The sequence below is a fragment of the Mauremys mutica genome, chromosome 4, assembly GCF_020497125.1.
Source record: "Mauremys mutica isolate MM-2020 ecotype Southern chromosome 4, ASM2049712v1, whole genome shotgun sequence".
NCBI classification, from domain to species: Eukaryota; Metazoa; Chordata; order Testudines; family Geoemydidae; genus Mauremys; species Mauremys mutica.
This window is the reverse complement of record NC_059075.1, coordinates 28,070,325-28,214,503: the sequence shown is the minus strand read 5'-3', so window position 1 is coordinate 28,214,503 and position 144,179 is coordinate 28,070,325. Positions and strand designations below refer to the sequence as shown.

General features: G+C 40.6%; 1 protein-coding gene across 2 annotated transcripts; it reads right to left on the bottom strand.

Moving 5' to 3' along the window:
- Positions 1 to 43,906: 43,906 nt before the first annotated feature.
- On the bottom strand, positions 43,907 to 143,965 carry DICER1 (dicer 1, ribonuclease III). 2 transcript variants are annotated; one of them, XM_045015228.1, is made up of 30 exons: positions 143,838 to 143,965; positions 127,834 to 127,899; positions 126,556 to 126,656; positions 123,484 to 123,561; positions 110,785 to 110,981; positions 106,310 to 106,472; positions 105,620 to 105,750; positions 103,587 to 103,721; positions 101,923 to 102,083; positions 93,973 to 94,141; positions 91,945 to 92,417; positions 84,607 to 84,739; positions 82,215 to 82,457; positions 81,961 to 82,115; positions 81,080 to 81,212; positions 80,519 to 80,594; positions 73,909 to 74,048; positions 70,489 to 70,668; positions 68,763 to 68,976; positions 68,202 to 68,355; positions 65,479 to 65,661; positions 65,027 to 65,132; positions 64,747 to 64,922; positions 63,659 to 64,442; positions 62,721 to 62,876; positions 56,537 to 57,419; positions 54,303 to 54,571; positions 49,299 to 49,461; positions 49,099 to 49,174; positions 43,907 to 48,782 (listed from the first exon to the last, which is right to left on the bottom strand). In XM_045015228.1, exons 5-30 carry the CDS (start codon positions 110,926 to 110,928, stop codon positions 48,617 to 48,619), a joined length of 5,766 nt encoding a protein of 1,921 aa, XP_044871163.1. In that variant the 5' UTR covers positions 110,929 to 110,981; positions 123,484 to 123,561; positions 126,556 to 126,656; positions 127,834 to 127,899; positions 143,838 to 143,965; the 3' UTR covers positions 43,907 to 48,616. The 2 variants fall into 2 exon arrangements, with proteins under 2 accessions (XP_044871163.1, XP_044871164.1); XM_045015229.1 differs by lacking the exons at positions 43,907 to 48,782; positions 49,099 to 49,174; positions 49,299 to 49,461; ... (14 more) ...; positions 82,215 to 82,457; positions 84,607 to 84,739 and having other exon boundaries at positions 91,941 to 92,417.
- Positions 143,966 to 144,179: the final 214 nt, after the last annotated feature.

Below are 144,179 nucleotides of genomic sequence, written 5' to 3'. Positions count from 1 at the left end.
TCATCTGTTTTTCCCCAAAATACAGAACAGAAATATTTATTGAACACGTCTGCCTTTTCTGCATTATTGATAATTTTACCATTTCCATCTAGTAATGGACCAATACCACTGTCAGGATTCTTTTAGTTCCTAATATACTCAGAAATACTTATTGTCCTTAACTCTGCAGTGATAGAGTTCTCCTTGTGTCCTTTGCTTCCCTTATCAAATTTCTACATTTCCTAGCTTCTGATTCATATTAATTATTATCAGCTTCCCCTTTCTTCCATTTGTTTTATATACATATTTTATAGCTTCCATTCTAAATCAGGTCAGTTTTTAACCAATATGGTCTTCTTCCTCAGCTGTGGGATTGTGGCTTATTGAGCATGTAATAAATAGTTCTTAAACAATTCCCAATTATCCTTCACATTTTTCTGCTTAAATTCTTCCTCCAAGATGATTTGGCTCATAATTGTTTGTGACGTTAGGCCTTTTAAAACATTGAATATATATATATATATATATATATATATATATATATATATATATATATATATATACACAAATCATTATGACTTGATCACATTTATAATGTGCAATAAGAATAAAGTCCATACCATTATATATATATAATGGTATGGACTTTATTCTTATTGCACATTATAAATGTGATCAAGTCATAATGATTTGTATGTAAATTACTATTAATTTTTAGTTCTGTGATCAGTTACTCTTTATCTGTTATGATAAGGTCCAATACAGAATTCCCCATGTTGACTGCAACACTTTCTGAGTTAGGAAATTGTAATCCATAACATTCTGTAGGGCTGTTGATTAATCGCAGTTAACTCACGGGATTAATTGCAGTTTTAATCGCACTGTTAAACAATAGAATACCAATTAAAATTTATTAAATATTTTTGGATTTTTTTCTACATTTTCAAATATATTGATTTCAATTAAAACACAGAACACAACGTGTACAATGCTCACTTTTCTTATATTATTTTTGATTACAAAAGAAATAGTATTTTGCAATTCACCTCATACAAATACTGTAGTGTGATTTCTTTATCATGAAAGTGCAACTTACAAATATGTGAAGCATATTCTCACCAGTAACTGCACACCGCACCATAGTAACTCTAGCTCAGGAACCAATCCATGCAACAAACCTCGATGCCAACTCTGCCCACATATCTACACCAGCGACACCATCACAGGACCTAATCAGATCAGCCACACCATCACCGGTTCGTTCACCTGCATGTCCACCAATGTAATATACGCCATCATATGCCAGCAATGCCCCTCTGCTATGTACATCGGCCAAACTGGACAGTCTCTACGGAAAAGGATAAATGGACACAAATCAGATACTAGGAATGGCAATGTACAAAAACCTGTAGGAGAACACTTCAACCTCCCTGGCCACACAATAGCAGATCTTAAGGTGGCCATCCTGCAACAAAAAAACTTCAGGACCAGACTTCAAAGAGAAACTGCTGAGCTTCAGTTCACCTGCAAATTTGACACCATCAGCTCAGGATTAAACAAAGACTGTGAATGGCTTGCCAACTACAAAACCAGTTTCTCCTTCCTTGGTTTTCACACCTCAACTGCTAGAACAGGGCCTCATCCTCCCTGATTGAACTAACCTCGTTATCTCTAGCTTGCTTCTTGCTTGCATATATATACCCGCCCCTGGAAATTTCCACTACTTGCATCCGACGAAGTGGGTATTCACCCACAAAAGCTCATGCTCTAATACGTCTGTTAGTCTATAAGGTGCCACAGGATTCTTTGCTACTTTTACAAATGTGTGTGTGTGTGGGGGGGGGTAGTTGTTACATAACTGCACTACAAAACAAAACATAAAAACTTTAGTGCCTATAAGTCCACTCAGTCCTACTTCTTGTTCCGTCAATCACTAAGACAAACAAGTTTGTTTACATTTACAGGAGATAATGCTGCCCACTTCTTATTCACAATGTCACCAGAAAGTGAGAACAGGCATTTGCATGGCACTTTTGTAGCTGGCATTGCAAGGCATTTACATGCCAGATATGCTAAACATTCATATGCCGCTTCATGCTTTGGCCACCATTCCAGAGGACATGTTTCCATGCTGATGACTCATTAAAAAAAATGCATTAATTAAATTTATGACTGAACTCCTTGGAGGAGAATAGTATGTCTCCTGTTCTGTTTTACCTGCATTCTGCTATGTATTTCATGTTATAGCAGTCTTGGATGATGACCCAGCATATGTTGTTCATTTTAAGAACACATTCACTACAGATTTGACAAAACACAAAGGTGGTACCAGTGTGAAATTTCTAAAGATAGCTACAGCACTTGACCCAAGTTTTAAGAATCTGAAGCGCCTTCCAAAATCTGAGAGGGATGAGGTTTGGAGCATGCTTTCAGAAGTCTTAAAAGAGCAACACTCTGATGTGGAAACTACTGAACTCGAGCCACCAAAAAGGAAAATCAACCTTCTGAAGGTGGCATCTGACTCAGCTGATGAAAACAAACATGTGTCAGTCCGCACTGTTTGGATCATTATCAAACAGAACCTGTCATCAGCATGGATGCATGTCCTCTGGAATGGTCGTTGAAGCCATGTGACAGGGTTTAGCTCACCACCGCAGCGCCTCCTACTGGTTGTCTCCGGGAATTAGCTCAGTCCAGTGGAGCACCCTCTCTTGGTGGTGTCCCGCCCGTTGTCTCGCCCTTGGTTGGCGTCTGAGCCCACGTTGCTCACCGCGTCCTCTTCCGGACCACTGCCCTCCGGCAGTGCCCCTCAGTCCATCCACACCCCCTTCTGGGTCTTCCTACACCCCAGCAGTCTTCCTACGCCCCAGCCATCATGTCCAACCACACCCCTAAAGTCTAATCCCTCTTGTGAGGGATCTGGCATAGTCTATGATGGCCGCTCCCCACGGCCGATGGCTGAGTATACTGCAAGGGGCAAACGGGGGGACCCAGGCCCACCCTCTACTCTGGGTCCCGGCTCAGGGACCCTCCAGCGGCAGCCTCGCTGTCCTCCTCTCCCCTCATCTGTTCACTTCCCTGGGCTGCTTCCCCTATGGCCCCTTGCACCCTCTAGGCCCTTCCCTTCAGGGCCTGCAGCCTGGCAGGCTTCTGACTAGAGCTCCCTTCTGCTCCCAGAGCCCAGCCAGCACTGCGCTGTCCACGGTGCTAGTCTCCCAGCTCTGGAGACTGACCTTCCCCTGTTGAAGGCCTGGGACAGACTCCCTGCTCCCTTCCTGGGCAGTCTTTATATAGGGCCAAGCTGAGCCCTGATTGGCTGTCTCCAATCTTGGCTCTGATTGGCTCCCAATAAGCCCTTTTCTTATTGGCTGTTGGTCTGCACAGGCCCACTGGCCTGTCACAGCCCACACTCTCAGGGAGTGGGGCAGCCGCCCCACTACAAGCCTGAAGAGACATACGAACCTTTAGTGCATCTGTCACATAAATATCTTGCGATGCCAGCTACAACAGTGTCATGTGCATGCCTGTTCTCAGGTGACACTGTAAACAAGAAGCAGGCAGCATTATCTTCCACAAATATAAATCAACTTGTTTGTCTGAGTGATTTGCTGAACAAGAAGTAGGACTGAGTGGACTTGTAGGCTCTAAAATTTTATATTTTTATACAGTTATTTTTGTACAAAATTCTACATTTGTAAGTTGCACTTTCATGAAAAAGATATTGCACTACAGTACTTGTATTAGGTGAATTGAAAATACTATTTCTTTTGTTTTTTTACAGTGCAAATATTTGTAATAAAAATAAATATAAAGTGAGCACTGTACACTTTGTATTCTGTGGTGTAATGGATATCAATATATTTGAAAATGTAGAAAACATCCACAAATATTTTAATAAATAATATTCTATTAACTGTGTGATTAATCATGTGATTAATCATGATTAATTTTTTTAATCACTTGACAGCCCTAATATTCAGACATTCCAAGGATGTCTTAATACTGGTAGCATGGGACCTCCAGCATATGTCACTCAAATTGAAGTCCCCCATGATCATGCAGCTTTTTTCCTGCACATTATAGACAGGTGCATAAGGAGCCAGACATCCTAGTGTGATTTGGTGGTCTATAGCAGAGGCCAACTAATACCTCATCTTGTGCTTTATCTATTAGGATGTTGATCCAGAAACATTCAAGAACATTTTCTTCTGAGTTATCAGTGACACAGAACCAGGTAATGCCATTTTTTTATGTAAAGCACCACTCCCCATCTCCTTTTGCCCACTTGGTTCTTCCTAAATATGTTATAGCCATTGCTTTTAACATTCCAGTCAAGGGAATCATCCTACAATGGTTTCTAAATTTATGCTTATAAACGAGTGATTCCAGTTCCTCTTGTTTGTTACCCAGGCTCCTAACACTGGGGTATAGGCAATCAAAATGTTCTTCTCTTCGTGTCCTTTGGTTCCTTGATTTATTTTGTTCTCAACATCTCGATTTTGTGCTAAATGTGTGCTCACATCTGCCCTCTTTTAACCCTCCCCTTAGTGCCCTCCTGACTACTCTAGCCAGTCTGTCACTAAAGAGATTGGTCTCTCTTCTACTGAGGTGTAGGCCATCCCAAATTATACAGCTCCCTTTCCCCATAGAAAGTGGGCCAATGTTCCACAAAACCAAAATGCTATGCCACTTACCTAGCCAGCGGTTCATTTACAGACTCTTCTGCCTTGGCTTATGGGATAGGAAGGATCTCAGAGAAGATTGTTTGAACTTTATTCATTCTTCTGAGTTCCCCGAAGTCACCCACTATCAGCGAGATATCCCGTGACAGTGCCAATATGAACCATCACCAATGGATCCTTGACTGATGACTTCAGAAGCTATAGTGTCTTGGCTCTGGGAAGGCAGATCACTGTCCTGTTGTCCACCTCCCCCTTACAAAATGTTATTTCAATTCTTCTGAGTATTGGATCTCCAATAAGGATCATCTGTCTTCCTTGGACCATTGGAGAACTCTTTGTGGGCAAGCTTGATTTTCTTACAGGTTGGACAGAGCTCTCATCCACAGGTGTTTCCTATTCTGTAATGGTTGTTTAAGTCCAAACAATGTTTCAGTCAAGATGTTTTGTTCTGTAAATGTTATCAGAATCATTACAGACATAGTTATTGTCACTTTTAATTTGCCCCAAACAAATAGTTTTTTTCAGGAAATGAAAAATGTCAATAACTATGTCAATACTGATTTTGATATTTGCAATAAGAATGTTGATAGAAAATGTTGCAAAAAATAGTAGAAAAAAACAAAACAAAACAAAAAAGCAAAAAGGCAAATTTCCCAAAATAACTTTTGCTCGAAGGAGAGAGCCCCTTTAGGGGAAAAAATGCTTTTCATTCTGAAAATTGACTAGCTCTAGCTGAGTGTCTCAAACAATGATACCAGTTATCAAGATTCTGGAAGCGAAATTCTTCCTTCTGGAACACCTGTGTAAACCCATTGAAGGCTAATTTGATGTCCACATCACAGCCTGTCACCATATCAGTATGGCAGCCTCAGCAGAGAAGCCAAGGTCTACCCAGGCATGGAGAGTGAATTACTTTTTCATTCCCTAGTGATTGTTCCTTTAAACTAGGGCCAGGCTGGCAGGGTACTGGAGACAAGTGTGTTTTGACACTTCCCATGCTGTACTCATTCTGTTGAGACTTCAGCCTCCAGAGCTGTCAATCTGGCACTTTCCATCAGCACTGAAGTCACTTCAAAAAACATTAAAAACTATTAAAAAGTGAGATCCCCAAACCTGCTCTATCTGAACAGATGATAGTCTTCTGCACATGAAAGCCATCTTTGTAGGTGAGGCTGGCTAGCTTCAGCTATTCGATTTCTTTTCAGTGGAGCAGGAGCTCCGTGTTTGTCATGTCTAAACTGTCCATTTCCATCAGCGGAAGGTCTTACGAGCACAAAACATATGCATTGCCTTTGGGTCCTGTTTCAAATTTCTGCAACACAGCAAATCGGTTTGTTTTTATTTCTTCATTCTGTAAATATTTCTCCATCTAATATGGTAACTGCTGTTTAAACAGAGTAGTAGAAATGCAGGTCAGAGCACAATAAGATTATAACCTTATGTTATATCCTTGGGGGCAGCCGGTTTAGGAAGAAATCACTTGAGGCCAGACAGCAGACAGCTAACAAAACCACCATTTTATTTACAGACTCAGAGAACTCACCCAGCCGGCTGAAGCTGGCTGAGCTATCCCCTAATAATCTAACTCAGTTACCATAGGAACCAAAAACCATGACAACCAAATACACAACATATTCCTCCCCACCTAATAAGAACATCCCCTAAATAAAACACACACTAGACTAGAGAAGGAGGGTAGACTGCCTCCATTCCCGGCTAAACCCTGGGGATTATTTTGCCCCATAACCATGGGTTCGCCCTAGCTAAAGATCCAGCCGATGAGGAGGCCTTCTGTCTCTAGGTGGATTACGGCGAACTTCTGGTGTTGTTGCACCCGAAAGTACCATGGGCTCAGGGTCCGCAGCACGAACGGGTGAGGAGGTGGTATCAGCTCGTGCTGGGCAAAGGAGCATCTCAGCTGCCGGCAGTAATGGAGGAGGACAGTCAGGAATAGGTGATTCGTGATTCGGTGTCTCACCAGAAGAGGTGAAGTCAGACCCCTCAATTGCAGACATGTCCTGAGGACTGGCATGACCAGGCAACAGCTGATCTACATGTCGCCGCCAGGTAAGATTCTCTGCAGTCCGGACTGTGTAGGAAACAGGTCCTGTTTGAGAGATGACTGTGGCCGGGACCCATTTAGCTCTGGAAGTATAATTCCGAGCCAAACTGGCTGTCCCGGGCTAAAGGTTCAGTCTTTTGCTCTGGGTGCCCGTCTGATGACTTGATATTGCTGCTGATGTTGCACAGTTTTTCTGGGTTCAGAAGGTTTCAGCAGATCAAAGCAAGTGCGCAGCTGTCGTCCCATCATTAGAAAAGCCGGAGATGCCTGGGTCGTAGCATGAGGTATGTTTCGGTAGGAAAGTAAGAAGGTATCCAGACGCTTTTGAATGGAGTGTTGTCCCCTTGCTGATTTCAAAGCGTTTTTCATTGTCTGCATAAATCTTTCAGCTAATCCATTGGTGGATGGATGATATGGTGCTGACGTGATGTGGTGTATCCCATTTGCCTTCATAAAATTTTGAAACTCCTGAGAGACAAACTGCGGTCCGTTGTTGCTCACAAGTTGTTCTGGCAGACCAAAACGACTAAAGAGTCCTCGTAGTTTTTGGATAGTACTCTCTGCAGAAGTGGACTGCATTATAGAGACTTCTGGCCATTTAGAATGGGCACCTATTGCCACCAAGAACATGCTTCCTTCAAGGGGGCCAGCAAAGTCAACGTGAATACGTTGCCACGGGTTTTCAGGCCAGTCCCATGGGTGTAGGGGTGCCCACTGGGGTGCATTCCTCACACCCTGACATGACATACAAGCTTTTGCCTTCTCTTCAATAGCACTGTCCAGTCCAGGCCACCAAAAATAGCTTCGTGCAATTTCCTTCATGCACACTATTCCACAGTGACCAGAATGTAGCTGTTCTAACAGCTGTGATCTCAGTGGTGGTGGAATAATGACACGTCTCCCCCACAACAAACAACCAGATTGGACCGATAACTCCGTCCTTCTGGACATGTAGGGAACAAGGTCAGATGAGACCGGAGAGGTTTGTCGAGATTTTCCATGCATCACCAGGTCCATAACTTGGGACAATACTGGGTCAACGCGGGTTGCCTTCTTTATCTGAGTAGCAGTGATGGGTGTATTCTCTACCTGTTCAAAGTAGAAGATTTCCTTTTGGGCACTATCTTGATGTTTGACCGGCAAAGTGATGGGAGAGGCCATCTGCATTGAGAGGCCATCTGCATTGAGAGGCCATCTTGAGAGGCCATCTGCATTGCCATGCAGAGTGGAGTTCCGATATTTGATTTCATATGTGTGTGCTGAAAGTAACAATGCCCAACGTTGCATACGACTAGCAGCTAATGGAGGAATGCCTGTGTAGGGTCCAAAAATTGACGTCAGAGGTCGATGGTCTGTGAGAAGAGTAAACTTTCGCCCAAACGGGTACTGATGAAACTTCCGAATTCCAAAAACAATTCCTAATGCCTCACGTTCGATTTGGGCGTAGTTAATTTCTGCTTTGCTTAGAGTGCATGAAGCAAAAGCAATAGGTCTCTCTTCTCCCGAAGGCATAATGTGTGACACGACTGCTCCCACTCCATAAGGGGAGGCATCGCAGGCCAATTGTAGGGGTAAGGATGGATCAAAGTGCGTTAGAACTTCAGAATTTAGCAATGCATCCTTAGCTTTGTTAAATGCAACATCACAGGCTTCAGTCCACTTCCAGGCCTTGTTCTGCCCAAGGAGCTCATGAAGTGGTTTTAGCAGTGTGGCTAACTGTGAGATGAACTTTCCATAGTAGTTCAGTAGTCCTAGAAACGAGCGCAGCTGGCTTACATTTCGAGGTGGGGGAGCCTCCACAATAGCTTTAACTTTTGCAGGGGCCTTATGAAGACCTGCAGAATCAATGATGTGTCCCAAATATTCAACAGAGGGCTTGAAGAATTCACACTTGTCTTTGCGAACTCGTAGGCCATACTCTTCCAGTCTTTGTAGGGTAGCCTCTAAATTCTTTAAGTGATCCTCTTCATTTCTTCCAGTGACCAGGATATCATCCAGATAGCACTGAACTCCTGACAAGCCACACAAGATCTGGTCCACAGCCCTCTGGAACAGGGCGGGAGCAGATGTTATTCCGAAGGGTAGGCGGCAGTATCGATAAAGCCCCTTATGAGTCACAATAGTCAACAGCTCTTGGGACTTTTCATCGATGTGCATCTGTAAATATGCTTGACTCAGATCAATCTTACTGAACTTTTGTCCCCCAGCCAGGCCTGCGAAGAGGTCATCGATGCGGGGAAGCGGGTATTGCTCTGCACACAACACTGGGTTGACAGTGACTTTAAAATCACCGCAAATCCGGAGAGAGCCATCTTTCTTCACTATTGGAACGATAGGAGTGGCCCATGAGCTATGGGTAACTGGTATTAGGACTCCATTGGTGACCAGGCGCTCCAGGTCTGCTTCAACTTTTGGCCTGATGGCATATGGCACAGTTCGGGCTTTCAGATATTTTGGTGGACTGTCAGGTTTAATGTTCAATGTCACAGTGATTCCCTTCATACTTCCCAAATCATCTCCAAAAACAGCAGCATGTTTCCTTAGTATAGGGGTTAGACTGGTTTCTTCTTTAGTCATCCGGTGCACTTCTGCCCAGTTCAGTTGAATCTTCCCAAGCCAAGACCTACCCATTAAGGCTGGGTAGTTACCTCTCACCACAAACAGTGGCAATTTAGCCACCTGTCCATTGAGCTCCACCTTAACATCAATAGTGCCCAGCATAGGCACGGCTTCTCCCGTATACGTCTTCAGAACAGTTTTTGTTGCCTTAAGCGGAAGATGCTGTAGCTTTTCTTTATACACAGTCTCGGAGATCAGTGACACGGCTGCACCGGTGTCCAGTTCCATGCGTATACGTTTGCCATCCAATAACGGAGTTACCCAGTATTCATGTGAGCCCACTGCCAAAGACAAAACATGCAGTGGCACTTTCTCTTGCGCTGAGGTGTCACCTTAATCATCCTGGGTCTGCTCTAGGGTATGCAAGGTTACTCTTTTTGTCGGCCAGACCACAGGCCTCCTTTTCTTTTGTTTACAGGCACACTCAATGTGTCCCTTTTTGCCACAGTGTCGACACACCAGATTCTTACACCAGCATTCCGATGCCTGGTGACCCGGCTTACCACAGCGGTAACATTCTTGACTCTGCACCGTTTTGTGGGTCAGTTCTTGTGACACTTTTTTCACCCTAGGGGATACATCGATGTATTGCGCCTCCCTTGTAGCCAGTTCCATGGAGACAGCAATATCAACAGCCTTCTGTAAGGTAAGCTGAGCCTCTGTCAGTAGGCGCTTCCGTATAGCTTCACTGTACAGGCCACACACTAACCTGTCATGCAGGGCATCATTTAACATCTCTTTAAATTCACAGTGTTCTGCTAGCTTTTTTAAAATGGCTACAAATTGTACAACTATTTCATCTTCCTTTTGGTCTCTTTTGTGGAACCTATATCTTTCAGCAATTACCAGTGGTTTTGGGGAGAAATGGGACCCCAAGATTTCCACAATGTCACTGTAAGATTTAGTCTCAGGCTTAACAGGGTGTAGTAAGCTGCGTAGCAGGGAGTAGGTTTTAGCCCCTACAACACTTAAGAATATTGGCACCTTCTTTGTTTTTGTAATGTCATTTGCAATACCAAAAAGCTCAAAACGCTCAGTATACACATGCCACTGCTCTATATTCTCATCAAAAGGTTCCAGTGGCCTGGTCAGAGTAGCCATGATTTTAGTTTCACTTTCACAGTCAGTGCAAACAAGCAGTATTTTTATTTGTTTGTTTTGTACCTTGACTTCTACTTCCTTCTGTTACTGGAGCAGCACCAGGATCCCATCCATCATCGCCACTTGTTATATCCTTGGGGGTAACCGGTTTAGGAAGAAATCACTTGAGGCCAGACAGCAGACAGCTAACAAAACCACCATTTTATTTACAGACTCAGAGAACTCACCCAGCCGGCTGAAGCTGGCTGAGCTATCCCCTAATAATCTAACTCAGTTACCATAGGAACCAAAAACCATGACAACCAAATACACAACACCTTACTTCAATATGTCCAATCCATAATCAACTAAAACCTTACAAACTATCCAGAGGAACAGTTTGGGATTCTCTATGAATTAATGTATGTTGTATGGAAGGATGTATTGGGACCTGATATTTTCCACAGCTGTCAGGATTCATTTAAAAGGCAATATCCTTTCTCTGGGATTTTATTTAGGTTCTGTTTATACCATGAGTAGGATTGTTAATCCCATGATGTATGAGGCAGTGGTGTAGGATTACTTGAAGGCAACATGTACAAAATGAGCTAAATCCTTTGGGACAGACTCTGGGTACCAGTGATGCTCAGGGGAGGAGACAGCACAGACAACTATAAATCACCTTTGTAGTGCCTCTGTTTTGTTGCTACCAAACTGGTCTCCAGCCCAAAGTAAAGCAGCCTTTAAGGTTGCTCTAATTTATACCTGGCTCTCATTGGTCCCCCAGAGTCTATGCTGGTGAGCAGGGATTGGCCAACAGGTGAAGCTCTTCAGCCAAGATTTGTTTTTCCCTACCCATGACACATGCACTGTGCCCCCAGTAGCTTCTTGCAGGTGGGAGAAATATGCCAGTTAAGATGGCTTGAAAGCTGCATTACATTGCAGGGCAGGAGCAAGCAAAGCAGCCTTAGCAGAGGCCAAACTCTGGTCTACTAGTTGATATGATTTGTGAATGATTTACTGTCTGGATTTAAACAACATGAAATATAGATTTCTTTTATAGACCCTCACATTTACTGAGCTGTACTTTCTATCAATTATCTGTCCTTTTACCCACACAAAAACAGCAACATACCTAAACTCACTGGGTTAAATTCATCCCTAGTATAACGCTATTGACTTCAGCAAAGTTATAGCAAGATCGTTTGACCCACTGACTTTCCCCCTTTTCCCCCTCCAATTGTGATATATGCCTTCCAATGAAAGGAAACCATCTCCTCAAAACACCATAAAGAATTCATCTTTGTATGTTGTTAATTTTCCATTAGTCACTTATTTAATGCACTTGGTAGTTAACTGATCAGTGACTCATTTTGCTGGGGACAATATCATCTTTTGTTTGTTCAGTGCCCAGCAGATTTGGGTGCTACCTGAAACAAGTAAAATAATAATAGGTAAGATTTGAAAAGTGCCAAAGGTTTCAAAGATATTTAGGCCCCTAAAGATGCAGATAGGCACCTAGGACCCTAACTCCCGGAAATTATGTAAGCATGCGTGGGAGAGAAGGATATCAAATGTATGGATTTGTTGAGGTGCCAGTTAGAATTTAAAGCTGAAATCTAACAAACTAGATTTGCCAATTGAACAGCTAATATCTGAATGGAATTTAATGAAGTAACCTTTAACTGAGTCGAGGGAGTGCGAGTTTTCTAATTCTAATGCTAGCCTGCAAGCTTTTGTAAAGTTAAAAGAAAGAGCAAACAGACATCCAGTGTTGCGAACTTTTGTGATTTTATCACAAGCCTCACAATCTTTTGTAAAAAGAACAGGAGTACTTGTGGCACTTAGAGACTAACAAATTTATTTCAGTATAAGCTTTTGTGGGATACAGCTCGCTTCTTTGGATGCATAGAATGGAACACACAGATATCTTCTGTCTATGTGTTCCATTCTATGCATCCGAAGAAGTGAGCTGTAGCCCATGAAAGCTTATGCTGAAATAAATTTGTTAGTCTCTAAGGTGCCACAAGTACTCCTGTTCTTTTTGTGGATACAGACTAAAACGGCTGCTACTCTGAAACCTGTCATTATACAATATTTTTTGTTTGTAAAGCCCCAGGTCCTGGAGTCATGCTATTACATTGCATTTTTTAAAAATGTAAGATGTTAACCCTCACAGTTGTGGAGAAAAGATTGAAAATGTGACTCCCTACAAGTTCAAAAACAAGGAGGCAAATAAAAAGCACCCCAAATACATTATTTGTAAAATCTCATGATTTTTGAACAATCAGGGATGGCAATATTGTACTCGTATTGGATTAGCTCTTCAGTTCTGTGGCAGAATACACCCATGTATTCATACCCTACACGCTATCATAATAAACTTTGTACAAAGTATGCCTTGTAAGGTAGTATTTGAAAATTCATAATTTGCTGATCGGTATTGTCCCGATAAAATATGTGTGGCAACATTCTGTATGATGTTAACAACATGTTCCAAATCCCACGGCCCTTTCCAGGCAGAAGTCAGCAAACAGGTCTGTCCTAAACAAAGGAATGTGAGCTTGCTTAATTTGCATTTAAACAGTAAACAGAGTCATCAAACAGGAAGGGAAAACAAAGGAAGCTCAAACAGGTGAAAAAAACCCAGCAGGGAACATCCTTCCACATAGACTCATTGTCCCCTGGTTCTCAACAGGAAATATTTTCAAGACGGGGAAATGAAATTATAAAAGGAGGGGCAAACACCCCAAGGTACCCCCTCTCTCCCTGCCCATCTCATTCTCAGTACCTGAGAAGACAAAGGAAACAGCCATTGGACTCTGCGGGAGGAGCCCGGACCTGAAGAGTTTGCTCAATGTGCTGGAAGCATATGGTGAGAGATTTTGCTTGAATCTAATATAGTTTGTTAAGTTAGGCATTAGAAAGCATTTTATCTTGATTTTTCTTGTAACCATTTCTGACTTTCATGCCTCATTACTTGTACTCACTTAAAATTTCTTTGTAGTTAATAAACTTGTTTTATTGTTTTATCTAATCCAGTGTGTTTAATCTGAAGTGTCTGGGTAACTCCATTTAAAGTAATACTATTCCAATAAAGGAATGACGGATTTACTATATTTGTATTGTCCAGGAGAGGGCTTGACAGTACAAGACATACATTTCTGGGAGTATGTTGACATTACCCCACAGTACAACTCAGGCTGGTGAGAGCCAGGGTGTGACTGGCAGGCTCTAGTTACACAAACACATCTGGAAGTGATCTGCATGCTGGTAGCTGTTCATGAGCAGTCCAGGTTGGAGGCTACAGCAGCAAGGCAATGCAAGGCATCCCACATTAGACAGCATGGGTGACAGTCTCTCACACACACACACCCCGGTCTGGAGTGTTCCCTGGTGTGTCAGAAATTCACAAAAAACTTTAGTTTTAAATGGTTGAGCACATAGAATCATAGGTCTGGAAGGGACCTCAAGAGGTTTTCTAGTCAAGTCCCCTGCACTCAAGTCGGAACTAAGTATCATCTAGACCAGAGGTGCTAGAACAATTTTTATAGTGTGGGTGCTGAAAGCCATTCAACCAAACTGTAAATCCTGTATATAATGGAAGCCACTTCAAGCCAAGGGGTGCAGCACCACCCCCAGTTCCAGCACCTATGATCTAGACCATCCCTGACAGGTGTTTGTCTAATCTGCTCTTAAAAGTCTCCAATGACAGAGATTCCACAACCTCCCTAGACAATTTATTCCAGTGCTTAACCACCCTGACAGTTAAGAAGTTTTTCCTAATGTCAAATCTAAACATCCCTTGCTGCAATTTAAGCCCTTTGCTTCTTGTCCTATCCTCAGAGGTTAGGACATCTCCAGCTAGAACCATTTACATCTAAAGCTTAGGTACAGTTTTAAAGAGAAAGGGCCCGCTGGTGTAAATCAGCATAGCCCCCATGGAGTTCAGTGGAGTTCCACCGATTTACATCAGGTGAGGAACTGGCCTGGAAACTCAGTAACTGTAGACCAGTGTCTCTCAACCTTTCCAGACGACTGTACCCCTTTAAAGAGTCTGATTTGTCTTGTGTAACCCCAAGTTTCACCTCACTTAAAAACTTACAAAATCTGGCACAAAAATTTAAAAAAAAAACCTGTCTCAGCATAGTATTATTGAAAAATTTCTTACTTTCTCATTTTTACCATATAATTATAATATAAATCAATTGGAATATTCGTATTGTACTTGCATATCAGTGTATAGTATACAGAGCAGTATAAACAAATCATTGTCTGTGAAATTGTAGTTTGTACTGACTTCGCTAGTGCTTTTCATGTCCCCTGTTGTAAAACTAGACAACTATCTAGATGAGTTGATGTACCCGGAAGACCTCTGCGTACCCCCAGGAGTACATGTACCCCTGGTTGAGAACCACTGTTGTAGACCACCACAATTATGGCATTTTAGAGCAGAGAGAAGAAACAACTTTCAGTTGTCAGTTTCATGGAAACCCCAAGGCAAGACAAGCCTCCAAATGTGTATTTTGAGGAAAGAGGGCTTCACAATGACTCTAGCCTGTAATAACTAGGGCTTTCTAATGCTCATTACTTGTGACATACGTCACTTACATGTAACTCACTCCTCCAGCCCATAATGCTATTCACTAGTAATGTCACTCTCTTGCCTTCTAGATCATTGTCAAGGTTATTTTATATGCTCACGTGCCCCTGGCTTAGACACAGCCCTGCATACATCCTCTGGTCCCGCTCTATAATTATCAATCCATTGTAAAGTGAATTGGCAGACTCACTATTGTGATTCTGGCAGATTTATCTTTATTTGGCATAACCTGGTCCAAGGATGATTGGCTGTGACAAATGTGAATTCACTTCCTGAAAGATAATAGGCAGGTGCTTCAATCATCCTTTGACAGTTCAACATTTCTTTATAGCACTCAGGATTCATTTCCATAAAGAAACATTGGCCAATAAGCCAGATACATTAAGTTATATAAGCCCTGTACCTACCAGCTTCTTGTGAAACAGCTTTGGAACTCCAGACAATATGAGGGGCCTGCTGGGTAGGTGTCATTAACATGCCAGGAAAACCCAGTGCCATTGGGTCATGACTGGACTTGTAACAAGCCTCAGCTGGGTCCTTTTCATGTGCACAAGAGCAAAGGTTGTTATGTGACTGTTGCCGCCTTCAGGCAGGGCACCGCCTCCAGCAGTCTCACTCCGCAATCACAGGCAAGTCACTGAAAGCAAATCAAAATAGTCCCACATCAGGCCTTCCTGCCCTCAGGGAGGCTCTAGCCACTTTTTGGCCCCAGCCAGGTTTCCCCCATTGAGTGAAAGCCAGAGGTCTGCTCTCCCTCCCAGCTAGCTCCCTGATGAGCTGAGCTCTCCCCCTTTTAACCCCTCCCTCCAAGCCTGATACCAAGCCTGAGCCCTTGCTAACCCTTTCCTGGCCAGAGTTTGGTTTGTATTCCCCATCACAGCCAATAAATGGTTCAGCTCCATCAATTTTCTTTATTTGTGTTTATAAATACCACGTAGTCACCGATCCTTACATGTATATGCCCCTAAAGTTCATTACAAACAGAAACTGTACCACATACCATCCGATTACACAAATCCACATCATAAAGGGATTTTAGATGGGCGTGAACTATCACATTGGGATCTGAACTTTTCCAACATTTACCAATTGTTATTGGGATCTGGAGTTTTGGGTTCTGTCAGCTCTCTGGAGAGGCACCAGCTGAAAAGTGCATATCTGGCCTGGAGCTTTCTCAAACTTTAGTGGAGTTAAAAACTGTGGTTTTGTTTTGGGCATATTTCTGACTGGGAGCACTTCCTACCACTAAAAATGCAGCCAGTTCTGGGGCGGTGGGGTGGGGTGGGGAGGAGCGGGGACATAGCAGCTATTTATCAGCTGATAAGGACACTAATACAATAGATTTGAATTGGAAGAATACTGTTTCTATTTGAAAATGCAGGGGGAATGTAGGTAGGTAGACTATAATAAACAAAATATGCTATGGGATCTTGAATTACTTCTATAATCCTATTGGTGTGTAATTTAGAAAAAAAAAGTCATATTTAGTGACCACAAATTACCAGGACTATGCTGGGACATAGGTTCAGAGGCCAAATTTGACCAGGTATCATTAGCAGCAAAATGCAAAAGGATTCAAAAGGAAAAGTGCTGACTACCAAACCAGTAACCAGGCAGTTACTAGTAGAGTTCCTCAGGGATCAGTCTTGGGACCAATCTTATATAACATTTTACTACTGACTTGGCACAAAAAGTAGGAGCATGGTAATAAAATCTGAAGTGGCACAAAGTTGGGAGGTATTCCCAATATGGAGGAGGACTGGAATATCATACAAGATCTGGATGACCTTGTAAAGTAGAGTAGTACAAATGGGATGAAATTTAATAGTGCAAAGTGAAAGGTCATACATTTAGGAACTAACAAGAAAAATTTTTGCTATAAGCTGGGGACATATCATTTGGAAGCAACAGAGGAGGAGAAAGACCTGGGTGTATTGATTGACCACAGGATGACTATGAGCCGTCAATGAAAAAAGGCTAATTGAGTCCTAGAAATACCTCATCTGATACATCCTAGTAGAGACAGAGAAGTGCTAGTCCATTATACAAGGCACTGCTGAGACCTTATCTGGAATAGTGTGCAATTCTGCTCTCCTATGCTTAAGAAAGATTAATTTAAACTGGAACAGGTGCAGAGAAGGGATACTATGATGATCGGAGGAGTGGAAAACCTGCCTTCTGAGAGGAGACTCAAAGAGTTTGGCTTGTTTAGCCTAACCAAAAGAAGGCTGAGGAAAGATAGGATTTTCTCTATAAATAAGTCAGAGGAGTAAATACCTGGGAGGGAGAGTTATTTAAGTTTAGCACCAATGTAGTCACAAGAACAACTAGCTATAAACTGGCCACCAACAAGTTTAGGCTTGAAATTAGATGAAGGTTTCTAACCTTCAAAGGAGAGAAGTTCTGGAACAGCCTTCAAAGGGGAGCAATGGGGGCAAAAATCTTAACTGGCTTCAAGCCTGAGCTTGATAAGTTTATGGAGGGGATGGTATGATGACACTGCTTACAATGGCACAATCTGCGATTGCTAGCAGCAAATATCTCCAATGGCTGGTGATGGGACACTAGATGGGAAGGGCTCTGAGAACTCTTTTCCAGGTACCTGGCTGATGAGTCTTACCCAGATGCTCAGGGTTTAACTGATTGCCATATTTTGGGTCAGGAAGGAATTTTCCCCCAGGTCAGATTAGAAGAGACCCCTGGCGGGTTTTCACCTTCCTCTGCAGCATGGGATATGGGTTTAACCAATGTAAATGGTGGATTCTCTGTAACTTGAAGTCTTTAAATCATGATTGGAAGAATCCAGTAACTCAGTCAGAGGTTAGGAGTCTATTACAGGAGTAGGTGGGTTAGGTTCTATGGCCTGCAATGTGCAGGAGGTCAGACTAGATTATCACAATCATCCCTTCTGACCTTAAAGTCTATGAGCTCTGTCTCAGTCCAACACTTTCTTATGGGATCTGATAGCATCACAGCACTAGTAGATATAGCTACTTACACTGTAAGACACTCCAAGAAGTGCAGTTCTAGTAGCTTATTGCACTTCTTGGGTGACTTTCCCTCCTCCTCAAAATCAGTCCACATGACCTGCATTTAAGGTCAAAACTCACTCCCTTCCTAGGGTATGACTTCATTATCAAACAAACAAGTTCCAGTTACAGCTTTATTCCCAGGCTTGGCTCTTCCTAGGATTCCTCTTTCAGGACTTTTCAGCCCACCACCCAGATCCTCTCTACCTCTGATCAAAGATGCCTCTATCAGGGCAGCCCATTTCTGAAGCCTGCTTCCTCCTTTCCTATTCCCTCCAACTGAAGGTCTCTCCCTCCAGACTTGACATTGCTGGTGAGTGTTGTGGGGGACAACCAGCCTCAGCCCATCTGCAGAATAGAAAACCTACCCCTTCCTGCCCTTGTTAAGTATTGGTCTTGTCCACCCAGTCAATGGTGGTTAACGTCTGCCTGCTATTCTCTACTGTTTGATTACAGCTCACAAGCCAATCCCAGTCATTTGTTTTATTTGGTGACCTCAGGACTGGTCAAAACATGTGTAAAACATGAGATCACTCTAGCAAGGCACTCAATCCTCTATCAATCCATCTTGGCTCCTTCATGCAGCTCATCAGCATAGTGCCTGACCACTTCCCAAAATCATGACCCAAATACAAAGATATATGGGATCCTCTCCCTCTCTTCTCCCCCCACATGGATGGAGAACAGGGGATAGGCCTTATTTTTAAAGTTTTTCAAAATAGTTTCCCCACCCATTCAGATCAGTAGGAGTGGAGCGTGCTTGGCACCTTGCAGAATCGAGCCCCACTTTGGACCAGTCCTGGTGTCACCAAGGAGTATAATTGAAATACAATATCTGCGATTGGTTGGGGGGCTCAACTAAAGCAGTAAGGCAAAATAGGCACTGTTTCTCTCATGCAGTACTTAACAAACAGGCCTCGAGTCCATAGGTATTGAATGGATTCAGCTCCTTGCAGTCAAAACTCAGTATTTCGCCATCTCAGTTCCTATAGGAATGAGTCTTGAAAGACGTTAAATATTCATGCCTGCATTCTTGAAGCAGTGCTTCCTTCTAATTAAATTAATCAGAAACTAATTCAGCAACACACAGACTATTTCTGGTAGTTCCCTGCCTTGGACTTCTTTGTTTTGTTTTAATGAATTTTGGTATTTATTGGCACAGTACTTATTGAAGATCTGGTCAGAAAACAGCTCCATCCTATAAAGAAACAAGGACAAGGCTGCTTTAAAAGTTGTCTTGAATTAAAGCAATGGGAGACACTCATCGTTTTCAAGGGGCTTTCGATAATGGCCCCTCTAATGTCATTGCTCCATTGGTAGTTAAGGCAGAAGAATAAAAGGTCAGAGTTTCTTTATGGAGTTTCAAGCCAAGCATATGTTTGTTACTTAAAAAAAAACAAAAACAGTTTTTCTGTCTCCAAATTACTGCATAACTGTCTAGCTCTTATCAAATGCTTCACCTTGTTATCTCATTGTAAAGCCAGGGTATCAAATACATGGCCAGCTCAGTGAAAAAGTGGAATCTTCCCTGTGGAGTAATTACAAAATCTAAAGGCACACTTAACCAGCACTGCTGGTTGCAGAACTTTCACAGTACAGATGAACTAGGAGTGGGAAGGGCAGCCAGGACATGACCATAAGTTGAGAATTCATATTTTGGCAGCTGTGTCCCCAGGGATCCATCTGTGGAACTTCTGTCAATTGAAGGAGGCTGAAGTGATCTTATTGGGAATACATTAGAGAGCTTAGGATGGACTTGCCTGGTAACTGCCTTTAGGAAAGTAAATCTTGGTTGAAACTGGGTGGAATTGTATTCACTCTTCTGCCACTTAGCAAAATCGCTCTCCTCTTTTGGGCAGTCAGACTGTTGATGTAATCACGAGCAGAGTCTATGGGTTTATTTCCGATGGAATTAGAAAGACATTACACCTCCAAGGAAGGAGCCCTTTTTTCCCCCCAGGAGCAGTGACAGTAGCACATATTTTTCTAGAACAGTTCTAAAAGAAAATTGCTATATTTTATCCTACCATGTGCTTATTACAAATCCTAAGCAAAAACAAACAAGAATAAAATGAGGGCTAAATGGTTCCTGTTCCTATCATGATATAATGCTTGAAGAAGACACCTTCTAACCCAGATTAAGTTTTCTATGGAGCACTCTCTCTAGGGCAGACTTTGTTACTTCCTAGAACTAAACATCCCAAACCAGCACAGGCTCTCATGACAGCATTTTATCTAAATAGCAAGAATTGAACTAAAAGTGTCGTATTTCAGGTGTCCTCTAGACAAACTAATAAATCCTTGAACTTTTCATGAACTAGAAGTGCCTGGCATAGTTGCTGGAGAAAAGAATGGATGTCTCTGAAGCAGAGAAGTGAAATGATATGGTGATAGTTGCTGCCTACACCAATTCCCAAGAGGATGTGGGGAAAGGAGACTCAACCAACAGCAAGAGACAATGTTCATTTAATATCTTTGGGGAGCGGGGGCTGGTTTCTTTTCTTTTAGGCCGAGATAGAATTTCAGTGATTTCCGTGATTTCCCTTTCTATGTTCCCATATTCCTGAGGTGTGTATTGGGGGAAGAGTTGTTTTGTTTCAGTTTCTTTCCTTTATGTCTCCATCTGCATCACAAAATCAACCCTGCTTGATTACAACAACAACAACATGGTTGCTTCTGATGTGATTAAAACATGCGTGCATATTTCATTATAGATGGGATCTAACTACGTCCCTTAATCATGTTGAAGTCCAAAGTGAGAGTTTTAGCTCACCACAACCAAGTTCTCAGCCGTAGCTTAACTGGAGCACACTTTTGGTTTGGTAGTATGATTAGAACTAGAGACAGAAGACAGTATCCCAACAATCAAAGCCTATCAACTTTCAATATACAAATTTGTTTTCAAGAGCTCAAGAAAGCCCAAGGTACTGTAAGCAAAGAATATAAATGTACAAAAACCAAGATATACTGAGAGTGAAATGGAAACAACTTAAATATTTCAAGTCCAAATACTTTAAAAACTGCACATAAGCAAAACAGCCTGTCAATATGGAATACGTTTATCCCAAAATTCTGTCTCAGTTGGACATAAAATTCCCACTGTCAATTTCCAAACCACCAATACACACACAAATATATTACTTAAAAGGACAAAGTCCACTTTGAATACCCAATATTTGTGTTGGTCTTTGGATTTGCTGTTTCATGTACCAAGAATTTATTATAGCTCATGTAATATCAGGGAAAATGTTCATTTATTGAATAATTGTATGCATTACATCAACAATTGTTAAATTATTTCTTGAAAGAAGACTATTTGACCAGCTATAGAGTTAGCTGAATAATTTTTAAAAAATCAAATAAGTTATTTGATTAAAAAAATATTGCCCTGTATGTGTCTAGTGGCATTCCATTTGCTCTACTATTTATGCAGTATTACTAGATATGTTAATTTTATGACCATTTTAACAAACATCATACGCTCTTTTCTTTCAACCATCACCATCACTTTGATAGTCAGATGTGTTTACTTTGCCATGAAAACTAGCTGACTGGATCATTGGTATCAATCTAGTTAAAAGGAATAGCTCAAGTTTTACCTAGAAGTTAAAACATGGTGAATGGGAGTGCACTGCTGTAATTCTCTGCTAAAAACAGAAGGAGTGCTCCACTCCTTTCTCTGGACTGGGATAGTAGTGTTCCCACACACCTCCCCCTCCTCCTTGGCTGCTGTGGTAAGAGTTCCCCCTCCCATCTCTATCTACTTTAATGATTGGTTTTATCCAGTGATACTGCACTCACACCACCTTGGCCTGTGACCTTACTAGATCTCACAAGCAAAGCAAATCCAGAGTTGGTATTTGGGTGGAAGACCTTTAGGGAAAACATACCTTTCTTATCAGCAATTCATTAGATATACCTTGGTTGGATGAGGTCCTGCTCGGTTCTTGAATTTGTAGAGTAGCTTTCGTAGTACAAGCAGCATAACAGGTAGTTTGTTCAGAATTCTCCTCAGCTCTCACAGTCTGTGACCTACTGCAGAAATGTGTGTCTGCTTTACTTCCATATGCTTCACTGACATGGATTTTATTACTTCTGACAAGATGGAGATTTTGAAGGACATTAATCCTAATCAATGTTTCTCAGGTGTTTTATCCTCTCTGAAAGGCTACCAATCCCAGAGAGCCGAGCTGCTTCTTGCTCTTTTCTTATGCTCTCTGGGATTGAGCAGTCTGGCTGTCTTTCAGGAACCACTCCCAGGACCACTTCTTCAAATTTATAACACAAAAATCTGAAATAGTGTAGTTGGCCCAATCGGTGGAGCCTGGGCAATGCTCCAGAGTTCCCAGGGGTGGTGCCTTGGCTGGGGATATAGCCCTAATAGCTTTTCCACCCAGCTGGTTTCAGTAGCCAGTGGGTGGAGGGCCAGGGTTTGGCAGCTGTCTGGGGACTCCCTGGGCCTGAGTTCAAGACCTGGGAGGTTACAGGTTTACACAGAGAGCTGGGGGTGTGAGTCTCTAGCTCAAGAAAATGTACCTCCGCTAGCTCTGATCAAGCTAGAATGCTGAAAATAGCAGGAGGAACAAGCCACTGCTTCCCTGAGATGCTAGGCAAGTACTCAGGGTGACTAGCCCCTTTTAGTGCACTAACATGAGCAGAGCTAGCATGGGTATGTCTCCTCGAGTTGGGAATTACACCCCCCATTTGAAGTATTGACATACCCACTGGCCCTGCTCTGAAGAGCTTATACAGTCTAAAGGCTTGTTTCCATGAAGCATTGAACTGCCATCACATACCCTTTGAAATTGATGAGACTGGATTCTCCCTGAGTAAGAGCAAGACCTTTGTTCAGGCCACAACAAACCCAGGGGAATCAGTTCAGGTGCAAGAGGGTGTGGAGATCTCACAGGCGAAGAGACTGACCTAGTAAGGCTTGATGAAAGTAATGAGGCTTAAGCAAGGATTTGCATGAGGGGAGAATGTATATGTGGGGGGAAGCATGAAAGAAGGTGTAAAATCAGGAGTGGGACAAGGAGATAACAGAGCTGTAAAGAGGCTGAGGTAGAAGGGAGATACATTTACAATCTGGAGTCATTAAAACTGAATGACCCAGTGAAGAATCACACATCAGTTATTAGTTTTGTGGAACCTGTAATATCACATCAATCAGCTAAATTCAGATCTGACATTAAGGAAGTGCCACTCCAAATTTAGCTGGTTCAGGGAGTTTGCTTCTTTATATTAGAGGTCTCAATTAGTTCAGTGTATGTACTTAGCCAAAATAGACTGCAGTGAGATTTCCAAGTTGACATTATTAAAACACTGTGAAGGTAAGAAAATGTATCCGACCTGTTGAATTGAAATGAGACTTTTTATAGCTACATAAGTAGAATATACATCCTACTCACCAGTGCATTTCATATGGCCCATGCGATTGGCCTCAGCATAAAATACATGTCAAGATTACTGATGAGTCCACTGCCAGCAAAAGGCAAATAAATCTCTTAGGAGAGGTACAGACGTCCACCAGCAGGGATCCAAAGGTTCCCGGTGGAAGCTGCTCCATTACAAACAAGCCTGTTCCTCTGCTTAGGGCAGGGGTAGGCAACCTATGGCATGCGTGCCGAAGGCGGCATGTGAGCTGATTTTCAGTGGCACTCACACTGCCCGTGTCCTGGCCACCAGTCCGGGGGGCTCTGCATTTTAAATTAATTTTAAATGAAGCTTCTTAAATATTTTGAAACCTTATTTACTTTACATACAACAATAGTTTAGTTATATATTATAGACTTATATAAAGAGACCTTCTAAAAACGTTAAAGTGTATTACTGGCATGCGACACCTTAAATTTGAGTGAATAAATGAAGACTCGGCACACCACTTCTGAAAGGTTGCCGACCTCTGGCTTGGGGGTGTGGTGAAAACATCTAATTTCTATTTAGTGGCTGAAAGGATCACTTCTTTTCAAGCTGAGATGCAATATAAACCTTATCTTTAAAAAGTTATGAACTTTCTTGAACACTCCTTAATTTTAGCCAACTGAGCCTTGTTAACCAAACAGCTAGTGCTTGCTAACAGGGTGGGCATGCCAGTTACCTTAGTGTTTGAAAAGATACAATCTACATGAGCTGCAACATTTTAAAAGCATTCTTCTATCTTACAAGACACATCTCAGAAGCTGTATGCGTTTGCTACAAATTTGCGTGCTCTCTTTTTGTATTACAATTCAGATTTCAACTTTTACTTATTTTTCCAAATAATTTGTATATGCCAGAGTTTAATATTTCATTATAGTTTTTATAATGTCAAGAACCAATATAAAGTAACATCCACAGATATAGACAAGGCAGTGATACTACCTTAAGATTCTTTAAAGAAACTAGGCCAATAACCATTATGACTGCAGGAAGGAGAGTTAATTCACTAAACAGACTAGCTTCTCTGATATACACATCTTCCTCTCTAATGAGCAACTTCCTGTTGAGATGCTGTGATGATGAATCACTCAAATAATGATAGTATCCAGGAATAACAGGTCTGAGAGCAATTTTTTAAAAAAAATAATCAGCAAAATGAGCAATACTTTCCCAGTGAAATATATGAAACAAGCGCCTCTAACTCTATAGCACAACATTTACAGTGTTGTATATTTCATAGGAAAGTAGGCAACAATTGCCATAGTGGATGAGACCTGTGATCCAGTATCTGTCTTCATCAGTTCCCAGATGTTTCAGTGGAAGGTGCTTGTCATCCTTTAATAGACAGTTATGAAATGATTTTCCTATAGGAGAAGGTTATCTCTAACCCCCATCATTTCATGAGCTTGAGGGTAGAAACCTTTCCCACTTTGGAATTCTTATTTATATAAATTTCCAAGCCTTTTGGAATCCCAGAGTCTTCTTGGCCTAGTAATATCTTGTGGCAGTGAGTTCCACAGGTTAATTAATTATTTCCTGAGTTTCCTCCAAAAACCTCCAAGTCAAAGACATTTCCCCTCTTCCTTTGTTTTCAATAGACTCAGGGGCTCTTGGACTGTGCATGATGAAAGCTGCACTGACAATGTGACAAAAAGCTCAATTACTACATGTGAATTGCATAAAATAGAGCTGATTCCAGCAGCCCTAATCTTCAATATCAATATGAAGGCCACATAAATTACTGGGCCCATGTTCCATCTTGATTCCAGGAGTATGGACAACTGCTTATTGCAATACGTAGTCTGCATGGGGCATATCTCCATAGTAACAATAGAAGCATCGGCACTCAAGAACTCTATGGGTTGCATTTGGTTACTTTTGATGTAAGTCATGAGGGTAAAAAAATTTGTAACTGAGAAATATTATCCCTAACAAATATTGAGTAGTCTTTTTACATGTTACTGCCAGTATCACGTCCTAGCTACCTAAAATCATGTGCCAGCAATGCCCCTCTGCCATGTACACTGGCCAAACCAGACAGTCTCTACGCAAAAGAATAAATGGACACAAATCAGACATCAAGAATTATAACATTCAAAAATCAGTTGGAGAACACTTCAGCCTCTCTGGTCCCTCAATTACAGACCTGAAAGTCACAATTATTCAACAAAAAAAACTTCAAAAACAGCCTCCAATGAGAAACTGCAGAACTAGAATTAATTTGCAAACTGGACACCAATTAGGCTTGAATAAAGACTGGGAGTAGATGAGTCATTACAAAAACTATAAACTATTTCCCCATGCTAATTGTCCTCTTACTGTTACTCACACCTTCTTGTCAACTGTTTAAAATGGGCCACCCTGATTATTACTACAAAAGTTTTTTTCTCCTGCTGATAATAGCCCACCTTAATCAATTAGTCTCTTTAGAGTTAGTATGGCAACACCCATTTTTTCATGTTCTCTCTCTCTCTCGATATATATCTATATCTGTATAAATATCTTTCTACTGTATTTTCCACTGCATGCATCTGATGAAGTGGGCTTTAGCCCACGAAAGCTTATGCTCAAATAAATTTGTTAGTCTCTAAGGTGTCACAAGTACTCCTTGTTCTTTTTGTCACAACACCGGTGATGAAGATACTCCTATGATGGTCACTTTCTCACTAGGTTTCACTTTTTGGACATAATATATGACAAACCCTGAAGATGTTTGTACAGCACCTAGCACAATGGGGGGGCCAGGCTCTTAGGCACAACTGCCACATAAATAAAATAATAATAATAATAATGCATTGTTCTCCATTTACTAAGATTTATACCTCCGAGTTCCCAGGCTTTCTAAATATGAGCTATTAGAAGAACTCTAAAACTGTATACATTCCTTGGATCCTGTTATAACTATTGGGCCTACAGGTAAGCTCAAGTGTAAAAAGCATGTGAAAGTTCATAAGATGTTACGATAACCATGAACAAATAGGTCAAGTTGTTTACGACACAGAATGTTGTAACAAGTGCAAAAGAACCAGACAAAGAAACTGGATTGGTCTAAACCAAAAAGGCTAATATATATTATATATATTGATATAATCCTAGGACTGGTGAAATTATGCTTGGTAAAAACAAAAGATGTGGAACCAGCTGTTAATAGACCAAAATTGGTGTGATGGATATTAGGACTAACTGATGGACAGAATAAGGAAGGAGATGATCTGTGACACCCACTTGTCCTCTTTTGGGGCTCCTTAAAACAAGACCTTGAAAAAAGACATGAGCAGTTCTCTTCAGATCAGTTCAGTACAACTCTCCCTCTTTTTCCTGTCCCACCTTGCATCCCAGCTCATCCCTGGAACTGCCAGCCCTGCAACTCATCTTCACTGATCTAAAGGACTTTCTTCCTGACAGAAAGGCCAGCTGGCCTTCACCTTGTTCAAGGAACTTTGTTCTCATCTGTGAGTACCAAAAGCCATCACATTATCACGACATCCAATCCTCCACCAATCAATGGGGTTATCTAACTGCCCGTACTGCAGAGGCAGATAAGATCCTGCATTGTTTTCCCTTCTCTTGTGGTGTTATTTTCTGGTCCCTCCTCACCTTTCTTTCTTTCTGTCCTATTGCCCACTCTCTTGGCTTTTCACAGGCCTGGTCTACACTGGGGGGGGCGGGGAGATTGATCTAAGATATGCAACTTCAGCTACGTTCAGAACAGCGTAGGTGAAGTCGATGTGTCTTAGATCGAATTCAAATTACTTACTTCGCATCCTCGCGGCGCTGGATCGACAGCCGCGGCTCCCCCGTCGACTTTGTTTCCGCCTCTCACACTGCTGGAGTTCAGCAGTCATTGGGAGAGCGATCGGGGATCGATTTATCACGTCTATACTATACGCGATAAATCGATCCCCGATAGATCAATCGCTACTCACCGATCCGGCAGGTAGTGTAGACGCACCCATAGACTCATGGCGTCAACTATGCTGAATTCATCCAAATCTGCCTTGTCTAAGAAGAAAAGATCCAATCAGATGATGTCCCTGATCAGATGATAAAACAGGATCCAAGCAGTAGGTGTCATGGTCTACCTACCAGCCAACAGCATCCACTCATAACTAACCAGCAGTGCAGCAGTCCAAAAACATCAATAAAAGTCCTATTTCACCCTCTTTTGACCCCATCTCCCCTCCACCTTGTGTCTGTCTGTCTGTTAAGCACAGAATAAGTGAATGCTCTCTACATGTCAAGACTGAGATTAAAGGCTTTCATCAAAGAAAGGTTGCTTTGAAAATAAAAGACTCTGACATTTTTGCCTCCAAAAGGAGATAGGCTTTAAAGGTTCTAACATAGGTGCCAACTCCGTGGGTGCTCCTCCCTCCCAACACCTCCCGCCCTCCATGATCAGCTATTCAGCGATGTGCAGGAGGCACTGGGGGGGGGGGCAGGTAGGGTGACCAGACAGCAAGGTTGAAAAATCGGGATGGGGGTGGGGGGTAATAGGCGCCTATAGAAGAAAAAGCCCCGAATATCGGAACTGTCCCTATAAAATAGGAACATCTGGCCACCCTATGGGGGGGAGGAGCAGAGGCAGGGTGGGAGTAGAGCAGGGGTGGGAAAAGGCAGGGCGGGGCCTTGGGGGAAGGGGTGAGTGGGAGTGGGGCCTGGGGCAGAGCAGGAGTTGAGCACCCTGGGGGGGAAGTTACAAAGTTGGCGCCTCTGGGTTCTAATTAAGTTTGTTTTTTATAATCACCCAACCACAGTTCCGAGACAAATGTTTGACTTGATTTCTTGTTCTTTCTTGTGTATTATCAATAAACTTTTAATTTGAATGAATGCTTTTGGGTGTTTGCCAAGTAACTCAGTAAAACCAAGGCCCCTGTTTAAAATAACCCTGAACCTACCTATGACTGTTTAATGTTGGACAGTGAGAGAGTTTGTAAACACTTTTAACTCTTTAGGCCTCTGAGATCAATATCCATACAACACATGAAGGACTAGGGACAGCTATTATAGATTATACGGGGTGATGAAATGCAAAACTTGGAATTCTAGAGAAAGGTCCCACATGGCACCAGACCCTGCTTTGAGAGACTAGACGGGACATTTCTGGAAGCCTGTGTAGTAAGGCTGTAGCAGTGGTTAATACTGACAGCATGTCATTCTTATCTTCCTGAGAAGACCTGCCTTATTTTTGAACCCATCACGTCTCAAACCAGATCAGCAGATATGGAGGTTTCCTTTCTCTCTCAGATTCCATCTTTCTTACTTTGAGGAATGAGAAAAGTCTAAGGTGACAGATTTTCAAAATTTAAAAAAACCTGGGATACATTCGTGGCAACATTTTTAGGGTCATGAAATACTCCTAGAAAAGACAAAATTACCCATAGGGTGTGCTAATTCCACAACTGCCAGCTTCTTATCGTACAACAACACATACACATTTCTGGGTGCAGAGGATTTTTTCCAGTAACCCAGCCTTGATTGTGCAGTGAGAAGGGGTTGAAAAAGTACCTTCCAACTCAACATCTCCTGAGGACTCCCCCACACTAGGGGAATTCCTAGGGAGGTAAGCCCAGACTCCATCCCTTTTGTGCCACAAAAGCCGACAGACCAAGGCAGAGAATCTGGCATTATTTCTTCACCCCTCTACCTGGTACAGCATTTATTCTATTTCCAGAGGCCTAGTGATCCTAGTATTAAACTGATCATGAGCATATTTATGTCGTACCATGGCATTAACAGTGGCTACAATTTTCCTTTAAAACTTCTGAGCAGCAGAAAGGTGGATTTTAGAAAAAGAAAGAATTAGAAATTGTACAATATTCTATGAGACTGCAATTATTTTAAGTAGAATTTTGAGCCCCCTTAACTACTTTAAAACAACAGAGAAAGGGTTTATTTACACTTTGATTTGCAGCTGAAGAGTGGAGTCCAGTAGGAATATTTGTCTTTGGATGTGCTAGAAAAATAACAAACTTATATTAATCCAGCGTTTAACATCACTGCCAACGTTTCGACTGTCTCTGTCTATTAACAGTACAGCAAAGCTTGTTTGAAAAAGGAATAAAAAGATGAAGCCACCATGAAGACAGGAGTCAGTTACTCATTTTAATGCTTTTTGCAGCCATGCTTAGAGTCAGGAGCTGTGGAAGTGGATGACAAACCAAAACAACGACTGGATGGACGTGCAGTTGATATATGAGCAGCTATGCCAAAGACTGAATTAATAAACGTTTGTACCTTTGGGAAGAAGAGCAAGGTGTAGATGTATGGTAAAGATGGACAGTAAGTCGTTTCTCATTCTTGTTTCCTAGACACACTGGTGCAAAGAAGTCACCTACAGCATTTTACATTTGACTAATTAGTCATTATAGTTCAACTCTATCACATGTTAACAGGTTTTCAACAGGAAAGCAGCTGACCTAAGAGCTGTTAAATGTTTTAATCATGTCTACATTTAAATTCTACATGGTGGGGAACCCTCATCATTAGGAAGGAAGAGGTGGGGAAAGAAGAATTAACCAATTACAGCTTCAGAATTAGAAGATTAGAAGAGAGAGAAGGCAGAATTAACCAACATCAGCAACTTCGCAATTAAACTATATTATATGTAACATATATCTTAGGGATGCCAGTTTCGGTTGGACATATTCCTGGAGGTTTCATCACATGACAATCTTTAATTAAATATTAATCTTAATTTCTGGAGACTCCAGGACAATCCTGGAGGGTTGGCAACATTAATACACCTCAACCCCAATATAACACTGTCCCAGGGAACCAAAAAATCTTACCGCATTATAGGTGAAACTGCGTTATATCGAACTTGCTTTGATCCGCCAGAGTGTGCAGCCCCACCCACCCGGAGCACAGCTTTGTCATGTTATAGCCGAATTCATGTTATATCGGGTCACATTATATTGGGGTAGAGATGTATGTATGCTACTCACACAAATGACAGAATTTCTCAGATGGAGTTTCTCTATGAAACTACACCAGATCAGATTACAATGCCAGCAGGCTGAAACAATACTGGTATATTCATGGTGTCCAGCACATTACAGGGACCGATCAGCTATGCCTGGTACAGAGATGGCTGTAAAACAAATACCCAGGGCCAGATCCTCAGCTGGTGTAAATGAGCATAGCTCCATGGAGGTCAGTGGCAGTAAACTGATTGACACCAGCAGAAGATCTGACTGTGCCTTGTTCGAGAACTCTCAGAACTTTCCAAAACATTCAACTTTAACGTTAAAATCCTCCAGTTTGGGTCTCTGCACCAAAGTGAAGTGTTGGGGTTTTTTTTCTTTTTTCTTTTTTCAGTTTGAGCAAAATCCCTTGAGCTGGGCTGAGCCTGGGCAAAACAAACAAACAAATAAATGATACTTCATTTGAAATTGGAACCAATATTTTCCTTTTTTTAGCCAGGGTTACACAAAGCCAAGAATCCAATTTCTTTCCTTTTTCAATAACAGGCTCATTCAGCGTTTGCTTGTTTGACGTGTAATCAGAGATTGCAGGGCTGAGTGACAGGCCTATCCCAGCTCAATTACACAAGAGCTTATTCTGGGGTGTTGGGGAGACCTGCTCTGTGGCATGCAGGGACCAATGCCCCTGTGGATCCACTCCCCCTATAACCTCCATCATAGTTATTAAATAAATATCACAGTCTTGCCCAAAGACCTCAGTCAGTGTTGGGGCCTTGTTGTGCTCGGTGCAGTAACACACACAGATGAAAAGACTGTCTCTGCCCTGGAGAACTTACAATACACAAAGCACAAGAACACAGGGCTCAAACATGAGCTGGCCTACGCACTGGTGTATTAAAAATTGTGTTAAAATTGCATGCTATCACTTTAAATTATAAGGGGTTTCCTAACCCTCCTTGCAGGCTCTGGGGTTCTGAGAGAAATCATATGATCTAGGTCGTCTTTGGACACTCTGCAAAGACAAACCAGCTTAGAGAAAAGTGGGTTGAACTGTGCCTTAGGGAGCAGCCTGCTTTGTCTGTCTCTGTTTTTAGTTCTTGCATATTGGGATTCTGGATTCTAAAAAAGAAAGTAGCATTATGTTGCAACCTTACAGAATATTTTCACTGTACAGCATTTTTGTGTTTTTTCTAACTTGTCTGTGTGCATACCATGAACATAGCACCTGCCCAGGAAAGTAAGGGGGACATAAGACACCTTTACTTCCACATTTGGGATCCCAACAAGGAGACTGGGGGAGAGAAGTTGGCAGCCTAATATTCACCATCCCATACACTTAAAAGGAGCTTGTATCCACCCAAACTTCCCTCAGTGTGCCAATCAACTCTCTAAACCACAATTCAACACCTGCACTGCCCCTTACTCAGGACAGATTGCAAGGTGCCATATACCCTATTGTGGTTAGTGCATCTTATGCCAGCCATCTGCACCAGGAATGTTGAGTGATTTTTTCCCCTCAGCTTGTTCTGGTTTTTAATGCTCTGTTCAGATTACCCAAGCGTCTCAATAGCTGCCTTTATGAAGTCTTCACTGTTTCCTAAGGGTCAGCTTGTGAGAGCCTTATTCACATTGAGGAGTATGAGCAAGGGGTTCACAACCTGACCCTGAAATTACAAACTTTTATATCCTTTTGAAAGACAGGTTTGAGGCCACAGTTCAGCAAAACACTTAAGCATGTACTTAACTTTAAGCACATGCTTAAGTTCTGTTGTAGTTAATGGGTCATCGCCATGCACTTAAGTGCTTTACTGAACAGGGATGGATTTAAGTGCATAAGTGTTTTGCTGAATCAGGGTCTATAAGCACTCCAAATTTCTGTCATTTTGGTTATTAATTTCATTCTCAATCCCATGTATTAATGAGCCCACTTTCTCTTTAATACCTGAAGCTTTGTATTGATGCCTAAAATAAGAATTTCAATAACAATTGAGCACCATGCAAATTTAATGTCTTGGTTGGTGGCTGCTTATTCTAATGAGTAGAGCATATGTCTGTATAATACCTAGCACAATGGGGTCATGACTGGGGCTCCTAGGTGCTAGCACAATATAAATAATAAACAAATGAGTCAGAGATTCTTGGGTCAGATCCCGGCTCCACTGAAGTCAATGGGAATTTTGTCATATATGTCAATGCAGCCAGGATTTCACATTTGTATTCCTGGCTTTGCCACTGACTTGCTATGTGACCATGGCAAGTCACTTAATTTTTCCATGCCTCAGTTTCCCCATTGATTACAGGAATAATAATACTCAGCAAAGTGTTATGAACTTTAATTAATACTTGCTTGAAAAGTATTTTGAGATCCTCAGATAATAAAGCACTATAGGCACAAAGTATATTTTTTTCAAGGCTTTACTAGTTTGCTGAAGGGCTCTTTAATATTATAGTTATGCTATTTTTTCTTTCCAACACTGCTAAAAGGCTTGCTCCACGATGTTAAATGCATCTCTATAAAACGTAGCACTTTGAAAAATAAAACACTGGGCTGCTTTTGGTTTGCAGCATTACAAAAAATATCTAAAACTCAAGAACTCGATTCACTTTGGATCTCTCCAAAACACAAAGGTTTTTGCACCTTTGCCAGTGACTTACGCATTCAGATTTCATCTCAATATGTTTTTAAGAGACTGAGGCACAATTTAAACCCCCTGAAAATGACTGGAAAAGCTAACAGACCCTTAACAATGTTTGTCATAGGTACAAATAATACAAATATAAAAAAACAGGATGGGAAATAATGTGAATATCAGGCAGGATACAAACTTTTGAACACATAAAACTTTCCTAATAGGGCTCGTGTAGACGTGTCTCTCTTGGACTTTAAAAAAAGTTAAAATTATTTTTCATGGTGTCACATATAATACAAATGATCTATCTGTAGCCTTTTAAATCTTTATTTTATTCCGAGTAATTGACTGTTATTTTCAACTTTTATTAAGTCTAGTAGTTCTTCCTGGCCATTTGAATCTTTACACTAAGATATATATATTTAATTTTTCAGGAGCGTTACATGCTCTGAAAAGTGTTTTTTGTAGGGAAGCAAAAAAAAAAGTTTTGAAGTTTTTTTTCCTCCACAAAAAGTTTGCATTTGTCAAATATAATTTATGCCCACACATAATTCATTCCTTAAAATAAATACTGAATCCCAAGAGAAAAGCCTTGTGCAGGATTTGTAAAGAAAAAAAGTGCCAAGTTAATGGAAGTGGTGGTTAACTTCAGCTACAGTCCTATTAGTATTCTCTGTGAGTGGTGTAACAGACTGGTTTTTTACTGGCCTCTATTGTGTCTGTTGAACTGTTGCTCTGTCTTTAGTAAAATCTCTAGCAACAGCAATCTTCTATTAAAACCACCTGCAAGCCTTTGTCAGCTGAGCTCTATTCTGTCAAATAACTTAGCTTCTTAAGCCAATACAAGTCATTAAGAAGAAGGTGAATTAGAGATTTAGACATTGCCGATAGTAACTATCTATGATCAATTGATATCTTCCTCTGATAAAGTGGAGTTCCACAGGCAGCCCCCTCCCTTGCATCATCCATATAGGCCTCAACCACTGGATCTAATTATGACTGAAGAATACCAGGCCCAAGTCAGTGCTGAAAGGGCATCAGTAGGCCTATCCATTAATAACTCTCTAGTGCGCTGTACATTGTAATTGTCAGACTGCAATTTACAGTAATCCTCCAATGCAAAAACTTAAATAGCTGCAGCTGATTTGAAATTCATACAACCAGTTGAAAGAGAGAAAAACAAGATGCATGGGTTAAAAGGCCAAATTGTGCAAGTGTGTGCGCTGAGTGACAGACATTTTAGTACTAGCCTGGGACCATATTTTAAAAGGTCACTGAAAACTTTTGGCTTGGGCCCTCTGACAAACAATGAACTTTCCATATATTTATTTGCCATCTCTTTGTTTTTACAGCAAGCAGAATAAATGAGTTAAATGACGTTGTGCGGGTCTGCACATTGTCAGCACAGGTTATAAGTCATTATTAAACTCCATCAAATCAGCCCAAACCCGGTCTCGGCAATGAGACTAAAAGTTATTTGCATTCCTTCTGTCATAAAAAATCATATCCCCTTACCCAGGACTTTCGTTTCTTTATTAAATGCAGCCACATGAGTATTTCAGGTCTGGCAATGTGAGCTCAGGAAAACCTACTCTGTATAACTCAGTGTAACAGCTTAGAACCGATTCCACTAAAATGTCCCAGTTGAGTGTATCTGGGCACTCAATCAAGACACACATATTACTTTTAAATAAGATTAGCCTTTATATTTTGCTGCTTAAGTTAAAACTTTTCATGTCATTCTCTCATTTTATGTAAACTCCAGCATAATTCTGTTTCGGAGAATACTTCAAACAAATTAAAAACCTCAAGCTGAATGTGTCTAACAAAACTTGCCTAATGGCCAAGCAAGATGTTTAGTGACACTAAAGCACATTTAAATAAGATGAATTTTCCCTGCAATGCCCTGGCTTTGTAATTACTGCTGCTGAACAGCATACGCCTTTGGCTACAATGGCAAAAGCAGCGGCTTGTGTTCCAAAACTTATTTGACAAATAACTTACAAGTGACCTGCAACATCTGTTTAAAAAATTGTCCTTTGGTATCTGCCTCAAGTCAAGTTCAGCATTAATTATAAAATGCAAACATATCATCTGGGGGCCAAGGGCACGTTTTACACATACACAGGCTAGCGCGGGGCGGTCATGGAACCAAACTGCAAACAAGTTTCTCTTGTATGTCAAATGGAAACAAAATGTTTAAATAAACCTCCATGTGAGCTACCAGCTCGTAACGCTGTACTTTGATGCTATCTGGGCCTAACTAAGGGCCCTGATCCTGGGAGATACTGGGGTCCTCAATCCCCACTGACTCTAGTGGCAGAGAAATGCTTCCTTGACACTTTGAGCCCTAAGCTCTGCATGACAAGGGAAGTTGGGCGATTTTTGTAGAACTGCTAAGCGCTCCCTGGGGCCATTGAATTCAGCTCAAGTGCTCAGCACCTCTGAAAAATCAGGCTATTAGTCTTATTTTGTTGGAAAGTGCCATGGACAGCTATGGTGTGGTGTACAGAACAACACACACGCCCTCACAACGGGCCATGAACCCAAAAGAATTGTCGTAATCGTACATTAATAAAACTAACAAGCGCTGAATTTACCCTTCACAGAATCCTAGAATCATTTGGGCTGGAAGAGCCCTTCTTGAATAAATAATAAAAATAGTTTATAAACAGTGTATTGCTACCTCATTCAGTCTCATTCCAGCTCATGAGGAAACGTGACTAGTAATGTAAAATCAGACAGAATACTTACCTCTTCTTCAGAGATGGTGGGAATTTTTTTTAAGTTTTAGAGAGTTTTGTGGTGGAACAAAAACAAAAAATTATGATCCTAGGTTCTGGATTAAACCAATTTGGTATCTTATTTTAAATATACCCAGAGAAGGCAAATTCTCTGAAATGCAGTTAATATCTGCAGTACAGAAATGTCTTCATGATTTTTATTATTAATAATATTGCCATTGAACACAAACTTTCACAGAACTATTTGAGCGCTGTAATCTAAATACAGTCCTTCTAGTCTAGTCTATAGAAGCGTATTAAAATACAGTTAGAAAATACTAATCTCCTGAGTTCTGCTTCTTTAAAATGTAAGGCTTTAAGGAATAAATCTGAAATCCACTTCTGCAGACCCCTTCACCCTACACTGCTGTTTCATTTACCTTGTTATATATGAACTTGACCAGCAAACAATTCAGCCATTGACTAAGATTTCAAAAGCTAATTATAGTGTATAGGAGTCCAATATGAAATATTACTAAGCGATCATATAATTCACATTTTGTGTGAAAAATCAAGATACACTGCATAGCAAATGCCTACAGTAATTCACTGGATTTACACCCACCGTACTGTATTAAATATACAGTATCAACAATTGCATTGATTCCTGTTTCATCAGTATCTTGTACAATAGCACCGTCTACCCCAAAGCACTTTAAAAATCATACACGCGGGGATGAGTTCATTCACCATTCACAATTGCCTGTGGAGTGGAATGTGCTTTAACAGTACTTCACCCACCTTGTTGTTCTAGTATCCCAGGACCAACACCGCTACAACCACACTGCATTAACAGAGCTTAGTCACAGTACACGACAGGTACACACGCTGGCAGGTTATATGGATGGTTTAGGATGGGAAATGAAGAACATTATGTCCACGTATCAAGAGCATAACATGACGTAAGTAGGCACATGGCAGGCCAGGGAGGCGTGTCGCCACGTTAGCTGAAACATACGCTAATTCAGTGCCTGGAAAGCCACCATCAGCAAGGTTTCTATAAAGCCCCAACCACTCACCAAAGCTGCGCTCCCGTGGTGTAAACCCTGAGGGAAGGTGGCAGTGCAAACACACATGCCTCACAGCAAGGATGAATCCTGCCTGGAGGACAGCAGTCCCTGCGAACTCAAGGAGTTGGGACTGCTGACTACAGATCAGATCCTGTAGGTAGTTATCCTTAGCTCTCTAGCTCTCAGACAAACCAACAGAGCCTGCAATGCCTACTGTCACCACACAGGGTCTCCCAAAATCCTAAAATGTACTGCTAATTACACTCCCGGGGAATCCAACCTAACGAATGTAGGGCTAGTGTAGCGGCAGAGACATACTGAGCAGAAATCTGGGGAATGGATAGCTGACTCCACAGTTAAATTGTCCAAAATAATCAATGACAGTTTGGTAGGAATTTATGATTTATGATCAGGCCACTGATCCAATTAGAAGTTGGCCATTAAAGGCTGCTGTTCCATACGCTGTTGAAAAGCTTTCAAATTGCCGATTTTGATTTCAGTCACTGTTGCATCCATCCAGCTTCTCCATACTTACATTTATAGAACCCAAAATAACCTCCACTGGCTCCAAGTCAACACTGAATCCTTCAGTCTGGCCTCCCTTCTAGGGTTGCCAACTTTCTACTTGCACAAAACCGAACACCCTTGCCCCACCCCTCCTCTGAGGCCCTACCCAGGCCCCACCCCCTTCTCCGAGGCCACACACCCCTCTCACTCCATCCCCCCTCCCTCTGTCACTCGCTCTCCCCACTCTCACTTCCTCATTTTCACCGGGCTGGCTCAGGGGGCTGGGACGTGGACTCCGAGGTGGGGCCAGAAATGAGGAGTTCAGAATGTGGGAGGGCACTCCAGGCTGAAGCAGGGGGGTGGGATGTAAGAGGGACTGAGGACTCCAGCTGGGGGTGCGGGTTCTGATGTGGGGCCAGGGATGAGAGATTTGGGGTGCGGGAGGGGGCTCTGGGCTGGGGCAGGGGGTTGGGGTGCAGGCTCTGGCTGGGGATATGGCCTCTGATGTGGGGCCGGGGATGAGGGATTTGAAGTGCACGAGGGGGCTCCGGACTGGGACCAAGGGGTTTAGAGAGTGGGGGAGGGATCACGGCTGGGGCAGGGAGTTGGGGCACTGGGGGGAGTTCAGGGGTGCAGGCTCCGGACGGCGCTTACCTCAATCAGCTCCCAGAAGCAGAGGCCTGTGCAGTGCCACCAACTGGACAATCAATGGCCTGGTCAGCAGTGCTGACCAGAGCCACCAGGATCCCTTTTCGACCACGTGTTTCAGTCGAAAACTGGGCACCCGGGCACCCTACTCTCTTCGGAGCTGCTCAGAACCTCTCTGCTTTCTGGGAGAAGTCAAGTTCTTCTTTAAGTTACGGTATCTGATTTAGCTCAGTACAGGGGCGGCTCTAGCAATTTCGCCGCCCCAAGCACGGCGGCACTCCGCGGGGGGGCGCGCTGGCAGTTGCCGGTCCCGCGGCTCCGGTGGACTTCCTGCAGACATGCCTGCGGAGGGTCCGCTGGTCCCACGGCTCCGGTGGAGCATCCACAGGCACGCCTGCGGGAGGTCCACCAGAGTCGCCTGCCGCTCTCCCGCCGACCGGCGGAGCGCTCCCCGCGGCATGCCGCCCCAAGCACGCGCTTGGCGTGCTGGGGCCTGGAGCCGGCCCTGCCTCAGTAAGAGGATTGACCACCCAATAGGGAGCTAAAGGTTGTGCCACTCTGTCCAAAGAGTTAAATCTCAAATAGATTTAGATCAGCCTATCTTACCTCAAGCAGGCAGCTGAAATGACAAGCAGCAGTTGCTTCTCTTTTTTGAGCCAAATAATTTTGCTGTGCTGCATGTCGGACAGATTGCTGCAGAGCATGATTTAGGATCCTGTTCATGTGGTAAAGGTGCTGAATCCATGTGCCATTAAACATTAACACTCACAATGAGTATAGTCATCATCTGGGGATTTTAAACTGATTGATGGCAAAAGACCACTAATATAGTCAGCTGCTGCTGTAAGGTCTGAGGCCTTTTTCTTTAGTAAGCAGCAGCAGCCATAAGCTAAGAAGCAGAGGCACATCCTCACAATCCATCTAAATTACATCAAAACAATGTAATATGAGGCTGTTAAGAAGGCACTCCTGGCCTAATAGATAAACAGATCTTAAGATGATGAAAGAAATTTTTTTTGATGGCATCATTTATTAACAGTTGTGATTGTGAAATCTATACTTATTATTGTTTTGCCCTTAACGGTCCCTACTTCTCTATTGTTTATCTGTATGGATTCTCTCTGATTCCTTGGTTGTTTCTGACTGTTACATAACTAATTTTGCAAGATTTAAATCGACTAAGGTGGTGGGGTCTGATTGGCTAAAGAATTGTTTCGGAATGGGCTAGGATTGGTGAAAAATGCTGTTTTTTCGGACTTTAGTTTACAATGATTGGTTAAGGTCTAGCTAAGCAGGACTCAAGTTTAACTATATAAACTGGGGTCCAAAGGGAAGTTCTTTGGATGCTAACTCCAGGATACAGCCCAAAATCAGAGCTGCCAGCCCTCAGCATCCTGCCAACCATATTGTACAGAAGCTGGAGGATCTCCATACAACCTGATCCTGACTTGCCACCAGGAAAAGTTTGTCTTCCTTTTTGGAAGTGGGGAGTATTGTATGCTTAGCGTGTACATTCTGTTCTGGTAACTGTTAATAAATAGAAGTTACGGATATTACTGTGTAAGGCTCTTTCACTGGCAAAAGGCCCTGCAAACCCACAGAAGAGTAAACCCTGAGTCTTAGGAACTGGGTAAGAGCAGGTACTTAAATTAACCAGGTTATGCCCTGGGAAAGGGTGGGGTGCCTAAATTAATTGGGTTATGCCTTGACCCCATGGAGGGGTAAAGGTGGGGTAAAGGTGGGGTGCGCTAGAGTATGCAGCAGGTAACACCTGCCTCTCAGACAAGATCCTCACCCCCTCTTACTTCTCTTCTGCAGTTGGCACCTGTCTGATAAGACCCAATTCTTTCTATGGATTCCAAAACCAAGAGAGAGGTCAGGACCCAGCAGCAGAAGGAAGATGGTCACACCAATAATGCAGGCAGGGGGCAGGGACAGTCAGAACTCACTTCAAGCAAGAGTCCTAGCATGGTGTAAGGAGCATCCTTGAATCCTATCCTGGCTTCATTACACAGAATAAATATGGGGTGCAGTTGAATACCATGAACTTCTAACCCCTAAAGCAGCTGAGCTGTCACCTCATTTACACCTTTAACCACTAGGATTTTTCTGAAAACTTTCCCACCATTGCAGCCCACTGGTGAGAGCACTGCTGGAGATGGGCAGCCAGAGTTTTGAATATAGTACATATCAGATCTCCTCAAGCCACTGTCCACATGGGAGTGAGCTCAATTTCACCACAAAGTCATTGTGGATGGAGACAATGATCAGGCCAACATGTGAGTGGTAAGATTTGTTTAATAAAAGATTCTAGACATCATAGGACTACACCAAAGCTTCTGGAAATGTTGATATTTACAAAGCGATGGGAGCAGCAAAGACCATCATGTTACTATACTGATAGCTCACTACTACATCTGGCCACGTTATGCAGTCCTGCATCTCAGCTTGCCCTGTCTGCTTAAAACTTGACTCAGCAAAAGTGAACTTTTGATCTTTGTTCCAAAACCTTCTCTACTTCCCCCATTGTCACTCTTGGCAACACCTTTGCCCCTTTCTGGGTATCAGGTTTATGATCTGCGACTCACCTGTGACTCCTCCATTTCGCCCCTCCAGGCTGTCTCCAAAGCTCAGCATCTTCCTCTGTGAGATCTCTAAAACCTGACCCTTTGTTTCTGTGCATACAGCTAAAACTTTTATCCAGCACCCTCTCCACCCTTCTCCATCCATCATCTTCTGTCTTGATTATTGCAATCTCTACCTTTCTGGTCTCCCTGACAGAAATCTCTCCCCTTCCAATCCATACAAAAGCCAACATATATTTGATCCTTCATCCCTACCCCCCGTGCATGCTGCTCATCACCTTAGATTGTAAACACTTCTTGGTAGGGGCTCTATTTAAACAGCACCTGGCACAACAGGACCCAGTCCTGATCAGGTCCCCTGGGAACCACCACAATAGAAATATTAAACAACAATCATTTATTCTAGATGCCCTGTTGAAGTGACATACGCATAGTTGGGAGAAAGTGTATGTATCTGATAGTTGCACTAAGTAACTCTGCACCTTAACTAAGTTAACACACTGACCCTAGTCCAGAATGTGCCTCTGACACGTCACTGTGCTGCTATTTTCCATTCACATGGTAGCCTATATCTAACGCCCATGTACAGTGAGGTACATCATCGCAATGCACATGCATAAAGACTGTGGGCTTGATTCAACCCCCCCAGGTTTATCTTTTCCTTTGCCTGAAGGAGTCAGCTATGCACCACTGGGGATTCACACCAAGGAGAGCCAGCAGCAGCCCAGCCCCTCTGCCTGATGGGTTCCACCAAGGGAGAGAAGTGTTGAAACCTTGCTGAGGCTCTTACCTGGGACTCACCTCACCCCTGGGGCTGACTTCAGGGCACTTGGTGGAGACAGGCTTGCGGATGATTTTTGCCACCGTCTTTGCTCCAGGCAAACCTTCTGTTGACAGATGCGCTAGATTGATCCCAGTGTACAGCTGTCAGTACACTAACACACAATCTCTTTTGCCTGGAGCACATGCAAATGTGTGACACTAACAGGAGGGTGATGAGTCATAGAATCGTAAGACTGGAAAGGACCTTGAGAGGTCATCTAGTCCAGTCCCCTGCACTCATGTCAGGACTATGTATTATCTAGATCGGGGCGGGCAAACTTTTTGGCCCGAGGGCACATCGGGGTTGTGCAACTGGATGGGGGGCTGAGTAGGGAAGGCTGTGCCTCCCCAAACAGCCTGGTCCCTGCCCCCTATCTGCCCCCTCCCACTTCCCGCCCCCCTCAGAACCTCCAACCCATCCTGCTCCTTGTCCCCTGACCACCCCCTCCCAGGACCCCCGCCCCTTATCCAACCTCCCTGTCCCGACTGTCCCAACCCCTATCCACACCTCCACCCCCTGACAGTCCCTCCCCCGGGACTCCCACGGTCCCACCCCCTATCCAAACACCCTCTGCTCCTCGCCCCCTGACCACCCCCTCCCGGGACCCCCTGCCCCTAACTGCCCCCCGGGATCTCACCCCCTTATCCAACCCCCCCTGCTCCCTGTCCCTTGACTGCCCTCCCGCCCCTTATCTACATCCCCGCTCCCTGACACGCCCCCCGGGACTCCCACTCCTCCCTGTTCCCCATTCCCTTACCCACCCCACCAGAACCTTTGCCCCATCCAACCACCCCTCCTCCCTGACTGCCCCCTCAAGACCCCCCGCTGCCTTACCCAACCCCCCCCCCCACTCTCTTACCAGCAGGAACTCTCAGCTGCGACACCTGACCAGAGCCAGCTGCATTCCCCACACTGCCCAGCGGGAGTCGCGGGGCAGAGTACGGCCTAGCTGCGGAGGAGGGGGTACAGTGGGGGAGGGGCTGGGGACTAGGTTCCCCAGCCAGGAGCCCAGGGGGTGGGCAGGATGGTCCCATGGGCCATGTAGTTTGCCCACGTCTGATCTAGACCATCCTTGGCATAAGAACATAAGAACGGCCGTACTGGGTCAGACCAAAGGTCCATCCAGCCCAGTATCTGTCTACCGACAGTGGCCAATACCAGGTGCCCCAGAGAGAGTGAACCTAACAGGCAATGATCAAGTGATCTCTCTCCTGCCATCCATCTCCATCCTCTGACAAACAGGGGCTAGGGACACCATTCCTTACCCATCCTGGCTAATAGCCATTTATGGACTTAACCTCCATGAATTTATCCAGTTCTCTTTTAAACGCTGTTATAGTCCTAGCCTTCACAACCTCTTCAGGTAAGGAGTTCCACAAGTTGACTGTGCGCTGCGTGAAGAACTTCCTTTTATTTGTTTTAAACCTGCTGTTTCATTTGGTGACCCCTAGTTCTTGTATTATGGGAATAAGTAAATAACTTTTCCTTATCCACTTTCTCCACATCACTCATGATTTTATATACCTCTATCATATCCCCCCTTAGTCTCCTCTTTTCCAAGCTGAAGAGTCCTAGCCTCTTTAATCTTTCCTCATATGGGACCCTCTCCAAACCCCTAATCATTTTAGTTGCCCTTTTCTGAACCTTTTCTAGTGCCAGTATATCTTTTTTGAGATGAGACCACATCTGTACGCAGTATCCAAGATGTGGGCGTACCATGGATTTATATAAGGGCAATAATATATTCTCAGTCTTATTCTCTATTCACTTTTTAATGATTCCTAACATCCTGTTTGCTTTTTTGACCACCTCTGCACACTGCGTGGACATCGTCAGAGAACTATCCATGATGACTCCAGGATCTTTTTCCTGACAGGTGCTTGCTCTTAAAAATCCAACTGGGGAGTTTTCTAGAAGGGAGAGCAAATCCTTGATGGGTGACTGACAGGTCTCTCTTGCCTCCTTAAACTTTGCAGCATGGGACTAGTGCACAAGCTGGACTAGTCTGTTTTCAGTATCCCAGATGAGTGAGATGCCAAATGAAAAACACCATAAATGAAAAAAAAAATTGTTTTACTGTCAATGTATTTTTATTTGCATAGTTTAACAAGTTTGTCTCTTAAAAATATTGGCCCAAATTGTGCAATCCCACCTTTGCAGACAGACTCGGGTGCATACACGTCCCACTGACTTCAAGGGGATGTTGTGCAGGTGTAAAGGCACACCCACACAGATCCGGTTGTGGCTGCAGGGCCATTATTTCTCACCTGAGTTAAGAGGTATGTATGAGGGGTTTAAAAAAATTCTAAAGAAACCTTGAGAATTTTTTTCTGACTGGCCATCAGTGGAATGGGATGCGTGGAACTGTACACAAACGTTATTGCCTAGTCTAATTTAAATACATTTTACATTTAAAGACTGTTACTTAGATTCAAACTGAAAAGTAAAAATTGTGAGTAATAAAAGATTAATATTTCTTGAAAGGCTCTAATAGTTTAATTAAACTAAAGAAAGACAACACAAAGTGAACAGACCATAACTTTATTGGAGATATACTCAGCTACAATTGTTACAAAAAACTATTAAAGGTAATTGTGATCCATAAGGTGCAGGCTGCACATTTCTGCAGCATGATTACAGTATGAATGAATTACATTTTATGTCCCTTAAAGATAGCTGCAGCATGTGATGGTAAATATTTTATTGTTCATCAAATTTTATTTGTTATTCATTCTACTTGATTTTAACCATCTTTTATGTCAAACTATATACAATAAAAACACCTGCAATTCCCAGTTCTTGTTCACAAATATTTGTTGTTTTTCTACATAACTTGCTGCTGCAGTGCATTTTGAGTGCATCTACAAAGCAATTTAAATAGTCTGTGGTTGCTATCCAAATTAAAAGGGGGAAGAGATCTAAAGGATTTATTGGGTAAAGTGTATATATGTTTAGTTACTTTTGAAATAAGTTAATTTTAACTGCTAGTGGAGTATACAACAATGACCTCTACTCATATTTGCCAACATAATTCTAATGGAGCTACAGCTGATATTTAGATTACATTTCAGGGTCGTAAATTGTAGTTTTATGTTTTTTAATTTAATGTGTAAAATAAAGATAAATTTTTCAAGAAGTTAAAATGGATTTAAGTGGTTGAAAAATACAAATGTGTCAATAATCAAGTACCACAGGTAAAAATCCTTCTCATTGGACTCACAAGAGATCCACTGATTTTCAGAGACTGTTCATGTGGGGGAAAAAAAAAGTGAATGGGATGTGGCTAAATATAGATAAGTGTAACATCACAGCAAATTACATAGGAATGTGTTGTCTTCAGCTTCATAAGTGCTGCTAAGATTGTGATCCAAAGCCTCTTGTATTTTCTATATAGATAGGTGACATACATACTGTAGACACATAAGCACACATTTCCCAGATGACTATTTTTAAACACCGGGAAAGAAACCCAAACTCAGACACAAACAATTAATGGCATATCCTCAGCTGATGTAAACTGAAATGACTCTAAATCTCAATGGTGCCACACCAATTTACACCAACTAAGGATCTGTCCCTGTGTCTATTAGGCTTTGCATTATACTCTGAACTGGTACTCAGATTGGCTTGAATTCTTGTTAAATTCTGTACTCTGTGGTCACAGCATAGCTTCATGTAATGAGACTGAAAAATAGTAGGCCTTTTGATACAAATGTTAGCAGCATCAAGCTGAATAAACATTTCAGAAGTCACTACAGATCCTTCAATATCCAGAAAAAGGGGAGATTTAGTTAAAGTTGACCAAATTGCTATGGGCTGTCTTCTTGTAAAAACTACACTATGCGCACAACATGTTGATTTGTTCAGAGATAACTACAGGAGTGTCAGAGGTCATTCTGATTTTAATTACTTCACATAACAGTAAAAATGATGTAATAAAAAAACAATAGCTTTAAAATACAATCAAGATTTTCATAACGTCTTTGTTGTATTTTCATACCCAGTAAAAATGCCACAGACATTACAAATGACCTATATAAGTTGTGCAAGTAAATGACACATTGCAGGCATTATAATTATCTTTTTCAAATTCAGTAAATCAAAACAGCAGCAAGGCCAAACCACATTTTTCCTCTCTGTTAAGCATATTTTTTTCCTTGAAATGAGGTAAAGCATGGTACCAAGTGCAATGCTTATTTGTGCTACATGAATAGAACAGCGCAAAAAAAAAAGCCATAAAATAAAAACACAGCATAGTTATGAGGACTGTTTAAAGTACAGTATAATAGAACTAAGATGATAAAAAACAAGGTTCATGCCAATTAACCCCCACACTATTTATGAGGCATCTGTGTGGTTGCTTTTGAAGATGGGTTGCAACAGTCCACTTACACTTGTGCTTACAGCATTGCCAAGTGATTTCTATCCCAACCTTCAAATGATCAGATTTAGGTCTTTAATAGCATACACTATCCAATATCATAATCATATCAACTGAAGAGTGAAACACATCGTTGTACAGCATGGAAACTGGGATGATTTTTCTAAGATTTGAAATATTTCAATGAGGTCACACTGGAAAAGAGTTACGGCATTTAAAAAACATCAGCAGCAGAAACTATAGTCAGCCACTATACATTTCTTATTACCAATTCATAGGAAACAGGTATCAAGGGGATCATTGACCACTGCTGAAATACAGAGCATAACACCAAATTCAGTTTGTTTGTGTTCTTTACATCAAACACTTGGTAGCAAAAGTTTGATTTTTCCATGTCATTTTTTACTGCTAACAGATTTACCTCAAAACTGTGAGAATCCATCACCTTCAGACGTCCAAGAAAGAAACCTATTTCTTAGTGTTTGCAGAGGACCCCACTATTTTTATTTTATATTATTCCTTGTAATATAATTAACTTTTATTCTTTTTAAGTCTTAGGGATGCTATGACTTATTTTAAAAATTGACCCTTGGGCCAGGAGCCATGGAATTTTCACATTAATGATAATCCACTTTCCGTTGGTGTGCTGTAAAATCCTGACTCCTGGCTGAAAGAAATGGTTATCAATAAATTTTTAATTGTGTGGTGGTTCATACCAATTTACTCATACAAAGTTTTTTTTTTCTTGCATAAAACAAGTTTAATTTAAATATATTTCAAGACTTGTGGGTTTTAAACTTCCCATGATACTTTTTTGCTCTCATAATGATTAAAGAACCAAAATAGTAATGTTATTTTGTTTTTAAAACATTGCACTTGTATTATTATACTATTGATACCAGGAATTTGTTTTCAGATTTCTGTAAGAATTATTATAATTTTAAGATTAAAAAATTTTAGATAGAAAATCTAATTACAAAATTCTGTATTTCAGAGAAGCTTAATGTCCATCCCTTGCACGAAGGCTTTTTGTTTTCTTTTTCTATTTTCTAGAAAGCTAGAGCTGACAGGGTTTGGTTTTTTGTTGTTGTTTATTTAGTGAGAGTGTATGGAAGGGAGTGGGGTTTTCAAAGCAGGAAATACAGTATTTATTCGTAATTTAAACACATAAAACAGCACCAAGTTCAGACCAATGTGCTGGAAAACATTAAAACACCTTGTTCAGCTTTCTCAAACTTCAAGCATAATTAACAGGGCAAAATTGCAGCAAATCTCTGCTGATATTGGTGGGAGTACAAGACTGACCCACAGCTTTAAAAAAAAAGGTAAATTAAGAGGTATTATAGTTACAGTGCAAAAAATTAAAATTTCAAGCATAATATATAAACATAGCACCAAAACAAAAACAAAACAAAAAACAATGCATGCAAAAAAGAAAAGAACAGAACTGAGGTATTTAAGTGAAGAGTGCCTACAAAAATCTAATTAAAGAAACATGTATGATTTAGGCAAAGCCTAAAAATGTATGATTTTTTTCAAATAGACTGAAAAAACAATGAGCTAGTTTCTCTAAATTAAGGACCTAAATCACAGATTTATCAAAAGTACGGCAGTTCATCTCAAACATCAGCTTTCATGGCATTTAACAGCACAGCTTTGGTAAGTGAAATATGCATGCAACTCTGTGAAAAGCACAGTAAGAAATTTATGTGGAAATATTTCCAAGTGTAAAGGTGCTCCATTTGTTAAATAAGTAACCAATTGATTATAAAATCTGCAGCATATTTTAGGTGTGATATGTCTAAGGTTATTTTGTTAGAGCAACAGCCTGCACTGTGCAGTTATTCATTACTATTTGTTTCCAAGTCTTGGAACTATCTAGTTTGCAGGTTTGTGTAAAACTGGAATTTTAGCCAAAGACCATTTTTTGTTTGTGGTATAAAAAAAAAATTCTGTAGACTAATCACCTCCTCTGAATTGTTAAAAATAACCTCATTACATATATATGAATACAATTTCTATTATAATCCTGTAATAAGTTAAGTCACAGCTATACTAATGTGTTGTACTGTAAATATAGAGCAGTATCATCATAAAATGCATAATAAAAATGAAGGGAATGTAAAACAAGTTTGCTCCAAAAAGATTAGAAATTAAAGATTGTTAATGAGGGTTTATTTACGTTTAAGGCAAGAACCTTTTTATGCAAGACTATGTGGCATCAGGAAGTTGAAATTTATTTCTGCCAGTATGCCAGCCATTTCAACTAAAAACCTGTCCCTAACAAATAAGTGCAATAATGACTGAGAATGTCATCTTGATGCAAAGATGACATGGGAGGGAGGGGGTGAAGGGACGACAATACTGGCACACTTATTCTCTCTTATACCAAATCATTCTGTACAGTTTATAAACTGCTTTATGACTGGCACTAGTGCACAGATTGAGGAATTTCAAGATTACTATGTATAAATCAAGCATCTGCATTAGGCATAAGATCCCCGGCCTTCTAACACTAAGCAAAGCTGTACTGACAATAAAAATAAACCAAAAAAACCTGACAACAATTCTTTTGAACACTAACTAAATGTCATCATTAAAGCACTCTTGTGATTAAACAAAGCAGAAGTGAGGAAAGAAGACAAGATTGTGTTTGCGCAAACCCCTATAACTACAATTAGTTCCAAAATTTTATACACGTTAAATGTTTTGTTAGCTATTCTGTTATCAAACAAACATTAAATTCTGTCTTCAATTTGTTCCTCTCAACATCAACTTTAAAAAAAATGACTTTATTTTGTGGGATTTTTAATTTAATTTTTTTTAATTTTTTGTTTTTGTTTTAAGAGGCGTCTCAGCTGTTTGGGACCTGAGGTTGGTTTGCTTTGAGGCTTCGTAGTGCTCTTCTTGCAGCTGCAGATTTGGCAATCCTATAGCTTCTGCCAACACCTTTAAACTTTCCTTTCCCTACAACTTCCACTGTTACTCTGACCTTTCCATCGTAAGTTCTTTCTGCAGGACTGCAAAAAAACAAACACACACATTACCACCAACATAAGCAAAGGTGAAAAAGGACTCTTCACATGGTCTTCCTATGGATAATATATATAATGTGTATAAAATATATAATTAAATAGGCTTTATTTTTATCTTTTACTTAGAAAGTTTTCTGAGGGAAAACATCCTAAAAAAGTTACCAGTAAGCACAAAGAACATCTTTCTTGCTCAGTATAGGACAGATTAAACACAATATCCATTAACATTTCTTAGTAGTCTATGAAGCACGGTTTAAAAAACTATTTTACAGCAATGCTTACCAAGCAAATTTACTCTTACCTAAATTTGGCTGTCTCTGGTTCCATCTCCAGCAGCTCCCGCACTGGGGAACGAGGCACATTTGCAGAAAACTTTTCTATGGTTTAAAAAAAAAAAAAAAGAAAAAGAAAAAGAAAAAAAAGGGTAAACTTGATTTTTCCCCCCTTACAAGACAATTAAATACTAAAAAACTTTTTTCTCTATGAAAGCGGACACGTTACCTATTAATGGCCTCATCATAGGATAGTACACATGCCAAACCATTTCCAAAGACATCCCACTATCCATATAAATGGCACCAGCTAGTGACTCAAATATATCTCCCATGGCCTTTGGTACTTCAATATCTTCTTCCTTCTCTTCATCCTCTTCAGATCTTCTGAGCTGTTTGAAATTATAAGAGACAGTTGTTACACTGAACTTTTTTTTAAAAGAAAATCTTCAGATATGGAAGATCTCTCTAATGCCCTGTCCTATGTGCCTTCTTTGAGTCTTTCAATGACACTTTTCCACAGCTAAATCATTGCTGTATTCCCAAATGAAACCAAGTAGCTGGATCTAGTGTTTTTCAAACATGTGAGTGTAAAAAATAAAATAAAATAAATCCACCACATACAGATACCATATATGCTTTTTGAATCCCACTTGTACTAATTCTGCAGAATTTCACCGTAGGTCTGTTTTTCCCAGTAAGAAACAGACTTGTGTCTGTCAGTTAATGCTAGTAAGCCATGCATAACCAAGAGAGTTCATATGTTAAACATCTCCTATAAGGAGGCTTTCAAAGCCTAAGTCTAATTTTTGGTTGAATAGACCATGTTTAAATTGTATGTAACTCACATACACTCTTTCCATACATTCTTAGTTACAGAAGGCAGGTGTAGCGTAAGTGTAAAAGAAATGAGCCATTATTAAAAACAACTCAGTAGTGTCAGACTGTGTTTATACTACTCGTATGCTCAGCTACTTGATGCCAGAGAGGCTGCTTTTTAACATATATGCAGCGTTTTATTCTATGGTTTACTACTGCTTTTATGCAGTTCTGTTATTTTTGCACTGTAAAAAGGGGTACGTATTGTGTTATGTGTACATCTTGATTTTAATATAGTCCTTTACAATAGTATTTTTTTCAATTATATGCAGTTTTGTCCACATTTTGCCTTAGTGTAAATAACACAGGAAGCTGAATTGAATAAAACTGCTTTTGACCATCAGACCCCCAAATAAATGGAAATCAACGTTTTCCTATCTCTTCTCTTCCCCTACTGGCTGCCTCTCACTCACTTGGTTGTTGTTTAGGAGTTTAAAATTCTATGGCAAATACTTCAGCCGCTCTCTTAAAAGGTACAGTATTACTCCATGTATTAGTCCCATCTAACATTTACTCCTAAAATAGGTCTAACAGGGAACTAGACTGAATGTGCAAACTCTTCAAACAGCAATCTTATTGTTAAACAAATATGCAACTGTATTTGCGCAGTGTATTTCACACCATATGTACAGCAGAACATTTTAGGAAGTTCTATTCCCCTTATAAATAATAAAAGTAAGGTACAAGATAAGGGACAAAAGATGTTTTAGGAGTGAGATTTGAAAAAAGAAGAGCTGGTGACATGGAGAGATGCATGGAGATTGGTCCAACTGGCAGGATCTGCTGAATCAAAGATTCTTGCATTAACTGTGATGAAATTAAAGGAAAAGACACAGTAACCCAGTGCCAGTCTAGCGCAGGTAGAGTAGTAGATAGAAACAAGAACTAAATAACTCAAGCCATTTGATAACCTGCTGGTGTTTCTGAGGTACCACCTCAACCATATTAAATGATTAGGTCGCTTTCACAAAGCCAAAAACCACTGTTGTAAAACTTTAAGGCTAGCTTCTACGCCACTTACTCACACTGGGTAGACCCACTGTAATGAATACTACACAATATAACGGTGGCAGAGTCTGATCCTTTGTGATTAAATCATTTGACACTTGTCCCCTCAGTTGTTTTCTCATCTTGCAATGGAAAATTTAAGGTTTTGGTTTGTAGTAAATGCAAGGGCGATAAAAATGTATATGTACCTATATAGATTCAACTCCTTTGTCTCCTTTAAACTGAGTAATGGAGTGAACAAACTACTGAAGACAAAGATGGCAAGTATTTAGTCACAGATTTAATCAACACTATTCTTTGAAGGTAGGTTCTTGCTCTAAAAGCAATTAAACCACACTTTTTAAGACTACTACAGAGGACACTTATCAGACAAAGATCAAACCAAAATATTAAGGAAGACTGGATGGGCTTGATAATAAAAAGAAAAGTCTCATCTTTCTGTTCTAGGTAATTGGTTTGAATCTGACCCAGATCAGCTGAGACAGAAAGCCATTGCCATGATGTGGTTGTTTAAGTAGCTTATCTGAAATGATTCGGTTTTAGTTTCTTTCCCAGAAAACAAGTGTCCATCAACATGTAATTTACTTAAGTTTTCTTGGCCAGTCCAAAGCCTGTGTTTACAAATCTTCAACCAAATTGCTCTTAAAATAGTTCACTTGAAAGATACTAACAGTGTTTCCCTGGCCAGTGGATACAGGGCCTCTCAGTCAGCGATGAAGAACACTGTTGAATAGGTGTAAGGAAAAACTGTGGTGTAAGCATGAAGGTGTGATATCACCTACACTGGATATCACAGAAGATCCCAGGGGTAAAATCTGGTATCAATCCAATTAAGAAGTTATTTTCTGAGCACTTTCATTTAGTAAAAACTGCTTAATGAAAACATGCAGTTATGCTAAGTAAATTACTACATTATTAAAAGCAGCAAAGAATCCTGTGGCACCTTATAGGCTAACAGATGTTTTGCAGCATGAGCTTTTGTGGGTGAATACCCACTTCTTTGCTGCTTTTACAGATCCAGACTAAGGGTACGTCTACACTACGGGACTATTCCGAATTTACATAAACCGGTTTTGTAGAACAGATTGTATAAAATCGAGTGCGCGCGGCCACACTAAGCACATTAATTCGGTGGTGTGCGTCCGCGGTCCGAGGCTAGCGTCGGATTCTGGAGCGTTGCACTGTGGGTAGCTATTCCGCAGCTATCCCATAGTTCCCGGAGTCTCCCCCGCTCCTTGGAATTCCGGGTTGAGATCCCAGTGCCTGATGGGGCAAAAAACATTGCCGCGGGTGGTTCTGGGTAAATGTCGTCAGTCACTCCTTCCTCCGGGAAAGCAACGGCAGACAATCATTTCGCGCCCTTTTTCCCTGGATTTCCCTGGCAGACGCCATAGCGTGGTAACCGTGCAGCCTGTTTTGCCGTTTGTCACTGTCACCGTATGTGTACTAGATGCCGCTGACAGAGGCGATTCAGCAGCACTACACAGCAGCATTCACTTGCTTTTGCATGACAGCAGAGATGGTTACCAGCCATTCTGTACTGTCTACCTTGCCATTGTAAACTGGCAATGACGACAGTTACCAGTCCTTCTGTGCTGTACCCTCTGCTGCTGTCATAGGTGCCCCTGGCTGAGATCGGCCAGGGGCGCAAAAGCCAAAATTGGGAATGACTCCCTGAGTCAATCCCTCCTTTATGGTATCAAAAAATAGAATCAGTCCTGCCTAGAATATGGGGCAAGTGTACTAGAGATCCAGTGTATCAGAGAACCAGAGAGCACAGCTGCTCTGTGTCAGATCCCCCAGGAATGATGAGCTGTATGCCATTCACAGGGGGTGCCCCTGCAACAACCCCACCTGTTGATTCCCTCCTCCCCCAGCCTTCCTGGGCTACCGTTGCAGTGTCCCCCCACTTGTGTGATGAAGTAATAAAGAATGCAGGAATAAGAAACAGTGACTTGTTAGTGAGATAAAATAAGGGGAAGAAGGCAGCCTCCAGCTGCTACGATAGTCCAGACAGGACATTAAGCAGTGTGGGGGAGAGGAGCCCAGCATCCTACTACGATAGTCCAGGCAGTACAGAATCTTTTCTTTACACATGAAGGGCAGGGGCTGATGGAGCTCAGCCCCCTGTTGCTATAATGAAGACGGTTACCAGACCGTCTACTTATGGGCTGATGATGAGGACAGATACCAGTCCTTCTGTACTATACAATCTGCCACAAGGCTGATGATGAGGATGGGAGCGCAGTCCTACTGCACTGCACCCTCTGCCACAGGGCTGATGACGACAATGGATATCAGCCATACTGCACCATCAGCCACCAAGGAGCGGGGGAGAGGATACAGCAGCTCGCTACTGCAGCATTGCGTCTATCAGCAGCATTCAGTAGACATAGGGTGACATTTAAAAGAGTCAAGAAAGGATTTTTTTCCCTTTTACTTCTGGGGGCGGTGGGGGGGGGGTAAATTGATGAGCTGTGCCCTGAACCACCGCGGACAATGTGTTTGACACTACAGGCATTTGGAGCTCAGCCAAGAATGCAAATGCTTTTCAGGGACTGCAGGAACTGTGGGATAGCTTGAGTCCGTCCCCGCTCCCTCCCTCCATGAGCGTCCATTTGATTCTTTGGCTTTCCGTTACGCTTGTCACGCAGCAGTGCGCTGAGTCCCTGCTATGGCGTCTGTCTGGAGATTTTTTAAAAATACTTTGGCATTTCGTCTTCTGTATCGGAGCTCAGATAGAACAGATTTGCCTGCCCTTACAGCGATCACATCCGTACGGTCCATGCTGGAGTTCTTTTTGGATTTTAATTTCAGACTGCATCGCCACCCGTGCTGATCGGAGCTCCACGCTGGGCAAACAGGAAATATTCAAAAGTTCGCGGGGCTTTTCCTGTCTACCTGGCCACTGCATCCGAGTTCAGATTGCTGTCCAGAGCGGTCAGTGGTGCACTGTGGGATACCACCCGGAGGCCAATACCGTCGATTTGCGGCCACACTAACCCTAATCCGATATGGCAATTCTGATATTAGCGCTACTCCTCTCGTTAGGGAGGAGTACAGAAATCGATTTAAAGAGCCCTTTATACCGATATAAAGGGCCTCTTAGTGTGGACGGGTATGGCGTTAAATCGGTTTAATGCTCCTAAAACCGGTTTAAACACGTAGTGTAGACCAGGCCTAACACGGCTACCCCTCTGATACTACTACATTATTGGCATCCATATGCTTCTTTGGCTGCTATACAGTCAACACTAACACACTATAAAAATCTGTATTGTGCTAAGAATTCTGATGACATGCTAAAATCAGACACTGAACGCAAATACTTTCAAATACTACTAACCTCAGAATCCATTCCTTGCATTTCATTCTTTTCCATCTGAAACTGTACAAAGTCATCAATAACATGAAACAGCTCAGGAGAGACAGCTTTGAAGTACTTGTGGTAGTCGTACTTTACAGCTAATGATGCAAAGATGGTATTATTGACTAAAGCGGATCGTAGGTCAGTTAGAACTCCTGGAGAGTGTTGCCGTGGGTCTTCATAAAGGTGCTTGGTTATGAGGTAGTCCAAAATTGCATCTCCCAGGAATTCCAAGCGCTGGTAACAATCTTAAAGCATTGGAAATAAAAAAAATGTACAGCAATACAATTAAGTTTATTTAACTAACACATTCTTTCCTGGCCTCTCTGGATAGAAGGTTTGGTTTTTTACTATGTAAATACCACACGTTAACCAATGTTCAAATAAAGATAAATATCTATCCATGTTTAAACATAGATATCTTTTTACTGGATTTTGTTTTCAGTGTTATCTTAAAAGGTTGTTCTGCCTGTTTTAATGGATTCCAAATATAAGAAAAAGCTTCACAAATTATACGTAATAATGAAGCTTCTTCTGAACCAAATATTCACTTACAGCATCGTGGCAAAAATATGGGCTTATAAATGAAGGCTCAAATGCCTTAAATCTGACTGATCAAAAATAACATCCAGTGATAGTACAACTGTGTTCATCTGAATAGACAATGGTAACCAAGCTTTCAAAAATTTAATAAAGAAATCAAGACACAAAAAAAAAAAAGAAAGTGGGGCACTTTCAATATTAATGTTTCTAAGCTAATTTTCTATTCCTTTAGACTTTTTGTAGTTTAAGTGTTCAATGATGTTTCACTCTCAGATGTGCGGTTTTTAATTTTGAATTAGGGAATTAGGGGTTTTGTTGTTAATGTATAAATAAAAGCCAGCACAAATCTAGAAAGGCATGAGAAATGGAGAAAGAAAGAAAATCAAACAAACAGAAAGCTTTAAAAATGAAATGACTAGAATGAAGCAATTTTCAGTACCTATCATATGGATCCTGACACATTTTAACTTTTACTGTTCATGAAAACATATATCACTAACATTAATAGTTTCCCCAAAATATTCTTCCCTGTCAACTAAAGTAAGAGACTGGGAATCTAAATTCCTAGATTCCATTCAAGTTTCTGCCGCTGATTGTGTAACTTTGGTCAAAACACTATGCTTCAATTTTCTCATTTGTGTAATAGGAATAATTACCTATCACTTACCTCATACGAGTATCGTGAAGCTTAATGTTTGTAGAAGAACAGCTCTTTCTCCAGGTAAAGCACTTTAAAATGCTATGTTAATTTTTAATACTATGTATATTCTCCTTGTTAGACATCTATCATAGCATATTAACATTTCAATAGGATTTATGTTAAGAGCTGAGGGTTTTTTGAGAGGAGTTTCTCCTGGAAAATCATCACTCCCACTTTCCGTGGCCCCATGACATTTGGTCAAGGCGTCACTTGATTGAAATTGATCCTTTTCTAAGATCTAGATCCCATTAGGTACAAAACCCCTCAATTACCACTGACCTCAGTATGAGTTGAGGACACTCAATACATATACCCCACTGGACCGGGCTCTAAAGGTACTTCTGAGCATTCCCAAACTTGGCCACTCCAACGAAAAACAGACTAATGAAGCCTACAGGTGAAATCTCGGCTCCAGTGAAGTCAAGGTGGTTTGTGAATATGGTCAAGGTGATGCTCTTGGGATGAAAATCAGTGAAATAACTACTGTTTTTTTTAAAATGCCATTTTTTGAAGAAAAAAAATTTTTTTTTTTGAAAACCATGGTGGCTAGTTCTAGAGGAACAGCAGTTTCAGAGGTTCTTTGCTAAGTCCCCCTGCTGAATATAGGATTAGTATTGAGCACATAACAGCTGATGAGAGAGGGGACAGAGGTAAAATATGAAAAAACTCCACAGTCTAGAAAAAAACCTTGTGTTATGGTGCCCTATACCACGCACTTGGTCTAGGGAATTATGAGCATTTTGCCCTGGTAGCATTTTAGGGAGGGAGAGGTCACACACAGTTAACTGGCAGACCCCTTAAAAAACAGCAGAAAGAAGATCCTTCTTGGTATTCATTTTTGTATTAAGAGGCAATTATTTTGACATATAAAAAAAGTCAAGATCTATGCACAAAAAATAACCTGCACTGTACATCCTTTATTTATATCAATCTAATACTGAAATGAAGTAATTTCTTTCAGACAACTTACCAGTAATGGTATTGTAATGGTAGGAGGCATGAGTAAATGCCTGAAGAAGATAAGCCTTATTCTTAAACCTGTAGTTAATTTTCTTCTCAAAATTTTCAAAACCAGATATCAGGTGATTCAGTGTTTTATCAGCATCTGGGTGATCAAACATACACCTTGGTGGAATCTTCAAACAGCCATACTCCATTTCTTTACACAGAGAACACTCTGAATTGGCTACAGAGGCAGAAGCACAGTTTGGTGAAAGATTTTTCTGTTGACTGTTAAAATTCTCCCTGCTAGAACACGAAGTGCTGTTCCATTCAGTTTTTTTCATTACTGGGAGCACCTTCAACCCTAATGAACACAGGAAAAGCTGAGCAGCTCTTTCACCACAGCTAGTCAGATAGCAGCCCAGCAAGGCTTCCACACAATCTGCAATGCTTTTGTCAGCAATACACTGCTCTGTATGCAAGTCATACGAGATAGACTGTTTTCCTGTGTCAACACCACAGTTTTCTTCTGACGGATTCCAGAAGCCTACTACAAAATCATCTTCTTCGACAGCCTTGCTAGGATCCAGATAACACATAGCATCCCAAGAACTATAGTCAAAATCATCAAAATCTGAAGAAAACTGATTATTACCCAGGGATGATTTTTTGGGTGCTTTCCATTCATAGCTAGAATCAGTGGTTGAAAAGGGCGAGAGAGAAATTTTCTTCACAAAAGCCCCAGATCCCATTAACATATTATCAATGAATTTGATATGTTCCTGATCATATTCCAAAAAATCATCTTCAAGGTCAGCTTCTTCCTTGGGTAACCTCCACATTAGGTCTTCATCCTCTTCATCGTCATAATCGTCATCAAATTTACCATTAGCTAACAAGCTTTCTTTTGTCTGAAAGAAGAAATAAAATGAGGCATGGGGGGAAAAAAAGGTATAATTACCTTTTAAACAAGTTTCATAACTCTGCAAGCACAAGAGATCATTTTCAATTATAACCACTGTCAGCTAACTTTAAAAGCATGACCATTTGTTTTTTGTTAATTGATATGAATTAACTTGTTTAAATCAGATGCAAAGAGCAATACCAATTATTATTCTCATTCTAAGACTAAAGCCTTGGGGTACAATTAAATTTTCTATAAGCAACTTTTATTGTTACAATATATATTAAATAGAATTTCTTACAATGAGCATCTAAGTTTCATAGGAATACAAAAAAAAGCAGAGGATTTTTTTTTGTTTACTTGTGTCTAGTACATAAGACACTTAAAAAAAATAATAAAAACCACCCATAACCCACTCATGCACATAGAAAGCGGGGGTGGGGGGACACAGCAACACCAATTTTAAAATAGTGACATTAGATGTACCAAAATTTATTTTTCTCTCTCTGGCTGCTAAGTAATGCTACTATACACAATCAAGGAAGGCAATATGAATAGCATTTCTACAGTACATACATTTTATTATAGGGTTTTTGCAAGCCTTACTGGAGGTAAATCATAGGCATGCTGCCCCATATTCATGCATATTCATGAAACATGGAAAGGGGTTCCAGTGAAACAATTATAAAAATCCCTTTTATCCTTGGGCTACTGTAATCATTTTTCTCTAAGCAGCAAAGTGCCAGTTTTCCCACATTATCAAGTAGTTTGTAGTCTACTGGCAAACATGAACGAAAACAAATACGGTGATTTTTATATATAGACTGAAAAGACAAAAAAACAGGAGCTCTAATGCCAGTTTGGCAAAAGTTTGATGTTTATGTGGGTGATGGCCTGGATAGATTGTGCTGGGGATTCAGTAACTTGGTAAGTCATCTAACTTTAAAAAAAAAAAAAAGGGGGGGGAGGGGGAGGGGAAGCACAGGCCAATTTTTGATTATGCAATACAAGCTGTATTTGAAAAAAAAAAAAAGTCAGAAAAAAATTAAGACAATGTAGGTTCTAACAGAGAACCTTCCACACCCTGTTTTGCCAAAAAAGATTTTTCCAATTTGTCATGCATTTTTGTAATATTGCAAATATTTCATAAGATCAGGCTAAGAATGTAGAAAACACACATTTAGACAGCATGTTTCTTAAAAGCTGCATTTTTGGACAAAATATTAACATGCACATTGAGTGAAACAATACAATAACTCAAGAACTACTCCAAAGGGGATACATTGAGAGACTTAATTCTCTTAAGAGGTATTCAGTTAAGCAAAATCTGCTGGGTTACATTTTAGTTTAATTAGAAATGGATATAATTTTTGTTTTATATACTGTTGCTCGACTTTAGTTTTACTCTGTGCATTTGTCATTGAAAGGAGGAAAAATTAGTGATACATATGATTAATGAAAAATAACAGGTTTCAAATTTGTATGGCTTGGAGGAAATCATCAAAAACAGGTATGTCAAAATGTTACCAAACTAAGGATTGCCCTGGCAGCTTGCTAAGGCCCTGACCCAAGAAAGCACTTAAGATCAGTGCAGTTGCTTGCGTGCTTGATCCCACACCACTGAAGTCAATGGAAGTTTTGCTGTTTCATGGGAGCAGGATCAGACCCAAAGCACTTTCCTGGATTGGGGCCTACAAGCCTAAGGACCATTCCACTTTGAATAAAATGGAAAAGAGCTTATATTTGTCCTCATTTTAAAGTATGGATGTAGGGCTTGCAGATACTATGGCCTTAACATGCAGTCCTCCAAATAATCTGATCAGAAGGGAGCATATAGTAATTTGGAAAATGAAGTATGAGGCGGCCACATTTCCATATTAGAAAGGAAAACGAACAGTAAAAACTCCATACTCCGTATCTGGCCTGAAAGCGGAATTTTGACTACTCCAATTAAGAATGACAGATGCCCAAACAGCAGTTTCAAAATAGACGTAAGTGATTATGAATGAGATCTATCAATTTTAAATTTTTCCAAAGGAAAAAAAACCACCCGGAACTCTGAGCAAAAAAGAGTTTTGATACAGATAAGTGAACTCTGTGAGAAAGAACAAACTAGTCCTAATATTTCATTATATAGTCATTTGGAAGCCAAAAGGTAATTCTGATCATTTTTCTTTGTGCTAGATAGCACTTTTTCAGAAACTACTGCCCCAGGCTTCAAAACCCACACATCTCAAAACTTCAATTTATTTTAAATAAATTATAAACATTTTTTTCTGTCACTATGTGTATTTCAAACCAAAGATCAAATATACTTAAATGTTCTTTTTATGCTTTTTCGAATTTAGTTATTTAATCAGACAACTAAACTACACTGCTACCCCGCTATAATGCGATCCGATATAACACGGGTTGGCATATAACGTGGTAGCAGCAGGGCTCCGGCGGCGCTTTAAAGGGTCCAGGGCTCCAGCTGCTGAGGGGAGCCCAGGGCCCTTTAAATCACTGCTGCAGCCCTGCCGCTGCTATCCCGGGGCTGCGGCAGTGGGGCTCGGCCAGTGATTTAAAGGGCCTGGGCTCACCACAGCGGCCGCAGCCTGGAGCTCTTTAAATCACCGCCGGAGCCCTGCCGCTGCTATCCCGGGGCTTTAGCAGTGGGGCTCGCTGGCGATTTAAAGGGCCCGGGGCTCCGGCTGCTGCGGGGAGCCCAGGGCCCTTTAAATCACTGCTGCAGCCCTGCTGCTGCTATCCCGGGGCTGCGGCAGCAGGGCTCGGCCAGCAATTTAAAGGGCCCGGGCTCCCCGCAGCGTCCGCCGCTACCCAGATATAACAGCATTTCACCTATAAGGCGGTAGGGATTTTTGGCTCCCCATGCCCACGTTATATCGGGGTAGAGGTGTATTTGCATTTTTCTTATATGGTTCGGCCAGGCCAAGAATCCCAGCATTTGTCTACAATGTTTTAACAACAGTTATTCAAAGTATTATCAGAGTTCTAGTTAACCCTCTCCCCAAAAAGAATGGAATTTATTCCTTGACAGTGAAATGACTATTTTACCACTTGGCAGCAATAAACATATCATGTGAAATCACTGTACAATATGAGTACTGGACTGAAATATATATATAAAATTTATGACTGGCAAGGACATAAGCCGTTAAAGGGTTACAAAGAATAATTTTTCCCCTAAGTAATTTATCAACTGCAACCTCAAATATGCCATTTTATTTTTAGAATAGTAGAATAATAAATCGTTTTGAAATGAAACTTTGGAAGAATACAGAACTACAATAATCAGATTTTAGTCTTCAATAAAGATTTAGTCAGACAGTACATCTGTTTAACAGTCCTCTTGTGTGCCCTCTGGTGGTTCTGTAGTCAGAGTATTGTATTGAGTCAAAAAAAATTTTTTTTCTGAATATTTACCAGATTAAGTCATTAATGCCATATGATTACTGATTTTTTTTTTGGATTTTTTTTTTTTTTTAAAGCAAGAGCACCCATTTTTACTCTAACTTTTTGAGAGTTCATAGGATGAAACATGCAGGTATTATAATTCAATTACAAAATTGAATCTGCAAAGTTTTAATTGAGAGTTGCCATTCTGAGCCTGCTGGTGGGCACAATCTCACGGAAAAGTGAAACCCATCACCGTGGCAGTATCGGGGCTTAACATTAGGGACCAAAGATCAGTTTACAGTCAGCTGTAACTCTGGTTTAGGATCAGCAGATGAACTGTACAACATGAGTTTAGAACTGCACTGTATGAGAAACAAACAAAATATCTAAAAGTAGTCAAGATCTTTTTGTGTTCACTCTGGATAGGAGCTAAACAGATTCTTCATCCCTTCTGTTTGAGACCACTGTAGAAAAGGAATCATCAATCTTTAACCATTAAAGATAAAATGCCATCTGGCAACAGTCAATTACAATTGAGAAACTTCTCAAACCAACCATCAACTCCACTCAATCACACAACTAAGGGCTTGACTACACTTGAAAGTTGCAGCGCTGGTGGAGGCTTTCCAGCGCTGCAATTAGTAACCGTCCACACCTGCAAGGCACATCCAGCACTGCAACTCCCTGGGTACAGCACTGGCTGTACACCTGGTCTGGTTGGGGTGTAACGATTGCAGCGCTGGTGATCCAGCGCTGCTCGACAAGTGTGGCCACACACCAGCACTGTTATTGGCCTCCAGGGTATTAGCAGATATCCCAGAATGCTTTTATAAATTACTCTCTTTGTTTTGTTATGCAGCCTCTCTTTGTTTTGTTGTGAACTCAGAGCTCCGGAGCTCCATTGATCCCGGAGCTGCTTATAACACAGCTCCTGTTTGCTGTGATCAATCTGTACCTGGCTGTGAACAATCAAATGAGATAATGAGGCAGGCAGGGAGTGAGTGTTTGCTTGACAGCGGGGAGTCCGTTTGGATGCAGGCTGTTTGCAATGAAGAGTTAAGACTAAGGGGTCGCAAACATTTTCTGATTTTTCAAGGCAGGAAGCTAAACACACAGTGTTGGCTCCAAAAATCCACTCTCTCTCTCTCCCCCCCGCTCCCTGTCACACTACACCACCCCCCAACCCCCTCTTTTGAAAAGCACGTTGCTGCCACTTGAACGCTGGGATAGCTGCCCATAATGCATCACTCCCAACAGCACTGCAAATGTTGCAAATGTGGCCACACACCAGCGCTGGTAGCTGTGAGTGTGGCCACACACCAGCGCTGTCCCTACACAGCTGCACGACCAGCGCTGTAACTCCCAGCGCTGCAACTTTCAAGTGTAGCCAAGCCCTAAGAAAATACTAGTTGTACTAGTTAGGGCACCTGGTAAAGCAGGACAAAAACTAGCTCACAGACTCTAGATGTGCTGCCCATATTGCCAAAGATGGGCTCATTTTTCAGCAAAATGATGTTTAGTCACCAATAGTGTGCAGTACAGAAATGTTAGTCAAAATCATCATTTATACATATATTTCACAGTTTGCATGAAGGGAGAAACACTTCAAATTACATGAGCTTCCACAAAAGTGTGCTGAGAATAATGGATATACACTCATTTCTGAACCATGTTCAGTAATTTGTTTCACAAACTGCCCTTCCTAAGTTCTCCATCAACATCTCTTTCCCCCACATTTTTCATAAATCATATAGATATTTTAAAGAAAAGTAGGAAATGAAGATGTAGGAAGCTACATTTTGCTGAAGCATGATAAAATGAGAGCTCATTTTCCCGTCCCTCCACTTTGTGATATAATATTATATACAAAAAGGTATTTAAGTCTTAACATATTTCAGTGAGTGCTTACCATTTCATCTTTCTCCCATTTGTCTGTGTTACTCTTGTCTTGGTTTACTATGTAACCAGGGGGGAGCCAGTTGACGGGTGGATCAAAAATAGATACCACCATACGACTAGGCAGCCCTTTCTTCTTCCCAAGACGATACAAGTTACAATTGCTGACCTTTAAGAAAAAAACGCTTATAAGTGTCTACATATACATGCATACAAAGGTACATGAGAATACAAATATAATCAATTTTATATGCCTAAACAAATTCTTGTCCATTTAAAATAAATGATAGCATGTTTGTAAAACAGTCATGCATTTCTTATTTAAAATAAAACACACATATAATAATTTATATACAGATATATTTTCCAGTTCTCAGAGGTTATTATGCAGCCTTCCTAATATTGTACCTGTGACTGGCCAAATCCTGGCCTAAAAACAGAAGTAACTTTTTAACATTTATGTTTATAGTTTCTTGAGAAGTTAAAGCCTTATTTATAAATAAATTTATAACTTTCTGAATAATAGTAAACATTTACACAATACACATCCCATTATACAGTAGCATTCTTGAGTACCACACCACCTTAACAAGATGTATCACAAGCCCATTGTTTAAATTAAAAAAAAAAATTAACAGTTCTGAGGAGAAGTTTGTCCATAAATGTAGCTTTAATTATGATATAATCCAGATATTAATTTATTTTGATGGTATATCAAATGAATTATTTTAGTCATTTTAAAGAAGAGAGGATTGTATTGTATAATTGTATTCCTAATACGCATGCTAGCAAATTTATAACACAGGCTGTAATTTTCTTTTAGACAGAAAATATCTGGTACATATAAATACGTATTAACATATTACCTATTCAGTGTTCAAATATTTTATCTATAAATCATGTATTGTAGCCAATGTTTAACAAAATAGCGATAGATCATTAGCTACTCACTTTTTTACTTCTCATATATGATAGGCGTCCCTCATGAGCATCTGGGTAAGTGCAAAACAAATATGTAGTGATGGCATGCTTTAAAAATGAATCACCAAGCATTTCGAGCCGCTCTAGATTAAATCCATCACTAGCATTTGAAAGAGTCAAAGCCTGAAGAATGAGACCAGGGTTTGGGCCAAGAGTTTTTGAGGAGTATCCACTGGAACAGTTCTTTTCAGAATCCATTCTGTCTTTTGAAAAATTAAGAGCTTCTGAAATATTGGTGGTCACTGCCATTTTGGGGCTTCCATCTGAGGTAGATTTGTTAACATTTCCATCACGGTATTTATTACTCAGTAGAGTACATTCATTGCTGGGTTTGGGCTGGTTCTCACTGTTGTATAAATTCTGAACGGGATATGAGGTAGTTGGTTGTACAGGTATTTCCTGCCTGCAGTAATTCAGTTGATTTCCTTGGCAAAGGTCTCTATTAACTAAATCACAATTGCCATTGGCAAGATTTTTATTATAAGAAACACCATTAATTGCTGCAAGTTCTACCGATACATCAATTTGGAGTTTACTGGGTGACTCATTGAGCAGTGTTATGTAGTTCACAGACATTTGGTCATGATTTTCTGCAGAGGAGGCTCTAGTAGCACCTTGATGTGCAGCATTTTCAGGGACTACAATTGTGCTGTGCTTACAGTAATTCTCATTCTCTGCTAAAGAAGAGCTAGGAATAGAGATGAAGGACTTGCTGTCAATGGACTTTTTCCACCCAAAGTCCAGATTAGGATATCTGCAAAATAAATGTTGATTTTGATTAAAAAATATCTCAAAGCGAAGGCATGAGAAAACTCCTTATATATGTACATTTCTACATATTTTAAAAGTATGGCTTTTTTTTTTTAAAAAGAAAGAACAATCATAGTGGAGTTGGATACTACAATTTACAATCAAGTATTTTCTAACTATATGCCCAACTGAAAAAATTATATGAGCCATACAGAGCAGATCAATTTTGCACTGTTGCAGCATTTGCAAATTTTCACTTAGTTATTCAAGAAGATTTATTATACATATATGTGTGGCACAGTAAATACCTGAAGTCTGCAGGAAGTGATTTAACCCCTACACCAGCATCAGTGGCTGTTTGGGCTCTCAGTTCCTCTGCTGTCAACAGGCAGTGCAGACGATAAAGTATGCTGGGGAGACAAACTGCTTTTCTCCACAGCGATGCTGGAATAGGATGTATAGCACAGAGTTCTGGAACCAATATCTTTGAAGGAGGGAGAGAGTTTTACTTTTAAAAATAATCTCAGAAATTCTTAAGTATGGTTAAGTAAGCAATTAAACACTTTAGAATGGAGAGCAGTTCATTACCTGCTTATTCTGCAGACTTTCCCACTTAGCTTTCCTCTTCTCAGCACTGCTTAGTGGAAGAGCTTTCCCCTTCTGGTTCAAATGGCGAGGAGTCAAAAGATTAAGTCTAAAAATATATTGTGAAAATATTTCCTTTAATGCAAATATGCAAAAAATTCTAATTAAACCATGCTGAACTAAGTTTTCAAATGATTTTGACCACCAACACAAAAAAACCCCCCCAGCAAATAAACAAAAAAAACCAACTTATTTTCAGAAAGCATTTGCCCTCTGAAAATCAGGCCCTTTAATGATGACTCAAGTTGACTGCCCAAAAATTGACATCAACATTTTTGAAAACTTTATCACACAGTTTACAGCAGAACTAAACGGTTCTTTATAAATGTTGCAAAACCATAAGATATAAAACCCGAAGATTTCAACTAGGTTTATACTATTCAGAATCTCCTCACCTTGAAGACGTGTGGTCCACATCCAGCAGTGGCTGGTTGAGATTGGTCAGGTCAAGATTATACTTTGTTTTATAATATTCAGCAAAAGTTTCATATTCAGGAGAAGGAAATTTACTGAGTGGAGTAAGATCAGTGTATACATCAGCTACATAGAATCGATGAGGCTGATCAAAATTTCGATACCTAAACAAAATCAGATAGTTTGGAATGAAAAGCATTCTTTGAGCAAATTTTCTACCTAAGGCTCTGATTCTGTATTGTGGGGAGGCCTAGCTCAGTGGTTTGAGCACTGGCCTGCTAAACCCAGGGTTGTGACTTTGATCCTTCAGGGGGCCATTTAGGGATCTGGGTCAAAAAAATCTGTCTGGGGACTGGTCCTGCTTTGAGAAGGGGTTGGACTAGATGATCCCCTGAGGTCCTGTCCAACCCTGATAATCTATGATTCTAAGCTGTTATATAACTCAAGTAATTAGTTTTTTGTGCAGAAACTGAATAGATGTGCCAAATCAAAGACTATGGTGATGAGGAGTGCAGTATAAGAACTTATATACAACAGAGTAGAAAAAAATTAATTACCCTATACCAGCGGGCGCCAGACGAAGGACCACTGCGGCGGTGGAGCACCTGCCGAAATGCCGCCGAATTCGAATTCGAAATTCGGCGGCATTTTGGCAGGTGCTCTCCAGGGGTTCAGGACGCGGGCGCATTAAGGTGCCCGCTGGCACCGCGTTGGGGACCACTACCCTATACAATTATTTTCTGTGAAGAGATAGGAACCCAGAACACCTAACTTTAATAAAGTTAAGTATAAATTTTAAAAGGGTTATGTATAATGAAATAAATATATACTTTAGACTGTCTGCTTCAATCTGAGCACTTATTTTACAAATGATAAATATTTTTGTTAACCAATATAGAAATTTAGTCCCAACATTTTTAATTTTTCAGAAGCTCTTAAATATGTTTAAACTTTTCTATAAAAAAAGTTGGTCCTATCACACAATTTTAGAATGATTAAATAAACAGATTTTTTTTGTTATTTCAACAAGCTGTTATTTCAAATAATAAAAAAAATCCCTAAAACAAACCAAAACCACCACAAGCCAAATGCAAAATTAAAAAATCCCTTGAAGAAAGATGGGAGGATGTTTGTCCCATAGGGTAGGTGAATGTTCCACAGAAGCCAGAATGATACAAACTTATACCAATACTACACTTGGCATTTCAGCCTGGTTCTTATCCCATTTATGGCCTCTTCCTTCTTACAAAAGTAGAAAAAGTTTCAAATATCCATTTTCTAGCACTGGAATACTCCAGAGGTTTAGTACTGCCATTTAAAGCTAGTATAAATGAGATGTTCACAGCCATTTTGCACAAATTGTGATAGCTAGCAAGATATATTCTTAACTATGAGATTTGCATATTTATTTTTTGGCACTTTGGTCTTAGTTTCTGATGTGTCTGTCATTTTCCATTCCTATCTAAATATTTACAGATCTGAGTAGACTTCTCTAAATGAAGTAAAATCTTTAATAATGTATTTAATCTTTTCAACCTTATTCCAAAGTGGCAACCAAGATTGTTACTTTCCATGACCATTTGATTTATTTTTTTTCAAAATACTTGAAAACAGCGGATGCTTAAGTTAAAGCAGCCTTCAGGAAACTCATTTATCTTATCAGCCCTTAAATACTTATTATGTGTACTCTAATGATTCTGAGCACTGTACAAACACATAGTTAAGAGATAATCCCCTGCAGTCAAACAGGGGTATAACAAGGGTAACTGATAGAAACATGTTACTATGTAGACTGAATACATGCACTAACTGCAGGTTTTAAAAGGTTTTCTCTTTTAAGATACAATTGAATATTCTGTCTCATTTGTTTGTGTCAGTAGTCCATGTTGCCCACCCCACCTTGCCTAGCCATTACCAGTTGGCAACAAATAATTCTCGCTAGGAGTGTAATTCAAGTCTCCCCCTCCTGAACTCCTAAGTCTCCCATTGTTACTACTACCAATGCAGTTCCACTGGGGGTAGTAACAGAGGGGGTGCTAGTGAAGACCACACACTGTGTTTTAACCACAATGGGGCAGATCCCCAGCTGGGATCAAATGTCATAGTTTCACTGAAGTCAATGCAACTATGACATTTATGCCAGTTTAGGACCTACCCCCATGCCATTGAGCCATTCTTAGATGACACGTGGTTAAAACACTGGTGGCCTACTAGCAGCTTGTCTCCGCTATCATTCCTATCGTTGATACTGCAGATGGAGCTGCACTGAGAGGGTCATTCTTCACTGTCTTTGGGACTGCTCTGGCAAGACTTCAGTATCAAGGAGATGTAACTAGAGATAGGATCACCACCAGTTTCCCCAATTTAAAATAGTTCCAGTAAACTAGCTGCTGGTAGTCACAGCTTTTGGCAGAATACTATGAAAGTTAGGTGGTGACTTGCACTGTTCCTTATGGGGATGTAACAGATTTTGTAGTGACCATACATTAAAATCCCAGTATTATATTTCTGTATGAATCATGCCACAAACTTGTCATCAAAATGACTCTATTTTTAAATAATGTAATTTGTCATCAGGTTTATTATGTATGCTAAATATAGGCAATTGCTTTGCTCCAATACATAAGTTACATCACTTCTATGGCAAATATTTATACAGATACATTTTCTACACACTGAATGTCATAGATGATACAATCCTCACCTTGGAATGATAACTGCATCCTGGTAATCTTCTAATTTGAAAATAAATGGAGTTTCTTTTGTGTACTTTGTACTGGGAATGCCTGTACGTGCTTCAGATTTTTCAATATCTTCCATGAACTTAAAGTCAATGTCCAAAGTGCCGGAGTCATCAACTTAAAAAGAAAAGACATATTTCATTTGGTTTCCCAAACTGGAAGCTGAATTATTTTTTAACTTGCAAAGACTATTTGCTGTCAATACACTCTTTGCCTCCCCTCTTCCCTAAAATCTTGAGGGAAACCTTGCACTTATAACAGCACACCTAGATAGTTTTAGATTCTTCCTGGTTCACCTAAAAACATACCGCTAAAAGATGATTTGTGCTAATTTCAAGCACACTTAGAATTTCAAAGAAGTGGGGAAAGGTAACAGAAACCAACCTGCATACTAATATATTCTTGCTGTTACTATATTAAATGATATATGAAATATGATAACTCTGAAGGCTGACAGAATACTAAAGTAACTAGTCTGTTATAAAGCAAACTAAAGGGAATGTTTAAAGAAACTCAATCCTTACCAACATTAAGAGGTAGAACACAATAGGCTGAATCAGCTTCTGTAGGTCTGAACTCTAGTGCAGGTTTCTCAAGCCGAAGAATATGTGAGAAAATGTACTGGTGAAGTCTTGTGACCAGCTCAAGCATTTGTAAAGACAACATAAAACCAGACTTCTTTAGCTCAATAGATATAGTAACCTCTCCAGAACGTGTGTACACAGGAAAGTGAGGAATCTAAGTACATAAAGAGAAAACAAAAGATAAAAATTAGATACTGAAAGACGTCTTAGAAAATACCATACATACTTCTTCCAGAATAGGACTGTCTCTATAGCACAGTGATTAATGTTTTTGTCAGGATTTAGGTATTAATGAACATTAATTTACACATACAGAAATGCAAGTGGAAGCCACCATTTTGACACAGTTTCACTGTTCAGAAAAGTTTAAGTTCTCTCTGACCTAGAAAATAACCTTTTTTTTTTTTTTTTTTTTTTTAAGAGAGCAGGGACTACCTGATAAAGTTTCCTTTTTTAAACTTTGGCTTCTCTCTAGAGTTTTTCTTAATTGCCCTGCATTTTCTTATCAATAAGAAGGGCAGTGCTATCCTCATGTCTTCACTGAGGATTTCATTCTCTCCTGTGAAAAGAGACTAGGTGAAGGACATTTTCTTCTGGATTTGATCCTTAACTGTTTCTTTCAGGATTGATCAGAATCTGAATAAAAAACAATGCAATCATCCCTTTCCTTGTGCTACTGAGAACTAGCATGAAGGATTTTACTTGTTTCTCAACTTGTCAGCCAGTTTTATAGGAGGCAGGTGTGGAGAGCCATTGCTAGAAACGGGCTTGGTGGTGATGCTGTGCATGAGCTGATTCACTAGTGCTTGCTCTTTATGTAATTGGAATTACATAGTTTCCCAGAGGCTGACTGATAAGATTCTGTGCCCAGAAGGGCATAGAAATATAAATGAGTGGCCCAAAGGGTCTGAACGGCATTGGGGGAGGAATGTGCTGAGAAAGAGGATGTGTAATGGGGCTTCTGTCCCTATAACACACAAAATCTATGGGATGATTTATGGGGAGGGAGATGTTATTACCTTTACCAATAGTCAGATGCAGTCTTCTGGGAGTGAGGGAGTTGATGAATGTGGGATAGGCACCCCAGGAATGCTAGGTGGACACTACAGTGAGGGAGCAGCAGAGCTCTAAAAGTGTCCATTACCCCTGCACTGTGATGCCACAGAGTCCTGCTGCTATAGAGGTGCTGAAGGAGCTGGTGATACTGCTGAGTGCAGGGCCATGGTTGGTATTGTGTGGACAAGCCCTCTGAACAGGTAACAGAACATGATTTGTTCTGAACACAACATAAGCACAGAACCCCTCTCAATGGATGGCTGGGAAAAAAACACAGAAAGAGGTATATTTCCTCAGCCTGTTCTTAGCCTTATTTCCCATGTTCAGCTCAGATGAGGCTAGTCATAAATGTCCTACCTTAGGAGAAGAATTTGGCACTCTCAATCAGAGAATATAAAATTACAATGAGAAATGTTTGATAGGAAGAAGTTAAACTGTGGATATAACTGTAGACAATACTCTATGATAATTGGAGATCCAGTTTTCAAGATTGCTCCAGGAAGGCAGAATTGACATGTGCTCTGGTCTCTGGCCTGCCTCAGTGCTTTGAGTCATGAATAGTAGTAGGATTGTCAGGCACAGACGGGTAAGAGAAAGTCAGATTCATTACCTGAGGTATAGGTTTGGCTGTCAGTATTCCAAAGCATCGTGTTGTATCCTCAGGAGGATACAGCTTTCGCCTCCTAAAGTTGAGCTCATCAGGCAAAGGGGTAGTTAACACCATTCCTATTACATACAGATAACAGGGATGATCAGGTTTGGGGTAACTATCTCTCAAACATTCTGGAATCTACAATCAAAGAGAGAAAAATACATTAATATGACTATTTCAGCAAAGTTCACTTGAATTCTCATTCCTAGAACAAATATTTCATAAGATCTGTTGAGACTGGTATGAAACAAAATTATAATACTTTATTAAAACCTTTGGAGATATGTTTCTAAAAGGCAGAATAGGAAAATTCACACAAACTAAACTGAATTCCCCCCCCACCCCCTTTTTCTTGAACAACAAGACCCATTATAACTGGTCTTCAGCCTACTTGCAGGTTGGTGTCAAAACCAGACTTCACAGTCATTAGTCAGCAGGAGAATGCCTCATGCCCAGAAATTCCTGCTAGCTGAGACAAGTATTACTTTCCTAAATTAACAATTGTGTTCTACGCTGAAAAAGAAAAGCCTCTCCTACTGAAGAACACCAGAATAATCTTCCCTATGAATAAACTGAAAGCTTTGAATGCCATTTTCCATATCTATCCATCTCTGGATGAGTCCTTTGCGTCCATGCTCTATGGACCTTATTTCTCAAATAAAGGCAGATTTTATATAAAAGGCTGGATAAGTCTTCCCATTCTTCATTCTGCTAAGATTCAAAGACCCATTGCACTAGGATGTTCTCAGTAGTATGCCTCCAAAATGAGAAGCAAGTTCAACCTTTACTTATGTACACCAAAAAATGAGGCAAACTATATCTACACCCCATCTTTCCTTGGCTGTGGCACTGGCCACAGAATTCTTCTGCATAAAATGACACTGGCTGAAGTTTGGATGACCAATCTGTGGATTTCACTGAACATATGCATTTATGGTGACTATGTAACTGCCTTCCAGCTCTCCTTGTAGAAACAATATAACTTCTCTGCTCCTGTGCTCATCATTACTCTTAAGAAATAGGATTTGATATTTGATATACGAGTAAGGTTTACTATTTTGTAGGAGTGAAAAATGATCCATCTGGATTAATAAAAAAAACTAGGTGTTTTAGATACCCTCTTGGCTTTTACATAAAAAACGCTGAGTGCTTCTTATAGATCTGAAGTGTACTAAAGCTTCTTTTCCAGATGTAAAGAGTTGGGACAAAAACTCGGAAAAAACTCTTGATTTCTATGAAAAAAACAGAGTTTTCTTTTTGCCAGTTTGAAAAATCATCTCAGAATGACAGGTATTTTACTGAGCCTTTTGAGCATACTCCATATTGCAAAAAGTCACCTTGTTGAGGTAACAGATATTGGGAAGGACACTCTGATGGAAAGGAAATATGACAATACCTCTTCCAGTGGTTCAAACTGATGAGTTCTTAGTGCTGTAAAAAATAAGTTTTCCCCATTTACCCTGGATTGTTCAATCGACTGCTTCTGAAGAGGTCCTCTCTTCTGTTGTACTTCCGGGACTGAAAATTTCATGTTATCTATATTCCTTTCTATAATACCTGACTAGGGCCTAGTTTTCCCTAGATGTCTGTGACTACCTTATCCATTGGTTTCCAAAAAGCTTCCCACTGGAGAGTGTGGGAATTGCCAGAAGCTGATTTACCTGGACAAATATTCTCTACGATTGATGCTACATATGCCTACATGATACTGTATTGTATCCCACTGCTCTGGGTGAGAGCAATAGAATATCCCTAGATGTGACTGAAGGCTGCTGATAAAGAATTTTTCCAGAAAGATGACACAAAACTTCTCTTGCAAAGTACACAGAGGTTGTGGATGTCCACAGTCACCTTGCAACTCCTTCTGATTAAGGAGTCCACTCTCCCATCCATGATGTCTTTTTGGTGGAAAAATCTCCCTCAGCTGGGATCACCAAGTCCTTGATGGAGAGGAATGAGATACGTGTGCGCACCAAGTCTATTTCTGGGACAGACACCAGGTTGGATCTGGACTGGTGCATATGGTAGAACCTTTGGGTTGCCTTTCCAGTCTCTTGCCTCTGTTTTTAATTGAGGTTGCCATGGCCCTCCTGAGCAGCTACAAAATACACTGGTTGAAAGGATATATCCTGTACTACTAATTATCAATCCTCTGGAAGGAATTTCAGGGAATGGGGCCTTCTTCTGTTACCAGTGATTGACAGGGCTGGTTCTACATCCATGGAAGCAAGCTGAAGACCCATCATAATGAATCTTTGGAACTTTCCATGATGAAGAATAAAGAATGCAGCTTATAACAAATCTGTCAAAGTGACAGATCAACTCTGCACTAATTGTCCTATTATATATTATGTTAAACAAATCTAATAGAAGAATACTCCTGTAAAGCGATAAACATGTTTATAAAATAACGTGACTTACACCAACACTGTGCCTTAATAAATCTCTATTTGAAAAAAGTAATCTCTACCAACTTAAGGTTCAAACTGAAATAATCTGATGTTCCATGTTCAAATGGTAAACCTTTAAATCAAAATTAAATATCTGAAATTAATAAAAAGCAGCGAGTTCTGCCTCTGGAAGTGTCCAAAAGTCAAAATTACCCACAACACAACAACAGTCTGAGTCACACGACTTCATTTCACAGACTTCAGAAAAAGAAATTCTTTACTTTCTATACTTTGACATATTGAACTGGATGCTGAAGTTTTACAAACTTCTGACACTTGTTAGTTTCTTTGGGACAAGTTTTCCACTCAATTACATTAGTGAAACTTCACTGACTTCAACAGAATTGCACTGGTACAACAGAATTTGGTCCATGATTTTCAAGACTCCAGCAGTCTTGAAAATCATGAGAGCGCTATCTTTGATAGAGAGCTATCTTTGTGATGAACAGAAGAAAAACTGTCTGGATATGACAACTAGACAATTTTTTTTCAAAATAAGAAAAGAAACTTCATCCAAAACTTCATAATTTCTTTTTGTTTCTTTCAACCAGCTTTGAAAGCTATAATATACATAGTAATTATACATGGGATAAAATGCAACTAGCTAATTTTTTTTAAACAAAAAATTGCTAGCTAGCATGCAAAATACTTTTCATTCCTCTGAATAGATTTACCTTGACAGCTAGTACCTACACTCTTTTCTCTAAGAGAGAGACAGACTTGCAGCTAGAAGTCAGTACTATACATTTTTTAATGTAAAGACCATCCTGCTAAAAAGTTTGAAACACACCTTAAAATAAAACCTTCATTTGAAAAACACTCCTTTGTCAGACAAGTTAGAGACTTAAACTTAGAAAGCTTGTCTTATTTCTAGGCTATAACAGAATCTATTAAATCTTGGATGTGGACAGCAATGAATGATACTAACAGCTTTAGGGTAGCACTGCCTTCGTTTTGTAGACCCTGGTCTTCCTGGAACACTGGTTTCCTCTTCATCATGTAAATCAAGTTCCTCCTCATACTTAACCGTTTCTTTTCCAACCGGCATCAAGTGATCATCCAGTTCACCTAATTTTATTAATGAGTTACAGGTGAATAGTAGCATGAATAATCACATTTCAATTTTTCAAATATTATGGATTAGCTGTGTTCATTCAATGAAATAACTAGCATCTTGCAGGTTATATGGAATTGAGGGTATGGCTACACTGCAATTAAAAATCTGCAGCTGGCCCATGCCAGCTGACTCAGGCTCACAGGGCTTGGGCTAAGGGGCTGTTTAACTGTGGTGTAGATGTTAGGGTTCAGACTAGAGCTCATGCTGTAATACCCAGCGAGGTGGGAAGGTCCCAGAGCTCAGGCTGCAGCTCAAGCCTGAACATCTACACTGTCATTAAACAGACCAAGCCCGAGACAGCCAGCACGGGCCACCCACCGGTGTCCGATTAAAGTGTAAACATACCTTTAGAGGCTACACAATATTTAGGTGGCCTCAGTAAACAGTAGTGAGAACATGCTAATCATGATACCGTGTACACATTAACTTCTTACCAGTTAAAGTTGCTCATTTGTTCTGAGTAAAAATAATACTGATGCAGAACTCTAGATTTCCAAAGTACATTTAAAATAAAAAATTAAATATTCTCCCTGTGCTGAACTTGTCACAGAAAAATCAACTTCCCACACCAATTAAAGGCAGCCGGGGACTGAATTACTTGATTGGACTAATTTGCACATAGTAATCTCAACTACCCAGGATTTCTTATTCCCCTTTCTTTGGATATGTACAGACTTTGGATATGTACAGACTCTGTACTGGTTTAGAGCACCTCTAGCAATATTCTACAGGATAGTGTGTTTTTTAAAAAACAATAGAGAAATGTACTTATAACATATTTACTAGCAGCGATACAGCTGAAGTCAGCATGAGATTTTCATTTTTTGACCATGTTCTATGGCTCAGAGAAAATCTGCTTTGCCCTCTTTAGAAATGGAGATTACTTTTAACTGGAAGTTCTTCGAGATGTGTGGTCCCTGACTGTATTCCACATGTGGATACACATGCACATCATGAGCCCGAGACCAGAAAAATCTTGCAAATAGTGTCTATTGGTCCATGCCTGCGCCCTGGTTTCCCTTGTGCTCTATACTGGGGATATAAGTGGAAGTGCGGACCAAGCACACAAATGGGAGGACTATAAGGCCTAATTTTTTTTCTAAGCCATTTAAGAATCAAAATTAGAGGAAGTTAAAACTAAAACTGCCTAGTGAACCACCAATTCCCAGAAAGTTCATTCATTTTCTCCAGGTATTTAAATTTCCAACAAACATAGATAACTATTAAAAAATGCCTCTCCAGTTCTTTCTCTACCACAAATCCAGTTGTAATTCAAAGACGGGGGGGGGGGGGGGAGGAGGGTATGTAGTGGAATACAAATAGGAATGCATCTTGTAGAACTTCCAGTTACAGGTTAAGTAATTTCCATTTCTTTTGTGTGTGCTGGTCCCTATGTGTATTCCACACAATTGCTGACAAACAGTATTCAAAGAGGAGGAGGATGCAGGCAGTATATATGCTTGCCAGACTGCAGCTCCAAAGGCTGTCAGCAGAAGAGTCTTGGGCCAATATATCATGTTTTGCGAAAGTGTTGCTGGAACTCCAGGTTGCCACCTTGAATGTCCAGTAGAGAGTGTCTTCTCTGAGAGAAGCTACTTAGGCTTTCTGTGCTCTAGTGGAATAGATGTGCTTGTTAAAAAAAAAAAAAAAAATCCATGCAAGGTATGGCTGTACTTCATTTAGACACCCATGGCTGGCCTGTGCCAGCTGACTAAGGCTCACAGGGCATTTTAATTGTGGAATAGACATTTGGGCTCAGGCTGCCTCCCACCTCGAAGGGTTCTACAGCTCAGGCTCTAGCCTGAGCCTAGAAGCCTACACCGCAATTAAACAGCCCCTTACCTTGCAGCCCATGAGCCCGAGTCAGCTAGCATGGGCCAGACATGGGTTTTTAATTACAGTGTAGACATACCATTAGAGTCTCTGAGAAAATATAGCAAAACAAGCATGAGGTCAAGCAACAACAACAAACAGTCTAGGAGATTTTCTAAAAGGTTTCATTCTTTGGATGTAGAACACCAGTAGTTTATGTAGAATTCGGATGAAGGGGAGAGGATACTGTAACTTTGTGACATGTAGTGTAGGGTGGGTCAGCCATAAGAGCCCCCAGCTCATTCGCCCTTCTGACCAACATAATGGCAACCAGGAAGGCGACCGTCCTTGATAGGTAGGACATTAAGCAGATGGCCAACGGTTCTACAGGTGGCCTGGTAACTGTTGAAAGTACAAGACTGATGTCCTACTGTGGCATTGGCTTCATTACTGGTGGATCGGTCCTGGTCAAACCCTTTAGGAATCTGGTTGATACCAAATGAGTAAAGAGTAGCTATCAATCAGCGGATTGCATGCACTGATGCTGCTAGGTGAGGCCACAGCAAGCTAATATAGCGACTCAATGTCTTAAAATAGCAGGAATACCTGCTGACTCTGATAATACTGAATCTGTTGTGCCTAGATATAGAAATGCCTACCTGTGGCTAGGTAATATCTTCTGATAGAATCTTTTCTGCTGTTATAGTTCAACTGCCAAACATGAATGTTTTGGGTTTGAAAACTATCCAAATACCAAGCTGTGAGATGAAGAGAATCTGGGTTGGGATGCCTGACCCTGCTGCTTTCTTGAGTTAGAAGGTCCTTCCTTATCCAGAAATGTTAGGATTGTATAAATGGAAGGAATGCATTGCAGGCCCACCTGACTGCTCTTAGTTCTAGGAGGTTGATATGCATACTGGCTTTCCGAGGTGTCCATCCACAGGGGATTCCCCAGCTCACAAGGGATGTGAATGTGATTATTGTCATGTCGGCTATGGGAGCTAGGAAATGGACTCCAACATATACATGTCCCAAGTTCGTCCACTAGATGAGTGAATCTCTGACCATGACAGCGATTGTCACTACAGAGTTCATGGTGTGCCTGACTGATGTATATGCTGACAGGAGCCAGATAATTATCTCACATGTAGATAATGGAGATGCCTGGTGAAAGGCATTACATAGGTATAATAGCCTATTTGCCTAACACAGAAAGACAGAACTGGACCATTCGACATCTGAGAGTGACTTGGTTTATTAGACTGCTCATGGCATGGAATTGTCCACAGGAAAGTAGGCCCTTGGTGTAATTAAGTCCAGTTGCTCTGCATGGAATCAGGACAGATTTTTTTAATGTAAATTGCCAATAATGCCAAAAAATAGGAGTAATGACGAGGTTGCCAACAGAACTCTTAGGCATTATCTACTTGTTCGAAGCTAGTCATCCAAGTACAAGAAGATGGCGTAGCTGTTTCATCTCATCTGTGCTCCCACCATTGAAAAGACCTTTGTAAAGACCCTGGGTGCTGCTGCCAGATTGTGCAGGAGTTCGCTGTATTCACAGTGTTCCTGACCTACCAGAAAACTGAGGAACCTTCTGCGGGATAGGTGGATGTTCACATGAAAGCAAACATCTTGTATGTGGACAGCTGTGAACATGTGTCTTTTTCCAGGGAAGGAGTTACTGACGCCAATGTAACCATTGGTGGAATTTTAGTGTGTAAATAAAGGTATTTAGCTGATGTAGGTCAAGAATCCCCCCAGCCTCCCTTTTTATTATGAAATATGAAACAGTTGGAATAGAACCCTTTCCCTTGATGCTGAGGTGGCACTCACTCTATAGTTTAGCTGGTGGCTGAGGTTGGGTAGCTATCACTGATATGGAGGAGACTGCGTAACTTGATTTCTGTAACTTGTTGCACAGTTTTGTAGGGTCATCGGTGATAGAAAGGCTAAGGAAAAAGGCATTGGCTTATATGATCATTTATGATGTTTCCTCTTCAGGCCCAGAGAATTAATGCCTCGCGAGCAGTGGGTTGACCTGCAGTTTTTTAACAAGTGCAAAGACTTGTTTGTCTTCTCATTAAAGAACTTAGTTTCATTACAAGGCAACTCCTCGGTGGTGTTCTGAATCTCTCTTGGGAACCCTGAAGAGTGGAGCCATGACTCCTGGCACATTACTATTGTGGTTGCCATAGATCTTGATGCAGTATCAGCTGCTTCCACTGCAGCTTACCGTGAGGTTTTGCCACAAGTCTACCTTCCTCAAAAAGGGTCTGGAATTGAGTCCTATCCTCCTGGAGGAGTTTTATCTTTGAACTCCAGTAACACTGCATAGTTCATAAAAGGACCTGGTAGTTAGAAATTATCAGCTGAAGGCTGATGGATGTGAATACCTTTCTCCTCTGAAGGTCAAGGTGTTGAGCACCCTTGTACGTATGGGTAGTTCCTGGGTGTCGCTGCCTGGATCTTTCCATAGCTGCTTGCACTACTAGGGAGTTAAGGGTAGTGTTGGTGAACAAGAACTCTTCCTCTTAGGAGTAGGGGTACAAGTTGTCAGTGTACACCATACCACTTTAGCTGGCCTCCATAATTGCCTTATTCACAGGGATGCTACCCAATTGGATCCAGTCAGCTGCCAGATGTTCAAGAGTTTGTGCTGCATATCTTGAACTTCCTCTAATGGAATTTGAAGCTCTGCTGCCAATGTCTGCAACAATGCTTGGTATTGCCTAGGGTCACTGGGTGAGAGCAAAGACAGGGCAACTACCTCATCAGGTGAGGAAGATGATATGCCTGTTGGCACTGCTAGTATCAGAGGATCCAGTTCATCATCTTCCTCTTCCACATACTTCTGCAGAACTGGCTGCTCTTGTCCAGTAGGAGAAGGATGGTGAGACACTCTGGTTGAGTGCATGGATTCGGTATGTCATGCATAAGGGTCCCATGGATGCCAATAGGGCCAGTATGAAGGGTTGAAGGCTGGCTGGGATGAACCTCAAGACAGTGGATACCAGTGCTCTCTTGGAGGGTAACCCTGTTTGCGCACAGGACAGGTCCAAGACACAGTGGAAGAAAACTCTGGCTTATGGATGGAATAGGGGGAGTGACTCCTCCTCCTTGAAGTGGTGTCCTCTTCTGGGGTCAATATGGGCCTCAGAAGGACCAGGCCAAAAAATAGAGAAAATTGGAAGTCCAGGAGGATGAAGATTTCCTCTGGTGTAGTGTATGTCTCAGTTCATTTTGGAGTACAAACAGTCCTGGTTGTCAGTTTTGTTGGATCTGGTGCCGTGACAGACTTAATTGTTGGCGGGTGCTTTCAGGACTGGGTTGGTACAGAGCTGGGGAGAGAGGATCCCATCTGGTGCTCATCGGTACTGGCAGCTGATGGAACTTTGACTCTTTAAGGCTGTGGTCAGCACCAATGTTGGTACCGGTATCATGGAAGCTTTCACAGGGCTGTGGCAGAAGGTTGTGGTGCAGGGGGGTGAGGACTCTGGCTGGGGTGCGGGCTCTGGGGTGGGGCTAGGCATGAGGGGTTTGGGGTGCAGAAGGTGGTTGGGACAGGGGGTTGGTGTGGGGGGAGGTAAGGGCTCGGGGGGGGAGGGGGAATGAGGGGTTTGGTGTGCAGGCTGCCCCACCATGCAGCCAAGAGGGAACTTAGGTGGTCATCACTGACCAAGAAAGAGCAAAAGCGGGATGGAGAATTTTCGAATCCTGAAATTCTGGCATAGTTCTACTCCCAAAAGGGGAGACAGAGAGGGTTCCCCACCACATGAGGAACTAAACTACACTACCAATACAAAAAACTGTAAAACCACTTAAAGTATATACAATTATATTTACAAGATGAAGACAAACTTGATGTGAGGATAGCTCCAGACACTGGAGGATACCAACTCAGGCCATGTGGTGGTACAAAGGAACTGGAGGAGTCAGTCCACACCTCCCCTTATATCCCTGGTGCAGAGCCCAAAGGGAACTTGGGCTTGGAGGCAGACCAATGGACACGACTTGCAAGATCTTTCTGGATTCAGGTGTATGGTGCACATGCATACGTACACATGGAACACACATAGGACCAGCATTTGAAGAAATTAGAGTTCTCAAATATTTTGTAGTTAACGAGAGATGCTGCCACTTAAAGCATTGAATTTTGGATTGTACATAACAAAAGCTGTTATAATGAACTTTTAGAAAATAATATTCTATGGTTATCTCATGGCTGAGAAATATAGTCCTCAAATTACACCAGAACTCTGAAATGTGATTTGCTAGCTGACACTGAAATTTTTTCCTATATAAAAACCATATTCCATGTCAAAAGTTATGTTACCGCAACTGATATTGAATTTACCATTTTAAAAACCACAGAAATTCAGTGGTGAGATTCCCTTGACAACCTTAAACTCTATACCTCTACATGGATGCATGTTAAATTATTTCATTATATGATCACATCACAGAACATTGCGCAATGGGGGTTAAACCATGAACTCCACTACCATATTATATATGACAGAAGTCTTTACCTACAACTTTCCAAATGCCTCAATATAAAGATTTTTTTTCCTTAATCAAAGAGATCCTTGTTTTCAAAGACTCTTACCAATTTTGTGAAGTTTTTCACAGCAAATAAGAGCTACCACTCTCTCAGCCAGTCTTGCACAACTCATTGGAGGACCCTACAAAATATTTCACAAAATATCTTAAATCTATCTTTAACAGTACATGGTTTACCTATATATTTAAATGGTCAAAACTTAACAAACATTATAATAGTTTCATAAACTCAGAAGAGACATTAAAACTCATCACAAAGGCGTTACTGTTTTTTAAAACATTATCAACTCTTATACTGCCTATGCAAAGTGCAGAAATATATATCTGAAGCACATCCCACAACTCAAATAAGCAAATGTGTATGAAGATGAGGCTGCAGGAAAAGCAGCAAAAGTCTTTGGGATGTACATTGAAAGGAAGTTGCTGAGAAAACAGACTACAAACAAAAGAAGCTGAAGTGGTCTGCAGGTAGTTACAGAGTGTGTTACAGCAAAAAAAAAAAAAAAGCAGCATATATACTGGCTACAAATTAATGCCAATGGAAAACTCATTCACGTATATATACATACATAATTCACTTATTTCCATCCCCATACCAAGTACTTACAACAATAGAGGCTCGAAGAGGTGAGTTGATTGGCAGGTAGAGAGTTGAATAAAATGTATTATCAGGTAGTTCGCGGGTTTTACACTTAGGAGCCAGATGAGTAAATGGATCGCTTGGTAATCTTGCGCAGTACCTAATTTGAAATAGATTTTAAAAAGCCTATCTTTCTAAATCCAAAAGTAAGATCCTATGTACAGCTTACAGGGACTCTCAAATTACTAATGCAGGAAGTATGGAAGATTTTAGTTCTGCCTATCTCTTGAATTTCCCAAAATTAATATTTAGTAAAGTAAAATGATTTAATGTCATCATCCAATACCCTTTTTAAAATAAGACAGCAGATCATAAACTATCAGAAATGTGAGCGAGAGGGTTTTATGTGGCCTCTCTCAACTATAGCACTTCTTTAAATTTGGCCTTGTCAAAAGCAACTACATCTCTACCCATTTGATGGCTGAATGGTGGACTTTATTAAATGTGCTGGTGGTCTCTATTTTACAAAGGTTTTTATACAGCCCATATCACCATAGTAACTCAGTACATTCCAGCAATGCATTAAGCAATGGGAGTACACATCAGTCATGTTATGTTCACATCCCTGTGCAGTTCCTAGTAGAAAGGGAATCCACATCACTAATACCAACCATCAGAACTGGTATCCTTGTTGGCAGTCTCAGACAAGGACTGAATGGATCTGACAACAGGCCTGCCCTCTCTAACTTGGGGTGATCTCATTGAGAACAGAGTTGAAGCATGTTGGTATAGTGTTATGGGGAAGTTTGCAGTGCCATGCCTTATGCTGCTCTGTTGTGAGAGTCAATGGAGAACTTCAGTATCTGAAGATGTCAAAGTGTAAGGAAAAAAGTGAATTTGCCTCATACCTATTGATGTGTCCAATCGCAGTGTTAATTGTAACTCTTGGACTGCTATCGTCTGGCCTCAACACATAGGGTGGAAAGATATCATCATCATCCACGATGGGTTCAGTTTCGGTTTCACTAGTATCAACGGACTTCGAGCATTTGTTTCTAAGGATCTTAACATTTTAAGAACAGAATGTGATGAGAAACTATATATACATACTTTTTTTTTTACTACACTGCTAGCCAAGAAGTATGTGCCTTTGGATACATACCTTTTCAATTGCTTTGTAGGTTTTAAGATCTTCTTCAAAACTTTTGATTTTGTCTGTGTCTGCTAACATGATGTAATTTGAGATTGGTGCCCTGGCTCTTCCTTTGGATTGCACATAGGAACGATATTCTGTGGGCAAATCAAAACGAACTACCAAATTGCATTTTGGTATGTCAACACCCTCTTCAACAATACTAGTAGCAATAAGCAAGTTGGTCTCATGTGCTCGAAATTTTCTAAGTACCTATAAAAGTAATCAAGAAAAGAAATGTCTAAGAAATCAGTTCTGTACATAACTCTCTGAATTACTTTTAATGAATTTTATAATGCTACATAAAAAAAACAAACCCAAAAGGATGTAATTGAAATTCTAAAAACATATTTAAAAAGAATCAGAAGGATTACAGTGTTCAACCAGAATAAACAACAATAAAAAAATCTTTTCAGAGACTCTTAGAGCAACAACATTTAATCAGAAAGACAGTATGGCTTCCTAGGAACTAAATCTTAAATATCAAATTATGAGGGAATCTAAAAAAAAAAAAAGTAGGAACCTCTAATCATGAGGGTGGGGAAAACCCGCTTATTTACAATGCTACATATCTTTTGGCTATACTTCAGCAATGTTGTGTTCAGAAAAGCATTTCTGAACATCAATTTGGGAATAACCAATCAGCATTTCTGTCGTTGAAGCATCACTTTGGAAATGACAATTTCCACAGTTGATGTTTCTGTTAATTATGGTCAACCTGCTAAAAGAAAAGTCACAACAGATATATAAAAACAAACTGAAATAAGAAATTCAGACAAAAATACTTGCAAAAAGAACAATGTCTAACTATACTGTAAAATCCAGAAAAGGAAGATAAAGGAAGTAAAAATCAGGTTCACTTAAAAGGGAAAAAAACCCTAAGAATGTATAGCCCATTATACTATGTGCAAAAGAAATAGCCTCCCTCCCCTACAAAATAAATTACAGTAAACTACTTGTTGCAGTTCATGTAGTTTTAGGCTACTTTTTAAATCAAGTTTGTTACTGAACAATTGCCAACAGTATTTACTAATTCCACATTTCAATGTAGGCAAGATCATAAGAACGGCCATACTGGGTCAGACCAAAGGTCCATCTAGCCCAGTGTCCTTCCTGTCTATTGACAGTAGCCAATACCAGGTGCTTCAGAGGAAAAAAACAGAACAGGTAATCATCAAGTGTTCCATCCCATCGCCCATACCCACCTTCTGGAAATGTTGGCTATACTAATTTTCAAAAGAGATTCCATTTTGAAATAGGATTAACAAAGATTAACTTTTCAACTGTTTTTAAATTGCAAGTATTTTAAATGATAGATATGAGGGTTCTTTCTCAATATTTTCCCTTCCGCTAAAACACTAAATCTCCCTAATTTTGGTCCTCTGACTTTTGTTTTAGGATCTTATTAAAATAACCATTGGCTTTTTAAATAAATTGGTTGCTAAATCATTAATGGGCTCTACTTAATACCTGTTACACCACATCACCATTTCACAACAGTCTTGAAAAACACAGAGCAATATTCTAAGTCTTTCATTTGTGAATGCTCCCCCACTCCCTATCATGCATACAGCCCAAACAAACATTCTACACAACAACAAGGATCCTGGCCAATAATACATTCTAACAAACCTTGTAATGCAAAATTAATCAGTCACCCAGCCCAATTAATCAAATACAGATTTCAGAGTGCTAGGATGTTCCATTTTCATAGATTTTATCATCAAGTTGGAAGTATTTTTAAAAGTGTTACATTTTATTTCTTTGAATTTAATAAGCTAATGGTATCAAAGTATGTCAGGCTGTAATAGGGTAGGTGATTTTAATTTTTTTTTAAATAAGGCAATTATTGGGGTTCAGGTTATAAATATGGCTTTTATCAAGTTCAAATCCAAAACGCAGTTAAAAGCTAAATTTTTTTTTAAAAGGTCCCAACATAAAATTCAAGACCAAGGATTTTTATTCTACAGTAGACTCAATGTAAATCTGAGCTTTTAATGATCAGCAATTTACTGTTATTACAAAAGAGCTTAATATTCTACACAGCAGTCAGGAAATTCCAAAACACTTTATTTTCTGTGAAACAGTAATGTAGCACTGTTAACCCATTAGAGGAGAATTAAGTGGTTGATTATGTGACAAGACAAGAAACTAGTTATTTTAAATTCTATTCAATTATATAACTTGACCACTCAATTTTTCTAAACACATATTTTTTGTAAAAACATCTGCACCACAATCTGCAGATCTGTCAAGTCAGAATACTTCCTGAGATTCCAGGAGTTACTGAACACAGATTTTGCCTGCAAATTAAATGATTCTGAACATAGTACTATTGTATAATTCTTTTCAATTAAGTTACCTCTTCTTGTTTTCTGAATTCCACTTCCATCTGTTTGTTACGAGGCTGATTCTTTCCAATGCCATGTCCAGTTATAAAATTGCTACTGATGTAAGCCAGCTCTGGATCCTGTTTTCCAGCTTCCTTTATCAACCTAAGAATATTACACACATTTTGGAGTCAGGCATAGCTGAGAAAATGAAAGTTAATCTTTCATTTGTAAGATCTATATTAAAAATTGAAGTTTGGTAATCGGGTACTTTGTCAACATATATACAAATGACCTTAGTATTTTTTTTTTCTAAAAGTGAAAGTTTATGGTGAAAACTTCTGTAGGGATAATCAAAGATGGACTGCATACATACGCACATGCTTTGGGTCTATTATGGAAAAGTCTATACTTGAAGGCCAAGATTTTCAGAAGGGACCAGTGATGTTGGGATTCCTCAGTTTCTGGGTGCCCAAACTGAGACACCTTTAAAGGGACGTACTTTTCAGGAAGTGCCAAGTATCCCCACTGGAATAAAAAGGCCCCTCGTAGAGTATGTCTACATAGGGGTAAAAGACCTGCAACACAGCTGCAGCTGGCTCGCATCATCTGACTTGAGCTAGGGCTGTGGGTCTAAAAATCACAGTATAGACATTCAAGTTCGGGCTCCAGCAGTTTTTTTATTCTTGTGTAGACATACCCCAAGGGACCTCATATTGGACACCCTAGAACTCAGGATCCCACGTCACTAGTCATTTGGTCAAAATCTACAAAGGACAGAAACTAAGAAACCAGCACCAAGTGTTCACATCTATTCTAAATGTTACAGATCTCTGTACTCAAACATTTTACACCTTTATCTGTAGTGGCATTGTCAGCTACACTGAATGTGTATTCTGTATAGGTATACATATGCACACATTCAAAAATAGAAAAGCAAACTGAAAAGCATGTGTGTGTATACCACACACACATACACAAATAAAAACATCTTGAACATGAAATGTAAGGTCCCATACCCTGGAACTATCTGTGTGTGGGTGGACCCCGTGCACCAAGGAGCTAGCTGTATGATCAAGGCTTAGCTCTGTAAATTAACAAAGCTTCCGAAAGAACACTGACTCCACAATCACAGCACAAAACAGTTCAAGACCCACTTGATTCTTTGCAGCTTAAATAAGGTAGTATTAGAAAGTGAGATATACATAAATTGTTTTACTGTTATGGATAATTGTGTTGGAATGTAAGATTATCAGGTTAATGTTAAGGATAATACCTGCATAATTTAAATTATATTTTCTGTTCATATATGCTAATGACAAAGTTTTAAGACTTTGCTGTAATGTTTTGAGAAATGAGAATATAGATATATTTAGCACTGTGATTAAAAATATAGACCTGTATCTTTCTTATTTAATCTAAATATGTTTTCAATTAGTTGGTGAAATTAATAATAAATTCTCAATAATACTGAACATGATTATATGATTATACATATTTATTCATCCTTTTGCATTCATTTTTAAATAGGTCTCTTTTGTATTTTCCCTTCTTCTTATAGGCCTAATAAGCTAAAAATTTGTCTGTACAACACTGTGATTTCATGAATAAGTTAAGCAACTAGCCATCTGTCTGTATAAATACACGTGTGTGTATAATCACAGTAATTGCTTGTGAAATGTAATGCCCCATGGAGAGTCCTCTGCAGTGGGGGATGAACCTGGAATCTCTGGGTCTAAAAATGTGTCTTTACTGCCTGTGTTAAAAGACCCAGAGTCTGTTAGTTCAAAGGCTGTATGGACATCAATCCCTCCCTGGTCCAGCCACTAGAAAGGGTTATTGCAGAAAATTGGGAGGGCAGTTATGTGCCTGATTTTTTTGGGGGGGTGGGAGGGGGAGGTGGGAGAGAGGGGAGTCAGACCCTGAAAATCTTTACCGTTGTTTCTTCTTATAGATGACATTCCTATTCTCTAAAGCTCTTTTATTCCATCAAAGATGATCAAAAGAAAGAAATCTCAAATTTGGATTTCTACTTAAAAATTCCATAAGGTCTTAATACACTTCACTTGTAGAGAAATATACAATTAATGACATTGAGATATAACATTTCAAAGTGCACAACTTTATAGGCAATTACTTACAGGAAAATGTATTAAGATCTTTACTTCTATTTGTAACCATGAACTAGTAACATACTGTGACAAAATGCATCCATATATTCACAACTTGCACAGTATTGTAATTATCTCTGTACAAATATGCCTTGTAAGGTATCATTTGAAAACCTCAATTTGCTGATAAAATGTGTGGGGTAACACTGTATGGGAAGTTATAAGATTCTACTATATGGTGTAAACTCTGTATGTTCCAAACTGAGGTTGGCAAACAGGTCTATCTCAAACAAAGGAATGTGTGATCTGTTTAATTTGCATTTAAGCAGTAAACAGAGTCCTCAAGCAGGAAAGGAAACAAAGATAGCTCAAACTGGTGAGGAACAAGCGGCAGGGAACATCTTTCCTCATAGGCTTTTGTTTCCCTGGTACCCAGCTGGAAATGTTTTTCAAAGGGGGGATTGAAATTATAAAAAGGAAGGTTAAACACCCCAAGGCACCTCCCTCTCTCTCCCTATCCATCGCATTAACAGTACCTGAAGCAACAAAGAATTATGTTGGATTCTGGGAGATGGGGTCCTGACCTGATCCTAAGAAGGATGTGGAGAGAAAGCTCTGCTTTGACTATGACATAGTGTGTTAAGTTAGGCACCATTGGTGTTTTATCTTTGTTTTTCTTGTAACCATTTCAGACTTTTATGCCTCATTACTTGTACTCACTTAAAATCTCTCTTTGTAGTTAATAAACTTGTTTTATTGTTTTATCTAAGCAAGTGTGTTTAAATTGAAGTCTCTGGGAAAATCCAATTGGGATGGCAAGTTGCATGCATATTATTTCTATTAAAGTAATAATGGACTTTATATAAAACTTGTATTATTCAGGAGAGGGCTGGGCAGTAGTGGGCATAGATTTCTTGGGGGGAGATCTAAGACTGAGGTTGTGTTGGGGACACCCTACAGTATAACCAAGGCTGGGGAGAGACAGTAAAACCCAAGTGTGGCTGGCAGGCTGTAGTTACACACAAACACTTAGGGTGTGGCTTGCATGCTGGAAGGTTGCTTGTGAGTGGCACAGGTGGGAGCCCCTTCAGTAAGGCATTGTAAGGCACCCAATGTTGCAAGGCAGGGGTGACAGAACTGTTCATTAGTCTGGATTGTACCCAGGAATGTCACACATATACTGTGTTTTCCTTATATGGACAAAAATAGTAAAAAGTATTTCAGAAACCTTCTTAAATAGAATTTTTTCCCCCACATTTCCCTGAGGTATACAACTGAAATACAAGTTTAAAAATACCTGTGGTAATGAATGAACCAATGCTTTTAACACACCATCTAATAATTTATGACAACTGATTTTGTTCCGCATTTGTAACTAATGGGTGAAAATGATATGTGATCATTACTATACATAGATTAGGCAAATTTTTGGTTTGACCAGTAATATTTACAATTTAGGCAATAATACTAGTTTCTAAAGAAAGGAATTAGTAGTTAAGTATCATTTCATATTAAATTCTTACCTGTTTCTGCCACAGGGTATGTGTACACTGCAATTAGACTCCCAAGGCTGCCCTGTGCCGGCCTACTCAGGCTCACAGGCCTGGGGCTAAAGGGTTGTTTAATTGCGGTATAGACATTTGGGCTCAGGCTACAGCCTGAGCTCTGGACCCTCCCACCAGCCTGAGAGTCCACACCACAATTAAACATGGCCCAAGTCAGCTGGCACAAGGTAACCGAGGATTTTTAATTGTAGTGTAGACATATCCGTGCACCCCTTTTTACCACCAGTATCAGACTCCATTACATAATTCCAGGAGCTGTAGACCAAGTGTAATTATTATTATTATTATTATTAACACAGCAAAAAAACAAGTCAACAGTAACTATATATTGATCTGGCCCCACTTTGTGATGTGCAGGGCTTGGCTATTGGATTCTGGGTGGAATTTAAGGTGTTGGTTATAACTTATAAAGCCTTAAATGTTTTGGGATCTTCCGACTTGGGAAGACTGCCTTTCTCTGTGTGCCCTATTGTTGCAATTGCAAGCAGCGGATGCCTTTGAGCTGAATCCCTCTCAAGTGAAAGGACAAGGAACTGGCAGTAGTGAGAGGTCTTCAGCCATTGGTCCGAAACACCTTGGATCTGCTGATCTTCCAAGTAATCTGTAAACCCAATCTATTCACAAATGTTTTTGGAACAGTAGGACAATGGAACAGACTGCCTAGGGAGGTTGTGGAAGCTCCTTCACTGGAGGTTTTCAAAAGGAGGCTGGACAGCCATCTATCTTGGATGGTTTAAAAACAACAAATCCTGCATCTTGGCAGGGGGCTAGACTAGATGACCCTTATGGTACCTTTTAACCATATGATTCTATACAGAGGGAAGGGTTTGATGAAGGTTAAGTTTGGAACTTGCGTGAGGGCAGGGAGACTTTTTTTTGGAGAATCTTTGTTCGGTGGTTGACTTTTGGAGTGGGAGTTAGATGCTCAATACTCATTTTATACTTTGGTCACCATAATTTATATGAAGGTTGCCCGGAGTCTTAAGATAAGTGCCTTTTTGTTAATTCTTTATAAATCTAAAGTACTGTAAGTTTGAAGTGTTGTGGCAGCCAGGATGTAGTTTGATTTATAAATCACATAAAGTATGCAGGTATGTACAGTGCAATGGAAAAAGTACAATAGCATTTGAATCAAATGTATAATTTAGTAGTCTATATTAACTGTGACTTCATAATCCCCTTTACTCCCTGAAGTATAATGTAATCTTTATTTCAGGTTGCCAGGCATATTTATCAGATTTCATTAAATGTAAAGAACTTTTTAAAAGTTATTAAAAACATGTATTCATTTCACTGGAAGACTTGACATATCACATAATACACTTCCATTAACATATCCATTTATGGGTGCAAAAAGGCAAAGAAAAAGGAAAAAATACATTGAAAGTGTGCATGTGGGGAAATGCACAGTTCAAAGGATATGTCCAGTGATCAAATAATTAAAGTGTACATTCAATTAACACACTAATGTTCTAATCCAAAACTCGGAAGTCAATGGAAGTCTTTCCATTGATTTTAGTGGATTTTGGATCAGGCCCAAATTCCAAATAAATCTTAAGTACTGGCAGGTGCAGAACATTCCGTTTCTTTCCAAAAGAAATAAAATTATTTAGCTATGCAGTTTAAAAAAAAAACAGGAAGCATTTACTGCAAACGCCACTGAACAAAAATCAGTAAGCTGTTGTAACTGCTGCAGGCTTTTCAATAAAATGTGGGCCATATCTTCAAACAGACATGGCTTAATTTATGCCTCTTCAGAATGCATATGTGCATGTGTGACAAACATTTTCATTTGTGTGTCTCTGGATGCAAACAGGTACTTAGATATGAAAACATTTTATGAGTGCAACAAAGTTTTACCAAATCTCGACTTTAGCCAATGTGTCTACAGTTGGGGGGGAAAAAACCCACAAAAAATGGAGGTGCCTAGTAGTGACTCCACAGTTGTGTTCCAAAATGGGCTTAACAGTCAGCATAAAATCCTGTTTCTCTCTAAATGGAGGAGATCAGTTGGTGTGTAGTTTCAACCATAGTTACTTTTTATGTCCTCTGAATTTTTCGTGTAATTTATGTAAAAAAAAAAAAAAAAAAGTATGAAGAGAAACTAAACAGGAAGTCTTTAAATTTGGGCTCTGTCTGAAACTTTTCCTTGTTGACTTATAAAAATATTGTCTAACAGGTATCTACACAAAAATTGGCAGAGAGGTGGATCCTGAGGAACCCTAATGCAACAGAGTGTGCTTTTGTTTTTAAAGACAGTTTTGGATTTAGGGTCATTTTTAACAATTATCCACTATTTTTATAATTGAAAATGTATTTGGAATGAACACAAACCTGAGTGATGGGGCATATAACCTTGCTTGCTGAATGGGGACTGGGTACACAAAAGACTGATTGGAATTGGAGAGAGGGGTTGAAAGATGAGTGCAAGGAGCAGGCTCATACAAATCCCACTGATTGATTTGGTGGGGTGAGGAGAGAGAAGAGAGAATGAGGAGAGGGAGGGTACATGCAAACGTGATTGACAGGGACTGGTGAATGCAAACTTGATTGATAGGGGGTTGGTTGCACATAAGGGTTGCTCCCCCTTGGAGGTTTTTCTGCAGATTTTATCCTATAACTAAGAGTTCATGCACAACTATTGAAGGATAACATTCTCTTGCTGTCCTTGCATCCCCACAGGTGTGTTAACCTCCCTAATTAAGCTGTAGAAACAACCCAGGGAATTACCACAGAAAAAACCATCCTTCTGCATAAAACCCTTTAATATCTTCCTACACAACCAACTTCTATTGTTAGGGAAAAAATATTCTGGTAAAATGTTGTGAACAGAAGAGTGGAAACGGAACAGCGCTAAAGCTGTGAAGCAAGACCTGTGGTGTACGGCAGCTGTAGAAATGGCAAGGTGTGTGCTTGTGCATGGTGGAGTAGAGGACATGTACTGTTAGGAGGAATAACTTTTCATTTCCTTCCATGAGAGATATTGTTTAAACTTATAACTTAAGTAAAAATATTTAATGTTAATAAGTGATGAATGCCCAAAATAAATTGTATGGGTGTATTTTTTCAGCATATTAGCTGTTTAAAAACAGAAAAAAACGTTTATTTGCTGAAGTACCTCTTTCATTGTTTACTTGGGGCAATCAGCACTTATTGGTAAAGTGGTGCTTATGTATAGCTAATGCAGATCATCTTTTCAGGAAAAAAACATACCTTATGCAACTAGAGTATTGCACACATCTTCAATATTTTTTGGCAGATGCCCCAGTGGCCACCTTTTTTTGTTGCTGATAAGGAACACAAGGGCTTGACATTTTACTGAATAAAGAGTTTTGTAAACTTCAGATGTTCCAGTATTGCATGTATAAACTTTTTTTTAAACTTACAATTATAAACTTGGGCTCCACTAAGCTGGAATCACATTGATATATGGTGCAAGGATAAAATTTTCAGAGGTGCCTAAGTGATTTTGGAGCCTATATCCTATTTTCAAAAGTGACTAAAGTACTTCTGAAAATTTTACTCAAAAGCTCATAGTGGTTCTTGGACGAATGTTCTAGGTCTCTTATTTGACTCAAATACATAATGGAGTGGCTTTCCTGAAATACAACACAATTTCCTAGATAACTGTAACATACCTTTCCCTTTGGCAATGTGTTACATTCTTTAAGATTTTCATTTTTAAAAGCATTACCTGTTTAGGACGACTGCTGTGTATCTCCGTTCCACAAAAATAATTCCACATAAAATATTAGTAAAGGGAGAAGGGAAATTTGTCTCTGGCTTCTCTTTCTCCTCAATTTCTTCATCCTCATCATCATCTTCAGAATCACTCCAAGACACATAATTATCCTGATTCCTATTATTATACCACTCAACACTTTCAAACTGCTGCCGCTCATATGGTTTATATTTGCGCAAGATTTCAAGCAGTTTTATTACTTTCGGGGTTACAAATTTCAGATCAAGTGAGGCAGGTGAGAAGTGCTCTTCACACAGTGCATGTATTTTTCTTAGGAAAGTGTCTGTAAACAATAAAAATTTCCTGTGCAGCTCCTCTTGCTCATGTTTGATGTACTTCTGTAGCTCTCTCACCATCATTCCAGCTACCTTATCTGCACACCAGGGTCCCAGAACAACCAACACAGCTCGACAGTCTGACAGTATCTACAACAAATGAATTCAAACCCCAGTTCAACAGGATATAGTAATTTATTCATTTTATATTGGGCTTTCATTTCTAATATGAGGATAATCCTTATTGTAAGCACAATAGTGGTTGGTTTCTTTGTAAAAGATAGCTACAGTTATTTCATTTAGAAGTCCCCCCCAAACATGACAGGAGAAAACGTAAAAATACTTCTTCACCAGAAACACCAGCCACTAGAGCTACACTCTATATTTTATCATTTTTGTCCAGGACAAGAAGGATTTAATTACTATTTTGTAGTCCGATGGCATTGCAATCTGGAAATCTGCCTTAAAATAATTATGCTAAAAAATAATTCATAATGCAGTTATGAGCAACTGGACAGTATTATCCCCCTAGACTAATGGGGAAACAAGTTTTTAAATAAGGCAATATTTTCCATAGGCACTTCTGCATCATTATCTGAGACTGATAATTTACCAAGAAATTCCACAAATAAGGCTCTCAATTCATTGTATATTATTCACTGTATTTAACTAGAGCTCATGAAGTCTATTCTATCAAAGGAAAGCTTTTTAATTAAACTAAGAAAATGAAAACTATACTTTAAACAGAGAAAAGAACAGTAAAGAAAAAACAAATTTCATTTCAATTAATTTAAATAGGGTTAGTGCAACAGTACTCAACCTGCTGGAAAGGCATCTTTGCCATTGAGTCAAGCGGCCAAATGCCACATAAACATTATAGTGTGACATCCTGACATTGTGTTGTGATGTTGCTATATCACTAAAACAGATTCATGACCCATCACATTCTGATTCAATATTACAATGAAAGCATCACAATACAGTTAAAATATTGCACCATGAGGTTTTTATAGCTCTAGAAAACAGCACTTGAAAACACTAATCTTCTCTCTTCCCCTTATTCTCTGCCTCTCCATTCCTGACTGCTCAGAGGTAACAGGACGACTCTTTGCAATCCCTGTGCAATTTTGCACTCCTTTCTCTACAACTTATTTGGCAGGTAATGTAGGCAATGCTCCTGTAACTGAAGAGACCCAAAGAATGTGGGAACTGAAAGAAGTGGAAGAGTTTGAAGCAGAGTATCTGTCTGAGAGTTTATTTCATCTTGTGACACCAACTGGGGACATTTTTTCAGAATACTTCCTGAAGCACCGTTTCCTTTTTTTTTTTGGTTGCACTATTAAAATTTTATTTGGAAAAGTCACTGGGTCTTAACAATAATGGTCAATATATAAGCAATAAAATAATTATGCAGAATGAAAAAGAAAATATATATGATCCACATGTCTGACAAAGTTCTAAAGTCACAGAGTTAGGGGGTGAAATCCTGGACATCAGTAGGAGTTCTGCTATTGACTTCAATAGATTTCACCCACGGTTCAAAGGAAAACTTCACAATCAGTCACAGGAAATTAAGATTAATTTTGTTAATATATTTTAGGTTGGCTGAACTACAATAAAAGTTTCTGTAATTAACTTGGAAAGCAATGAACAAGCAATGATAAAAATCTAAGTATGTGTTTTACATCGGACATAATGTCCTTACCTGTTTAGAAATTAATGTAGAGTCTCTCTCTTTTGAATGTACAGATATGTTGCAGTCATTTAGAAAGTTAAGTGCTTCATCCAATTCTTTTAACAATCTTTCATACAGCCCACTTTTGTCGGTATATGGTCCACAGTCTACCACAATCTCACATGGCTGAGAAGTATATCTTCATTGAGAGAAGCAAAAGATTTGGTCAACTATAGCTGTTGAAAGTCAGAGTTGTTTTTAGCTACTAAGGCTATACATTAAGCAGGAAGGACAGCCCTACCCAATTTGAGAGGGTTTTTTTAATTTTTTAGCAGTAACAAACGGAAAACAAATGAATACACAGTTTAAGATATTATACAGTACATCAAAAATAGTGTACTTATTTTTTAATGCCTTAAGAGTTAGTATCTCTCAAAAAAGACTACATAAATATAATTCACACACTATGCTGGAGCTAAACACATATATTTGAACTTTTCAGGAATGAGTGAGTAAGTGTCAAAGTCATGTATGAAACGGATGTTACATACCTGTAACTGAAGTTCTTCAAGATGTGTGATCCCTATCTATATTTCATACATGGGTACGCATGCCTGCCACGTGCCCGCATCTGGAAATTCTCAACAAGCAGTGCCCAATTACTCTCCTTGTGCTCCAGACTGAGGGTATAAAGAGGCAGTGAGGGCCAATACCTCTCCAATTCCAGTTCTTAACTGTGAATCCAATGGGATCCAAAGCAGAGAGGACGGAGGGTGGGTAGTGGACTACAGCTAGACACCACACATCTTGAAGAACTTCCAGTTAGAGGTAAGTAAACCTTCATTTCTTATTCGAGTGCTACTGCCTATGTGATTCCACATGTGGGTGACTGACAAGCAGTATTTAGACTGGAGACGGGGTTTGAGAAGGCTGGCAGTAAAGAAGCATGCAGTGTTTTGTAAATGTGTGACTGGAACTCCAGATAGCCACTCTGCATACATCCAGTATCAGGACTTCCCACAGAAATGCTGTAGAAGCAGCTTGGTCTCTCGTTGAGCATTCCCTTACTCCATCCAGAGGATGGATACTCTAGTAGCATGTGGTGATGCGACCAGAAATCCATTCAGAGATTCGCTGAGAAGATACTGCTTGTCCTTGCAACTTTTTTGCGACAGAGAGAAACAGTCTTAGTGATTTTCTCATTGATTTGGTCCTTTGAAAATAGAATGTCAGGGCACATCTGACATCCAGGGAATGAAGGTTTTCTCTTCAATGGAAGCATGAGGTTTTGAGAAGAAAACAGGTAAGTGGATTGGTTGTTTGACAAAAAAATTCAGAAATTACCTTAGGGATTTAGGATGAAAGTGAAGGGAAACCTCCTTGTGAAAAACTGTATATGGTGGGTCTGCCATGAGTGCCCCCATCTTGCTCACTTTTCTGGCTGAAGTAAAAACTAAAAATGCATCTTTCACAGAAAGGTGAGAACAGAACATATATCTAAAGGTTCAAATGGTGGTCTGGTGAGTACTGAAAGGACAAGCTTGAGGTCCTATTGAGGTAAGGCTTGACCATTGATAGAAAGGCCCTTTATGAATCTCACTATTGTTGTGCGAGTAAAAATGGAACATCCATTTACTAGAGGAAGGAAAGTACTGATTGCTGTGAGATGGACTCTCAGTGAGCTAAGGGAGAGACCTGAGTTCTTCAATGACAGGAGGTAATCTAACATGACTGGAATATCTGCAGAGTCTGAGGAAGACTGACTGACCTGCACCCAGGTAGAGAAGCATCTCCATTTAGCTAGGTAGTAGTTCCTACTTGACTCTTCCATATTTTAAAGAACATAAGAATATAAAAATGGCCATACTGGGTCAGAACAATGGTCCATCTAGCCCAGTATCCTGTCTTTCAACAGTGGACGGTGCCAGATGCTTCAGAGAAAATGAACAGAACAGGGAAATTATCAAGTGATCCATCCCATCATACAGTCCCAGCTTCCAGCAACCAAGAGGTTTAGGGACACCTGGAGCATAAGGTTGTGTCCCGGACCATCTTGGGTAATAGCCATTGATGGCCCTATTCTCCATGAACTTATCAAATTCTTTTTTGAACCTACTTACACCTTTGGCCTTCACAACATGTCCTAGCAATGGGTTCTACAGGCTGACTGTGTTTCGTATGTTTGTTTTAAACATACTACTTATTAATTTTATTGGGTGATCCCTGGTTCCTGTGTATGTGAAGGGGTATGTAAAACTTTCTTATTCATTTTTTCCACACGACTTATGATTTTATAGACCTCTATTATAAAGCCCCTTAGTTGCCTCTTTTCGCATCTAAACAGTCCCAGTTTTTTTATCTATACTCATATGGAAGCTGTCCCATATTCCTAATAGTTTTTGTTGCACTGCTCTATACTTTTTCCAATTCTAATATATCTTTTTTGAGATGGGGTGACCAAACCTGCACACACTATTCAAGATGCAAGAGTAACATGGATTTATATAGTGTCATTATATTTACTGTATTATTTTCTATCCCTTTCCTAATTGGTTCCTAACACTGTTAGATTTTTTTTGACTGCTGCTGCACACTTATCAGATAATTTCAGAGACCTGTCCAGGATGATTCCAAGATCCCTTTCTTGAGCAGTAATAGCTAATTTACAACCCATCATTTTGTATGTTTAGCTGGGATTATGTTTTCCAATGTGCATTACTTTGCACTTAACAACACTGAATTTCATCTGCCGTTTTCTTGCTCAGTCATCCAGTTTAGTGAGATCCATTTGTAACTTTTCAAAGTCAACTTTGGACGTGATTGTCTGCAAACTTTGCCATCCCACTATTTACCCCTTTTTTCCAGATCATTTATGAATATGTATTGGTCCCAATATAGTTCCTTGGGGGACCCCACTATTTACACCTCTCCACTGTAAAAATGAAACACTTATTCTTACCCTTTGTTTCCTATCTTTTAACTAGTTACCAATCCATGAAAGGACAGTCCCTCTTATCCCATGACTGCCTATTTTGCTTAAGAGCCTTTGGTGTGGGACCTTATCAAAGTCTTTCTGAAAGTCCAAGTGCACTATTATCAACTGAATCACCCTTGTCCACATGCTTAACAACAGCCTCAAAAATTATAATACATTGGTGAGGCATGATTTCCCTTTACAAAAGCTGTGTTAACTCTCCCACAACAAATTGTATTAATCTGCGTGTTCTTTACTATAGTTTCAAACAATATGCCTGGCACTGAAGTTATTGCCAGGATTGTCTCTCAAGCCTTTTTTTTTTTTAATTGGTGTTACATTAGCTATACTGCAGTCATCTGGTACAGAGGCTGATTTAAGCAATAGGTTACTTATCACAGTTAGCAGTTCTGCAGTCTTGAATTTGAGTTCCTTCAGTTTTGTCACCTAAAAATAATGGCTCGTGTGGGAATCTTCCTCACATCCTTTCCAGTGAAGACCAAGGCAAAAAAAAAATCATTTAGCTTCTCAGCAATGGCCTTGTCTTCTTTGAGCACTCCTTTAGCACCTCGGTCATCTGGTGGCCACACCGATTGTTAGGTCTGCTTCTTGCTTCTGATGTACTTTAAAAAAAATGTTGCTGTTAGTTTTGTGTCTTTCACTAGTTGCTCTTCAAAGTCTTTTTTGTCCTGAAGCAAGAGAGGGATTGCAGACCAAGAGAGCAAGACGATGGGCTGAGGTAGACTGTTCTCATTTCTAGCAGGCTGATGTGCAGTCTGGCCTCCTGTGGGGTCCAAGTGTATGGTTTGGTTATTCAGATGAGCATACCAACCAAGAAGGGATGAGTCCATTATGACTGAGGCACTAGGGATGGGAATGTTGACGTGAACTCCCACTTGCACTGGTTCCAGGTTCGACTACCAGGTAAAAGATGTGATGATCCTTGGGGGAACGGTCACGCTGTTGTTGATGTGGTCTTTGTCTGGTGAGTAGATGGACCAGAGCCAAGCCAGTAGTCAGCATAGCTGAAGTCTGGCGAATCGTGTCACATAAATGCAAGAGACCAAGTGGGCTACTAAAGATAGGCATACTTTAACCGTAATCTTTGGTCTGCAAGTAACCTGTGATATCAAATTGCTCACTGATTGGAATCTTTCTGTGGGGAGGAAAGTTCCAGTTGAAATTAAAGTCATACCACTCCAATAAAGTTTATTGTCTGTGTGAGGATCAAAATGAACTTTTCTTTGTTCACACAGACACCCAGCGCTGCTAGAAGATAAAGCAGTAACAAAGTCACCAACCAGACCTTATTGTTGGAGCAATTTATTGGGAGCCAATCATCCAAATATGGGAAACCTAAGTAACTGTGACATCTCATTTGGGCTGCCAGCCCAGAGAAAATCTTTGTGACTATCCTGGGCGCTATTGCTAGTCCAAAGGGTAGGATTCTAAATCATTAATGCACTTGACCTACCAGGAACTGAAGAAACTTTCTGTGGGATGGATAAATATCTACATGAAAATAAGCATCCTTCATGTTAAGAGTCATGAACCACTCCTCCCCACACAGAGGAGGGAAATTATTGATGCTAGTGTAGCCATCCTGCATTTTGATGTTTGAATAAAGATGTTCAGTTGTTGAAGGTCCAGAATGGGTATCCACTCTCCATCTTTTTGGAGGACCAAAGTCTGTGGAATAGAACCCTCCCTCGATATTGAGGTGGCAGTCATTCTATCGCCCCTGGTTGGAGAAGAGAACCCACCTTCTGGAGAAGAATCTGCTTGTGAAAGTGATCTCTGAAGAGGAACCAGGAAGTGGGTTTGTGGAAAGAACAGGAGAGAAGATTGATGGATTAACCATAGTGGATAATTTCTAGACTCCAAATATCTGTTGTGATTGCATTCCAATTGTGGGTCCCCAAAGACAGGGGGGCTAGACGTTGTTGGCATCAATAACGATGGGAGGTTCTCAACCGAAGAGTCAACAGTAACCCTTTACAGGTGGGTGGAATGGGTGGAGGTCATGGTGGTAGAGGCCTCGATTTTCAGCTCATGAGTCCTCTGCCGCTTGCGCAGAGGCTTGGCTGAACACTGGTGATAAGATTGTGGAGGGGGTGGGTCTCAGTCTATACAGCTGCCTGCACTATTTTCTCTTCAGGGCTGGGATATAAAATTCCCAAGGTGCGGATGGTTGATCTAGACTAGAGTATTTCAACAAGCATAAAGAATTATCAGTTTTCTCATTAAACAATCTGATTTGTTGAATGGTGAGTCCTCTGTATGTTCTGATCCTCCCTGGGGAACCCTAAAGAGTGAAGCTAAAATTTACACCTCATAACTATAGAAGTGGCTAGCACTGTGGCTGCCATGTCAGCTCCATCCACTGCAGCTTGTAGGCATGTTTTTGCCACTGGCCTGCCTTTCTCGATGAAGGACTGAAATTGGGCTGTGTCCTTAAGGGGAAGTTTGTTCTTAAAGTCTGCAAGTCTAAAGTAGAAGTTAAAATCTTTTTACGGTAACAAAGCCTCAGATAGTAATACAGAATTGCATGCCCACAGGAGAATACCTATCTTCCCAACAGGTCCAACCTCAGAGTTCTCCTTGCTTGGACCTGTAGGTTGCAGATCATCAAGCAGTCAGTGCTGGGAATCCTGGATCTCCTCCAGGAGGGTTATGAAGGTGATTCACTATTCTCTGCAGTAGCTCCTGGTATTGCTTGTGGTCATCCGGTGAAGAGAGAGTGTGATTCCTTCATCCAGAAATGAGGATGTTGGTATCACTGATTCCTATGGATCGAGATCAATATCCTCCACCTCCTACTTCGACAGATCCAAAGGATGCCAAGTGGGAGAGGTGCCGCAGGACTCATGGATGGATCCAGGAGTCTACTATATGGATCCCAAAAGCCCCAATTTTTTTTTTTAGGGCCTATATGAGGGTTCAACCAGTTGAGGGGGCTCCCATGACATCGGGTACCAGCAATCCCTAGGAAAGTCATACCGGGGAGAAGGGCGTCCAGATCTCCTTGACTCTGTGCCAGGACTCATCTCTCTATGAGGAGATAAAGGACTGGCAGGAGCATCTGACTCTGAGGGTGGGAGTGTTACTGAAGTAGTTTTATCCTCTGGTGTGGCAGTCCTTCACAGGAAGATCAGGCCTAACAGGAGAGTGGATTGAGGATAAGGGAAAGATAATATCCTCTCAGGAGACATAAGTGTTCATACATCCAAGTGTTCGAGGTGCTCCGGTGGTCATGACCAAAAGTGTCCTGACACATTGCTGTAGGCCAGTCCTTTGAAGAACGAGATCGTACTGCTGAAGTGTCAGATCACCAACTCCATCCAAGAGTTCTGGGATGCTGGTCTTTACGTTTAGGAGACAGAGCCACCAATGGAACAGATGGATCCTTTTTCTTTCATGCTTTACTCTCCTGCTAGGGGGTCTTAAGCAGTTCTGAGCCCTTAACATCTGCATGCGAAGACTTGCTCGACCTGTCTGGTGTTGGAAAGGGATCTCTTCTCTATGGAAGAGACCTGGACAAGGATTTGTCCTCGTAACCATGAGTTTCACTTTCTCTCATACAAAGTCCTTGAGCTTAGCAGCTCTTGGCTCCGTTCCCATGCTTGTGCTGTTTGTCCGTTGGGGGCTGATGTACAGGGGTCTCATAGCCTTCTCCATAAGGCGTTTCTTCAACTAAGGTTCACGAACTGTGTGTGTTCGCAGGGGAAAATGAGCAACAGATGCTGCACTCTGCAGAAATCTGAGTATCATCCAAACAGCAGAGGCAATGTTGGTGGTCCTCACTCATGGAGAAGGAGCAAGTGCAAGTGATGCAACGTTCTTGAACCCCGAGACTCTGGGCACAGTCCCAGACCGAGGGAAGGGGCTCCCCAGCAAAAGGAAAAGCAAGCTTTACTAGCTATACTATAAAAACTAACAATTCTAATATAAAAACGCATTTACAATATCTATTTACAGGGTATTAGAAGAAAGAATCTGAAGATATCTGGACACAGAGGATTCCGACTCAGGCAATGCAGTGGTAAGAAGGTCCTGTAGAGGCATCGGCCCACGCTGTCTCTTATGCTTTTCGTCTGGAGCACAAGGTGAGCAAATGCTCACATGCAGGCCAACAGACAGTGCTTGTTAAGAAACTCTGGGTGAATGCGCATGATGCACATGCATACCCATGTGTGAAAAACACATAGGAACCAGCACTCAAAGAAGTGAGCTTTGCAAAAAGAGAATTGTTCAAGTTTAGATAAGGGCCCCCTTTAAAGTATATGCTAGTAGATAAAGCAATTGTACCATCTTTTACTTTGTCTTAAATAAAGCATCTACTTATGTTTATACCAACCAAACGGGGGAGAAGAGAGGAACAGGGTCAATTACAATTAACTCACTGACTATGGATGCAAAAGTTGATGAACGTACACATTTTTCTTCTGCTACGTGACAGGCAAGAGGCATACTATTACTACTACTTATTTGTACTTAGGTAGCACCCACAATGTTCTGACTCTATACAAACATACAGAAAACGGTCCTTATCTGTGATAGTATTTCTGAATTGCTTTTGTCATTTTTTTATAACAATAGTAAAATTTTAAAATCTGCAAGACCTTATAGTGGGAGTTGTAAAATCCTGCCAAAACCAGCTCACAGGTTATGAAGCTCCAATAATATGCTAGTTACTTTTCAAACATAATAAATTGTAGTCCCTGCCCCCAAAAGCTCTCAATCTAAGGAACAGTTGCTTTTCAGAAATCTCTTCTTAGGTATTTCTTCACCGCTCCTTTTAAAAATATTTAAAAGCTCTCACTACTCAGAAAGAAACTTATCGATTTTTTTATAAAGTGACGGCACTGTATGTATAATTTTATATATACACACATATATATCCATGAGCATAAAAACATAGCTACTAATAGTGTTCTTTCCTCAGTCTTACTGATATGAAAACACAAATATAAATTTAACACTGACAATTGTGTATTAAAATGTACCTATCTAAGACCACCAAATCAGTTGCAGTTTCAGCATTGCTCTTTAGGATTTTCTCCAGTTTCTGAATCTTCTCCTCTAACTCAGCAGGATCACATTTCCCATTTAAAATGGAAGCTGTTAATCCCAGGATTCGAGGACAGGATGGACAGTTCTCACAGATCTGTGAAGTAAACCAGAACAGCAGGGTAATAAAACTGTCAATTCCTTCACCAACGCATCCCAAGTGCATCTTTACAGATAAATATCTAGATCTCAGGTTCAACTAGTATTTCAGCACCAGGTGTCAGAAAAAGAACAATAGATATTTTCAATCTAATATAACTAACCAACTACAGTTAAATTAGAAAATTGAAACATATTAAATATTAAATTTTAACTTTTATTGTTTTAGTAAAAGTATGCAAAGGCAGAAATTTGTTAAACATTTTATTAAGTAGAGATAGTCAAAGCACATAAAAGCAGGTGTGAGGTACCTTGTCAACATTTATACCATAAAACCGACCATCTTTTAAGGATTAAAATACCACTATAAAAAAATTAAACCTACCACATGATCCCTGGTTAAGCCTGTCATTCACTGGGGAAGGGTTGGAGGAAGAAGGAAGGATGAAGGAAAAAAGATACAGAAGTAGATTCTCTTTGAATTGCTTGGTTCACTTCAATTAGGGCAAATAATGCACAGGGCCAAAAATGCCCTCACAACAAAAGAAAGCTTAAAGCTTTAGAAATCAGTACCTATGTATTTAAAAAAAAAAATCCACACTCTCTCAAATGGTTATTTTATCAATGGTTTTTTAAAGGTTCAGTAATTCCATTTACTCAAAATAAGATTCAATTTTAAATTTACAATAAAATTAGCTGCACTACTACATCAATTCCTGACCAAAAACCAATGTAGGTTATGGTAAAGACACTGGTTTCACCATTGTATGGATCACTGATGTCAATTTACTCCAATAACTCTTCAGTAAATTCAGCATCCCAAAATACACTGTACACTTCCCATTGTTTCTCATCGTCAGTTTTGTAGTGAAGAGGGGTGACACTTAAGCATTTTATTTAAAAAACATTAAATACCTTTTAAGGTACAAATCCATATTTTAGCTGCCATGCAAAAGTTAGATACATTTCATGTTTCTAGTCTGAAATTTTACCACAAACAAGTGTTAAGTTCTTGTTTCCAAGCAACTTGCTTAATGAAGGAAGCCCATGTTATCTACATGAAATAAAATAAAGTGCTATTGTTCTTACTGCCCCAATTGTAAATGAACATATTTTAAACAGGAACACCATAATAAGAATATAAAATTATTTGAGATAAATACACTAGAATAAATGATCTAATCAAGAAACTCTACAGTATATTTATAATTTGACTAATCAAAAACCTACACAGCACCAAATAAAACCATTTTATGAAGAGTTACATTTTTGAATAGTGTTAAAGCATTGACTATCAGTTGCTACATCATTCTATCATAAAATGGTAGCCACAATTCAAATATTTTCCTTCTTGAGAGCAATACATACCAAAATGATTTTAAGTAATAATCTTTACACTAAGTCAAATTAGCCAGTGAGCTTTTCACTAACAGATTTGTGATCTGAACCTCAGTGAAATTAGAGACGCTGAAAATAAAAAGGTTAAATAATGGTGACTTACCTTCATAATTTCTTGATACGGATGGTCCTGGATTGCAAGATGGCACTCATCAAACACCAGAAGATTAATGTTTGACAGGGATAAGTATTCATTTTTTAAAACATTCAAAACGACATGACATGTCATAACCAGAACCTAAAAATACAAAGAGAAATGCAACAAATACTAGCTATTAGCATGTTACCATGAACATTGCTAGCTTTTTTTGACTGCTACTACACACTGAGCAGATATTTTCAGAGAACTATCTAGGATGACTCCAGGATCTCTCTCTTGAGTGAGAGCAGCTAATTTACAACCCATCATTTTGTATCTTTATCTTGGATTATGTTTTCCAATGTGAATTACTTTGCACTTATCAACACTGAATTTCTTCTGCCATTTTCTTGCCCAGTCATCCAGTTTAGAGAGATCCCTTTGTAACGCTTCACAGTCAGCTTTGGACTTAACTGTCCTGGGTAATTTTGTATCATCTGCAAACTTTGCCATCTCACTATTTACCCCTTTTCCCAGGTCATTTATGAATATATTGAGCAATACTGGTCCCAGTGCAGATCCTTGGGGAACCCCCACTGTTTATCTCTCTCCATTGTGAAAACGGACGAAGTATTCCTACCCTTGGTTTCCTGTCTTTTAACCAGTTGCTAATTAATGAAAGAACATTCCCTCTTATCCCATGACAGCTTACTTTGCTTAAGAGCCTTTGATGAGGGACCCTGACAAAGGCTTTCTGAAAGTGCAAGTACTGAACTCTATATTGACTGATCACCCTTGTCCATATGCTTGTTGACACCCTCAGAGAATTCTAATAGATTTGTGGGGCATCATTTCCTTATAAAAGCCATGATGACGATTCCTCAACATACTGAGTTAATCTAGATGTCTGATAATTCTTTTCTTTATTATAGTTTCAACCAATTTGCCTGGTACTGAAGCTACTTCCTTCAGAACTCTTGGGTGAAGACCATGTGCTCATGGTGACTTATTACTGTTTAATTTAATCAATTTGTTCAAAAAAAAAAAAAAACCTTCTCTACTGACACCTCATTCTGGGACAGTTCCTCAGAAGTATCACCTCAAAAAATGGCTCAGGTATAGGAATCTTCCTCACATCTTCTGCAATAAGACCAATGTAAAGAATTCATTTAGTTTCTCCGCAACAATCTTTTCCCCCTTGAGTGCTCCTTTAACACCCTGATTGCCCAGTAGTCCCACTGATTGTTTGGCAAGCTTTCAATGTACTTTAACTTTTGCTGTTAGGTTGTATCTTTTGCTAGCTGCTCTTCATAGTCTTTTTTGGCTTGCCTAATCATACTTTTACACTTGACTTGCTAGAGTTTATGCTCCTATTTTCTAGAGTAGGATGTTAGATTTCCAACTTTAAAAAGATTTCTTTTGGTTTCTAACTGCCTCTTTTACTCTGTTTAGCGATACTGGCATTTTTCTGGTCCTCTTACTGTTTGTTATTATTATTTGGAGAATACATATAGTTTGCGCCTCTATCATGGTACCAATGTTAGCCAATGTGATAACCAATGGGACACAGTATTACCAGTGTACAAACTATATAGAAATGACAGAGTAAGTTGTGATGGTGGGGGAGTGGCACTATATGTGAAAGAAAGCATAGAGTCAAATATAGTAAAATGGATAGAATAATAAGAGTATAGCTGTAGGAATATACTGCCAGTGTGGTGATGGAGACTGTGAAATGCTCAGAAAACCCAATAATAATGGGGGATTTCGACGATACCAATATTGATTGGGCATCATCATCAGAGTCATGAATGATATGGTGATTGAAAAAAGGAGTACTGAAAGCCCAGTTTCTCAAAGACACACCGTGGGTACTCGCAGGAATATTATATCTCTAGGTTGCATCTAAATACCCCAAGTATGTTGAACTTTGCACCGAGCATGAGAAGGACTTGGTCAAAACATAGCATTTAGTTTGGGTAAAAATTAGTTTCTTCCCCAGATCACCTGCACTGTAAACTTTTCACTTTTTTGGCAGTTTATATTACACATCTTACCTCATGTTTAGCAAATTCTTGATTCCACTTTTCCTTTGTCCATGATTCAATTATTTCTAAAACTGAATATTCCCCCACCTTCAGATCTGAATGGGTCCTGACAGCTGACACTTGCTGAGCAACTTGATTTGCTTTAAAAAAAAAAGTTTGCCGTTTTCAATTATAAAATGGCAAAGAATTTTTAAATACTTTAGTCTTAAGTGTACATGCCATTGTATCCATGAGTTTTATAACACCTTTAAAATTAGTATAAAACTAGATAAATAAATTAACTAAACTAGATATACACAATTATAAGATGGCAAAAATCAAGCACCATACAGAGAAGCATAATGGCTCACAATACCATTCCATGTTTGTCTCTCATCCCCCACCAAGAGAGATCAGAAATTAAACAACATCTCAAAGTAAATTGGCCCTCACTCACTTCTTGGTCTGGTCTTGGGAACTAGCAAAACAACAGAAAAAAAATGTGGAGTTTCTAGTAGACAAAAGTCATGGGGGTAAAGAACACACAGAAGCCTTCAAACCCTTTATGGAAACTATACCTGACTGAATAAGTGTAATTCTATCTTGCAATTTTGTGCAGCATGTCAGAAACAAAACTGGTCACTTTTATCTAGTTTTTATTAAGGATTATTCCCGTAACAAACACACACACCAAACAAATAAACCCCATTTTTTTGTTACCTGAGTTGACCAAGAAAACTGTTCTCTTTCCATTTTTGTTGAAGTCTCCCCTGATCTGATAGGACAGCTCTTTAGCGAGTAGTACTGCAATAAAAGTCTTCCCTGAGCCAGTGTTTAAACAGACTATTGTATTATGATCCAAAGCTGCTTCAAGCAGTTCAACCTAAATTTGCAAATGATAAACAAGTCACTATTTGCACAGGTAGAGTAATTAAAAACAATGAACAAAAGCAAAAAACTATCCACAGAAGTTGTACCTGTATGAACTGTGGATGCGCCAATGGGTATTTTTAAAGCTAACTAGTCCTCGAGAACTGCCACTGATTTTATAGGACAAGAAATTTATTTGCCACAAAGCACATTGTCAGGTTTCATTCAAAACATGGAAACAAGTTATCAGCTCTATAAACCAGGTTGTGTTTTTAAAGCTATAGTACCTCACTTTGCTAGTACACCTCTACCCCGATATAATGTGACCCGATATAACACGAATTTGGATATAACGCGGTAAAGCAGCGCTCCGGGGGGGGGGGGGGAAGGGGGGTTCCACACTCCGGCGGATCAAATCAAGTTCGATATAACGCGGTTTCATCTATAACGCAGTAAGATTTTTTGGCTCCCAAGGACAGTGTTATATCGAGGTAGAGGTGTATTGTAAATATCTGATTAAATAAATCTTTATTACATGTAATGATGTCTCTAGTTCGGTGTGCTTGATTTAATTCCTGCAGATGACTTCGGGATCTAAAAATATGAGCCTCACCAGTTGAGCAAAAAGACCAGATCCATTAGCTCAAAGGCAGCAGCAGTCTCTAATCTCTATGTGGTGTAGCCACTAGAGAAGGACAAGGAGCCATATCATGTTAACATGGATTACACATTTAAACTTGTATGGCTTCTAAATGTTGAAATACTTATATGATTCACCCAGCGTTAGATGAAAAATTTACATCAACTTAAAGCAATTTTTATTCTGATAGCTGGATGACCAACATTTTAGGTCATCAAAAACAGCTGTTTCAGATCACTCGTCACATATAAGGCTTTCAAATAATTAAAGAAATGAGCATGACAATACTCCTGAGAGATGCTTTCTGGCCAATTTGCAAACTAAACAGTGGCTGGTACAGAAAAATGTCTTGAATTTCCAATTGGCTAGAGGTCTGGTACCACTATCATTGCTGCAAATATTAAGAAGTAGCGTGAGCACTGCAATAAGAACATAAGAATGGCCACACTGGGTCAGACCAAAGGTCCATCTAACCCAGTATCCTGTCTTCCAACAGTGACCAATGGCAGGTGCCCCAGAGGGAATGAATAGAACAGGTAATCATCAAGTGATCCATCCCCAGTCGCCCATTTCCAGCTTCTGGCAAAAAGAGGCTAGGGACACTATCCCTGCCCATTCTGGCTAATAGCCATTGATGGACCTATCCTCCATGAATTTATCCAGTTCTTTTTTGAACCCCGTTATAATCTCAGCCATCACAACATGCTCTGGCAAAGAGTTCCATGGGTTAACTGTGCATTGTGTGAAGAAATACTTCCTGTTTGTTTGTTTGAAACCTGCTGCCTCTTAATTTCATTTGGTGAGCCCTAGTTCTTGTGTTATGACAAGGGGAGTAAATAACACTTCTTTATTTACTTTCTCCATACCAATCATGATTTTATAGACCTCTATCAGATCCTCCCTTAGTTGTCTCTTTTCAAGCGGAAAAGTCCCAGTCTTATTAATCTCTCTTCATACTGAAGCTTTTCCATACCCCTAGTCATTTTTGTTGCCCTTTTCTGAACCTTTTCCAATTCCAATATATCTTTTTTGAGATGGGGCAACCACATCTCCATGTAGTATTCAAGATGTGGGCATACCAAGGATTTATATAGAGGTAATATGATATTTTTAGCCTTATTATCTATCTCTTTCTTAATTATTCCCAACATTCTGTTTGCTTTTTTGACTGTCGCTGTACATTGAGTGGATGTTTTCAGAGAACTACCCACAATGATTCCAAGATCTCTCTCTTGAGTGGTAACAGCTAATTTAGACCCCATCATTTTATATGTATAGTTGGGATGTTTTCCAATGTGCATTACTCTGCATTATCAACATTGAATTTCATCTGCCATTTTGTTGCCCAGTGACCCAGTTTTATGTGATCCCTTTATAGCTCTTCATAGTCTGCTTGGGACTTAACTATCTTGAGTAGTTTTGTAACATTTGCAAATTTTACTACCTCAATCTGTACTCTTTTTTCCAGATCATTTATGAATATGTTGAATAGGATTGGTCCCAGTACAGACCCTTGGAGGACACCACTATTTACCTCTCTCCATTCTGAAAACTGACCACTTATTCCTACCCTTTGTTTCCTATCTTTTAACCAGATACCAGTCCATGAGAAGACCTTCCCTCTTATCCCAGGACAGCTTACTTTCTTAAGAGCCTTTGGTGAGGGACCTTGCCAAAGGCGTTTTGAAAATCTAAGTACACTATATTCACTGGATTACCCTTGTCCACATGCTTGTTAACCCCCTCAAAGAATTCTAGCAGACTGGTGAGGCATGATTTTCCTTTATAAAAAACATGTTGACTCTTCCCCAACAAATCATGTTCATCTATGCGTCTGACAATTTTGTTCTTTCCTATAGTTTCAATCAGTTTGCCCGGTATTGAAGTCAATCTTACTGGCCCATAATTGCCGGGATCACCTCTGGAGCCCTTTTTAAAAACTGGCATCACATCCAGTCAGCATGAATTCACCAAGGGCAAGTCATGCCCGACTAACCTAATTGCCTTCTATGATGAGATAATCGGCTCTGTGGATGAGGGGAAAGCAGTGGATGTGCTATTTCTGGACTTTAGCAAAGCTTTTGATACAGTCTCCCACAGTATTCTTGCCAGCAAGTTAAAGTAGTCTGGGCTGGATGAATGGACGGTAAGGTGGATAGAAAACTGGCTAGATGGTCGGGCTCAACGGGTAGTGATCAATGGTTCCATGTCTAGTTGGCAGCCGGTATCAAGTGGAGTGCCCCAACGGTCGGTGCTGGGGCCGGTTTTGTTCAATATCATCATTAACGATCTGGAGGATGGTGTGGACTGCACCCTTAGCAAGTTTGCAGATGACACTAAACTGGGAGGAGTGGTTGATACGCTGGAGGGTAGGGATAGGATACAGAGGGACCTAAACAAATTAGAGGATTGGGCCAAAATAAATATGATGAGGTTCAACAAGGACAAGTGCAGAGTCCTGCATTTAGGACGGAAGAATCCCATGCACTGCTACAGACTAGGGACCGAATGGCTGGGCAGCAGTTCTGCAGAAAGGGACCTAGGGGTTACGGTGGACGAAAAGTTGAATATGAGTCAACAGTGTGCCCTTGTTGCCAAGAAGGCTAATGGCATTTTGGGTTGTATAAGTAGGGGCATTTCCAGCAGATCGAGGGACGTGATCATTCCCCTCTGTTCAGCACTGGTGAGGCCTCATTTGGAGTACTGTGTCCAGTTTTGGGCCCCACACTACAAGAAGGATGTGGATAAATTGGAGAGAGTCCAGCGGAGGGCAACAAAAATGATTAGGGGGCTGGAGCACATGACTTACGAGGAGAGGCTGAGGGAACTGAGATTGTTTAGCCTGCAGAAGAGAAGAATGAGGGGGGATTTGATAGCTGCTTTCAACTACCTGAAAGGGGGTTCCAAAGAGGATGGATCTAGACTGTTCTCAGTGGTAGAAGATGACAGAACAAGGAGTAATGGTCTCAAGTTGCAGAGGGGGAGGTTTAGGTTGGACATTAGGAAAAACTTTTTCACTAGTAGGGTGGTGAAGCACTGGAATGGGTTACCTAGGGAGGTGGTGGAATCTTCTTCCTTAGAGGTTTTTAAGGTCAGGCTTGACAAAGCCCTGGCTAGGATGATTTAGTTGGGTTTGATCCTGCTTTGAGCAGGGGGTTGGACTAGATGACCTCCTGAGGTCCCTTCCAACCCTGAGATTCTATGATTAGCTATCCTCCAGTCATTTGGTACAGAAGCTGATTTAAATGATAGGTTACAAACCAGTTAGTAGTTCTGCAATTTCACATTTGAGTTCCTTCAGAACTCTTGGGTGAATATGATCTGGTCCTGGAGACTTATTACTTTTTAATTTATCAATTTGTTCCAAAACCACCTCTAGTGACACCTCAATCTGGGACAGTTCCTCAGATCTGTCACCTAAAAAAAATGGCTCAGATTTGGGAATTTCTCTCACATGAAGACCAGTGCAAAGAATTCATTAGGTTCTCTGCAATGGCCTTATTGTCCGTGAGTGCTCCTTTATCATCTCGACCGTCCAGTGGTCCCTCTGCAATGGAAAGCTCTTAACACAAATGCACATAAAACAAGAAAACCAGTCTCAAGAAGGTTATCTCGAATAAATAGATAGAATGAAAATTAAATCTTTTGCATAGACAATGAAAAATAATAATATTGTCATTAGTACCTGATATTTTCTTGGCGTGTAAATGTTATCATGAATTGCTTCTTGTTGCCATGGCAGTCCAAAAAAGGGACCCATTGGTGAGGAAGCAGGGGTCATAAGCTGCAGTCCTGCCATGCTGAGGGATTGCAAAGCAGGGCTTTTCATTCATTCATTCATCCAGTGTTTTTTTCATTGCATTTTTGTTCCAGCACAGCTTACTATGAAAAAAATAAGGCATTAAAATCATGCATTATTAAAAGCACAAAGCAAAAGACAGGCTTTTGATATGAGTTTATCTAGAAACACCTTTACTGGAATTTTATTTCTTGGAAGGTCTAGCCTTTTGTTTACTCATATCTACAGAATAGTAACAATAATTCAGAGGTAAACTAAGAGGTCTAAATAAACAGCCATTTTTTCAATTTCATATTTATACTGAGGACAGCATATTATTAACCAATGTCACAGAAACTCAGAGAACCTGCATTTTTAAGGGGAAACCCAGAGTAACATCAAGTTCACACTCTTGAATTTGTCTTAATTCTGTTAATACAGTCTCTATTTACAAGGTCCAGAAATATGTTAAATTACAAGATATAAGAAGTAACATATTTGTGCTAGTTCCACTTTAAGTAAAACAGAGTAAGATGATACAATTCTGGAAAGTTGGTCCAATAAAAGATATTACCTCACCCACCTTGTCTCTCTAAAATTCTGAAAAGAAGAGTGATAATTGTCTCTCTTTTGCTGGAAAAATTCTGAGGAGGAAATAATATGACACAGGTTTCCCTTTGAATATTCTCCAGAAGAAAAAACAATGCAGAATATCAGACAGATTAGGGAAATTAGCAACTCACTGGGTACAATGGTACAAAGTTTTTGACAGCAAGAAATATATTAATTTTGAAGCCAGACACCTGTAGAGCTCAAATCAATATTTTAATTTTGTAATGGTGTAATAGATACTTAAAATTTAAGTGTGTATCAAGGACCTCAAAAATGTGTAGCAAAGGATTAAAACCCATAGCAATCCTGTTTCACCACCTTGTAGAAAGCGGTATGTGATTCCATTGCTCAACAGGATCATTCATTTGTGCGCCTCACCGTGCTTTATGGATATATGCAAGAGTAGCCTCATTTCATAGACAGCACAGGCAAGCATGAAGCTTTGGCCTAATTATTCTGAGAGGTAGTCTGGTTTACTTGATGAGATTTGGCTCTGTCATAGAGGTTCTATTCTCAGCAGTGTCTCAGGGTGTTCACTTCAGGGGCATGACACCCAAGACCTTGCTCAATAAGTAGTGCTATGAATCACTCATAATTAACACCAGTCAGCAAAAGGGGGAAGACTTGGACTCATGGTATTCAGGCTCCCAGCCCAATGCACTTTTCCCTAGGCCAAAATGTATTTTGATGGAGAAGATACACACACACTTCATTAACAAAGGAACTGTATGACAATATTGCTGAAATTTGGCAGACTGGATTGAACATTTTAGTTTCAACTAAGTAGACATTGTCAAGTTTGGAAGAGAACAGCTACAGAATTCCAAAAAAGAAAGTGCAGTTCAAACAAAGGGGAAGTTGATAATACTGTGAATTTTGTAGTTGGGGATGCTATGGGTTATGTTCATACAGGTTTAAAATTTGGTGAGACATCAAAACTCATTTCAGAAAACTTGTATGAACGTTTATTTCTTTTTCCAGGAACATGTTCCAGTGACCAAAATACTTTCAAAAATTTTCAATTTTGGACATAAAGCCAGAAATGGAGCATGTCTCCCTTCTTTCATACCCCTCTATGATAACAGTGATTAACATCCTGCAATTCCATTTAAGCCAGACATTAAACTCCCATGACATTACGCTTTATCAGATGCCATCTATCTGATGAGACGTCTATCATTTATGGCATAAAGTTCATATTCATAAGCAGTTTTGGCTGTGTTTGTAAAAGACTGAACATCACATTTGTTCTAAAACCATAATTTTGTTTTTTGCCTATCATCAGGAAAAGTTGTCATTTCTAGGATTAAAGTACAGCAATCTCCCTCTGCCAGAGCAGTAGTCTTTTCTGGTGGCAAATGTAGAATTATGTATCCACTTTAAACTCAGGAGAAATGCAAGAAGATAGACGATAACTACCATAGTTGGATTTTTTTTGGTCATACTACTGAAGCAACCACCACCCTACAGTGAAACAAATAGTACCATGGGATCTCTAATGAGCACAAATGGGATGAGTAATGCCATACAATGACATACACTGTCTCATCAGGTAAACAGCATCTGAAATAGCATAATGTAATGGGAATTTGGGTTAAGTACCAGTACTGCCTTGAGGAAAAAAGGCCGCCTTCTGAACCACCACCATTAACTTCTACAGCAGCAGGGTTTTCCTTATATATCCATCTCACATCCGAGTAAAGGGCAAGGACATGTTTGTTTAGCTTTGAGATTTGACTAGATCACAGTCTAAAATAGGTATGGAGGTAAGCCAGAAAAAACGGTCACTAAACTTCCATAACTGCTGTTCTTCGAGATGTGTTGCTCACGTTCCATGTTAGGTGTGTGCACCATTGCTGAAGATTTTTCCCTCAGTGGTATCCATCAGGCTGGCTCTAGTGCCCTCTCGAGCCACACGCTCATGTGCTGGTTTAAAGGGTGCCTCCTGCCACACATCCTCTCAGTTCCTTCCTCCCGATCAACTGCAACAGAGGGGTAGGAGGTGGGTTGTGGAATGGACATGAGAAACATATCTCAAACAGCAGCAGCTATGGAAGGTTAGTAACCATTTTTTCTTCTTTGAGTGCTTGTTTCCACTTTAGGGGTACACAAGCAGTACCCTCAGTAGGTGGGCTTAGAGTTCATGGACATGCTGACTGCAACACTGGTCTTCCAAACCTGGCATCGTCGTGAGCCTGTCAAGTGATGGCACAGTGGGATGCAAAAATATGAACTGATGCCCAAGTTGCTGCCCTGGATTGGGACTTGTGCAAGGAACAACAATGAAGAGGCCTGATCTCCCGTGGAGTAAATGATTAGGACAGGCTGGAGGTGTGACATTCGCCTGCTCATAAAAAGCCCGAATACAGGCAGTTATCCAGGAGGAGATCCTCTGGGCTGACACTGGAAGCCCTTCCATCTTTTCTGCTATTGCTACAAAGAGTTGTTTAGATTTGAAAAAGAATTTAATCGACTCAATATAGAAGGCAAGGGCAGGTCTAACATCTAATGAGTGACGCTGCTGCTCCTCAGAGTTCTCGTGAGGCTTTGGGAAGAAGACTGGCAGGAAAATAGCCTGGTTGCTATGGAATTGTGAGACCACCTTTGGCAGGAAAGACAGGTGGAGATGCAGTTGGACATTGTCCTTGAAGAACACTGTATGGTGCTTCTGACATAAGGCCCTGATTTCAGAGACTCTTCTGGATGAGGTGATCACCACCAGAAAGGTGACCTTCCAAGAGAGAAGTAGTAGAGGGCACGATGCTAGTGTGTCTAGAGGAGGGCCAATGAGCCCCAACAGAACCAGGTTTAAGTCCAATGGAGGGATCGTTTCGTGTAACTGAGAGTAGAATCTTGCCAATCCCTTGAGAAACCGAACCATTATCTGATTAGAGAACACTGATCTGCTGTTCATCAGCAGGTGGAAGGCCGGATTGCTGCTAAGTGCACCTTGAGAGATACCAGGGCCAGATCTTGCTGCTTTAGATGGAGCAAGTAGTCCAAGATAACCTGGAGGGAAGAACAAACGGGAAAGAGATCTCACTGAGAGACCCACAGGGAGAAGCGCTTCCATTTGGACAGGTAGGTGGCCCAAGTGGAAAGCTTCCTACTATCTAATAAGACCTGCTGAACTTGCTCTGAACAGGCCTGCTCCTCTGGGTTCAGCCATGTAACATTCATGCAATTAGGTGAAGGGATGCAAGGTTGGGGAGGAGCAACTGGCTGTGGTTTTCTGAGATGAGGTCCGGACGGAGCGGAAGTGGAAGTGCGGATCCTACTGATAGATCCATTAGTGTGCCGAACCAGATGTGACGTGGCCACACCAGGGCTATAAGAATAACCCTCTTGTCCCGCTTGATTTTCAGGAGGACCTTGTGAACCAGAAGGACTGGGGAAAAAGCATACAGCAGGAGCCCTATCCATGGGAATAGGAAGGTGTCGGAGCCTGGACTGTGCAGCGAGCAAAACTGATGGCAGTTCCTGTTCTGCTTGGTCATGAACAGGTCTACCCGGGGAGAACCCCACCTTTGGAAGAAGAACCTAGCGATCTCCAGATGAAGAGGCCACTTGTGATCAGAGAAAAAGGATCTGCTGAGATGATCTGCCAGTGTATTCTGGGATCCCGGAAAGTGTGATGCTGCGATGTGGATGGAGTGCCACACACAGAAGTCCCATAGACAAATGGCTTCCTGACAGGGCAGAGAATCGAGCACCTCCCTGTTTGCGGATATAGAACATGGCCATGGTATTGTCTGTCAGAACTTGCACCACCTTGCCTGAGACCTGGGGGAAGAACACTTGATAGGCTAAGCATACAGCCCTGAGTTTCCTGACATTTACGTGCAGGGACAGTTCTTCCTGGGACCATAGGCCCCAAGTCCTGAGGAGGTGGAGGTGGGCTCCCCAACCTAGATCTGAGTCGTCCGACACTAGGGACACTGATGGCTGAAGGGGTAACAAAGGGTACTCCCATCATCACTGACCTTGGGTCTTTCCACCAGTCCAGGGAGGTCAGGACCAGGGGTAGAAGTGTGAGCACTGAATCTAAGTGGTGTCTGTTCGGGGAGTAAATTGACGCTAACCATGTCTGTAGGGGTCTGAGACTTGCATGCCAAACCACATAAGTTCATGCAGCTCCAGAGGGTACTGGAGCCAGCCCAACGGACACCGCTGAGAGAAAATCTCTGGCAACAGTGCATGCGGAATGCACATACCTAACATGGAATGGACATGAGCAAGACCTGGAAGAAGAATAATGAAAGATTTGTACCCTTCAAAGTTTCTATTTCAAAAGCAAGAAAAACAATAAGTTCTTTAATAAACTGAAATAGTACAGAAGTATCTAGAAACCAAGAAAAAAATTAATCGGTTTATCTGAAAAAATATGTAAGGTTATAGTTGGAAACAGTCAACAACTAAGTACTTGTGTTCAGAATCTACTAAGAGGAATTAACTGGACCCTGAAACTATCCAAGAAGGGAAGCAGACAACAGCTGGACAAAGTAAAATAGTTGGCCTGCCAGGTCAGTGTGGGCAATAAACATATCTGTTAATCTTTATCTTCTACATTACTTTGTAAATTAGTGGAAGTGAAAAAGAAAACCCAAAGAAGCTGCTGAAGCCAAACTTGGGGAGGGAAAAATGCTTCAGAATTATTGTATAAGCTATCTGCTGGCTCACAAAAACAGAGCAGAGGCAGCACAACATGCAAGCTTGTTTGCTGTGTCAAAACAAAACTGACAGGTCCAATTTTAGGCCTACTAGCCTTGGTAGGATAGCAGCCATACCACTTTGGGTTGTGACTGTTTGGTGAGTGTTTAAATGGGAGACCTCCAAGAAAAACTCAGATGCGGCAAAGAGTGGTAGTGATTCAGTAGGTGGTACTTCCATTCACAGCAATATTGAAATTATACCCTTTCTGAGTCTCATGGGGAGAAAATGTGCTGCTGGAGCTGAAATCTTTCAGGTCAAATGTAAAACCAAGGTCCTGACTAGCCCATTCATTAAACAGATTCCATAACAGATTCGAAAGAGCAAAAGGGGTTAATGCCAGAATCCTGCTCACATTACTACTTCAGTAATGCACTCTGCCTAGTAAATATTTTCTTTGTAATTTCAGTTTGAGTAACTAGTCTCATCATAAAAAATGACTACATTCTACTTTTGAGGTGGCTGCACTTCAGCAGTGGGTGAGTACACTTTATTTTCTGTATAGATTTTACACAAAAAGTGTGTGCGCACACGTGTGTATAAATAAAACATATTAAAGTTGCAAAGTAAACCACTTGATTTAGGAAATGTCAGGTTAGGAAGACTGGGAGCTATGCTTTGAACACATAAAGTGTTACAAAATGCTACGTACTCTGAAAAAAATCAGGTCCCAGTCATCTCAAATTAGGCACCCAAAGTTAGTGGAAACTTTTGACCTTAATCTCTGTGCCTCTGCTCCCCATCTGTAAAATGGGGATACCACCATCCCCTCACCTCAAAGAAGTGTTGTGAAGATAAATTCGTTAATGTTTGTGAAGCCCTTGGATACTATAGTGTTGAGTGCCATAGAAAAACCCAAAGAAAATTAATAATTCTTTGTTCAGAGCAGAATTTGAATAGTATGCAGTAAATAAGAACTGGGGTCACAAACAATGAGAAAACAAAATATAGAGTAGGTGCTCAGTAAGTAGGCACCGTCTTCTCTTGTGAACTAAATGAGGACAGGAGTCCTGTGAAAAAACTAGTATGTGATCATGTAAGCACAAAGGGGCTGAATTAAGGTTGTATATGCATTTCCTAACTTTCCAGTACTTGACTTTGCAACTTAATGTTTTTAACGTAATTCTTGTATGTGTAATATATCATATACATGAATCTGTGAAACATTTTAGGATTTTTCTGTTTCATCAACAGAAGATAATTGTTTTCATATCCAATAGTTAAGTAATCTGTTCTTTCAGCAGTTACTAACCTTGATCTATGAATTTCTATCTGACATAATACTAGTGATGTTAAAGTTCTGTACCTAGCTTTAACTCTACCAACTTCTAGTTTCCCCTCTAAATAACACACTCAGATGTTCAGGAAATGTGTTTCCAGGAATGAATCCACAGGATAGGCAGCAACTTTAAAAGCAAGTCACTTATCAACTATACAAAAATTGCATTTGAATTTCTCTGCTTAACTGCTCTCTCTTGCTACAACACTCAAACTCAGCCAAATACATCATTTTAAATAAAACCCAGAAAGATAAAAAATGATATCATGTTCCATCTGTTGGGTATCAAGGAAGAAAAAGTAATGGAACTTGAGCATCAACAGATGAAAGTAAATATTAAACCATGAAATGGAAAATACTAACTGGCAGCATTCCATGCCAGCTCCTGCAAAATTTGGAGAGATTCTATTCCTATTTTTGTACATTTGATGACTTATTTGCTTTTAAATTTGCTGCCATCCTGGTGGATAACGTCTTTGAGGCAGAAGTTGTCCTTTCTTTGCCAAACTTGGGGCATACACACAATATACCTTTCACAATACTAATATTTAACAAAAGGTAGCATATACATTTGTAGCTAATTTTAAAAACAGCATTAAACATTTATTTGCTTCCATTTGCTTTATCAAAGATATATTTGGTGAACATCAGAACTGAAAATTAAAACAGTATTGTGATTATTTACCATAAGATTTCACTTTGTTTTTCACTTTGAGAAGAAGTCTTTCATGAAAGACTCTCTAACCTTGGAGAAAAAGCTCAACAATAACCAGATGGAGTGGGAAAAGTTTCACTTTCATTGAAATAGGATTCTCTTCCTTTCTACAATAATTGATTTCTTGGATATTTCCAAAATTTAAGAGTTAAGAATTCTGGATTGCACTTCAGAGTCTTGTGTAAAGTAAGTTTCTTTCATCTGTAACTGTAAGAACCACACTTCGGAACTAGTCAAACTGACCGACCTTGGGAGATAGACTGGATGACGTAATGCGTCCTTCCCATTTCTATAATCTCTGTAATATGATTGTATGAAACTCTTTTTCTCTGCGTTGGCATTCAGTTGAAGCATTCTAGAAAGAGAGCCTTAGAGTATGTCTACACTACGAAATTAGGTTGATTTTATAGAAGTCGATTTTTAGAAATCTATTTTATACAGTCGATTGTCTAGGTCCCGACTAAGCGCATTAAGTTGGCGGAGTGCGTCCTCACTACCGTGGCGAACATCAACTCATGGAATGGTGCACTGTGGGAAGCTATCCCACAGTTCTCAGTCTCCGCTGCCCATTGGAATTCTGGGTTAAGCTCCCAGTGCCTGATGGGGCAAAAAACATTGTCGCAGGTGGTTTTGGATCCATGTTGTCAGTCTCCCCTGCCCTCCCTTCCCTCCCTCTGTGAAAGCAACTGCAATCATTTTGTGCCTTTTTTCCTGGGTTACCCATGTAGATGCCATAGCACAGCAAGCATGGAGCCCGCTCAGCTCACTGCTGCTGTTGTGAGCATTGTAAACACCTCGCACATTATACTACAGTATGTGCAGAACCTGGCTAAGAGATGGCAGCATGAGGACGATTGTGAGGAGAACATGGACATAGCACAGGATGTGGCAATTGGGACATCATGGTGGCAGTGGGACAGGTTGATACAGTGGAACGCCGATTCTGGGCCTGGCAAACAAGCACAGACTGGTGGGACCGCATAGTGTTGCGGGTATGGGATGATTCCATATGGGATGATTTCACAGGCATAAGGCCACCTTCCTGGAACTCTGTGAGTTGCTTTGCCCTGCCCTGACACGCAGGAAAACCAAGATGAGAGCTGCCCTGACAGTTGAGAAGTGAGTGGCAATAGCCCTGTGGAAGCTTGCAATGCCTGACTGCTACCAGTCAGTCAGGAATCAATTTGGAGTGGGCAAATCTACTGTGGGGACTGCTGTAATTCAAGTAGCCAATGTAATCACCGACGTTCTGCTATCAAGGGTAGTGACTCTGGGAAGTGTGCAGGTCACAGTGGATGACTTTGTTGCAGTGGGTTTCCCTAACTGTGGTGGGGCGATAGACGGAACGCATATCCCTATCTTGACACCGGACCACCTTGCCAATCAGTACATAAACCGCAAGGGGTACTTCTCAATGGTGCTGCAAGCATTGGTGGATCACAAGGGATATTTCACCGACATCAACGTGGGATAGCCAGGAAAGGTGCATGACACTCGCATCTTTAGGAACTCCAGGCTGTTTGAGCAGCTGCAAGAAGGGATTTACTTCCCAGCTTAGAAAATTACTGGTGGAGATGCTGAAATGCCAATAGTTATCCTTGGAGACCCAGCCTACCCCTTGCTCCCATGGCTCATGAAGCCATACACAGGCAGCCTGGACAGTAGTAAGGAGCAGTTCAACTATAGGCTGAGCAAGTGCAGAATGGTGGTAGAATGTGCCTTTTGATGTTTAAAAGCTCACTGGCGCTGTTTGCTGACTAGGTTAGACCTCAGCGCAACCAATATTCCCATTGTTATTACTGCTTGCTGTGTGTGTCCTAATATCTGAGAGAGTAAGGGGGAGATGTTTATGGCGGGGTGGGAGGTTGAGGCAAATTGCCTGGCTGCCAATTTTGAACAGCCAGACACCAGGGTGATTAGAAGAGCACAGGTGGGCCACTGCGCATCAGAGAGGCTTTGAAAACCAATTTCATGACTGGCCAGGCTATGAAACACACACAGTTGTGTGTGTTTCTCCTTGATGCAAACCTGTCCCCTTTGTTGATTTTAATTCCCTGGAAGCCAACCACCCTCCCTCCTTCGATTACAGCTGGCAAAAGAAATAAAGTCAATATTGTTTTGAAACCATGCATTTTTTTATATTTTATTTTATTTTATTTTAAATTAATGAAGGGAGATAACTGGTAAGGTAGCCCAGGTAGGGTAGGGTGGGGTGGGGTGGGGGAGGAGGGAAGGACATGGCCACATTGCTTATTCACACTACAAATCAAAACTGTTTGAATGACAGCCTTCTGTTGCTTGGGCCATCCTCTGGAGTGGTGGCTGGGTGCCCGGAGTCTGCCCTTCCCCCCCACATTCTTGGGTGTCTGGGTGAGGAGGATATGGAACTTGGGAAGGAGGGCAGGCGGTTGTACAGTGGATGCAGCGGCGAACTGTGCTCTTGTTGGCTTTCCTGCAGCTCCACCAGATGCCTGAGCATGTCCGTTTGTTCCCCCATTAGCACCAGCATTGCATCCTGACTCTTCTCATCGCACTCACTTCATGCTTTCCTGGACTCTGCCACTGAATGCATCCATGCATTCAGCTGTGCTGTATCAGTGGAGGAGGACTGCATGAGCTCGGAAAACATGTCATCGCGAGTGCATTTTTTTTCCACCTTCTAATCTGCGATAACCTCAGGGACGGAGATGATAGGGGGGAGCAAAGAAATATTTGCACCTGCGGGGGGATAAAAAGGGAGAGTAAAATTTAAGATGAAACATTTCTGAGAACAAAAGGGAGACTTTTTCACAGTGAATCAAACAATTCACAGCAACAGCACATGTTCTTTAGGTACAAGGTCACATTTTGCTTTTTATATTGAGCGCCTGCCGGTATGGTGACATCACACACACCTGGGCAACAGAATTCCGTTTCCAGGCAGCCATGGTAAGCCAAAGGGTACGTGGGTTTGGCTTCTAACTCCTTCATAACATGTGGGAATGTGTGCAAACTGCAGCACCCTCTTTTCCCATAGCAAACAATGCTGGTTGGGTTTGCCATTTAAAAGGAGAGGCTGCAGTTTTCGGGTGGATGTGCAGCACACACCTCCCCCCCCAACCCTCCCTGTGGCTATTTGGGATGATCCCTTCACCCTTCCCCCCACCGCGCGGCTATTCTCAGAGATGACTCCTTTTAGCCAAGCACAAACTGCCCAGCATGAATGGGGTCCTTTTACTGTTCCCTTACAAGAATTCCCCTCTTTCAACCAGGTGACCGTGAATGATATCACTCTCCTGAGGCTAACACAGGAAGATGTAGACCAGGGGTAGGCAACCTATGGCACGCGTGCCGAAGGCAGCACACAAGCTGATTTTCAGTGGCACTCACACTGCCTGGGTCCTGGCCACTGGTCTGGGGGGCTCTGCATTTTAATTTAATTTTAAATGAAGCTTCTTAAACATTTTAAAAACCTTATTTACTTTACATACAACAATAGTTTAGTTATATATTATAGACTTATAGAAAGAGACCTTCTAAAAACGTTAAAATGTATTACTGGCACATGAAACCTTAAATTAGAGTGAATAAATGAAGACTCGGCATACCACTTCTGAAAGGTTGCTGACCCCTGATACAGACCAAATGTTGCTTGAATGCGACCAAAACCCAGAACAATTCACTGCCATGCTTTGTGCTGCAATGATTCCAAACTACTCGCTACTGGATAGGCGTGGTAAAGTGTCCTACCATGGAGACTAGGCAGCCATACCCAGAAACCTTCTGCAAAGGCTTTCAGAGTACCTCCAGAAGAGCTTCATGGAGATGTCCCTGGAGGATCCCCACTCCATGCCCAGACACGTTAACAGACTTCTCCAGTAGCTGGCCATGAATGCATCCCAAGTCTTCAAGGCAAATCAAACATTAAACACTATTGCTTTTAAACCATGTACTATAGTTACAAATGTGCACTCACCAGAGATGGCTTCTCCACCTTCAGGGTTGGGGATCCTGCCTTGGGAGGGTATTGCCTCCAGGCTGATGAAAAGTCCTGGCTGCCGGGGAGAACGGATTCACCACTTGCCTGCTGCGTATTCTCCTCCTCCTCAAAATCCTCCTCCATGTTGCATGAGATTCCTCCCTTGCAGGTGTCCACGGACAGTGGTGGAGTAGTGGTAGGCTCCCCCACCCCAGAATGCCATGCAGCTGATCATAGAAGCAGCATGTATGGGGCTCTGACCCAGAGTGACCGTTTGCTTCCTTTGTCTTTTGGTAGGCTTGCCTGAGCTCCTTGACTTTCACGCGGCACTGCTGCGTGTCCCTGTTGTAGCCTCTGTCCACCATGCCCTGTGCGATTTTGGCATATATATTACCATTTCTTCTTTTTGATGGGAGTTCTGCCTGCACAGATTCTTCTCTCCATACAGCAATCAGATCCAGTGTCTCCTGTTCGCTCCATGCTGGAGCTCGTTTACAATTCTGGGGGAATGTAGTGAGCCTGAGTGGCCTCCCTCTGAGAGCAGGAGAGCGAGGGAGCATTGTATGGTCACCTGTGCTGCTGAGCTTGCCACGCTGACCAAACAGGAAATGAAATTCAAAAGTTCCCAGGGCTTTTCCTGTGTACCTGGCTAGTGCATCGTAGTTGAAAGTACTGTCCAGAGCTGTCACATTGGAGCATTCTGGGATATCTCCCAGAGGCCAATAACATTGATTTGTGTCCGCACTACCCCAAATTCAACCCAGCGAGGTCGATTTTAGCGCTACTCCCCTCGCCAAGGAGGACTACAGAAGTCGATTTTAAGAGCCCTTTAAGTCAGTGGAACGGGGGTGCTTCTGTAGACACGTTCATTATAAAATCAACCTAACGCGGCTAAATTCAACCTAACCCTGTAGTGTAGACCAGGGCTTAGTTTTTGTTTTGTCTTCCAATATCTCTTAGAAAAGTTTGGGATCTCAGGTTGGTTTTCTTTAAACTCAAGAAAAGTGCAAAGAGAATGTATTGTAGTTGAAATACTCAAAAGCCCTCTAGGAACAAGTTTCCCTGAGGTATCTTTCACTGGAAATATGGTGCAATTATTTAACCTCATTTTTAATTTCCTTATACCAAAAAACCCTAGACTTTTTAAGGTGATGTACAACAAGATGTGAACCAAAAAGATATCTTTATACACATGCTATACAACATGTAAGCAGAATACTGCTCTCTCAACAAGCATACTGAGAGAATAAAAGGCTGTTTTTTTGTTGCTCAGCAAAGCCTCTAATAATTTTAATAAGATCAGGATTATGTTGAGGCTCATGTTAGACTGACCTGCCTCTGAAGAGCTTCTTCTATAACCCATGTAGTATTGTCAACAGCTGGAGTTCCTGACGGATTCTTCCTGACCTGCTGAAATGGTGGACAATTTAGAACTTAGTCTCAGGAAATTAAGGACCTTTGAAGTCCCTCATGCTAGGTCGGGGTGGGCAAACTTTTTGGCCTGAGGGCCTCATCAGGGAATAGAAATTGTATGGCAGGCCGCGAATGCTTACATAATTGGGGCTGGGGGGGGCCCTCTGGTTGTGGGGCTGGGGATGAGGAGTATGGGGTGTAGGAGGGTGCTCTGTCCTGGGATCAAGGGGTTTGAAGAGTGGGAGGAGGATCAGGGCTGAGGCAGAGGGCTAGGGTATGGGGAGTGGCTCAGGGGTGCAGGCTCCGAGCGGCGCTTACCTCAAGCGGCTCCCGGAAGCAGTGACATGTCCCTTCTCTGGCTTCTGGGTGTGGAGCAGCCCGCGACCCTCAGAGAGGGGCCATGGCCCGGCTTCCGGGAGCAGCGTGGTGCGGCCCCGACCCGGCTCCCCGGTGGGAGCTTGTAGGCCAGCTTGAAATGGCCCGCAGGCCATAGTTTGCCCACCTGTCCTAGGTTAAAACTGTGGTAATGAGAAAGGAGACTAAAGAACTGACACTAAGATCAGGTCTATACTAGAAAATGGTTGCTAGTATAGCTATACCTGCAAATCCTCCAATGTAGATGCAGTTTACACCAGCAAAAAAGTGATTTTGCCGGCACAGTTTATACCAATTCTCAGAGTGAAATAAGCTATACCAGCAAAAGGGCTTTTATGCTGGCACAATGGCATATAATGTGTATACTTTTGCCAGTGCACAAATTGGCACGCCCCTAATTGACATTGATATGTCAGCAAACATTTCTAATGCAGACCAGGCCTCAGAAATAACAAAACAGTGTCCATAAGTTTTAGAAAGGAAAGTTCCCACTTTAGCAGAACAAAGATACATAGAGCCAGATTCTGGTCCACATTATAGCCCTTTTATACCACCCTGCAAAGGGGTGAAGGACAGGGGCTCTAAAGCTGCTGTAAACAAACAGCTAAGGATTGCCCTGTGTAGTGCTCAGTGACAGAGCTGGCACTACACAGATTCCCCTTCTATGGCCTCCTTGGCACAGAGGACATACTGGGGGTGTTCAGAGGGTAGGAGGCTGTGGTAAATGAAGGGGGGGGGCAGTAGCTCCCTTTTATAGACACCCAGCCAGCCAGCAGCTATAAAATCCCTCTTAATAGCTGTTCTCTAATTGCCCTACCTGTAAAGGGTTAAAAAGTCTCACTGCTATGCATAGGTAAAAGGAAGTGAGTGGGTACCTGGCCAAAATAGCCAATGGGAAGGCTAGAACTTGTTAAAATTAAGAAAAAAACTCCTCTTTTTGTCTGTCTGTTTGTTCTCCTGGGGAGAGGCGGCCAGGGCAGCAAATATGCTGTAAGAAGCTTGGGCCAGGTATGAAAAAATTATCAGTATGATACCTAGAAACTACTCATTTAAAACCCTAGATATGCAAGTAGATCAGGAAACGTCTAGGAAGACACAATTAGGTTTATCCCTTTTATTTCTTTATGGCTTGTGGATTCCTCTGTGCTAACCCCAGGTGCTTTTGTTTTGCTTGTAACCTTTAAGCTGGACCTCAAGAAAGCTATTCTTGGTGCTTAATTCTTGTAGTTGCTCTTTTAAAATCTAGCAATAGCCTGAGTTCTCAGATGCATTTTCTCTCTTTTTTTAAAAATAAAATTTATCTTTAAAAACAGAATTGGATTTATGTTTCTTAATAGGTTTGTGCACGTTGTTTAATTAGCTGGTGGCAACAGCTGATTTCCTTCCTTCCTTCCTCAGCTCTTCCCGGGGGTCGGGGGGATAAACGGGCTTGAGGGTACCCAACAGGAAGAAATTCCCAAGTGTGCCTTCCTGAGCTCTAAGGGGTTCTGCACTTGGATGGTGGCAGCATCTACCAATTTAAGGTCAGAGAAAAGCTGTAACCTTGGGAGTTTAATACAAGCCTGGAGTGGCCAGTATTAATTTTTAGAATCCTTGCGGGCCCCCACCTTCTGCACTCGAAGTGCCAGAGTGAAGAATTAGCCTTGACAGAGGCAGTGTAGCCAAAGCACCCAGCTCCAGAGGTCCCAGCCTCGTGTGATTGCTCATTGGGGCCATTTCAAGCTTATGTCAGAGCAGCCTTGGCTCCCAGCAGTCACAAAAATCAGGACAGCACACGTTCACCCCATCAGTTAACTGAGCAGAGTTCCAGGTTAGCTAAAAATGTAGCATAGACAGAAGCACACTACTGTAAATTAAAAAAAATAAAAAAAATACATTCTGCACCACTCTTCATTGTGAAACCTCCTAGAGAACTTAAAAAAAAAAAACCCACACTTTTACCCGCTATGAAAAGTAACTGTGACAGTGTTTTCTTCTCCTGAAGTTATATATGGAGCTAAAATTGAGTCAAGTGCAAATCCTTACTTTTTTTTTTGCCTTATCATTAAAACAAAGTACTTTTAAATCAAATCTGACTTATTTTGTGCTGTTTACTTCCTGTATTTCTTTCAGTTTAGATAAGCAAGATTCCACCCTTCCATCCTTTTAAAAAAAAGTATATATTCGTTCTGAGTCTAATTCACTTGCATCAGAATGCTTGAGTTCACATCACTGCAAATGTTTAAATCTAAAATATCGTTGAAATTTAAAAATAAGTTAAACATTTCTAATCATATTACATTTCATAAAATTTTTAAAGGTCTGTAAGTTTATGACTAATCTAATGGGAAGTTTTTATAATTGTTTTTGGTTAGCTACCTGCCTCTTACATAGTCCGCACCTATGGAGAAAATAAAGCTGCTTCATTGTAAAAATTGTGTGTATTTATATAAAATTAAACTACAGATTATTCAATAATTTTATATTAGCCTAGACTGTGAACCTAAAAAGCCTTTACAGTATTGTTCTAAAGGTTTAGCCATTTAAAGAAATTCAATAAAACATGTTAATGCCTAATTTGATACACACATACTTGTTCGCAATCTGTTTATCTCATATTATAAAGCACAGACTTACCGTTTTAATTTCTGAGATCTCTGTGTTTGTGTTCTTTGAACTGCATTTTGACATCATGATATCAGTTTGTACATTAATTGCATCATTTGCAAGCTTCTGCTCTAAAATGAAATAAAAATGATCATCATCAGTGTGGAATTAAAAAAGGATAGCTCAAAAATTCTGTATATAGTGCAAACTACAAGGAATTTGTAAAAGAACAGACAATAATATTTTGGTCATAAGTAGTAATATAAAGGTCCCTTATGTAATTTCTCAAAACCATCGAGAGAAATGTATATCAGTGCACAGGAAAGGTAAAGGTTTATCCTGAAAGTGACAACATAGTCTCCAGTATTTTAGTTTAATAGTAAGAATCAGATGTAAAAATTTTGGAATTTGCATTTTTTAAAATGAGTAAAAAATATTTCAAGAAATGGAAGTTCAAAAAAGGAAGACTCAGCAAGAAATGAAAAGATAAATTACAAGATTTATTTTACCTGGACATTTTAAAACTACTACAAAAATCATATTTTAAATTCAGCAACTGCTGAAAACCAATAGGCTATAATTAGTCAACAAGAATGACAATTAGAGAAATACAGTAGTTCTGTATCTCGTTTAATCATGCTATATTTTTCACACATACCAATAAAGCATTCCTTTCATTTCACTTCTAAACAAAAAAGGCAAAAACAGTTTAAATTATGTTTTGTGCAAATTTTAATTTGAGCCTCAACAAACACCCTCAATGCACAAAAAAGCACTGAGTGTATTTTACTGCCTCCTGAACATGTCAATACATTCATATCTTATTAATTTCTAGTAAGATGGTGCATTATCCAAAATCAAAGTTCAATTTAAAAAGTATCCATATATTTAAATGTCATTTGTATAAATGCAACTATCAGGATTTAACAAATAATTTAGTTTAATACAAACATTGTAATTGCTGCTCCACAGACCTGCATCTCAAACACAAAAGTATGGATAGTCTCTAAACAGCAATTCTACTTCGTGTATCCACAACTATATACATCCCCATAGAGAAAAGGGAGCAACAGAAGTTACTCAATTTATTCATCCAATGTGTAAGCATTCCCAGAATGACTGAACCATTCACCAAAAGAAAAAAAAAGAAAAAGAAAAAAAGCTCTAAAGTCCATTTTTGTAAACAAACTGTTACTGAAAAGTTAAAATACAAAATGAACCTTGATAAGAATTTCTATCCTAATTGGTTTTAATAAGGTTAACAAAAAAGGACATTCCTAAAGATTACTTCAGTGTGTTCATTTTTACCTCGAATGCTGCTACTGAGCTTTTCCAGAGTTTCCAAGCCTGTAATTTTGTTTCACCCTAGGTAACCTAAAAGGTAATATAAAAAGAACACTTTAACATGAACTCCCATAAAAATCAATCATGCCATGTGGTAGACTGTTTTCTTGCATTTTAATATTTTGCTCTGTGGCAACAGCACATGGTCCTTCAAAATCTAATTATCATATGTCCTTTCTTGGCTGAGGATACAGACAGTGAGTGTCTGAAATATTGGTTCTAAGTGCTCAGGAGATATTTGCATATTTTCTGTTTTATTTGCTAAAGTAATTGCTAGAGTCCAATTAGATTTACAGCTTTAAAAAACCCTTCACTGTGTGTTTCATTTATTACCAAAATGGAGTTTTAAAGAAACTTAATATTCACCATACTTTAAAAGGCTTACAGCATGCATTAGTTTTATGGTGAAATAAATGCAAACACAATTATTACTTCATTTTACAAAAGAGTTTTCCATTACATTCAGGAAAATATAGAGTACAGTATGTAAAATCAGATGATATATTTTGTACTCTTGTGCAAAAGAGAACTGCTTGAACTTTATATCCCAAGATATCATATTAAGCCATGTCTCTGTCTCATGTAAAGACCCTTTTCTCCAGGATAAAATTTCTTTTTTCCTTTCTTTTCTCCAGAAAATACAGACTTACCATCAAATTGCTCATTTGCACTGTCTAAAACGTGCATGATTTCTATTGAAATAGTATACGGTCTAACAGTAAAATCATTTCAGATGCTGTTAGTATATTATTAAAGAAATCACCGTTTTCTATCTAGTAAAATTGCTAAATCTGGTAAAAAAAAACTTGTTAAAGATAGAAATGGTTCTCTCCACAAGGGGAGCAGAATTTTTTCTGTTCAGATTAGTACATCATTAGAAATTAGAAGTTTAACATTATAATAATATATTTTGACTACCTCTGTGCATCAGAGAAAACAAATGCCACAATCCTTTGGCATAATATCTAACTTCACACACTACATAATATTAGTTTTTGATTATTAATGTAGGAGGCAAATATATTAAGGCGACAAAATGGAAATGGACTAAGTATCACTGATTCATGAAAAATTCACTGACTTCTGTTTTAACACTACATAGCTGTAAAACAGGGGATTGAAATTTTAATTGAGGGCATCAATGAATCACAGACACTGACTGCCCTTCAGCACAATAGGCCCTTTTGAGGCCAAAACTAACATGTATCCCAGATAGGCCACATACCAGAAACTCAGTCAAATTCTAGTACAAAACAGCAAGTTTACAACACATTAGCATCTAAATGATGTTGGTTGAAACCTTGGACAAAGACCTGTTGCAGCAGACACCCAACCCTTCCTGTCTGAAGGCCAAAGGAATCAACAACTTGCCAGTGAGCACTGGCAAATGATGGCAATAGCAAACAAACCTAAAACTACAAAACCCACTCCCTTCCTTCACTGCAGTATGTTGCAGATACCAGTCAAATTTTAGTCAAAGGTCTCTTTTACCACACACTGAACAAGCAATCTACAGTAAGTGGGAAGCGTGTTAAAAAAACACAAAGAAAAGGGGAAACCATGACACTACTAAATGACAAAACTAGAAAGAGAAGATATTTAATGTACGATGGTGTTACTGTGGAGAAAGAAATTGTATAGACAAAGTAGGTTTTTCATTTTTGTAGGATAATAGGACTCACATTCATCTGTGATTAATAAAGGTAAAATAAATGACAAACAAACATTCATTAAGCGGGGAGGGATAGCTCAGTGGTTTGAGCATTGGCCTGCTAAACCCAAGGTTGTGAGTTCAATCCTTGAGGGGGGCCATTTAGGGCTCTGGGGAAAAAAATCTCTCTGGGGATTGGCCCTGCTTTGAGCAAGGGGTTGGACTAGATGACCTTCTGAGGTCCCTTCCAACCCTAATATTCTATGAACACTATAACATGGGGACTTGCTATGACTGGTTCATAAGCTTTACAAGGTTAGTTTAGCAGTATGATTAACTAAAATTTTCTTTGAGTTGTTTATGCAATATTAAAAAATCACTTATAATTAAAGCTAAAAGCTGAGATTTCCAAGAGTAACTATTGATTTGGGAGGCCTAACTATACAAATGTTAAAGGATCCTGATTTTCAGAAAGTGTTGAGGACCCACCCTTTAAAAATCAGGCATCTTTAAGGTGGCTCAAGTTGAGCACTTAAAAATATCATTTCCAAACTCAATCGTCACTTCTGAAAACCTTGGCAAGAATCTTCCAGGCATTTTGGCTAATTGCTACTTAAAGTTCAGCCAAATGTCAGTAAATTTAGCCAAAACACACCAGGCCAGTAGGAAGGGCAGACACTGATTCACAAGCATTGTGGTATCTAAAAAGTAATTCAAAGAGCTGTGCTGTAAAAAGAATAACTTAAAATTTATTTTATCTATAGTTAGTAATTCAAAGATTGCCAGAAAAAAAGCCAAAATAGAATTTCAGAATTAAAAAACCCTCCAGAAGTGTGGTAATGACAGTGTTTTCCAATACAAATTATCAAAGCTGCTGCTTGATTTAAAAATCTTCTATAGTTTGAAATACAGAAGTTTTTCCCCTCAAATTGCTACACTAATTTTCTACTAAAACCATAGGGAATCATGGCATTATTAAAAATAATTCACAAAATTAACTCATTAGGCCCCTATCCTGCTGCTGGAGCTGCACAACTGATCTCATGCCAATGGATCTCCATGCAGGAGTAAGGGTTGCGAGCATGGGTCCCATTGCAGAATCAGTATTTATGTCAACAGTAGCCAAGTCATTTCTAAAATTGCTAAAGACTTCATGCAAAATCTCCGGGATTTAAAAAAAAAAATCTCCATTCTTCCATTCAGTACCAAACAAAGCATTCAGAAGGAATAAACTAGCAGTTTGACAACTCAGGGTGATTGGCAGCCCATAGTAACATTAAGTAGCAAATAAACCTTTTCCTAAGGTTAGCAGTGTTTAAATGTTAACTATTCTTTAGAAAACAAAATGCAACAAAACAAAGCCATGACACTATTACAGTAACCAAAAAACATTAGTTGTTTGACTAGATGCAATTATTAGCATTATAAATAATAGACATTTTATACACAAAAAAAGATACATACAGTAAAATAAAATACCATCCTAATTATAAGTGGGGCTAAAATTCTGTCAGCAATTACCCTTACTGACTGACTTCTTAATAACCATGGGCCCAATCTTTTTGCCATTGAAATCAGTACCAAAACTCACATCAGGCTCCAAGTAGCCTCCTAAGCGAATAGTTTAAGGGCAAACAAACATTAAGAAAGTCTTTCCTCATCACTACTGTGAACCGAACTACTGATCACATGGGAACATTCCTCCTACTATGATTACACAGAACAGTGGTGTATATTTTCAGAAGTGACTAGTGATTTGGGGAATTTCATTTTTGGAATGCCCACACCTGAGACAACTTTAAATAGTCTGATTTTCAGAATGTTGAGCTTCTACTCTGAAGTGTCTATAGTGGGGCACTTAAATCTCACTATCATGACGACTTTGGTAAACTGTTCCAGCAGTTAATTGCTCTCACCATTAAAAGTTTATGTCTTATTTTCAGTCTCAATTTGTCTAGCTTCAACTTCCAGTCACTGGATCATGTGATGTCTTTCTCTGCTAGATTGAAGAGCCCATTATTAACTACGTGTTGTCTATACACTGTAATCAAGTAACCCCTTAACCTTCTCTTTGTTAAACCAAACAGATTGAGCACCTTGACTCTGTCACTAACAGGCAGATTTTCTAATCCTCTTCATTCTCGTTGCTCTTCTATGAGCCCTCTCCAATTTATCAACACCCGTCTTGAATTGAGACCACCAGAACTAGACATAGCATTCCAGCAGCAGTTGCACCAGTGCCAAACAGAGTCGTAAAATAACCTCTCTACTCCTACTTGAGTTTTGAATAGGGCTAGAAAACCCATTAGAGGCAGTCTCATAGAAATGTAGGGCTGGAAGGGACCTCAGGAAGCCATCAAGTCCAGCCCCCTGTGCTGTGTCAGGACCAAGTAAACTTAGACATCATAGACAGGTGTTTGCCCAATGTGTTCTTAAAAACCTTCCACTGATGGGGATTCCACAACCTTTCATAGAAGCCTACTGCAGAGCTTTGAGAGTGAAGACAGTACAAAATTTTCTAACTAGCCCTAACTTTCTCTATATTCTTACAAACTGCTTTGAGGCTAAGTACACGTAGGGCTGGGAGAGACCTTCAGTTAAAAGGGAACCACAGAGTATTAACACACAACCACGGGCACAGGAAATTACTTCCTTCCCCTTAATTGACTGTATTATAGACAGTTATTGAGTTGTAAATCCAGTATAGGGAGTATGAGTACACAGCTCTGAAGTACACTGCAGGGAACATTTCTGAAATTACAAGATTTAAGGGTTTAGCAGAAGGAGTATGTGCAGGGGGAAAAAAGGGTACTCTCAGGACAAATGGAAGTAGTTATGGTGGATATTTGTGTGAAGTGCCATTGAAGGTGTTTTTCTCCTCCTCCTATCTGAATATGGTTGTAGTCTTTCCAGTATGATGCAGGCTCTGGAACAGGAGCAGATAGGCAGGGTGTTATCTTTAAGACTGCTCTGCAGCTCTCCCGATGTGATCCCAAACAGACTGCCAGCAAAGTGGAGGTTCCACTGGAAGTAAAATGGTAATCCTGAAAGAAAAAAAAAAGGGGAGGGGAGGGGCACAAGACTAATGTTCAGGTGCCAAAACCACCTTGCTGAACCTTCTCAATTAGCTCCAGTTCATTTTGAAGTGACTCAAAAGGCACCCAAAGACCTTTGGCTGCAAGGGAAAGTATGGGGAAAACATCTGGTGCTCAGGGAGTGAATCTATTCCAGCAGCTACACTCTATTACAAAACAGAAAATTCCTTTAGCTGGCCATGAGATGGAAAAGAGGAGCAGGAGTGAGACCTGGAAAGGGAGGTTACGATTAGAGCTCCTCAAGGATTAGTCCTGGGACCAATCTACTTGACATTTTCATTAATGACCTTGGTACAAAAAGTGGGAGTGCACTAATAAAATTTACAGATGACACAAAGTTGGGAGGTACTGCCAATATGGAGGACAATAGGAATCATACAAGAAGATACGGTCAACCTTGAAAACTGGAGTAACAGAAATGGGATGAAATTTAATAACGCAAAGTTTAATTTAAATAGCACTTCAGGAGTAACAAAAAGAATTTTTGCTATAAAGTGGGGCTATATTAGTTGAAAGCGACAGAGAAGGAGAATGACTATGAGCCACCAATGTGATGCAGCTGTGAAAAAGGCTAATGCAATCATACGCTGCATCAGGTGAGGTATTTCCAGTGTAGATAGGAAAATGTTACCACCATTATACAAGGCACTAGTGAAATCTTATCTGGAATACTGTCTGCAGTTCTGGTCTCCTATGTTTAAGAAAGATGAATTCAAACGGGAATAAATACAGAGAAGAGCTACTACGATGATCAGAGGAATGGAGATCCTGCCTTACAAGATGAGACTTGGGGAACTTGGCTTATTTAGCCTAATAAAATGAAGACGAAAGGGAAATAGGATTGTTGTATATAAATACATCAGAGGAATAAAAACCAGGGAGGGAGAGGAGTTATTTGTGTTGAGGGCCAATTCTGGCACAAGAACAAATGGATATAAACTGGGCATCAGGAAGTTTAGGCTTGAAAGTAGACAAAGGTTTCTAACCATCAGAGGAGTGCAGTTCTGGAACAGTCTTCCAAAGGGAGTAGTGGGGGCAAAACAACCCAACTTATTTCATGACAGAGCTTGAGAAGTTTATGGAGGGGACGGTATGGCGAGATTGCCTACAATGGCATATGGCCAATTTCCAATGGCCAGAGATGGGACACTAAAGGGGAAGGGCTCTGAGTGACTACAGAGAACTCTTACCCAGGTGTCTGGCTGGTGGGTCTCACCCACATGCTAAGGGTGTACCTGACTGCCATATTTTGGGTTGAGAAGGAATTTTCCCCCAGATCAAAGTGGCAGAAACCCTGGGTTGTTTTGGGATTTTTGTTTTGTTTTTTTGTCTTCCTCTGCAGCATGGGGAATGGGTCAGTTGCTAGTTTGAACTAGAATAAATGGTGGATTGTCAGTAACTTGAAGTCTTATGATTCGAGAACTTCAGTAACTCAGCCCGAGGTTATGGGCCTACTACCAAACTGAGGGGTGAGGTTCTGTGGCCTGCACATTGCAGGCGATCAGACTAGATCAGGGGTTCTCAAACTTCTTTGCACTGCAACCCCCTTCTGACAACAAAAATTACTACATGACCCCAGGAGAGGGGACCGAAGCCGGAGCCTGCCGAAATCACACTGCCCTGGGGGGGTGGGGGGGGGAAGGGTGCCAAAGCCCAAGCCCCACCGCCCTAGGTGCAGGGTGGGGGAGGGGGGTTCAAAGCACAACGGCTTCATAGCATATGGAATACAGAATAGAATATCAGGGTTGGAAGGGACCTTAGGAGGTCATCTAGTCCAACCCCCTGCTCAAAGCAGGACCAATTCCCAACTAAATCAACCCAGCCAGGGCTTTATCAAGCCTGACCTTAAACACCTCTAAGGAAGGAGATTCCACCACCTCCCTAGGTAACCCATTCCAGTGCTTCACCACACGTAGCACCTCATAAAAGAAGCACGTCTGTGGGGCAGAACCAGAACAAGTGTTTGCCTCCCTTGTCTTCTGGCATGTTTGCCGAAGCTCCTTTATTTTCACGTGGCACTGCTGCATGTCCCTGGTGTAGCCATTCTCCCCATGTAATCTTGGCATAGATATCAGCATGTCTTCTGCTGGATCAGAGCTCTGCCTGCAGACTCTTCTCCCCACATGGCAATAAGATCCTCCACCTCCTGTGTAGTCAATGCTGGAGCGCATTTATGGCCTTGAGTCTCCATGATCAGCTGTGCTGGCAAACTCTCCATGCTTATCAAACAGAAAACGAAAATTCAAAAGTTCCTGGGGCTTTAACAGGGGAGCAGCTGTTTCCTGTGTACCTGGCTGGCATGCAGTGAAGTTGAAAGTGCTTCCCAGAGCAGTCACAGCTGAGCACTGTGGGACACCTCCTGAGGGCCAATTCATTTGAATTACACAACGCAGTGTCTACACTATCCCTATGTCGACCCGTGGATGTCGAATTAAGCGATATGCCTCTCGCAGAGGTGGAGTACAGAAGCTGACTTTAGAGACCACCTAGGTCGACAGAAGGGACTCGGTAATGTAGACACATATTATTAGACAGACTTAACATGGCTTATGTCAACCTAAGTTTGTAGTGTAGACCAGGCAAGAAGCAAGTACATAGCTTAACTCACATGACTAGTGCCATTGACTTCAATGGAGCTACTCATATGCTTAACTCACATGACTAGTGCCATTGACTTCAATGGGGCTACTCATATGCTTGAAGATAAGCATGCTATGTGCATCAGGCACTAAACCTGTATTTTTATTAACACTTTCTTAGTGACATTAAATCTTTTGTCATTTCAAAACAAAACTGCTGCAGCATTAACAATGAAAAGTTATTTAGACTTTCAGTACACTGACAAAGTTATTGTGAACTTTTTTGTACAAAGGCTAAAATTTTCAAACACTGAAATCTAAAATTAGGTTCCAAAGCCCATACTTAGACACCCAAGGCTGACACTGTCAAAAAGCACCTAAATGACTTTGGAGCATAAGTCCCATTAATTTCAAATGATAACGCCTGCTAGAAGAGTACAGCCAGGTTGAAGCTGTTCAGCTTTCTTGATTTGTGGAAATTCAGTGTGTCAGAAGATGGTGCTACTGGTAAATATAGTGCAGGTTATTTGCTAATCAATTTTGTGTTGTTCTCATGGGCAGGATATTAATGGATTCTTAGTCTTTCCATAGATCATCCTGTTAAATGAGAAACTTCGAAAAAAGACACTATAATTTTAGATTTTACATGTAACAATTAGGAAACTAGAGAAACAAGTACAAAATATCCACTTTAGCAATTTAAGACTTCAAAAATGGAAAGTATAAACACTAGCAACATGTACATTTAAAAAAAAATTTAATCATGATTTTTATCCACCCGGCTCTGTTCCTACTCCTTTCCAGACTTGCTTTGAGTAACCAAACGCTTAGATGTGGGAGTTTAGCTTCTTTCCAAATTTAACCTTTGTTATTAGATTTCACAGTAGCTAGCTCTTTGCTTATGAAGCTGCTGAAATCTTTCATTAGATATCCAAACACACAAGTTTGTTCAATCTAGTTTCTTCTTCCCAGATATCATATTAGACAGAAAGTCTTCAAAACACTTACTTTGGTCCAAATCATGGCTTTACCTAGCCAATTTTTGTGACATAAGCAGCTCAAGAAGACTGCACCAGCTATCCTAATCAAGCATCTAAAACAAACTAAGTATCTAAATGGAAAGTGAGAGAAAGGGAGGAGTGTGGGATATAGAATTAATTGAATAAAGGAAAGAGGGTATTTTATATATCATGGAACATGAAGCTACTTAGCTTGAGTGAGAGATTTGGATAACAGGCTTTTGACTGTTGCTGAGAAACACACACTAACTTATCTTCTTTCCTGCTCTCTTGTGCTAATAGTCTTGCTCTAATGGCAATAAACAGAGCTCCAGAAGCAAGTCCCTTATTGATTATTCAGGGAGAAAGTGATTGAGTTTAGTAGGAGAGAACATTAGTGGTGGTGGGCAGCAGGGATAGAATGGACTGATGGACATTTTTAGAAATTATAAATATTCTTGGCAATCAACTTCCATTTTTTAAATAGTTACAGGCATATTGCTTGAAACCCTGCCAGAAAAGAACACCTACTCCTCATCCCAGCCACAACATACACTAAATGCTATCCAGTAATTCCTTGTAGACCCTTATCCACTGATATAAAGACCATCAGGCTGTCTATCTGTAAACAGTATTATTGAAACCATGACTTTCCTTACTGGAACTCCCCTTCCATTCTGCATAAGTAAAATGCAGCCCTGAACAGACTGCAGTTTAGCCAGAGCACTCACTATTAACCAAGACACAGGTTTCACATCTCAGGTCCTACACAAGTAAAGCACTAACTATGTTAAGTAAGCCACAGAGAAAATTACTTGTCTCTTGGGACGTGATTGCATGTCTTTCGAAGACCAATGAAGATCAAACCTTTTTGGCATTCTCCTAGTTCCTTTCAATGAACTACTTCAAGGTAAAGTACAGACCTGGAGCACCTATAATCTCTCCCCTCCCCGCCCAAAAAACCTAAAAACAAAAAGCACACCTGCTCCTCCAAAATGTTTTCATCTGTTATAAGTCACGCTTTTTCCCCAAAAGATCCCAGTAGGAAAATTCCTGATTAAATGCTCTAGTTACCACTGTTCAAGAGAAATTCCACCATATTGTGCATCTTCTGATGGTTCCCCAACTACTTTCAATTCTGTCTAATAAAATATATTTATCTATTCAAAGCATAATCCAAAATACCTTGATCCAGCCTTGTGAATTGAACTGATACAAATTTAAGATATATTAACAGCAAGTGGTAACTTTAACTTTCAAAGGATGAATTACCCTTGATGTCTTACTCCTGTGAAGAATGGATTAGAGGGACCTACCTCAACTAAAATTTAAGTGCTTTGAAGATAACCTGCAAAGTTCACTGTGCTTTTTTGCTTCTCTACAATTTATAAAATCTGAAAGATGTTTTTGTCTTAAACAGAAAATTCAGGTTGCCCAATCTGGAAGCCTATGGTGACTGGAGAACTAATGATATTATAAAATATGAATTAGGAGAGTGAAAGCTGAGCAACTGAAAAAGGAAGGAATTTTTAGAAAGGCTGTTAAAAATAATTTGGTTTTGTTAACACCAGTTAATAATAAACATTCTGAAGAAAAAGTCCTAGTCAAAAATTGCCACTTTAATCAAGACAGCTCACAATACACCTGCTCTGAGACAACCAAGAAGTACTCCAGCAACAGTGGCAAGACCAATTTTAGTAATCCAACTACTTCTAATTTTTTTCCTTTTTAGAAAGAACTTTTCAGGCCCTCTTTACACAGTATAAAGCAATAAAAATGGTAGAAGCCACTTTTTAAAAAAAAAATCTGCTGTAGGGAACCTTTGCTTCTCTCTCTTGCATCCATGTATGCAACTCAGATAGCGCCACTGTTTTTAAAATCCTGGAGATTATCCAGTCAACACGGTAGTAGACTGCTTAACAGTAACTAAAAGATAGACTTCTAGTTACTGATCAAGGGTATTTCCCAAAGACATTTTCACAAAGATCACATCATTTCTGATTTATATATCAGAGATGTGGCAGACTTATTATTCAAGTTTACTTATTAAAAAGGTCATTCAAATTCAACTATCTGTAAAACACTACTTTTTCCTTAATTGTTTTAACAGGGAAAAAAAATCTATCGATGACACCTAGGGAGATCAGCTAGACATAGACTCACCAACTTACAAACTGTGCAATCTGGCTGGGTGGTGGACCAGCACAATAGATACATAGTCTCAAATCAAAATGAACCTACAGGGCCTAACCACACTTGTTGCTATCCCCATAAATTAAAAAAACCCACACCAAGCATCCTCTATTAGTGATCATACTTTTAACTACATAGCACACACAAGTTTCAAACTAACATTTTTAAGGGCCTGTTGCCTAAGAAAATTCCCAGGTAACATGTTTTACTACTAATTTGTATTACATTTATATCAACAGGAATCATCATCTAGAAAAAGTACAATTACAGTAAAAGACAATCCCTGTTCCAAAGAGCTAACAATATAAATCGAAAGGATATGCAAAGGAAAGAAGGAAAAATAGGTGCACAGATGCTATGTAACTTCCCACGGTCACACAGCAGTTCAGTGACAGAGCTAGGGATAGTCCCCAGGTCAGCAGCCTATCCACTAAACCATAATGGCTCTGAACTTAGTTTTTTAAATATCTCTCAATTACTAAAGGATGTTAACCCTTAAGCCAGGCCTGCACAACTCATAAAGCTGCGAGGGCCATATTACTCCAAAGAAAACAGCTGAGGGCCGAAACCCCCCAGCCCCACCCAACCCCCTCACCCAGTGCCATCCAGCCCCCCCAAAACACATCCCTTGCCCCAGCGCCACCCACCCCGTGGAAACAAACCCTCCTTCCCCAACGCCACCCCGCCAAAACAGCTGTGGGACAAAAAGGAAGGTGTGGGGGGGGAGGGTGATACTTTATTAAGAATTTTTCAATTAAAGCAAATAATTTTTTATTATTTTAAAAAAATTTATGAATCATCCCCCCATGAAATAAGGGGAGGGGGAAACGGGGACAGTTTGAAGTGATTTTCTGGGGCTATGAACTAAGCTTAGGGGAAAGGGGGGCAGTGTGAAGGGATTGGATGTGACTGTCCAACACACAAACACAGGGGCCCGCAGGAAGCTCGAGGGGCGGGGGGGCAGTGTGATAGGGGCCGGGGAGTGGGAAGGTCCAACACACACACACACACACCCCTACCTCTCCCCCAGGGATTTCCTGGCTGTCCACAGACAGCTCAACTCCCCCCCCCCGCCCTCCCCCGGATCACTACAGAGGCCACCCTAGGACCAACCAGCACAGTAGCCGCGCCGTCCCCAACTGAGGGGGGGTGTCTCAGCCCAGTCCTCCCCCCCGCCCCAGCTCGAACCCAGGCCAGGTACCCCTCCCCTCGCTCAGCACTTCCCGCCTCAGCAGGCCCTGGAAGTGATGCACCTGCTGTACGCCAGGCGGGGGGAGCAGGAGACAGGATGTGTGTGGTTCTGGCCATTAGGGCGTTTGGAGCGCAGCGCGTGGGGCTGTGAGGCGGGCCCCCCCAGGCAGGGGGCAAACCCAGCAGCCCCACCCTGCTGCTTGCCCGCGGGCCGCACAGTGAGCCCACGAACAAATGTTGTAGTTTTCTCAAAACAAACCCAAGCCCAGAAAAGTTTATAATAGAGTTTACACTTAAAAAAAAAAAAAACACACATGAGAATATGTTATCATCACATCTTTAACAACGTTCCTCTATCCCTATATTGTGAGGTAACAATTATTCCCATATTACATATGAGAAACAGAAGAGCAGAGAAGTTAAGTGAATTAGCCAAGGACACAGAGTCAGTATGAGCTGGAAGAATGCAACACATAATCTAGCGTCCAGACAAGATTGTTGCAACCTAAGAAGAGATATTACTATTTTTCTGCCTCTTTCCTGCCCACTAGCAAAAAGACATGTTTGTTGTCGCTGCTGTTCCTGAACATAAGCGGGCGCATCAACGAAAGCAACTTTCTTGAAGCTTATGTTACAGCTCCTCTACCCCAAGAGTATCAGCAATATGAAACTTAGCAGCTTACGTTGATTTAACTCAGTAAGCATCTATACTAAAATGTTGCTCCTGCTAATGTAACTTGCCCATTATGCCAACTTAATAACTCCATCTCTGAGAGAGGTGTAGCGGTTAGATCATCATAGTTAGGTCAACGCAGAGTCAGTGCAGACGCTGTGTTGCTTACATCAACTGTTGCTACCTTTCATAAGTCGTCCCACAATGCCCCACACTGACAGTTAAATCAGTGCAAGCACTCCTGGTAAGGATGTGTACTGCCAGTACAAGGAGTGTAGTGTGGACAAGGGAAATGCGGTGGATCTAATATATCTTGATTTCAGTAAGGTGTTTGATACGGTACCGCATGAAGAATTACTGGTTAAATTGGAAAAGATGAGGATTAAAATGAAAATCCAGAGGTGGATAAGGAACTGGTTAAAGGGGAGACTGCAGCGGGTCGTACTGAAAGGTGAGCTGTCGGGTTGAAGGGAGGTTACCAGTGGAGTTCCTCAAGGTTCGGTTTTGGGTCCGATCTTATTCAATCTATTTATCACTGACCTCGGACCCAAAAGTAGGAGTGGGCTGATAAAGTTTGCGGATGACACGAAGTTGGAAAATATTGCCAATTCGGAGAAGGACCGGGATATCCTCCAGGGAGATTTGGATGACCTTGTAAACTGGAGTATTAGTAATAGGATGAAGTTCAATAGTGAGACGTGTAAGGTTATGCATTTAGGGATGACTAACAGGAATTTTAGTTATAAACTGGGGACGCACCAGTTGGAAGTAACGGACGAGGAGAAGGACCTCGGAGTCCTGGTTGATCGCAGGATGACTATGAGTCGGCAATGTGATGTGGCCGTTAAAAAAGCTAATGCGGTCTTGGGATGCATTAGGTGAGGTATTTCTAGTACAGATAAGGAGGTGCTAGTCCCGTTATACAAGGCGTTAGTGAGACCTCATTTGGAGTACTGTGTGCAGTTTTGGTCTCCCATGTTTAAGAAGGATGAATTCAAACTGGAACGGGTACAAAGAAGGGCCACTAGAATGATCCGAGGAATGGAAAGCCTGTCGTATGAAAGGAGACTTGAGGAGCTCGGTTTGTTTTCCTTAACCAAAAGAAGGTTGAGAGGAGATATGATTGCTCTCTTTAAATATATCAGAGGGATAAATACCAGGGAGGGAGAGGAATTATTTCAGCTCAGTACTAATGTGGACACAAGAACAAATGGATATAAATTGGCAGTCGGGAAGTTTAGGCTTGAAATTAGACGAAGGTTTCTAACCATCAGGGGAGTGAAGTTCTGGAACAGCCTACCGAGGGAAACAGTGGGGGCAAAGGACCTCTCTGGCTTTAAGATTAAGCTTGATAAGTTTATGGAGGGAATGGTTTGATAGGATAACGTGATTTAGTCAATAGGTCAATAACGTGCCACCACTGGTAATTAGTACCGAGGGTCAATGTTGGGATATTGAAAGTCTTTTTCCTGAGTGTCTGGCTCAAGAGTCTTGCCCACATGATCAGCTGAACCCCGAGCGCCATATTTGGGGTCGGGAAGGAATTTTCCTCCAGGGTAGATTGGCAGTGGCCCTGGAGGTTTTTCGCCTTCCTCCGCAGCATGGGGCAGGGGTCGCTTGCTGGAGGATTATCTGCTACTTGAAGTCTTTAAATCAGGATTTAGGGACTTCAACATCTGAGTCAAGGGAGAGAATTATTTCAGGAGTGGGTGGGTCAGCTTTTGTGGCCTGCATCTTGCGGGAGGTCAGACTAGATATCATAATGGTCCCTTCTGATCTTAAGTTCTATGATTCTATGACATGCAAAAACAATTTAATTACTGCAGTGTCTGTATGTTGACATAACTTAAGTGGGCATAATTTTGTAGTGTAGACATACCCTTATAAAATCAGATTAATTTCACTAAAATGATGCAGATTGCACTAGTGCAATCTAATAGTTCTGAGCACCATTATCTCTATGAATTAAAAGTGAAGAAACAGGAGAAAAAAAATCACTATTTACTGAGTGAGCTGCTTACGACTAAAGAGGAACGTTTTCATATTTTTCATTAAGTACTACAGATTGTGACCCCACAAGATGTGACCAGTGTAAAAGGTCCTTCCCTTTAGAAAAGTATTTTAAAATATACTCAATTCCCATATGTGCCTATATCAAACCATCAAAAAAAGACCTGTTATTAAAAATATGTATGTAACTCTGCTTCTGTACATAGCACTTCACAAATATAAAGGACATGTTCATTGTCTCAATGAACTTACAATCTAGCAGAGAAAGACAAGACACAGGACAATGGCTCAGGAGAGGGAGGATGAGCATTACTAAACATATACTGACTGGTTGACTCAAGATATAGGTCAAGGTTTTTTCACTTTTGGGGTGGGGGGGGAGGAGTAGGGAGAAGAGGTGCCTAGATTTGTAAACTAAATTGGCAGGATCTCTCTCACCCACCAGTGGAATGTACGTCACTGGGTTTAAACAATCATTTGATGTTTAAAAACAAAAAAACCTGAACACTCACAACTAATAATATTAAGTGCAAAAGATCTAAGTATTTAGATATCAAAGTTAACCTAATCTTGCATCTGAAGAAGTGAGGGGTTTTTTACCCACAAAAGCTTATGCCCAAATAAATTTGTTAATCTTTAAAGTGCCACCGGACTCCTTGTTGTTTCTGCGGATGCAGACTAACCCGGCTACCCCCTGATACCTAATCAACAAGATATCTTCTACCAAAGAAGGCCTGTTACCTCTGGAAGAAAACCAACACACAATGAAGTGTCTGAGTTTGTTTCAGGTTATATCAATACATGACCCACTTTTTTTTTTATTTTTTTTTCTGTTTTTCTGTCGAGCTTTCTATAGCATGTGGCACTAGAATATCAAAATGCTTTAATGACACTACTTTCACTTTGTAATATTTTACATACAGGTTTTGGAGGACGATCTTTCAATTTTATCACTGTCTATTTACAGCACGCAGCCCCCCCCCCCTCGTTTCAACTGCGGGAGGTGGCGAAGAAAGAGAAAGATAATAAAGATCCTTAAAACATTACTCTTTGGGGGAGTTTTAAGTTACAACTACTCCTCTCCTCCGCCCGCAACTCATGCCCAGAACAAGGGCCCCTTTAGCAGACGGTGGGGAAGCAGCTCCCGGGAGCCACGGGCCTGTCGTCTGAGCGGGCAGCGGTGTCCGGGACGGGGCCCAGGAGCCGGGCGCACACGCCTCAGCAGGCCCCAAGGGCTGCCGGCCTTGGGGCGAGAGAAGACAAAGCCAGCGAGAAGGGCTGGGACGCAGGTCCCCGTCAGAGCCCCTTCGCCGTGCGGGGGATGGCTGGGCCCGGGGCAGGCAGAGCCAGGCGGGGGCCGTGCCGGGGGCCCTGCGCGGCTCCGGCAGGGGGACCACGCCTTGCAGCCGGCGGGAGAGAAGGGAGGCTCAGCCGGGCGCCCAGGCCTGGGGAAGGGGGCTGAGCCGCGCACATGCCCGGAGCGGGCCGTGCCCACTCGCCCGGCGGAAGCTGCCCGTCCCCGAGCCCGCCATGAAGCCGTCGACGAGGACACATGCCAGGACCACCGCCGCCTCCTACCTTCCGGACTGGACCCAGCCTAGAGCCTCCCCGCTACAGGCCGCGTCTCATTGTGCTGCTCCTGCCGCCATTTCCCCGCCGCCGCCTCACTCCCCCCAGCTGTCAGGTTCCTCCATTCACCTGGGCCCGGGACAGCCTCCTGCCCGCCCTTCCCCCTGCGAGGCCGGCCCTACGCAAATAGAGCACCGCCCCGAGCCCTCCGCCCACAATCACAGGCCCGCCCAACGCAGGCAGCGTATTCGTGCTCTGAGAATTCCATCCCCTCCAGCTCACACCCTCCGCCTCCCCCATCCATGAGAGGAGTGAGACGATTGGAGTAAAAAGGGGGATGAGAGGTCAAAG

What these genes read in the sequence shown, in the direction of transcription:
- DICER1 (XM_045015228.1), bottom strand. Translation starts at nt 110,928, where the DNA reads ATGAAAAGCCCTGCTTTGCAATCCCTCAGCATGGCAGGACTGCAGCTT. An exon ending in CTCTTCGAGCCTCTATTGTT is followed by an intron (nt 80,595 to 81,079) that starts GTAAGTACTTGG and finishes AATATTTTGTAG; the next exon opens with GGTCCTCCAATGAGTTGTGC. An exon ending in CATATATGAGAAGTAAAAAA is followed by an intron (nt 62,877 to 63,658) that starts GTGAGTAGCTAA and finishes TTTTTCTTAAAG; the next exon opens with GTCAGCAATTGTAACTTGTA.